At 40.7% G+C, this 121,896-nt stretch overlaps 4 protein-coding genes across 4 annotated transcripts in view; 1 reads left to right on the top strand and 3 right to left on the bottom strand.

The window, feature by feature from the left end:
• The first annotated feature begins 6,799 nt into the window (after positions 1 to 6,799).
• On the top strand, positions 6,800 to 66,873 carry LOC139920540 (mitochondrial peptide methionine sulfoxide reductase). Its single transcript, XM_071910562.2, has 7 exons — positions 6,800 to 6,991; positions 39,536 to 39,604; positions 41,377 to 41,496; positions 47,241 to 47,345; positions 49,080 to 49,186; positions 65,206 to 66,000; positions 66,813 to 66,873. The coding sequence occupies exons 1-6, from the start codon at positions 6,856 to 6,858 to the stop codon at positions 65,368 to 65,370; spliced, it is 702 nt and encodes a 233-aa protein (XP_071766663.1). The 5' UTR covers positions 6,800 to 6,855; the 3' UTR covers positions 65,371 to 66,000; positions 66,813 to 66,873.
• A 12,264-nt stretch (positions 66,874 to 79,137) lies between these two features.
• On the bottom strand, positions 79,138 to 85,170 carry LOC139920534 (12-(S)-hydroxy-5,8,10,14-eicosatetraenoic acid receptor-like). The gene is made up of 3 exons (XM_071910557.2): positions 84,532 to 85,170; positions 83,721 to 84,126; positions 79,138 to 80,476 (listed from the first exon to the last, which is right to left on the bottom strand). Exons 1-3 carry the CDS (start codon positions 84,693 to 84,695, stop codon positions 80,018 to 80,020), a joined length of 1,029 nt encoding a protein of 342 aa, XP_071766658.1. The 5' UTR covers positions 84,696 to 85,170; the 3' UTR covers positions 79,138 to 80,017.
• A 7,282-nt stretch (positions 85,171 to 92,452) lies between these two features.
• gpr31 (G protein-coupled receptor 31) lies at positions 92,453 to 97,571 on the bottom strand. The gene is made up of 2 exons (XM_071910556.2): positions 96,660 to 97,571; positions 92,453 to 96,027 (listed from the first exon to the last, which is right to left on the bottom strand). Exons 1-2 carry the CDS (start codon positions 97,245 to 97,247, stop codon positions 95,560 to 95,562), a joined length of 1,056 nt encoding a protein of 351 aa, XP_071766657.1. The 5' UTR covers positions 97,248 to 97,571; the 3' UTR covers positions 92,453 to 95,559.
• Positions 97,572 to 121,446: 23,875 nt separating this feature from the next.
• Positions 121,447 to 121,896, bottom strand: part of ttll2 (tubulin tyrosine ligase-like family, member 2) — an 8,049-nt gene continuing 7,599 nt past the window's right edge. The window contains exon 4 of the mRNA XM_071910545.2: positions 121,447 to 121,523. Coding sequence (XP_071766646.2) covers positions 121,447 to 121,523 — 77 coding nt within the window. The remainder of the gene's footprint in view (positions 121,524 to 121,896) is intronic.

Raw genomic sequence — 121,896 nt, 5'->3', positions numbered from 1 at the left:
CTTCTTAAACAAGTAGGTTTTGAGAAGGCTATGTATACTAATCATACTATGTATACTAACAATACTGATTCTACTAACTATGACAGTGATTATACTGTGGCCTCACAGTAGGAAGCTCCTGGGTTTGAACCTCGGCCCTGGTCCTCTCTGTGTGGAGTTTGCATGTTCTCCCTGTGTTTGGTTTCCTCCCACAGTCCAAAGACAGGCAAGTCAGGTGAACTGCAGACTATAAATTACCCACAGGTGTGATTGTGTGTGTGTTTGTCTCTCTGTGTTCGCCCTGTGATGGACTGCACCTGCCTTCCACCCAAACCAAACCTCTTCATTTCATCCCTGAAATGTCCTTCATTTCTCATTACATAAACATTAATTAATTATCATTTTTATCCATTATCCATTAAAAATATCAGCTTTAAAAAAGTAAGGTTAGAATCATGGGTTTTTAAGGGATTTATTCATAGGTTGGTTCATTAAGGTTCAAAGTTCAAATTAAGGGATTTTTTTATGCATTTTGTGCATGGTTTACAGGGTTATTAATGAGTTATTAATGGAAAGTTCCTGTCTCCCTGAATTTTACATTAAATTACAAAGTAAGCAGTCAAACATTAAGAGGTGTTTAAGGTGGTTTTGATGGGGTCTCCTCCATTAATAACTAACCCTTAACTCATTTTAAGGGGATTTTACATGAATTAGGGGTGAATTAATGTAAATGTATGGTTATTTTAAGGGATTACTGATTCGTAGAGATGGATAAACTCCAGCCCCCTCATTGACCCTCAATGGGAATAAGCGGGTAAAGACAATGAATGGATAACCATCAGTGTCACTGATGACACTATATATACTGGCTGTATTGACTATATTGACCATGTATATTGCCTATAGACTGTAGACCGACTATAATGATAACACTAACTGTACTGACTCCAGCAGCACTGCAGACCATTAAAGCATCATCCTCCAGTATCCAACAACAGCCGTAATGCACATGCATTCTTATCCACCATGGCATTAATGACACAGTTGCAGGGGATGACGATGCTGTTCCAGTCCAAATGAAGCCTCATATAAATCTGAAAATAATACTGCAAAATTTGCACTTGATCCCACATCTTATATAAGCTCCCAACACGTCGGCTGCATTTTTTAATTTTTTTTGTGTGTGGTGCAGATGGAGCCGCGGCAGCTGCACTGCTCAACGGCTCCCCGGCAGAAGGGGAAGGACCCATCTGCAGCCTCTCATCAGCTGCTGAAATGCTAATGACCCAGATAGCTCATGTAAAATGCAGCATTGGGGGGAGGTAGAGAGGAGGGAGGAGGAGGAGGAGTGGGGGGTGGGAGGGGGGTCCTCCTCGCCTGCCTTTGTGGGGGTCGGGCGTGTGTGTGTGTGTGTGTGTGTGTGTGTGTGTGTGTGCCCATACAAAAAAATTATATAGAATACACACTACATAAGACAAGACATAGAATACATACAATATTACAGTAAACCAGGCCTACACTACGAATAGCTCTGTACTAGGCTACACCACAGTAAATAATAGTGAAGAGTGAAGTATACTGTATTTTTCAAATGACTACACCTCAGACCCACTATAACACACCATACTATAGAAAATGCTATAGAACACTGTTGTGTGCTGCTGCTCATTTGATAATTAAATGAATACTTGCTACAGCTCTGATCTACCACAATGCACCATAGCTACTGTACTGAAATGTTACAATAGAATAATGTGTTATGCAATTTAATTTCTTACTATAGCATAATGTATTTGTTCATATGGGTGTGTGTGCCGGGGGGGTAGGGGGGGGGGGGTGCAGCGTTTCGCTCATATTGCAGAAAGAGACAGAAATTAGAAGTTCCGCAGAGCAGGACAGCAGACTGCAGGTTTTTCTTTCTTTTTTTTGCGGCAAATTTTGCGGGAGCAGAATAGCGCAGATGAGAGGATAAAACAGGTGATGGATGTTTTTTTTTTCTTTTTTTTTTTTAAAGGCCTGACAAAAACGAATAAAGGTGCAATAGATGTGTGAGAAAAGAGCGTTCTAGCTCCCTGTCAAACCGCACAACAATGCGTTTTTAGCGGCAGGGTAAATGGCGCATCTTTCTATTTTTACCATCAGGCAACTTACTGAGTCTTGATACCGAAAAAGCAGCTCGGACCTCCGGGAATCACCGCCGATACGAGAGGTTTTTGTGTTCCGCGGACAGAACACCTTAACGCCGGCTTGGTAGTCTGCGCTGCTCGGTCCGCGGTCCTCATCCGGAGATCCAGGGATGCTGAGGATGATGCGGGGGATGATGCGGGGGATGCGGAGGTCGGACTGTCCTTCTTCTGCACCGACCGACCAGTCTATGTTCTCTCTGCAGAAACACAGGAAAATAGTCCGAACCCAAAAAACATACCAGTAACCCAAAAAAAAAAAAAAAAGATCCGAAAACCTCAAAAAACCAGAGCGGAATCTGGGCGCAGTCGGCGGAGAGATGGATGGAGATGGAGGGATGCATAGAGAGAGAGAGAGAGAGAGAGAGAGAGAGAGAGAGCTTGGGCGCAGTCTGAGGGAGAGGGGGAGAGAGAGAGAGAGAGAGAGAGAGAGGTTGGTCTTCTGACAGAGAGGGAGGAGGGAAAAGGCAGTTTTTACATCCCAGACTTCAGCTTCCAGCTCTGTCCTCCCTCTGCTTTTTTTCCCCTCTATCCTCTTTCTGTGAGGATGGAGAGAGAGCATAACAAACCATTTGAAAGAGGGATCATCCCATCCTCCTATTCCCTGACTCTTCTAAATTGAAAAAAAACAAAAAAAAAAACAAAGATTAGGATGATTTTATCCAAATGAAAAATTTCAAGAAAATACATATATTCTAAAAAATAAAAACATATATAAAATAAAAACAAAATATATATATTCTAAAAAAAAATAAAGTGTCTGACTCTTACTGGATCAGTGTAACCAGATAATGCATCATTTAATAATTTCAGTTTAGTGGAAATTTGTCATTCAGACATTAATAACATATTTGAAATTTCATAAAGTTAAAGTTAGAGTGACCTAATCCAATTTGATGGAGATTTGTCATACAAGTCAAATATGTAAACCTTTCAAAACAGACTATAAGAACCCATGAAGAACGCTCCTTTTTTTCTGGGTGTAAAATGTGTAATTCTGTAGACAGTATTTTGTTGATGCAATGTATTCTGACTTTTCAACCTTGAGGACTGTCAGCAGGGATAAAAGCATTTAAACTCTGTTTACTCACTTGTTTTTAGGTTGACATAAACCTTTACGAAGCAAATTCATAGTAACAAACAAATAAGTTATATAGGGATAGGGTCTTTTAAGGGAATATATATATTAGGCTTGGACCGATATTCGATAATATCAAATTACTTCCCGCAATATAAACATTTTTGTCTTTTTAATTCAAGTGGGTTTCCTTTTCCGCAATACCCCGCCAAAAAAAACCTGGAAAAAAAACTGGGGAACAATAAAGTATATCGCGATATATTTATTGTTTTGTTTTTTTTGTTTGTAAAATTAGTCAAATAAAGTTGTAAAATAAAACAAAGAAAAATTTGTCTTTTTAATTCAAGTGGGTTCCCTTTTCCACAATACCCCGGGAAAAAAAACTGGGGAAAACCACCCCCCCCAAAAAAACAAACAATAAATATATTGTGATATATGATAAAATCGTATATCACAATATTATATACAATATTTTGGCGGGACAGTATCGTGATATTAAATTTGGGATCTCGCACAAGCCTGATATACACATATATATATATATATATATATATATATATATATATATATATATTGTATATATGAATGTTTTTCTGAAAGTATAATTGATTTTTGTTTCTATTGGTGGTTGTTTGCCTCATGATGATCACTGACTGGAGGTCATAATAGTTTACCCTCCTTTTTATTTAACACCACATCACTGGATGTATTTCAATAGGGATGGCTACCCCCCCCCCCCCCCCCCCCCCCCACACACACACACACACACACACACCCTTCTTCTTTTTCTCTGGTGGAATGCACAATTGTGTCTGCCTATGTGTGCCTGCTGAATAATTGATGATTCTCCCTTTCGTACAAGAGACAATCAGACGTTAAAATTAATATTTTTTACAACATGAGCAGCGTGCACCTCGTGGGTTCGGCCATATGGTTTGTCATCTGTCCCCCTCCGTCCCTCCCTCCCCCACCCGGCATTCTGGGAGCCAGTAGATTGATGGGGGCCGTTCTGCATTGCTTTGACTCCACCATTACAACCGCAGACCTGGAAATAATCATCAGCATTCATGTCAAGCCATTCAACCTTTGAGATGAAAGCATATGAGCTTATGCTTTCATCTCAAAGGTTGAGTTTGCAAAAGAATTTATCCACATGTGCAAATTGAATATTGATAATTTTTAGTTTCTAATGCCTAGACACCAGAGGTGGAGACTCGAGTCACAGGACTTGGGTCAGACTTGAGTCACAGTTTTAATTGCTTGAGACTTGACTTGATGCATGAAGAGAAGACTTGAGACTTGACTTGGGTTCTGGTGACTTGGGACTTGACTCTGACTTGTACTTTGATGACTTGAAAAGGTTTCTAAAGTCTTGACTTGAGATCTTGTGTTTGTGTAAATGACTTAGATTGAAAGTGATGAGATTTGTTCCAGCAGACGACTGAATTTAAATTCTGTTTTCTGAATTTGTATGGAATGATTGAATTTATTGAAGTTGAAACTGATTATAGAAATCAAACTCATGATGCTCTTACCAAGTTTTTATCCTATTAAAACCATATTGCATTGAAAAGTCCTAGATATTTAGTTTTCTTTAAGATATTAAATTGATACTGGACTCTTGATTTGTTCTGACTTGACTTGCTGTTCTACATTTAGACTTGGGACTTGACATTCATGACATGGACTTGACATTGTAATCTACATTTAGACTTGGGACTTGTGCCTCAAGACTTGAGACTGACTTGGGTCTCGAGCAAAGTTGACTTGGTCACACCTCTGCTATACATTTATACATATATAAGGCCTTCTGTCAACCTGCTAAAACATGATGCACATTTTGCACATCCTGAATAAGTTATAAATTCTTTTGTTTTTCTTCATATTCTCATATTTTTGTCTAATTTCCTTTAAAGTGCATATACCTGGATATTTTTTTTATAATTTTTCATTTATGTTCATACTGAAACTATTGTTTATTGTTACTATGTTTACCTTTTTTTCGTCTCAGTATGTTCTGCTGCTTATATATGCTGATATTCATATATATTCCTACTTTTCATTCTGATAGTTTTACTTGTGTTTGTTTTACTTTTATGTTTAGTAACCCCCATATTTCTATTCTATTTTTCTTTGCTGTATCCTATTACTATTTGCTACTGCAGCGACCAAATTTCCCCACAGTGCTCAATAAACTTTCATCTAATTTTAAACCGGTGATGTTTTGGTTTTAACACCTCTACTTCTGTCTGCTGGTTTGACAGTTTCACTACTTGGCCCATTTTTAAATAAAACCTTTGATGCATAAACAAAAAATGCCCCCCATTAAAGTCCCTTCCTCGGACTACATGAGATATTTGGGGTATGTGGCTGTTTAGCAGCCGACTTGGAAGTCCCGGGCCACTGGGCTTTCCCACCAGCACATGAACGCAGTATCATGGTTATGGCAAAAAAAAAATTCAATCGTTTAGTGGCAGAAATCCCATTGCAAAAGGATGTTATAGACATACTTTGCTCAACTGTATTACAGTAAGCTACAGGATCATAGGCCTTAGCATCTAACTTGTTAGAGACAGAGACTCTCTGTGTAGATTTATAGTTAGTTAAATTTTCACAACTTTTACTTTCTTTTATTAATCAGATACTGCTTAATAAAGAATAGACATAATTTGTAGAAGATGATTTTCTGCACAATGTGTTGTTGGAAGGTACTGCGGTAATAAAAAGAACCTAATAACACTAGCATGCAGTCAGTGCTACAGACCCACATTAGACTACAGACCCCCATTTAATCAGATTATAGTTTAGATAGTCCCAGGAACCCATATGTGAAGATTTTTGTTGTTGATTTAGTATTGAATTATAGAACTGTCTGCATTGTATGTGGCGAGTTAATAATTATGTTTGAGTGAAATTTAAAACTAGGCTATTTCTCATTTTGCTGGGAACCCCCTACTGCCCCCTCAAGGTCCTCTAGGCTTCTCAACATCCAACTTTGAGAACCACTGTATTGGATAATCAGGAGACTCTTACTCAGCAGTTTAGCAGTGATCCCAAACTCCATTCAAAACTCCGGCATATTAATGTTGCCTTGCTTATTCGTAAACCACACATCTCGTACAACATGGTTTAATACCTTTTACGAATCGCTAGAGTCTTCTGGTAAATTCGGCATACATATGATCCACCAAGCAGCAGTTTATTTCAATGAAAATTCAACTTTTAGAATTGGTTCACACTGCTTGCTACTGCCATTAACGGTGCGTTTTAGTGGAAGAACATTGTGGGAAATAATAGGTGAACCAGTTCTATAAGTTCCAATGTTATTTAAATATGTTCTGCTTAGTGTCTTGGGTGTATGCCGAATCGGAGAGTGTACCTATGTATGCAGAAAATGTCTTAAATCATGTTCTAAGAGGTGCGTTCCTTTGCCGATAAGCAAGGCAGCATTAAACAGTCGGATTTTTCAATGGAGTTTAGCAACGCGTCCTCTCTACGTATCGAGTTGGGCAACAGGTGGATCCTTTGACATTACACAAGCCCGATATGCTGGGTTATGTAGCTAAACTAGCCCTCGGGGTGTAGTAGTAGTGTATCGGTGCTGCTCTGGACTCCATGGTGTACTCTTCCAGGCTCCGTCTGGTTTGGCGTCATTTTATCAGCAGTCGGATGGGAGACATGGCCTCTAAAAGCCAGATGCCGACCCCGGAGACAGCGTTTCCTGGCCGAACTAAAAGTATTACAGTCTCCGGTAAGACCACCCGGCTAGCCGGCTAGCTTTAGCATCTAGCTTCATACGGAGTATAAATTCATGACACAGCCACGTTACTCCCTCCCGAAATAGTTTGCTGCTTCCTTTGGTGTTTTGGTTATTGTTGGGTAACATTTTCGGCTTTGCATCCTTATAATAAAATAGGAGTAGTTTAAGTTTTACTGAGAAAGAGGAATATGTACAAAGTTAGCAACTAGCTGTTAGCACCTGCTGTTATTATGATACTTCATTGGTGCTACACAGGCACACGGAAGAACTGCTACTGCGCATGCGTCAAGGCTGTGCGAAAACACTGGTGCCTCTGTTACTCCATGGTTCTGTCTCTCTCTCTACCTTTCTCTGTGGCTCTCTGCTTCTGTCTCACAACAGTAAAATGGATCCATCAAAAGTTTACATTATGATTATGATCACTGTTTCTATTATTGATGATATTGTATTGCTCCAGTCTGACAGTGACATCTCGGAATCACTACTGCAATTCACTTCAAACACATTTTTTCCTTGTTCTAAGTTAAAATCTTTTCAGGCACTTGAGAAAACTATATTATTCCAGAATCTATTTAGATTAAAAAAATAATATAATTCCTTTAGGGTTGGCAGAAAAACAGCTTACTATCTGAAAACTGAGTTATGTAAGAATGGAAATATGCGCTGTCATGCAGGAAGCAAAGCAAATATACACAAAAGAACAGGATTAGTGAGATTCAGCCATAGTGATCTGTCATGTGAGTGTGTGTGTGTGTGTGTGTGTATTGCCTACTGTCCGCAAAGCACAGTGATAACACTCATTAACATCATAATAAGATTAGATTAGATGAAACTTTAATGATCTTTAATAGAGAAATTCGGTCATATCAGTCTTTTTCTTTTAATGATCCTCATAAAACAGGTATTTTGCAGTTTTGATTCCTGTGTGCTAAGAAGATTTCCCACTAGTTGTCGTTCCCGAACACATGGGCTCCTATGAGTAAAACCAGGAAGTCTCTCCTCTACTCTCTACTTAGATTGAAAATAAGGTAATATTTTTTCAAGAAAATGTTAGATAGTGGATCTTATATGGAGTTGGGTGGACTGAGAATGACTATTTCTGATATGGTTTCATGTTTCAATTTCAAGTTATAGAAAATTCTCCTATAAAATCTGCTAATGTAGACTGTTATAGCACAGTAAGTGTTTTCTTAGCCAGCCTGTTCCACGTAACGTGGTTCCATGTCACTTCATCCTTCTCAGTGCGCTCTAGGCAGCCAGCAGTGTACCACAGGACTGGCAAATGGCCAAGACACACACACACACACACACACACACACACACACACACACACACACACACACACACACCTAAAGGTCATGGATGCTGAGAAGGGTAAAGGAATGAGCAACTACAGTATGTGCAGGCTAGTGATGGTCAGGATATAACAAAGACAATACAATAGGACATAGTGTTAAAGTCATATTTACAACTAGAGTTAGACTGATATATATGATGCAGTTTGATGGATTACATATTGTAGAATTCATCAATTCATCAACCTGAATTGATTGTAATGTGACATTTAGATCAGACTCCACAACAGTATGCTTGTATGCTTGAATATGTTTTATTATCCTGGGTTTCAAAGGAGAGTTTGAAAAGAGTTTGGTCTAAATGCTGTTTCAGAGGCTTTTCCATCCTGACAAGAATACAATTCTGGGGGAAAACCAGTAGCTTTTTGGGATTAGTTGGCATGAAAATGGTTGAATTTAAAGATACAAAATCAGCACAAAATATCAGCAAAACATATCGGATATCAGCAGCTTCAGTATCGGCTTTCCAAAAGACATATTGGTCGAACTCTAGTATATCTGTTTTTTGGAAAGGATAGGTATAGCTCCATGGTTTAAATAAAAGAGAGAGAGAGAGAGAGAGCATTTTCCCAGTGTATTAACAGACAGTGGTGGCAAGTTGGCAGTTGGGGCAGTTGGCACCAACCTGCCCCCTCTTCACAACAAGTGAGGGTGCTGAGTCTTGGCACATGATGAATAGATCTGCACTGGCATTGAAAAGACTCAAGACACACACACACACACACACACACACACACACACACACACACACACACTGCCCCTTTGCACTGAAAAGTAAAAGATGGCAGTCATATGTAAGAAGTGTAAAGGTTGTTTTGTGAAAGGAGTGTTAAGCAGATGGACTCTTTGGTGATACTTGGGTCTAGTGACTGTGTGTGTGTGTGCGTTTATGAATGATGCTGCCATAGAGAATTCGAAATGAGTCCGAGATTTAGTTTCGATCAGTACTAAGCCCAAACCGAGTGATTAATATTTGGGGGGTTGTTAGGAGGGCGGGGGTCCGCGGCGGTTGGATGATGGGATGGATGGAGGGGTTCAGACAGACTAGCAGACATGCTGGAGCATTGCCAAAGCTCGTCGGGAATGCTGCCACATCGAGAGTGAGCGAGAAAGAACAAGGGAACAGAGAGGGAAGGGAAAGGGAAGGGAAAAGCCATGCCTGCAGTGGAGACTTGGCAGGGTTTCCTCTCCTTTGTCTGTCTGGCTTTGGGCTCCAGTGCCAGAGGACGTCAAGAAATGTCGGGGCATGGCGGCGGATGGGGACGAGCTCTGCCTCAACGGCGAAAAAACAACAACACCCTCAAAGACGAGACCAGAGAGAAAAACTACTTTCACCAACGTTGGACGTGGACTACCTCGGTTCTGAAAGGTTGTGGATGAAGCAATGCAAACAAGCGATTTTCTCTTTTTGAAGTCTAAAGCTTCGGAGCATGAGGTGACCACGACATGTTATTCGAACTCAACCAAATTGGTGTTTTGTCGCAGAATTTGTCGTAGAGCGTACCGTGTTTTCGTTTTTCAGAAAGCCAAGCAGTGTCCCTGAACTTGAGAAGGATGGATGTTTGACTTCGAAGAGTCTGCTAAGGTAGTCAGAGGAAGGCCAAGCCAACGCCAAGCAAGAGTTTTGTGTCCGAAAGCTCATCAGGCTTTGAAACCTCTTTGGCCAAAGATTGGATTATTGTCCCCGAAAGTTTCTGGAGGATACAGCATGCCGCCTATTGGATTTAAGTCAAAAAAAGGTTGAGTTCAGAGTGGAAACGCAAAGAGATGTCTGGTATCTTTTCCATTCATGTGAGGAATCAGTGTTCTAGAAATCCAATAGGAGCATCAAACGCTGGCCAGGCCAGGCCAAGAGTCTTAACAAAAGACCAAACCCAGGATTCACTTTTTTCGCCTGCAGTTGGATCGCACAAAGTTTTTACGTGCTTGACTTAGTTAATGTAGAATTTGGAGTCTATGCATTTGAGATTCAGTCAGTTCAGAATGGGTTCAAATAGGTTGGTACTTTGACGCAAGTGCTTGAACCATCTAACCAGACATTTCAACAGTCTCAAAATTGGACACGGAACTGGTTCAATACATCAAGCACTCACTATTTTTCAAATGAAGTATCAAGCAAAATGTTTTCAACTGCTATTTTGTCCTGGTCTGTTGAGATCTGTGTTCCCAAAACTGCCTGGACGTCACTACAGGCCTGCAAAATAGCCTGAGTGGTTGTTTACCACCGTACCAAGGGCATTTTTAAGAATCTGTATGGAAACACAAAACAGACCTGAAACACAAGGTAAGTTGTGTCTGTGCTACTGCACAAAAAGAGGGGACATTTGAAAAGCTATTTGAAAGCCGTTTTTGCAACTGATAAGGCAAAAACAGCTGGATAATGTAATAATCACTATGGTTAGATATATATCAGTTTGCTGATATTCTGGGCAAATGATGTCCTTTTATGATGATGATGATCTGGTCCAGTTAGTGTTGACCACCTGTGATATGATAGTATGATGCAGTTTGATTGATTACTTCGTTAATTTCAGGAAAAAGTGAAGTACAGTATCAGTCTCAAGAAGTTATTACATTGTCCAGGAAATTATTACGTTAACATTTATTAGATTTTAACCAGATGTATTGCATTATCTGATTGTCATTATGTAGCAACTGACAATGTAAAACCTCATACATAATGTAATAATTAATTCAATTGTACTAAAAAGGTAATAAAGCCTGTTAATGTAATAAATTGTTGGATAATGAAAAGACTGAATTTACATTATCTGGCAGGTATTATATTGCCACTGATAGTGTAATAACTGCTGGACAATGTCATATTTAGTCAAAATGTACTAAAAATGACCCTCTAAATGAGTAATAAAACTTGTTAATATAATAAACTGCCAGATAATGTCGGGCAGTTTCTTACATGATGTTCGAATAATAAAAAAACAAGGCAGACCCCTTTATAATGTCATAATCACATGTTACATTATCACAAACTATTATTGACACAATAATTATTACATTTTGTACTCATTTAGACTAATTATTACCATATCCAGCAGTTATTACATTATCAGTTGCTACAAGGCTACAACACACAGCAATTAGTTCTCCTCTGTCAGAGTGTGTGTGTATTTGTGTGTGTGTGTGTGTGTGTGTGTGTGCATGCGCTTCATAGCTCAGTTTTCAGAGAAAGATATCAGCCATAAGGTAACTGTATCCCTTTGCAGAGAGAGAGAAACACATACAGTACCTGTGAATAATAATCTCTCTCTCTCTCTCTCTCTCTCTCTCTCTCTCTCTCTCTCTCTCTCTCTCTCTCTCTCTCTCTGTGTCCTCTTAGATTTTACCTGGGCATTGCTACTCATAGTTACCTTATGGCTGATATCTTTCTCTGCTGTGTAACACACACACACACACACACACACACACACACACACACACACACACACACACACACACGTGAAACCAGAGGCTAATGAAGAAGTTAAAGTCATCCTCCACAGCTTAACAAGTTGGACCCACGCAGATGTCTTTGGACACCCAGCAGCTGGTGTGTGTATATGTGTGTGTGTGTTTGTGAATGTGTTTCTTTCTAAGTAGCAGGTATAGTGTGTGGGTGTAGAAATCATAATTATTGTGGCTTGCTGTTGTGGAGCCTGTAATATTTTGCCAGGCTCTGTCATGACAGGAAATATTTCCAGTGATTCGTCTAGGTTTCCATCAATATTATGAATGACTGATAATACAGACTGTAAATGACGGATATATGGGGCCAATTTTTCATCACTGATCCCTTTGATTTAGTGTTTAGATAATGCCAGCTTGTTAGCTAGCTAATCATAGTATCTGGTCAGCTAACCATCACTGTCTTGTTAACCATCTGATTAGCACACTAGCTAACGTTAGGCTAGTAGACTTAAAAGAGTGCTTTAGGTAGATCTACTCTTTTGTAAGATTTGCAGAGTCACTCATAATAATCGTAACAATAAAAACAGTAATGATAATAAAAACATACCCATCGAGCACAAACAAGCACAGACCCTGTACAGATCCACGGTGCGTGTGTTCTATGCACTGATGCACTGCGACGCGGTTAAATTACCTAGTTCCACTAACGTTACTTAAATACCACAAGGTAATAACGCTACCTACCATTGAAGTTTGTAGGTAGCAGAAGATGTTTTACTGTTTACAAATCCCGTTACAAACACAGGCGAGTTTGGGTAAATTGTGGAATGTTAAGTGTCACTTAGATCAATTTCTATACACTGACTTTTGATTTTGTGCCTCTGTATGGGAAACACTGCATGTCTCAGTCAAAGACGCCCTCTAGAGGCCATCTGATGAAGCGCATCATCTCACTAAGCCAGGTGACTGACTGACCGACTGCCTGACCTGAATTTGATGCCCTCGGCTGCGCTGTCGGAAAAATGATAAACTTGGCAAATAAAGTTTTTGTCATTGAACAAACTGGCAACAAAACAGAGAAAGCTGATTTGTGCTGCGCCCACAATACAGAGCAATGTGGTCAGTGGAGCAGGTAAAAAGCTGTGCTATGCTGCACGCCGCAGCGCTTCACTGCGCAAACGGAGCATGACCAGTAGTGATGCGCGGATTGCGGTTATATCCGCGGGCCGTGGTTAATCCGCGGATCGGGCGGGTTGGGTCATAAAAATTAACATTCTGATTAATAGCGGATGGGTTGCGGGTGGGTGAAATAATACAGTACATCATTAACTTTTACTTTAAATAAATGTTTATTTATTTAAAACCAGCCTACTTCAGTGTAATATGTTACCATATCATCACGCTTACATATATCCCACTGAGAGATAATGGTAATGTGTGATCGGGTGCGCATAAAAAAAAAAAAATCTTTTTTGAGTTCATTAAATACCTGCAGCGATCCCACCGCAGCAGAAATGATAAGTGCGTCTCCCCATTAAGAGAAACGCTGTGTAGACACTAATAACAATTATTTCTATTATACAAGAGAGAAACGGGACCGCAGCATAAATATGAAACTGTATTGCAAAGGCACAGTCACCATGGAAACGTTTAATTACTGAAAGCAGCCTCTCTAATCTTTAAAGTAAATCGTTAAAGAAAACACTCATACATCAATACAATGAACACACAATAAAGAAATCACATAGAAAGCTTGCGCTGCTCGACATAATTTAAAAGGCAATATAGAGGTGGAGTGAAATGTCCATGCGGGTGCGGGGCGGGTGCGGGTCTATAAATCGTAGAAAATAATTCGTTCAGGTGGGTGGCGGGTGGATGATTTATGCGTACATGCGGATTCGGATGGCGTCAGAGCCGATCCGCGCATCACTAATGCCCAGTGGAGCTTTGCTGTGACAGTTTGTGCAGGTTAACTGAGCTGACTCTTCTCAAGCTACAACTCAGAGTGTTTTGGAGTACTAGGGCTAGACTAGGGCTAAAGACAAGACAGTTTACTGTGTCACAGTAACCTACATTTGGAAACAAGTCCACCTTATCACACTATTCACTTTTACTGAGAATGTTACTGAATTGACCTTTCCACACCACGGCACTCTTTTTCAGGTACCTCTTTTATTAAACAGGGTGTTATAGATTTAGCCATTATTTGAACTCATAATTCTCCAATGGACCTCCATGATGGAGCTAGACGTGGTTGCTGGGAGATTTGTGACACAACTGCAAAGTGTCTATAGTAGGAAATATATAGTGTGGAGATGGAGGGATGGAGGGAGGGAGAGAAAGAAGAGGGTCCGGTGAGCTCTGGATAGTTCCACCACGCTTGGCTTCACCAGCCCTACATCAACTCTCTGTCTCTCTCTTTCTACCGTTGAATTATTCACACCATCACTATCTCTCTTTCTCTGGGACTGGGACCCACCTTCCACCTCTCCTCTGCCTTGTTCTATCTATCTCTCTCTTTCTCTCTCTCTCTCTCTCTCTCTCTCTCTCTCTCTCTCTCTCTCTCTCTCTCAAGGGTTAGACCGATAAATGGGTTTGCTGATATTTGCCTTTTACTAAGAAGCAGATATCGGCCAGCCAATGTCACTGAAACCAATATTGAAGTATACTTGTGTGGAATCTGCTGAAAATGTTGCATTAGAATCAATTCACTTTAAGGGCTTACCATAGAAAATGTGCAGTATCGATCAATTCTACATAAATACACCATATCCATCATATCAGAGGTGGACCACACTGAATGGATCATATCCCATTTTTAATAAAAGGTCAGTTCTGGCCCAATATATCATCAAAGTGATAAATAGCGTGTCTAACTTTAAAATATTACTGCTTTCTAGGAACTAGAGTGATCAGGTGAATCCAGGTGAAACCAATTATCCAAAGCTATATGTCAGTCATGTTCTTATACACGTTAAGTGAATATGCAGCTTTATCAGCCTCTGGTTGGCACTCCGCTATCCATCTGCCTCCGTTGCCGCCGTTACCACGACAACACAGAGGGATTCCATTGAATGAGTGCATGTGTGTGTGTGTGTGTGTGTGATTCCATCAGCAGAGCTCTTTGTTGTTTACATGGAGGCCTGATAACCTTGACAGGAAAAATGACGGGCATTTACCAGAGGGAGAGATAGAGAGAAAGGGAGGGAGAGAGAGTTACAGATGGAAAGAGAGAGAGAAGTAGAGACTGAGATGGAGAGAGAGCAAGAAGAATGGATTACGGGGATGCAGAGGGAAAGAGAGAACCAAGGAGAGGAAGAGGCCGAAAGATGAAGTACATTGTGACTCAAACACTCAACGTTAACTGCTGTTTTACACAAACAAGAGATGGGTTGAATTGGGTGAAGATACATTTTCCAATGAAGTACTTGATGTACACTTGATTTGCTGCACCTTTAAATGTCATTAATATGTTTTTGCTAGGAGTTGCTTGGAGCAACCCTGTCCAACAGTTTATCTAGCATGCTACACGTAGCATTTTTTCTTTTTGGTGTGTTTATTATACAGTTGAAATTAATTCTTAATTTAAACCTGCAAAACGCGATATCAGACCTTATACCCAATCCTGAAGCTAATGTGTGCTATGTGGAGATTTCATTGTGACTATTGAGATATTGAGAGATATTGAGATATTGAGATTTCAATATCCATGCAGCAGCCAGCTGTGTTGCTGTTTTCACCTCTTTCTAAAGCTTGTTGTCAAATTCCACACCGAAATTCTCGTTATGGCGGAATCCATGAAGCGAGCGAGTAAACTTGTTAAACTAGTAAACTTGCTACCTACCTCTTTACTTGTCATTGTGGGACATGTAGCCTTCAGCGGAATAAAAATCTGGTGAGACTGGTAACCGCCGAGACTTCTTCGCAGGTATGTTTAGCTTAGCTTTTAGCCTTTATGCACGGTCCTTCGCTAGGTTTGTCTTTAGGGGCCTCTGTAGTCCAGTAGCTTTGCTGTGCTTTATTTACAAATGTGTTGCGGTTTCTGTCGCCCTCTAGTGGTAGCAATGGTGTTCATTCAGACAGAGAGTCTGTACGTTTACAGAATGGAGAGATATTTGACAGGCACGAAAAGAAAAACAGGCGATGCTTCTGAGACAAACAAGACAAAGTGCGACGGTAATCAGTGGTCTATGGCAGAAGTTAAGCAAAATGGCGACCGGGAAGCGAGCCAATCCTTGAGATGCTGCGCCACTGAACACACCCCACTAGAAACAAATTAGGTGACGTCACTTACGAGTCTGTTCACTGTGTCCATCATTTTTTACGGTCTATAGCGTTCATGTTTTTGTTTATACATCTAAGATATCCAGATACATACAGCATTTTAATACCAGGTGTAAATGGGGTCAAAATGCCTCACTCAGAACAAAATCACCTCCTCACTGCTACATTAAAGAGGCTTCCCAGTCTCTTCCCAGTGTCTTCCCAATCACTTCCCAACCTCTTCCCATTGTCATCCCCGTCTCTTCCTACTCTATTCCCATTCTCTCCCCAGTCTATTCCCAATCTCTTCCCATTCTCTTCCTACTCTCTTCCTGCTCTCTTCCCATCCTTTTCCCAGTCTATTCCCAGTCTCTTTCTTGTCTCTTACCACTTTCTTCCCACTGTCCTCCCAGTCTCTTCCTGAGATTTTTCCAGTCTCTTCCTGGTCTTTCTCCAGTCTCTTCCTTCTCTTCTCCTTTCTTCAGAAAAGAATCTGCTTAAAGGTATCCATGTTGGCGATGAAGTTTATACAGCTAAATGAAGTCAAGTCACCACAGCAAAGAGTTTTCCCAGTCTTTTCCCATTCTCTTCCTGGTCTCTTCCCACTGTCTTCCCAGTATTTTCGCATTCTTTTCCCATTTTCTTCCCTGTCTCTTCACATTCTTTTCCCATTCTCTTCCCAGTCTCTTCACATTCTTTTCCCATTCTCTTGCCAGTCTTCCCAGTCTTTTCACGGTCACTTTTCCTGCTCTCTTCACAGTCTCTTCCAAGTCTTTTCTCAGTATTTTCCCATTCTCTTCACTGTCTATTCCCGGTCTCTTCAGTCTCTTCTCTGTCTTTTGGCTGTAACTCCTGCAGTGCTCTCCAGTGTATTGGGCAGTGGTCAAATGTAATCTAGAGTCATCAGTTTAACCTTTATGAAGCGAACAATTAGAGAGAGAAAATGAAATAACTTCTTCATCAACCTTAGGTCTGGCCGAGGTCAGAAGCCTGTTCATATGATTCATTATGCTGTTATAATGACATTAATGAGATTAGTCTTATTTGCAGATATATGGGACTGATATTGGCCTTGTATCAAATATCGGATATCAGCCAGTCAATGTCATCCACCTCTGATATGATAGATATGATGCAGTTTGATTGATTACATGACATTTTGATCAGATTCCACACATGTAGTCATGGTTTTTGTGGGTATTACATTAATTTATCTTAGGATTGGGAGAATGACATTATTAAGTAAGCATGAAAATGCATTATTACTATGGGTTAGAGTGGAGATTTTTAGTATCCCATAGTATGTTTTAGAGGCTTTTCCACCCTGACAAGAATAAAATCCTTGGTGAAACACTGAATACTTGGATTTCTTTGGCATGAAAATGGTCCAAAAAGTATTGAAAATCTGCACAAAATGTCCGCTATTTGCAATTTCAATCCTAAAAATATGAGTATTTTCAAAAACACATCAGTCAAACGTTTGAGATCCAAGACAGAAGAAATATTTTGGCAGCAAATGTTTCCTCTCCTTTTTGTGAGCTTTTATGTAGCTTTATAAAACTGGCTCTTGTTTCAGCTGATTGTTTCAGTGATATTTGAATAACTTAAATTGCCTTCATTTAAATTATATATCAGTTAAGCAGCACAATATTACATGTCACAAGTGTATTCCTTTGAAGCGGCGTTGTTCCCATTGCCACCAATAGACAATTAACTGTTTTCTCTCAACACCATTAGCTGGATTTAGGAACTGTGAAACATTTCAGCCGCATCAAAACCCTCTCTCTCTACTTCTGATTTGACGCAGATCTCTCTCGTTTCTCACTCCTTGCCATCTCTCCCCCTAACTCACTCGTGTCACACCATGCAATTTCTATAATTTGATAGAATTTTGCATAATTCCACAATTGTAGCTGCTGAACAGAGAATTGCTTTGGATTCAATTAGGGTTCTGCTTTTCCACCGCTGGGGGAAAAAGGCTGACGACGCCGGAGTCGGCAAGACAGAATAGATTAGATTTGGGACTACGTCGAGGCGAGCCGGGCCCGATCGACACGAGGATACAGCAGACGAACAGTGGAAATACATCCTCCAATTAGTGTGGGTGGCCTTGGTTTGACATGTCTGAAAACACTCAGGCAAAGTCAATGTGGGTGGATCCCGCGGATTTCAAAGGACGCCACGGTTTCTGTTGTGCAAAGCAGTCTAAATCAAGCACACCCTTTTAGTGAAGTATTTGGAGCTGAATGTGACCCAGTTCTGGCGGAGAGGACATGGGTGGCTTTAGTTTTCTCTCTCCTCTCAACTTCTTCCTCTTCCTCTCTTCCTCTTCTTCTTTCTACCCTCCCATCCTCTATACTCGTCTGTTTCCACCATCTTCTTTTTCTCCTTTTTCTCCTCCTACTCGCTGCTCCATCTTTCCTCATCAGAGATTCTCTGCAAATTAGACTTTGTGTGATGAAGATACCCGCCTGATCTAGAATGTAGGGTTAGGCCAGCGTTTCTCAAAGTGTGTGGCGCGCCCCCCCTGGGGGGCACAGAGTCATGACAGGGGAGGCGCACGTGACCGGGGAGGAAATTGTAGTGCGGAACTAATGTTTTGACGTCGGAATCTTTTTCACGGCGGAACAATAAACAAACCGTGCTTTCACGTTAGCAATGGTGTTCATTCAGACAGAGAGTCTGTAGGTTTACAGAATGGAGAGATATTTGACAGGGACGAAAAGAAAAACAGGCGATGCTTCTGAGATAAACAAGACAAAGTGCAACGGTAATCAACCAAAAACCACGTCAAGAAAATAAAAAAGATGTAAAGATGTGCAGTGCAAAACAGGCTCATTGCAGCCACTAATGCAGTGATAAGACTTGAGCTCTCACAAATTGACTTGCTCATCTTTCTTGCCAAATATCTGCATTTGTTCTTTTTTTTGCACAGATTGAACTTTATTGTTATCGTTCTAGCAAAGTGATTGCAAATTTGATTAGATTTTTCTCTATTTTTGAAAAAGCACACAGACTGATGGAGCAATCTAGTGACAAATGTCACAAAAAGTGGTTTGATAAAGTTGAAGGAATGTTCATGATCTTGATGTTATTTCAATAAAGTTAAACTTGGCCCATTTTGTCACCATTTTGTTGGGGCGGGGGGCATGAAAATCTTTCTTCCTCCAAAGGGGGGCATGACAGAAAAAGTTTGAGAACCACTGGGTTAGGCCAATATATGGGGGAATTGATTCTAATGAGACATTTTGATTGGATTCCACAAAAGTAGCCTATGCATGAACATGTTTTATTATTGTTATTGTTCCGTGTTTCAATGCAGAATTTTAGTGTCCCGTGGTCTAAATGCTGTTTCAGAGACTTTCCCACCCTGACATGAACAAAATTCTCGGGGAAACAGAGAATACTTTGAACTATTTGGCATTTTGGGGCATGAAAATGATCAGATCAGTCTTCAAAAAGCCTTACTGGTCTAATCCTTGTACAAACTCTAGCAAATATTAACTGGGACCAAATCAATGTGGTGTGGTGTTCCTTAAATAGTTCACAACTTTCTCATATAAATAAATTTGCTACTCTCTATCGCCAATTGATACCATACAATAGTGATTCAACCAGGCCTTAAATGTAATCATTTTGGGGGCCAACGGGGGAAAATGCACTACAGTGGCCCAAAGCAATTGCATTAGGAGGAACGGGCTGCAACTTCAAAAGTCAAAAACACATACCAAAACCCAAATCTAGTCAACACAACGAAAGAGAGAGAGAGAGAGAGAGAGAGAGAGAGACTCTTTTTCCCACTGTGCAGCTGAGGGCATCAAGAGGCACATTCAGGCAGCCAGCCAGTCATTAATGCTTCATGAGATGGCCCCTAGAGGGGGTCTTTGTCTAAGATGCAGTAGACCAGCAGCATTGTACTCAATCCAACAGTCGTGAAAACTAAAGTGAAACTTAACATTCTACAATCCTCTCTCTCTCTCTCTCTCTCTCTCTCTCTCTCTCTCTCTCTCTCTCTCTCTCTCTCTCTTTTGTTGTGTTGACTGGATATGCAGTGCTTTTCTGTCGCATTTGTGTTTTTGAACTTGCATCGTTTCTGAAGTTGCAGCGCGTTTCTCCTAATGCAATTGCTTGGTGTTTTATTTTGTCTCTATCTTGGGTGCTAAGCGCTCATTGCTGTGGTGTTTTGTTTCTAAAATATTTAAATATCCAATAAATTTGAATACTGCCCAGGCAATCCCTTATTAGGTGAGAAAAATGAATGCTCAATATTGTATATATAGCCTGCCATAAAAGGGGCAATGGGTTCATCTATGCATATTTGATTGTTTGGCTGTTCTTTTCCCACATCTGTGTCTTTGAATATTGCATGTTTATTTGTTCCCCATGTTGGTTGTTCTTTACTATTGTTAGGCTATTATTACTGCTTTTTTTAAGTCATTACACAATTTGTGTCTTTCTCTGTCTTGTTCTCTCTGTCTCTGGTTCTCTGTTTTACTCTCTGTCGCTCTCCATCTCTCTCTCTCTCTCTCTCTTTCTCTCTCTCTCCCTGTCTCCCACACAGCATGCCCCCAGCTTTGCTCTGATTGGCTGAATTAACTCTGCAGCCTACTGTTGTGAATAATTACTTTTGATCCAATGCGGCTCTCTCTCTCTCTCTCTCTATCTATCTCACTGACTCTAGTTTAACATTCCTATCCCACCTGCCTTGTATGTACACACACACACACACACACACACACACTCATGCTGCAGGCATTATTAAAATTAAGATTCAGGCCCTGGCAACTGGGTGGTGTGTGTGTGAGTGAGAGAGAAAGCGATAGAGAGAGTGAGAGAGATGGAGGGATGAGAATGTGTGTGATGGAGAGACTGGGAATGGACCAGTGTGGCGTGGTGGTACTGGTAGATCCACACACATAAAAATGGTGAAAGTAGCCGCACACTCGTAGCTCCGATGCAATAATTTAATGAGACATTAACAAAAACCGACGTTTCAGCAGCTAGGCTGCCTTCATCAGGGTTGATCCACACACACACACACACACACATTTGCCATTATTGTTTTGAATACAAACAATGGTGCATGTCGCTATGTGTGACTCTGTGTGTGTGTGTGTGTGTGTGTGTGTGTGTGTGTGTGTGTGAGAGAGAGAGAGAGAGAGAGAGGGAGAGAGAGAGAGCCCTGTAATGAAATTAGATTGTTGAAGGCACAGCTGCAACACTTAGCATGATATTAAAGAGAGAGAGAGAGACATAGAGAGAGATCATATCTTGTAACACTGTCCTTGCTTCTCTTTTTTCTCTTTTTTTTTTTTTCTTTTTCACTTTAACCAGCTCTCTCTCTTTCTCTCTCTCTCCACCTGTTTCTGTCTGTCTGCCTCTCCTACCTATCAGTCAGTGTGTGTGTGTGTGTGTCAGTGTCAGTGTATGTGTATGTGAGAGTGTCTGTGTCGGTCAGTGTGTATGTGTCTGAGTGCGTGTGTGTGTGTGTGTGTGTGAGAGAGAGAGTTAGCATGTGTGTCAGTCTATGTGTGTGTGTGTGTGTGTGTGTGTGAGAGTGTGTGTTCTCATCACTTCTATTGACAATTTTAGGAGGTACATCTCCTGTTCACATGCGTACACACACACATACACACACACACACACACACACATAGAGGATGGACTTTTTTTTGTTTACCAATGAAAAGCTTCTTTTCACACAATCCAATAAATAAAAATAAATGATAGAAAATTGGATACATATTTGTGTGTGTGTGTGTGTGTGTGTGTGTGTGTGTGTGTGTACACGCCAAGCCTCCAACAGTGCTCACGCATCTGTCATTCCGTTCCAACAATGCTTAGGGCATGGACAAGCCTCAGCCCCCCCCTCCCCCTCTCTCTGTCTTTCTCTCTCTCTCTACCTCGTTTAACCTTCACCCTCCTCCTCATAACCTCCTCCCCCTCCATTATGGAATTTCTCCGTCCAATCAAATGGCTAATGGATTTTTTTTTTCAGGCCTTTGCGATTGGACGAGCAGCCCGATGACTCTCCGGGCGTTTCTTAAAGCTGATTTACAGATAAAGGGACAGTCTGCCTAATTTCCTCACCGTTTAATAGCACTACTAAGCTGGGGCATGTTAACTGTGGACATCTCTCTCTCTCTCTCTCTCTCTCTCTCTATGTCTCTCTGTTTCTCCCTTCTTTTTCTCCAGATGGGTTGAATGAGGATGTTATGTGTTGAAGGGAGGCAGTTTGGCATTTGTTTGATGAAAGAGAGGACGGGATAGAATAGACACACACTGTTTCATTCTTTCTTCCTTCTCAAGCCATTGAATGTACAAGCTATTGCACTGTTAGGTATTAATCTTACCATGTAAGATCAGTAAGAATCCATCGGTTGGTCTGTAGGTACGCTGGTCCATCGGTAGGTTAAGTCATTCCGTCAGTTTGTCGGTAGGTTGGTTGTTTCATCGGTCCATTGGTAAGTAGGTCATTCCGTCCATCAGTAGGTAGGTCTGTCGGTAAGTAGGTCATTCTGTTGGTCCATCGGTAGATAGGTCCTTCAGTAACTAGGCATTCAGTTGGTCCATCGGTTGGTAGGTCTGTCTGTAAGTAAGTCATTCAACTGGTCCATCATTAGGTAGGTCCCACAGTAAGTAGTTCATTCCGTTGGTCCATCAGTAGGTAGGTCCCACGGTAAGTAGGTCATTCAGTTGGTCCATAGGTAGATATGTCCACTCCTAAAGTCTCAAAATTCAACTTGACTCTTAAGGACATTTCCTCGAGCAGGTGACCTCAGCTCACTGTATTTGTGCGCGTACAACTTTAGTCTTTCCGTGTGCGGATGCTGTGCTGCTTGCTGGCTTCAGCTCTGTGTGCACGGTACTAATGGAACTAAATGAACTCCATAATTTTGTTGATCGGTTGGTAAGTAGGTCATTGCGTCAGTAGGTAAGTAAGGCTGTCAATAGACAGGTCGATCTGTCGGTAGGTGGGTCAATCCGTTCATAGACAGATCATTCCGTCGGTCTGTTAAGTAGGTCGTATCGTTGGTCCGTCGGTAAGTAGGCCATTCCGTCAGTCTGTTAGTTGCCAGGTTGTACTGTTGGTCCATCACTAATGGAGCATTGACTTAGTTCAGGCAGAACACTGAAGTCGTGTGTGTCATCAGCTGATCGGCTATCAGTTGTCCCATCTAAACAATACACCAGCTGATCAGTATCAGCTGACTCTCAATCACCAATCACATTCAAAAAAGTCAGTGAGGCGGGCTTTATAATCTGACAACTCACACTCTCACTCTGCTGTTCATTCATGCCACTGCTGCTGTAGACCCGGTGGCTGCAAAACTCCCTCCATCACCCCAACCTCCTCCTGCTATTGTCTGCACACAGGATGTTGTGCAAGCTGTCTCTGAATTATGTCTGGTTGTGTGTTATGGTTTTCATATATTGAATGATGTATGTCTACTATGCCTTGGGGGGTAATGGTGCTCCCTGTAGAATCTCACGCATGCTGCTTGGATTCATTGGGAATCATCCTCAAGAGCAGAGCCTTTCCGCCAGATACAACTGTAACCATTTGTTGCAATAAATGGTTTGACTTGTAACTTGTTTGACATAAGTGTCTCTGACTGAAGTAGGTCATTCTGTCAGTCCGTTCATTGGTAGGTCGTACCATTGGTCCGTCGGTAGGTAGGTTGTATTGTTGGTCCGTCGGTAAGTAGGTCACTCCACGGGCCTGTCGGTAGGTTGGTTGTACTGTTGGTCAGTCGGTAGGTAGGTTGTTCCATTAGTCCAGGTAGGTCTTGTTATTGGTCCATTGTTGGTAGGTTATTCTATCTGTCCTTGGTAGGTCAAAACCGTATTTCTAGTAGACCACTGCATCTGTGCTTTTAGCCCCATAACAGGGAATATGATGTTGACTGAAATGTATCATATTGCAATTTAAAATCGCAATATTAACTAAAACAGTTGCAATAGGATTTTATCCCCATACAGTGCAGCCTTACACTGCATAATGCTAAATGTAGGATTGTCTGGATTCTTCATCACACACACACACACACACACACACACACACACCATCTTTTAAGTGCAAAGTGCATTAACTACTATTTCCTGCCTCCCCACCCCCCGCCCCCACCCACCACCCCACACACTCCGTCTCACTCTTAATGGCTTGCTCTGAGCGATCGATCGACTCAAACCCTCAGGGAGGCACACGCACACACACATGGACACACACACACGCTAACACACACTTACACACACACACATGCATACACACAAGCAGGAGGAGGCCTAAAGGTGAAGTCATTTGGGTGGGATATCCCAGTGGGGCACACATACACACACACACACACCCTGTGGTGACATTTTAATGCTTCAAAATAAAGGTAGTCTTTAATGTTGGGTTGTTTGCTACAGTACGATCTCATATACTCTAAAGTGGGCTGGCAGGTTTGTGAAAAGTAGGCCCAGCGGTCATATAAATTGCATTCATAAGCAGCTAATTTCACTGTAAATACACAATGACTTTAATATTCATTTCAGTATCGTTATCCTAAATTAATTATCGCTAACCTGCAGTTACAGATATTAATTACTGGTAAAATGATCTGAAAATTTTACTAAATTAACACTAACTAATTAAATTGTTCAATACTTTCCATCACTTTACTGTTTCTGTCATTACAAGTAAACAATCAAGTTATTTACTATATATCTTTCCATAGCTGTATTATTTATTGTGCGTTACTATGTCCTTAGTAATACATTTTAGGTCAATGAGATGTAATGATGGTAACTTTTCAGCTTGGAAATTAATCCGTTACAGTACCTAATTTGTTTTTGTTGTGTCCTGTTATTATTTTGCTGCTGCAATGACTCAATTTCCCAATGGGGATCACTGAAGTGGTTCTTTTTTTAATTTTATTTCCATCAATGTGCGAAATTGCCAAGTGCAGCTTTTAGTATTTAAATTTATGGTATTTCTCTAGTTCTCAGATTGAACAGTCCAAGACCAAAGACCAAAAAATATAATAAGTCTTGAGCGGTGTTGTATTCACTTTAAATGATTTGAGCTCTAGTTGACTCAACTTATTCAACTCAAACAGGTTTGACTTCAATGATACCCATTACTGCTGACAGGCTCAATGTAGATTCCTTCCTTCCAGTACAATAAAAGTATAAAGTCAATGTGGAGAGAGAGAGAGAGAGAGAGAGGGAGAGGGAGAGGGAGAGAGAAAAGTAGTCATTAGAGACATGGCTGTTAGTCTCCTGCTGTGTCTTTAGATTGGATTCACCAGGAGTACGGGTGAGGGTTTGTTTAACTGTGAGGGGGTTGCTGCCTGGACACGCAGTGATACACATTTATGAACATATTCACTTGCGTTTACACACACCACATGCACACACACACACACACACAGGTTGTTATGTGCTCTGCAGGGGTATTTCCTGTCTGTATATGCTGGTCTAGTGCTAATGGACTGCACTGGACTGTCTGACCCACTCGGCCAACTGGAAATCTGTTTACTGGAACCCATTACTGTATCAGACCAGAATTCATCTGCTACTATGTAGGCTAGAGTTAGACAGATATGTTGGGGCTAATACTGTCCTTTCATTAAAAATGGGATCTGGTCCGGTCAGTGATATCCACCTCTGATATGATTGTTATTATTGCTACTATTAATATTTTTATTATCATCATCCTGGGTTTCAATGGAGAGTTTTAGCGTCCCATGGTCTAAATGCTGTTTCAGAGGCTTTTCCACCCTGACAAGAATACAATTCTGGGGGAAGCTGCACAATTCTGGCTCTATCATTTGATTATGAAAAATGATGTCACAGTATATAATTTTTTATTTCCCCTTAAATGTTGGAGTTTCCATGTTGCTACATGATTTTCATGTTTTTATGCATGTACCCTAAGAGGGTTCGACCAATGTGGGATTTTGAAGATCAGTACTGATATTTTTGGATTGAATCTGCAGATGACCGATATTTTGTTCTGATATTCAATGGCTTTAATTTTCATAGATAGATGTAGAAAGAGAGAGAACACATTCTTATCCTCAATCATAGCCACTGCAGAGCGGTCGATGCTGCTTGGCACCACACACACACACAAACTCTCTCTCTCTCTCTCTCTCTCTCTCTCTCTCTCTCTCTCTCTCTCTCTCTCCCACCCTCCCTCCCTCCCTCCCTCTCTCTCTCTCTCTCTCTCTCTCTCTCTCTCTCTCTCTGAAACGTTCATCACCTCCCTCAGGCTGACACAGCAGCGCACTGCTTCAGCCTCACCCTCTGATTGAAAAGTGTGTTTCTGTCAGTCAGTGAGCTTCTGTATGAGTGTGGCGTGGTGTGTGTGTGTTTATCTTTTTGTGTGTGTGTGGTTCCCACACCAATCTTCAATCAACGCTCCCTTAAAGAGATTTATTTGGGTGCGACACTTTTTACAAAAACATTTAAATCCCCTCACATTGATTCGTGTCTTAGTAGAATTAACCATGGCCTGTATGGTTGTGTGTGTGTGTGTCCACCTATGTTACGTGACACCTTTAGGCAGGGGTTAGCCTAAATTCCAGAACGGTGTTCCGGCACCCTCAGTTGAAAAAAAAAAGTTTGACCCAAATAAATGAATATGATTCGCTCTGAGGATGGTCTACGATGCAGTGACAGCAATATTGCAGCAAATATCTTGAGACCAGAAGCAGAACGGACACATAGCGAGTCGCAGCAGTGCTGCTCAGACCAGAAATTAGCTTCCATGAGTGAAACGCACTACACAGAGGAGAAATGTCTTGTTAAAATAGGCTGTACTTCCATTATGCTCCAACAGTGGCAGCAACAACATCCCAAGCCTTATCTTTTTCAATGCTGTCTGTATAGAAACAATGCTGACCGTCATAGAGCTCCCTCTACTTTTACACTTTGGGAATTATCTATCAATCTATCTCTCTTTTAAAATTTACATCAGTGCACATTTATTAATTAATAACAACAGTACAGACATTGGTAGGCTGATCAGTGAATATATATGTGCAACTGTATTGATATGATGCAAATATGATCATCTGCACTGTATTTCCATCGCTGCAGGTCATTCTACTAGATATGTGCGCTCATCATATGTGCCGCTCTGGCAGGTTTTTAGAGGTGAGCTGTCTGTTCCCCTTTCCTCTGGTCTTGGTCAAGAGTTCCTCCACTTCTGCTTTTAGGGCCTAATTTCTTGAAGCCTCTCAGAGAAAGATAGCTGATCTGGGTTAGTGTGGTTACTAGGGTTCAACTGATATTGGTGTTTGAAGGCCGATACTGATACTGATGTTTTTGTATTGAAGCTGCCAATAGCTGATATTGTATGCCGAAATCTTTACATTTCACCACTTATGCCAAAAAAATTGCAAGTACTAAGTATTTCCTCCAGAAATCTCTGAAACAGCATTTACACCTCTCCACTGAAACCAACAACAACAATAATAAATACAGCTGCAAGCAGCCATTCGCAGGGTCCAGTGATTTGACAGTGATAATATAAGCTTGATTCATCATTTTGGAAAAGTTCTACATCTCTAAGATAGAACATTTCAGTGAAAGTCCTGCAACCGCAGGTGAAAAAATCAAGTACCCCTCGATGCAAGCTGGAACTTGGGGTGGGGCTACATGTTGGGTGGGGCTACATGTGTAGCTCCGCCCCAGTCTTCTTACAGTATTTGCTGCCACACTCTGGTAGAATCTTACCATTACAGTTCACACAGATCATACCATATTTTATGGAACAGTATTACTGTTAGTATTACTGACTAATAGTGTTATTTTTGACAGAGGGAAAAAAAATAAATAAATATGTGGGCAATGCTGCCTCTATGGATAACCCTCACTATGCCTCACTTCCTGTTTGCACATGCTTACTATCAAATTCATTTGTACACCATGGCCAAACAATTTGGGTAAAAATTTAGTTGAGATTGGACCAACCTTGCGGGAGTAATAGCAAAAGTTTTGCATTCAAATCAAAATTGCGGAAAAACTATCATTACACAAATTAAAACTAGCATGCACAATGGATTTGTCTTGAGCCAAGGAATCTGAGGGAAAATATTTTTTATTGGAGGCCTCATGGTTCAGAAGTTATTGGCCAAAATGTAAAGTAAAGTTGCTTGTTATAACGCTACTATCTAATATGGATTGTGTGGATTTAGTCAGCGATCGTGCGTTTTGATACTTTCACCATGTTTAGATAGCACATCTCACTCCTTTATAATCAAAGAGGCAAGGGAAACCCTGTTTTACACCATATGGGACCTTTAAATGAATTATAGGAAAAATAAAAGGCCAATATCAAAAACGCCATACTGTATATTGGTCTAACTTTACTGGTTACCCTGCACCATCTGCTTTATTACACATGCAGCTGTCAGAATCACTGCTTCCTGCAACACAGCAGTGCAACAGCTGTTACATCCAGCCAGGAACAATTAGGAATTTAAATATTTTAAGCTGCCAGGAGGATTGAGTCGTGATCTGGCGACCATTTTTTGGCTGTTTTTAAACCTATAGTCCATTTGGTGTGAGTCAGCGGTCGAGTTGTTCTTTTGTTGCATTTCCACATTGATTTGGTTACATTTCACTCGGTAAAAATGCAAGGGAACCATAATTTGTAAACCAAAGCCACGTGAGAGCTGTCATTTCTTCCATTGGTCAGAGATCTGGTTCAGGAAAGGACTCTCTTCCAGGTAAACCAACATGGAGTGTTAGCATCAGCTTAGTTTGTGGATCAAAATATCTGTGGGAATTAGAGTTGTGGTCCTCATGTGTAACAGGATTATCCCACTGTGTATGGAATTCTGTATTCAAGATTCAGAGTAAATAACTGATACATTTTTACTTAAAGGTGTTTTACATGTAGCATTTTAACAGTTTGGCAGCCTCTACCAGCCTCTACATTTTACATTGTGTGCCAACAGGTCGGTTTTGGCGGGAAATCTGCTGAATTGCTTACAGCACAAAGGGAGATTGCTTTACAGCACAAAACAGGAACAGTTTAGCCTGGTTCCACACTCCTGAATCGTGTCCCGCCCGCTCTTCAGATTTTGTCGGCCGATTCAGAGAGTCTGGTGTTGCTCTAGTCAACACTTTATTCTCTCTCTGAGAAATAATCAAACCAATCAGCGCCTTTGCAGGCGGGGCTAAAGTTTTAACTGTTCGTGCAACGGTTTTCATTGGCGTTTCGGCAGAATAGTATTTCTTGAAATCACCCATTAGCCAACATATTGTCTGCAAAGACGATATTGTTGTCAAAAACTATTAACATTCTTGGTGAAGTTACTGAATATTCCCAGCATCAGTGTAACTAAAAATAACATCAGAGTGACTGGATACGTCAGTCACTAGTGATTGGTTCGGAGAAAATGAACACCCCACACAGAGAACGGCTAACATGGAAGCAATATCACTGTATAATGGAGTGGAAACAAATGGCTATTCAGTCTGATTATCAGGCTAGGAACAGTTTTTAAGTGTCCTTGTACAAGACACTGAATTTATACCAGCTTTAGGGTGCTGTTTTCCCTACAAGGAGCAATGGCGTATCATGCTTATTATTATTTTTACGTGAACTGACCTGATGTGGTAAACCCGGCCCATGTGGTGCTATATGCAGGTTTAAACAAACGCAAAGAATTCTTTGACCCAGGTCTGGGTCAAATAATGCTAATTTACTACTACTTTACCCCATTTTAACCAGACTGCTGCAGTGGCACTGCTGTTTCAGTGCAAGCGCACAATGGCGGATTTCTCCAGAAGCTGATTGGCAAAAACCTGATTAAGGCTTTATTAAGAATTGAAATTGATATATTATCCAGTTCTTTGTGTTCTGTAAGTTTTTGAATACTTAGAAGATAGATTAAACAATTCTTGGCCTCAATAAGACGTCCTGTGTGTTGGGAGACGAGCACAGGAGGCTATCAGCAGCAGAACAATAAGGATAATGATGATGGCAGTAATGATGGGCAGCAATAAAAACCGCGATGGCAATCAAAGCAATTGACTGAGAGAGGTTCAGATGGAGGGAGAGAGAAATACTCTTCAGCAGGGAGAGATGGATGGAAGAGAGAATTACAGGGAAGGAGAGGGAGGGGGGGGGGGCAGGAGGAAGAGGAAGACATAAAGGCAATCAGAGAGAGAGAGACAATGGAGAGGTGGAGGGAGGGGGTTTACTTTATAGACTTAATTGCAGTGCAGTTGAGGCAATGTGTTCTCGCTCCCTTTTTGTTTGTGTGTGTGTGCATGTGTGTGCGTGCGCTCTCCAATCTCCCTTAGCCAGACATTAGCTGCAGTGTTTCATTTATCAATGTCAGTCCAGCAGAGCTCCAGGGGGATCAAAGGGGGGAGACAGGGAGCTTCTGCCCAGGCTGTAGCGCCCCTCTCCTGGCCAGGGCCGCGTGCAAGGCCCAGGCTTAGCACGCCGGCCCCCTAATCTTTATAACCAGAGAGAGGAGGGAGTAGGCTGCAGAGATACCAATATGGTTTTTGAAGGCTGATAATCCTTTTGGATTGAAGCTGCTGATAGCTGATATTTTGTGCCAATATTCAATTCCAATCTGGATTTATGTATGTAAGAACAGTAATTCGGACATTAGCATTTGGCAGAATTTTCTTGCCTTATGATGACAGCAAGCTAGTGGGCTAACCTAGCTTGAATAACACCGTGTATTAAACTGTACGATTGGGATTTCTTTCCTTTTAGGTGTTGTTGCATGGCAGTTCCAGCTGTATGCCGTTTCAGCTTAACACCGTGAACAAAGATTTCATTTCATGCATTCAACATGAAAGCTAAACTTTAAGGAATAGTTGGGTATTTTGAACCCTGGGCCCAAATAACATGTTTTCCGTCATGATCCCTATTAGTAGAAACCATAACTTCGCTAGCCGAAAAAATTGTAAAAAACAGAGCCTTCTGTCAATAGTTGTGTTCCATTTGGATAGGAACTGTTTTTTCTCAAAGACGACTACCTTCTAAGCTGTAAGCGTCCACGAGAGCCAGAAGAATCAAAAAATAACTGCTAACAGAAAGCCCGTTTTTTTTTTTTTTTCAAGATAATATACTGACACCTGTATGATTATACTGTGAGCGTCGTGTTTTACACAACAACGTTTATCATAGTTTTCAAAGACTGTCAAGTATGCCCCTAGGTTTCTATTGCATTAGAGTAGGAGGGGGCTTCCCGGTGTTACCGGACGGGCGGAGCAGGTGGCTAGCGAAGTTATGGTTTCTACTATAGGGATGACGGAAAACATGTTATTTGGGCCCAGGATTCAAAATACCGAACTATTCCTTTAACAAATTCGACAAGTACCAAGCTTTCATTCATGTTTTTTTTTTTTTTTTTAGTTCCGTGTCAACCGTCAGAGCGAAGGCACGGGATTCCCCTTGCCTCTTTGATGATAAAGGAGTTGGATGTGTGTCTAAACATGGTGAAAGTATCAAAACGCACAGTCGCCAACTACATCCACACAATCCATATTAGAAAAGATTTTGTAAGAAATAATAGACTAACAAAGTTTTTTTTTTCAAAGCGGTTGAGCGGTTGTCATTGTTTATTGACCGGAGAGTTTCCCCTACCTGTAGCTGCTGGGCTGCAGTGTCTCACGTTTCACTCTTGAAACAGTTAGCCAATCAGAACAGAGGGGTCGTTAATATTAATGAGCCTTAAAGACACAGCGACAGAAACAGCCTGTTCTTGGTAAGGCTCAGAGAAATGCTGGAAAATGAACGTGTAAAAATGGATTGAGAGTGTTTTTGGTACATAACACCACACACACAGCTTTGAATGGACCTCAAGACACAAAATAAATCACTGGAAAGTGTAGAATATGGGACCTTTAAGGCCGCGGTATACTTGCTGCGGAAACTATTTTCAGCAGGTTTGTACAAACAGAAGGACAACGAAGCACTACATTGGCTTCGGACTCCACTGTGTAAACAGGCTTGCTGGCCAACGTAGTTGAATTATTCACACACCAGCCTCCACTGTGACCATCTGCAATTGGTCTTCAGCTGGGGTTCCCAAACCGTGGCCTGCGGGCCATTTTGGCCTGCAAAGACATTTGGTTTGGCCCGCCAGAGGGAGGTCAGAAATATGCGATAATTTAGTTGCGCTGTCTGTATCGATATCTTTCCCACGGCGTATGTAGAATGCAGTGTTTGTGCACCAAGTAAAAGAAATATACAAATTGTCGTTTCATTTATTTTTATGGAGGAAAATGTGACAATACATCGTGATATGGATTTCAGGTCATATCACCCAGCCCTAGCGCTCACCCACCTTTTTTCTCAAACATCCAATCGGGTTTCTACATAGGTACTTGCTTGCATCGTTGGTTGCGTTATGTTTAATACACCATATGTTCTATATCCTTGTGGACATGTTGAAAATTGTATGTCATTTCTAAGAGTACAGGAGTCATGTTTATGCATGAATGGAATAGGAGAAGGAGGAATGAAGCGTGAAGGATGAGACAGGTGTTCATAATGCTGCCGGTGAGCGATGGAAGGAAAAGGAGTGAAGAAAGAAGTAAAAAGGGATGAAACAGCTGGTAAATCAAAGACAACCATCTATGATGCAGGAGTCTGACTCAGCACTTTGTTCACAATCAGCTCTCTATGTATGTCTCTCTCTCTCTTTCCCCTTTGGTGTCCATTGTCACTCTCTCTTTTATGTTGGGTATTCAGCCAGGTGTAGGCAGAGATGTAGTGGAGGGTAAAGCCACCTAAACTCACTCTACCCACCTTTTTATTTATCTACCTTTTTAGGTTGATGTAAATTTTTAGGATGTAAATTCATACATCATAGTAAATAGTGTCAAACTGAAACGTAATGCTTTTCTGAAAGTCCAATAGATTTTTGGTAATACTGATGGTTTCTCTTATGATAATCACCAGAGGTCTTAATTTACCTCCTTTTTATTTACCAATATATTGCTGGGTATAGGTATGAATGGGTTTGAATAGGCATGATAAGCAGAAGTGTTATCATGCCCAGCAAGCATTTGATGCCGAAGTTCAACATCAAAAAATTTTCAAGCACAAAATTTTTGCAAAATTGAACCTTTTCAATCACTTAAGTAAAACTACAGGCAACCGACAAAATAATGGAAACACATTTGATTGTAGTACAAAGTTAGTTGTATCTGCACGTGGTTATGGTGTGAATCGTTGTCTTCCAACATAAAAACAGAAAACATTCTGACAAAGATTTTGCTCTGGAAAAAACATAATTCTGACCAGAATGCCTTGATGTTATTTTTGTCATTCTGCTGTGACTACCCATGATGACTTTTTCTCTTGTCATATAGTTAGATTGTGCATTGATTGGTTAGACTGTTTGCATGGTCAACAAATGTGAAGATTTTAAAGTTTTGTGCGTAATTGGGAGTGTATGCCCACTGCAAAAAAACAAAAAGAAAAAGTATAACTTCAAAATTCAAAAACGACTCTTTGAATTATCAGATTTAAAAAATTTTAAAAGCCACCAAGAGCTTTATCAAGGTGTTTTTTCCTGTGCACTGTGAACGCGCTTCTGGACCCGCCACGGGAACGCTCCAACTACGCTCTTCGCTCCCCCCGTGCTCCTGCTTTCCCCCACAACAACACAGACTGGCTCTTCGCTGTGTATCTGTCAACACAGATCACATTAAACTCAAACTACAAGTAGTCCTATAAGTGGTAAACCTTTAGTATCAACGGGCAAGACTTAAGCACAACAACGGATGGTGTTCCATCCGTTTGTGTCGGAGGGGTCGGATCAGATACGTAGCCATTTACTATTTTTGTCGGACTACGCAGCAGTCTGTTGCGTATTTGTATGTAAATGTATATAAATGCCAAACTTTTGCTTATAGTAATTTATCACCATGTCAGTAAGCAAAATAGAGGATACATGAACCAATGTCACTGAAATAAATGTTGGAGATGAGGTTATCTATGGAGCCACTGAGAAGCTTCTATTTAAAAGTGCTCTCATAAGTACCCTATATATATATATAGTACATTAATGTTCCTCACGGTACAACTTGAGTTGTTTATGGAAAAATAAGCAAAACTAGATAACTGTGTTCACTTACCCATAGGTAAAATGTAGATAGGCGCAACACAACCAGCAGACTGCAGTGGAACAAAAACAGACCTGTTGTAGCAGCTTAGAATGCCTAAAGTGCTGCAACTGGACCGCAACAAGTTCAGATACGCAAATGTCACACATGCTGTGTAGGTTTTGACAGATATGGGTTTTTGAAGGCTGATGCTGACACCAGACCTTTCAGACTGAAACCAATCACCAGTATTTTGTGTCGAAATTAAATTTGACCATTTTCATACCCAAAAATTCCAAAAAGCGATTCAGTGTTTCCCCAGAATTGTATTATTGTCAGGGTGGAAAAGCCTCTGAAACAGCATTTAGACCATGGGACACTAAAACTCTCCACTGAAACCCAGGATGATAATTACAGGAATGATATATGTTCATGCATAGTAGAATCGGATCAGAATATCTCATTAAAATCGCTTCTTATCATATCCATCATATCAGATCCCGTTTTTCATAAAAGGACAATATCAGCCCCATATACCAGCAAAACCGATATATCTGTTTAACCCTAGTTTCATTATAGCCCATTAATAAATATACAGAACATCACTGACTTAATTGAAGAAAGAAACACTTTGGTTTTGGTTGAAGGAGATCCGGTTATTGATGCTGGCGTACACTCTTCCTGCTTTCACACACACTCTGGGCCTAAGCTGAAATAGAGCAGCACAAATTGAGTGTGTGTGTGTGTGGGTGTGTGTGTCTGTGTAGGCCACAGATGCCACCATGGATAAAGGCCTGTTCTGTGATCAGGCTTATTATTGTGACAGGATTTAGGGAGCTGGAGAGGAGGCTGGGAGGCAGGCTGGTTAGTCAGACAGACACACACACACACACACACACACACACACACACACACACACACCCATGCACACAGTGTAGCTGAAGTGGAGTGGCTTGCTGTTTGATGTGAAGTGTGTCCATGAAGTGCTTTCTAACCACTTTCACTGCTCTTTGCTGCCAAATAAAGGAAAATTAGTTCCCAGCATAAACAGTCTGAACCAGGCTTTTACTGGAGCAAAGAACATTATTCTGCTCATGGAAATAAGATGTGGAGGGAAAACAAACTCTAATCTCTTTTCCTCTCTTTAAATGACTGCCTTTATCATGTGGGAATATATCTGGGGGCCTGGCAGCACTGTCCTCCTATTGTATGTGTGCGTGTGTGTGTGTGTGTGTGTGTGTGTGTGGACAAAGGTGTGCATTCGTGTGCACAATATGTGGTGTATGAACAAGTGTGTCAGTTTGGGGGGGGGGGGGGGGGGGGCATTGTGTATGTGTGTGTGTGTGTATATATGCGCACGTCCTTAATATTTCTGCTAAATAACTCAAGTCTGCTGTGAATACTAATACAAGGTTAAGCAATGTTGTCACAACACAATAAACCCATAGTTTCGAGTCTCTCTCTCTCACTCTCACTCACACACACACACACTGTTCCATTCGACCTCACACAAGTATGTAAATTCAATTAATCAACAAGGAGCGTTCTTATCATTCCCACTGAGATAGAGGCGACCAAAAGAACAGGCATTTTCAAAGCAGCGCCGCACGGAATAATTACTCTCCCGAAAAATGCCTTTGTATATGCATGCGTGTCAAGGAACAGATAAACGTGGAATATTAATGAATGTTTTTGGAAAGAGTATTCTCTCATATTCTCTCTTTCTTGTGTTCGGAAACAGTATTTATCCCTATTCTTGCCATGCGGCGGCTGTACAAAGACGAGATCGGCTTCAGTCTACCGAGCTCCGCCGAAGGCCGAGGAAGACGAGGTTGAGAGTAGTCGAACACGAGTCGCCTGTCTTTATTTTTATTCCGCCTCGGACATTTTACTATCTTGAGCTCCGACAAGACACAGAGTGTTGGGAGCACAAGCAGAGAAACGAATGGGTATTGGGTTTTCTATTACGGATGGGCTCAGTGAACTAGAGCCCGGTGCGTTCTGGAGGGAGGATGTGCTGCAAGCAAGGCTCATTCTGGAGTTAGACCGATATATGGGGCCGATGCTGTCCTTTTATTGAAAACGGTCCAGTCAGTGTTATGATTCAGTCAGATATGATGCAGTTTTATTGATTACATTGATTAATACATTGGTTGTCTAGGGGAAGCTCTTAAAGGGAAAATCCACCCTAAAATGCCTCAACATTTAAAAAAAAAAAACACCTATTGGTGATGTACCTTGCATTTCTGGGCCCAGATAACGTAATCAGGCTAATTCTGGTTTGAACCATATTAGTGAAGTATTACGCACGTATTTCAATCAGGAAGACTACTTATTCATACATGCTTTCTCTTTACCCAATCAGAGTTGGCGAACACTTTCCCTCTTTTTCCAGAGAACCAATCAGAGTTAGCCATCACTTCCCTCTCTTTTTCAGAGAGCCAATCGTCTAAGTGACGGGAGTATACACACGTCACCTACTATGCTATTGTGCTACTCACAGAACTATGCTGTATGCTGCTGTCATTCCAGTCGCTGTGCTTACCTTCGTCCCTCCTCCACCCCATCACCACCAATGTCCAGGCTCCAGAGGAACTCTCTGTACTTAACATCCTAATTCCATGTCCATCCCGGATGAACTCCCCCACGAATGGGAGGAGTTCCTCCATGGAGCTTACGCCAAAGTTTCCATCTCGTTTCATGTCATGAATAAAGTTTTTCATTTGAGCATTCATCCTAGTCTCTCCTGATTGAATTAGAGCAATATTGGTAGTGCTAGCTGTTGTTGCCTGTGGAGGACAACTTGCTTATTGATTGTTGAGCGTTGGTGCAAAATGGCGGCTCTAGAAAGAAGCCCTCGCTCTTTGATTGTGAGGGACTGACACCTAAACCTGACGTTTACCATTGACGTCTTAAATCGCTGAAGAATTTTCTAGCTGTTTTCCAGTAGTGTTAAAAGTGGATTTTACCTTTAAGCTTCTGTCTTTTCCAATGTGTTTCCATCTGCTTCACTGTCTTCTAGGTAGGGTTTCCCACCACAAGTATGACGGAAATCAAATATGGCCGCCGTGTGAATAAAGTGATTTGCTTATCAGATTCATATTGTTGACTCAGTATTTGTGATTAGTTAGCTCTCCACTTTTTCACATCTCATTTTCCAATGAGTCTGCAATCTGGTCAGGGCCAAGGAGTGTGTGTGTGTGTGTATATGTATGTGTGTTACAGGGTGATATCAGGACATTTGGTCTGAGAAGTGTGTGTGTGTGTCTGATTATTAGAGCATATGTGTGTTTGAAGGTAGCAAATAGGCGGAAGTCAAATAGTTGATTATCATCCTTCGCTGTCACTTTGTGTGTGTTGTCTTTGTTTTGCTGTCCATGTACACACACACACACACACACACACACAGCCGTTACAGTCATTAATATTCTGTCTGGACTCATTGTCTTTCCCCACCGACATTTACATTTAGATTGTTTATCTCTCAGTGTGTGCGTGTGTGTGTCTGTGGCCAGTAATGAACATGCCTTTGCTGGTCCCTGAAGGCAGCCATTACTAACACACACACAACATAATGAGAGAGCTGAGAATGGAGAAGGAAGAGGAGGAGAAGGAGGAAGGAGAAATTTGTGCCGGTATTACAATATACGATATCTTTCATTTAGATTTTATTTAAGTCATGAAGCTATACCTATGCTTTCCAAAAAACAGATGTATCTACCAGGGCGATGGCCGATATCTGGTGTGTGTGTGTGTGTGTGTGTATGTGTGTGTGTTTCAGAGTCAGACAGTCAGTTTACTGGGCTGAAATCATCTGAGTAGTCTGCAGATCCATAGGTGAATTCTGCCTTGTGAGTAGGAGTCAACGTTTGATATGAGAGTGTGTGTGTGTGTGTGTGTGTGTGTGTGTGTGTGTGTGTGCATGGGGGGAGTGGGAAGGGCCTACTGCTGATTAGCTGGCAGTCTCCATCTGGCTGCCTATCTGGTGTATCGGCATGCCTGGCCCCCATGACAATGCAACCGTGCATGAAGGCAATGTGGTGTGTGTGTGTGTGTGTGTTTGAAAAGCGGGGGATTCCAGATGTTAGGTTCATTCTCATTCTCTCTCTCTCTGCCCCATGCCATTTATTTTAATCCGAACACCCCCCCCACCCCCAGCCTCATAAAGCAAGCCGACTGTACACACACACACACACACGTTCAGTCACATCCCCCAGCATGCTAACGCTAATGCATGTTTGCTCAGCCAGGTGGCTGGGTGGCCCCAATTGGGTCCTCGTGCACCTCTGGCTCTGTGGGTTGATTGGAGTGAATGCAGCTGCTATGAAATTATGCAGGGCTTAATGCCACTGTTTAAGTGGGTCAGCGTGTGTGTGCGTGTGTGTGTGTGTGTGTGTGTGTGTGTGTGTGTGAGTGTGTATTGCCTATACCCCTCAGGTAAATTCAGGTTTTTGGTGGTGGAGGCTAGAGTTTTATCAAAAATCAGATATCAGCCAATCAGTGAGGTTCCTCCCTGACCACAGCTAATCAATATATTTTGGTTATTTTTTTATATCAGATGCCCGATCAGAGAAATCATTCCAGTGTGGTGTGGCAGGATTTTATTCAACAGTCTGTAAAACCTTCAATGTAACCTGCCTCACTCTAAGGAGCTGCTGACCCAGCTAAAACTATTTCATTAGTATGGCTTTCAATGGAGAGTTTTTGTGTCCCATGATGGTCTAAATGCTGTGTCAGAAGCTTTTCCACCCTGGCAAGAATAAAATCCTGGGTGAAACACTGAATACATGGCATTTTTGGCATGAAAAAGGTCAAATTTAAAGATACTGAATATTGGCACAACATATCGGCTATTGGCTTCAATTCGAAAATATTGGTTTTATAAGTATTGTTTGGAATGAAACAACACTGTTAGCATGCTGCCTTGCTGGCCCAGATACAAATATGGGAGATGACATGTTGGTAATAGCTCACAGTAATCAGATTACAAAAAATGAGTAATTCATTACAGTTAATGTAAAAAACACAGTCATGAAGAGATACTTAAAAAAAAACAGGCAACCTTTTGGATCACTGTGAAACATGTCCAGATGGAAAAAGGCATTTAAATTGTGAGATTATAAAATTATTAACTTTCAGATAATTTTCAATAATTTCAAAAGTAACTTAAAGTGGTGAGAATACATGAGTTAGTTTTTGTTCTTTTGTGTGAGAAAATTAATATTTAAATATTGGTCTCAGACACAAAACTGAGGTATTTTCCATTTCAACAGTGGGCCACATTTTGATTGGCATGGGGGAAACCAAAGTAAAGGCTGGACTTGCTTTTTATTGATCGGTGGAGCCCATTTTGTTCTTGAACTATCCTTGTTTTCTTTTTCATGTTCATAACCTCTGTCTGTCTCTCTCTCTCTCTCTCTCTCTCTCTCTCTCAGTCAAACATGATGTGAATGGCAACAGGACTGTTCCACCTTTTCCAGAGGGGACGGAGATGGCCATGTTTGGTAAGTCACCTGCGGTCAAAATACACACTAGAAGACTTGGCTAATACATACTAAAATAGAATAACTTTGAAATACACCTAAAAAAAATCCAGGGCTCTTGGGTTAGGGGAGTGGTTCTGTATAGAGCTTTAATTGACTCAAAGAACCCTCTAATTGGTTAATATGAAAAACTAAAAAACGGAATAAAGAACCTTCATACAGTCACATATTATGCTGTGTATTTGTGTCTAAATTGACTTTCTTCCCTCTATCCTCTGTAAACTTCCTTAAAAGTCTCTTGTCCCTCTCTCTGCTTTACAGTCCAATAAAAACCCACAGTTCCCTCAGCTGTCCCATCTATGCATCAGCCTCTATAAAACTAACACACACTCCAAATATTTAGCGCGAGTTAACAGTCCTTACACAGTAAAACACTCAAGAGAATATATCGGGAACACAGCTGAAATTGCAGGGTTCCTGTAGCCACCATGTCAAGTGGAAACAAGCCCGAGGCACAGAATCAGTTTCTATTAAAGCCGAATCTGGGATTTCCCCACTTTGTTTCCCCCTCTGGCGGCAAAAAGTACTTGAAATGATGTTCGGACTTCAACCAAACAACTACGAAAGTATTATATTATCAATTATATTATCAAAGAAGGTGTAACAGCCAGTGTCGCTCATGTACCGTCAGCTCAACAGTTCCCACTCTAGTGAAAATGGTATCTCCGGACCAAGTCATTTGACTTTCAGTGACTATAACTTTTGTAATGAAATTAGGCAATAACATTGCTTATGATGGTGTAAATATTGCAACTTGACAGTAACAGCACTCTACAGTGTGTGCCGCTAGCATATCAGTCAGGTTGGCCAAAAATTATTTTCAATGTAAGCTCTTTGGGTATGTTAGTATGCTAACCAGCTAGCGGCACTCTGCTACCCAGCGCAGGTAACCTGTGCTGGCTAATGTTAGCTGGACAGTTAGCAGACTTTTGTCCGACCTGGTCAAAAATGTAAATAGCAGCCAATGGAGAGCGTCTGCAACTATGATAATACCGACAATTGGTATTATGTAACCACAGTATAACATTGGCCCAACATGTCAAAAATGGTTGTATTTTCCTTTAACTTTAACCTTTAAAGTAACCTTTAAAGGACTACTCCGACTTAACTTATTGTACTGTAGTGTTAGCTTGCGCACCGGACAGAGCTTCTACCAGAGACATGATTTTGATGCCAATCCTCTCATCACATACTGGGTAAGGGTAAGGTAATGTCTGTATTAGCCTTCAAACCGTAGTTCCTTCAGTGTGATTATATGTGAGGGAAAGTGACAGTTTAGGACTCTCAACCCTGGCAGCAACATTCTCTACCAGTTGAGCTTTATAGAGTTGAGACGTGAGGAAATGGGCGTGACTATTTACAGGTTCAGGAAGCAACAACCCCACTCATTTTTCGCATACAGAATTGTCACGTGACACATCATTCCAAAAGTTTCATGACCTGAACCACTACGGAATGACCCATTAGCTCAAATGAATAGCAGCTGCGTTGAAAAAACTAGCATAAATGAAAAAAAAGGCTAAGGTATAAGGATGTGTACATATGAGCTTTAGCGGGTAAATAAACTACTCATCCCAGAGTGGGCTGTTTCTTACTGTTGTCCTCTGTTAAAGGGATGGGCTGTTTTTTACTGTTGTCCTCTGTCTGTTAAAGGGATGGGCTGTTTTTTACTGTTGTCCTCTATCTCTTAAAGGGATGGGCTGTTTCTTACTGTTGTTGTCTGTCATTTAAAGGGATGGGCTGTTTCTGGGGTGCAGAGAGGAAATTCTGGAAACAGAAAGGAGTATACTCCACCCAAGTGGGCTACTCTGGAGGATACACACCTAACCCGACCTACGAGGAGGTCTGCACAGGTAGCACCTGCACACACACACACACACACACACACACACACACACACACACACACACACACACACACACAGTGTTTTGGGCAGTGTGTTGTCTACTGATAGATTGTGGTAAACAAGAAACACACACAGTACAGAGTGAATCAATTCCCCCAGGCCCTATTATAGTGGGGCATGGATGAGGCTGCTATTGATGCCTGACTACTCTGAGCAGAGTATGTGTGTGTGTGCGTGTGTGTGTCCAAGCCTCCCAGTGGTTCCTGCAGCTTCAAGTGCAGAATGAATCAACCATTAGACCTGCATCACCGCCCCTCTCCTTTTCTCTCTCTGTTTTATTCTTCTAAAGATTTTACAAGAACTGTAAGACAAATAATTCTCAAAAAGCAACTGATGACTTTAGTATGCATAGTAGTCGGCTATAGATTACATCCAATGAGCATCCAGGGGCAAACTTTCTTGCTCTTTTCTCGCTCTTGTTTTGTTCATTCCTAGGTGTCACAGTAAACCTGGGTAAAGTAATAGATGAATACATTTCGAATGCTTGAGAACACAAGATGAGCATTTGATTTATCTTATAGTGTCAGCAGGGGTGGAACAGTTCTCAAAGCTCACACAGGTCAATGTGTCGCCTGGTTTTGGGGGTTATGGTTGTGTTCTCATTCATAAACGTGAAATACCGGGACATTATTAGCCTTACCGTTTTCCCCGAACTCCCACCCATTCTGATCATTTACATATTGTGAAAGCGATTCATAAAAGCGCACCGCGCCGCAGAAAATACCACCTGCTCTAGTCAGATGGTATATTGTAGAAATTAATGTTAACTAATGAAAATAAATTATAATAATAAAAATTAAATTAATTAAATTAAATAAATTATAATAAAAAAAAAAAATAAGATTGAAACAATCAATAAAGTTACATTGTGTCCCAGGGCATTAATTATCATTGGAAACGTGAAAATCTTTAATAAAAATGACTCACACATTGGCTTTGCAGTTATTAATTACTGCTGTGATTGCGGTTATAAAAGCCTTTTTCCATTTGATTTGATTCAGTTTATCATGATAAAAAAGAGAAGATGGCCATACACATATCCTATAAACATTTTAGCAGGTGCTTAAAGTAGAGCTGTATGATAATTAATTAATATTTAGGAAAAAATTTTCATTTTAAGTTTGTATATTAAGATAGCCAGACCATGTGTTAGCTCATTTAGAGTAATTGCAACGTCCTATATTAGTTCATTTGCATAAATTAATGTACATCTATATGGAAATTAAGGTGCTCTATTGTCATTGAAATGGATATGGGAGGGAATTGCATTTAATAATATTGCTGTTAATAAAAGAGGCCAAACTACTGTAATTTGAGATCTATTTCATTGTGTTCATTCACACACACACACACACACACACACACACACACAAACAGTCATACGCACTCAACTTCTGTTAATCTAAATTTCGATTAAAATGTTTCCCATTCAACACTGAATGTTAAGGCCTCTACGCTCAAGTTGCGAAAACACACTCTTTATCCATCTTTTACCCGGTTCAATATATTTACACTGTGGGATCCACAGAAACCACTAGATCTCATGCAGCAATAAACTTTATGTGGATGATTATTGTGTGATACCGGCTCACTATCCTATCCTACAGACTGCAAAACATCTTCAAAACAAACTTCTAATGTAATATTGGGTGATTTCAATCAATGTTCTCTTCAGAAATCATTAAATCATTTCTACCAGTATGTCACCTGCCCCACCAGACATGGTAAAATAGTGGACCACTGCTATGGCTCAGTCAAGGGGGCTTATAGATCTAAATCTAAACCCTGTTGGGCTCCTCAGACCACAACTCTATATACTGTATCTAGTCTCTATTTAACCTGCTCTCTATCCTAATTCTGACATTAACCCTAAACCCACATCTTAATCTCACACAAGCCGGTCTTTATATCTGGCTTGTCCTTAGATCTCACAGGCAACTAAACAAAAGATTGCTAATAAAAAATAGATTTGAAAATGGCATGTTTTGATTCACAGTATCTTTCCAGTTGAAAGGAGCCACTAACCTTTCCATCTGGAGATACACACACAAGTCCAACATAGGTTAAATTTAAACTTATTATATTCACTGGTTTGCAATTCCAGGTTTGCAGTATACCTCACACATTTCACTCATGTGAAAATGCCCAAGTAGTTTCCAGTGGTGTTCAATTGCATGCATTTTGTATTGACATAATGTACCTTTATTACTAGTTTTAAAGACACTCACTTTGTGAGTGTGTTCATTATTTTTTTCCTTTCCAATTCTTTCCTTCTCGCTCTACTTCTTTGTAGCAAGTGTTATAGGCGAACAAATAAGTAGCAAAAATAAGTACAGTGCTGTCCAGTCCCACAGCACCCCTGTACTGTTACTACAGTCCTGGAATAATCAGGATAACCACATCATTCACCTATATATTGTCAAGAAGAAGAGATCTACTCTTCTATACAGCTATGCTCTGATAGGCTAACCCTAACCCTTTAACATGGGGGTTATTTGGCACTTGATAGCCATGAAAACCAGAATATAAACTGGGCTACTCACCAAGATCGGATGCAGCAGGACGAGTTTGTAGCGTTTGTAGTGTTTGAATGAGGCCACGAAAATAGCCTGAAAACTTCAGTCAGTCGTGATTTTGTATTTTCTTGGTTTACACTAAAATCTGGTCTCCCAAACAGAAACTATCTCTCCTAAATGGTATCCCTCCACTATGTTTTCTTCAATCAATAAAAATGCTATTTGCCGAAATGACGTTCTAAAAAAGTTCGGCCAAAAGTCAATTGAAAATTACAGTAGTGGGATCTGTTGTTGAATATTTTCACGAACGTGTTAAATGTCAGTTTTCAGGCTATTTTCTCATTCAAATGAATCGGAAGTAAAACGCTATAAACTCGTCCAGCTGCATCCAATCTTGGTGATTAGTTTATATTCTGGTTTTCATTGCGGTCAAGTAGCCTACCAAATAACCCCCATGCCTACCAAATAACCCCCATGTTAAAACTAAGTGGAATATTGCTTTAATAAATTCCAAATCTGATTTGCAAAAAAATGCTTTGCTAACTCAATCTAGTAAAATAGATATTCGCCAGCAAAAATATATTTTGTCACACACAGATTAGCTACTGCAGTTATAAACACAGCTCTAACACTGGGCGAGCAAGCATTACTGAATACGCCGTAAGCTAGCACCGTGTCATTAGCATTGGGCAAACTTAATAAATTCCAAACCTGATATACAAAAAACTGCTTTGCCAGCTCAGTCTACTTGTAGCAAAAATATTTTTTGTTACACATAGATTAGCCTATGCAGTTGCAAAGCCCACCAGCACTTTCTCTGTCTTTGTTGTTGTTGTGGGAAACCCACAATGTATGTAGCATGAAACCCAGCCTCTCTTTCATCGTGATTGCTTGGCTGAGAAAAAGTGGGGGCGAGTCTTTTTGCGTCAGCTGTCGTAAAATACTACTACTGAGGGACTCAAGGGGTCGTCAAAGTAATCACATTTCAAATTCTACATGTAAGGGCTTTAAATGTAATTGTTCAGTTACCTATTTACCTTTTTCAACTGAATAATCAAATTGAAACATTACTGTGTCTTAAAAGGTTAAAGTTTAACTCAGAACTTAAATATTTAGAGCATTATGTATTATCTATGTTTTTTGTCCTTATATTCCTTTTATATATATTTGCTGTTGTTGTGTAGCTGCTTTGGCAATGTAAGGAAAATCTTACCATGCCAATAAAGCCCCTTAATTTGAACTGAACTGAACTGAATTGAATTGCCCAGTCCATTGGAAGCCATGGTATCTGCTCTCATTCCATTGTGGGATCCAGAAACACACACACACAGACACAGACACACACACACACACACACACACTGCTGGTTGTCCTTCAGTTCACCTTGAAAGCAGCATTGCCATCTAAGCAGGTATGCTACAAAAGAGAGAGCGGGAAGAAAAAAGGATGGGAGGAGGATGAGAGGAGTGATAGAATGACAATGAGCGCGAGAGAGAGAGAGAAAGATAGCTTTACAGGTGAATGTATGTGGACAACAGCTCTCTACAGCTTTATTTTCCGTCTCGGTGCCCACCGCTATTTTATTTTCATCGTCTCGTCCGAGATGAATTTATTCCATCGGGATTGGCCTGGCGAGGTATTAATTTAATATCGACCGCTGCGTAAGCAACGTCTCTGCTCACCAATATCTGCTGTAGGAATCCATAACTCCTGATATTAAAAAAGTAATAAGAGAGAGAGGGGGATAGAAGAAGAGGTAGAGCGAGAGAGAGAGGGGGGAAAAGGAGGTACAGGGTAATGGGGTTAGATTCATTACCAGCAACAGCTACTGTCTGTCAGTCTGTCGAAGTGAATGTTTGTTATGACTATGTTAAAACTGGCCTTTGACCGATATGGGTTTTTGAAGGCCCATACCGATATTTTTGGACTGCTCATGTAAATATGACAAATATGACAAAAAATGACAAGAAACCATCATGGGACACAAACTCTCCACTGAAACAAATGCAAATTAAATTATTTTAGAGTAAGTAGTTCCTTAAGGTAGAGTGACCCATCACACCTATTCAATGGTAGGGGGAACTCTGGGATACATTAATGCATTTTTATGTAAAAATGCAGCTGTCTTATCAGCCTAAATGTCAAAGTGGGGCTGCAACAGAGAAGAGCGTCCCATCCCCACTAATTGAGGCGCTGTAGATTGACCCTATTTGTCCAAATTAAATTAAATTTGGTATGGTCACTGGTGCGAAAAAGTGTCTCCTAAGACACTTTTGGAAGAAGACATTTAGTTTACTGACATCGCCTTACAGGATTTCTGGGTAATGAAGTCCTTCAAACTTTAAAAATCTCTCGCTGCCATATGCCATGACACTGATTGTCCAATTTTTAATAAAAAACTATTGGCCCTATATATTGGAAAACCCAATCTTTGTTAAAGGATAATACCAGTGTTTTTAAGTTTATGCCAATGGTCTAAGCTGTGCCTCTGCTTTGGTTTCTGTACACAGACAGCATAGTTGGAGATATCAAGTTTTATTTTCCTCCCTTCAGAAGAAGCCATTTGCTGCCAATTTTTACTTCTTTCTGCATCTACCACTGAGTACATTTATATGCTCATAATTCGAGTTTAACCCAATTGAGGTAATACACCAGCAATATAAATCGTAATGTAAACGCATTAATCTGATTTGTGAGGTCAGTTAGGTTAATCAGAGCAAGGTAGGCACACCTAGATTTCTGCACAATCTTTCGATTTATTAGGGCATGTAAACACCTTAATCAGATGTCTTTCAGTTTTTTCAAGCTATCCATGTCAAAGGTCACCAGACGCAGTAACCTGGATGTTATACAAAGCAAACAACATGGCACAGTGCACTGGCAAACGATAGAAGAAGTCAACAGTTTTGAAGCGACAAAGAGACGCATTTCATGCTGAACCAGATGATGGGATTAAATATCCTTAATTTTTTTGCCGTTTCCTTAAAACCTATAGACCGATTATTAAAAGAATCCATATAAACTTCGTTATTAGAGAAGTGTATTGGTATGTATGTAAACATACTCACTGTTTGTCATATCGTCTTATCTCTCTCTCACTCACACACACACACACACACACACACACAGAGAGAGTCACATTCACACAGATTCTCACAGATCTTGTCTTCTGCAGGTAAGACAGGCCATACTGAGGTGGTGAGAGTTGTCTACCATCCTGACCAGATCAGCTTTGCCAAGATGCTCCAAGTTTTCTGGGAAAGCCACAACCCAACTCAAGGTACAGTCACACACACACACACACACACACACACACACACACTCAATCACACACATATCCTCGACAGACACCCACTTCCCATCTTACTTGGCTGCAGCTCCACCCAGTTTCATCCAGTTCCAGCAGGTGAAAGCCAGCCATTTGGTAACCCAATTGGTGCTATTTCAAATATATGGAGAGCTTAGAAGGCAAGTATACTCAGTACTCAACGTATAATACTTTTTTTTTTAAGTTTGTGCCAATGCTCGAGGTTGCGCCTCTCCTTTCCATTATTCCTGGTGATTTCTGCACACAGGCAGCATAGTTGGAGATATCAGTGCTCGTTCTCCTCCCTTCAGCAGAAACCATTTGCTGTCATTCCTTCTTGTACAGTATGAAAACCAACTTCTACAGAGCTGGATAATCCATCACAGTAAACATGAATTCTTCATTTGGTGTGGTCAAAGTTTCTGTTTTATCATTATTTCATTGTGTCCGAGTTTAGTGTTTTCATATGTGCTGGCATTATATTACACTGTACTTACTGTCAATCACCTGACACCCACAGGAAGAAATGGAAGTCTCCGCCAGCAAACATGTTGCCTTACAGACTTTATTGTCACATCCATGTCGTCTTATTTGGGGTGTGTTTGTTAGCCGCAACAACAACTAACTTCAAGCTACATTTGACACTGTTAAGTTTGTATTCTAAAAACTATGTAAAACAAGTAAATGTTGAAAAATCTATTACATATGGCAAGAATTACGAAATGATTGGGGGAAATGTAATCTACATGTAGAACTAAGTAAATGTGTTCTCCTTAAGGTGCATTTAAAGAGCCCATGAAACTGAAATCAGACTGAAATCTACTCCAAAACACTGCGTTGTAGTTTGATAAGAGTCAGCTCAGTTAACCTGAACAAGCTGTTGGGTTTTGGCTTTCTTAGCTAGCTAGCTAACTAGCCAGCTGGCAAATTTTGCAAAGCAAACAATGTTAGTGCTAACATGCTATTACTAGCTACTACTAGGATAGTAGTAGGTTAGCTAGTGTGCAAATCAGATGTGTTAACAACAAGACGGTGATGGTTAGCTGACCAGATACTATGGTTAGCTAGCTAACGCTGGCATTATCTAAACACAAAATTGATCAGATGTATCAGTGATGAAATTACAGCACAGAAATGAATTATATCTATTCAATTCTGCTGAGATGGACAAGTCGTATGTTTAGAAATGCAATCAACTGTTGTTGCCAAGAATTGTGGACCTCCACTATGGCTGCTACCTTACATCACCTGACATCACCTGAAGTGGGACTCCTTCTTGTCGAAGGCTGTTACGCAGTCCTCTCTTGGGTCTTCCTTTTCCTCCTCTCCTTCTCTCCTCATCTCTCCTCCTCTTCTTATACCTCCTTGGAGTGTTTCCCCAAATAGCGTCCTTGTCAGGCTTTGTCCCGCTAAGGAGAAATTTTTGGACCTGATGGAGCCAGACTCTCTGGTTAGCTCTTATTCTGCTGAGACATCATCCTGAAGGATTTCTGTGTTCTTCTGTCTCTCTGGTTACTGGTTTGAGGGTTCCTCATATAGTTCAGGCTGTCTTCATGGACACAAACACGCTCATTCCTTTTTAAGGAATGGTTCACTCTATTCTATTCACTGCTTTAATACTCACTAATCTATTCATTCATTTGAATAATTCTTATATATTTGAATTTGCTAACCTCCCAGATCGTGTGTGTGTGTGTGTTTGTTCAGGGATGCGCCAGGGGAACGATGTTGGGACGACCTACCGCTCGGCCATCTATACCTCCACCCAGCAACAGCTAGAGGAAGCACTGGCCTCCAGACAGCAATATCAGAAGGTACACACTTCCATCCATCCATCCATCCATCCATCCATCATTCCTCCATCTATTCATCTACCCACTCATCCATCCATTCATCCATTCTGTGGTAGTTTAGCTCTGGCCCTGACCTTCGTTAGTTATTCATAATGAATTTATTGATAAATGTAAACCATTCTTTCATCCATCCCCTCCCTCCCTCCTTCCCTTTATCCCTCTCTCTCTATCCCTCCATTCCTTTCTATCTATTCTCCCTTCTCTCCCTCCACCCCTCCCTCCTTTTATTTGAAACTCCTTCCTTATGTCCCTCTCTCCCTCTCTCCCTTCTTCCTTCTTTCCTTCCCACTCACTTCTTCTTTCTCTCTCTCTCCATTCCTCCTTCTCCCCCTCCGTCCATCCCTCTTTCCCTCAGTGTGTATCAGAAACACTCAGAGGAGCTTCTGGCTACAACAGATGAATACTGAAAGATAATGGATCTGTGTGTCTGTGTGTCTGTGTGTGTGTGTGTGTGTGTGTTGAATTTAGAGGCATATGGACATATACGGCAAATGTTAGCGGTAAGACATAGACACATGCATACACACACACACACACACACACACACACACACACAAAACATGTTCACCCACTCCCTCTGCTGGTGGCTTCTCTCTCTTTCTCTCTCCTGCTGAGACATCTGCACTGCCATCTCAGCAACAGGGCTTGTTGCCATGGAAACAGAAGAGGAGGAGGTTCTATTCTATTCTATTCTATTCTATTCTATTTTATTCTATTCTATTCTATTCTGTTCTTTTGTGGTCTTTGTTAGAGTTCAGTTTTTCTCCTCATCCCTTCTTTTCTCTCTCCTACCTTGGTTCCTCTGATAATACTGGTTTTTCAGAGCTCTCTCTCTCTCTCTCTCTCTCTCTCTCTCTCTTCTTTGTCTTCCTCTCTCTACTTCCCTGTATCTCCATCACTGCTGTGGTCCAGCCTCTAAAGACATCTGATGCTGCATTTACAGTTGGGAAAAGCTGCTGACAGTTAAAAGCAGTGACTAGGAAGCGTTCAAGCATTTGAACTGGTTTGAAGCTGCCATGGTTGTAGTTTTCTATAGACTTTGGTTGCTCGTGATCAGTTTTTTTACACTTAGCACACATTAATTTAGCGTTGATACATTTGAGTTCATGCTTTACAGCAAACCAAATATTGCAATGTCAACCCCAAACCTAAATTCAGTAAATAGCTGTGTCTTGCCTTGACATTTTAAGAGTTGTGTTCATTTAATTAAAAAATAATATATCATTCCCTACACTTGACTACAGGTTGGTAATATCAGAATTCAGGAAGTCGGAGAAATAGGGACCATTGGAGAAATTGGTTGCCTTATTCTGATAGTCAGCAATACTCTGCATTTCTCAATATACTCTCTGGGAATCCTTAAAAGCACACTTCAGAGGCCAAATGCTTTTGAAAATAAGCAACGCATAAAAAGACTATCAAACTATCGGGACAAACTATCACAGCTTATTTTAGATATTGATAACAAATGTGCTATCTCTCCAAGCCCAGACCATTATAAAGAAAGGCTTTTACTGCAGACAGAACTTGGCAACCAAATTCTACCACTGAATCAGAAAAGATGATGCTTAATTAAACTAGTAAACTTGCTACCTCCCTCTTCACTTCATTGTGGGACATGTAACCTTCATTGGGAGAAAAATCTGGCAAAGCAAGACTGGTAACCGGCGAGAAAGTTCTCAAAGATACTATCATTATTCATAAAAGCTATCAATTGAGAGGAGACCATTTTCTCCAACACCTTAGACAAGAAAGATAACTTGGAGATGGGTCTGTAATTCCTAAGAAGGAGGGGATCTAAATTAGGTTTCTTCAGTAAGGGCTGGACTGTGGCTGTGGAACATTTGTATTTCACTTATACATACTTATTTATTTTGTATAAGACATGGGCTGATTCAGTTCAAGGTTTTACATTGTTTGCACTATTCCAACGACAAGTTGGTCAAAAAGTATCCATCCAGCCCGAGGTGCCACTATACACCGGTCTCTCTGAGTCATACAGTATGTTTTGTCACTTTCTTGTCACACCTTGACCAATTTCTGGACCTCAACATTTGACTCTTTTTCATTCCTATGTGGGGTAACTCTAGATCCGAACCCTCTAACAGCTGTTTTTGGAATAGCAAAGCCTGAGCTGGACCCTCACAATTACCAAATAGCGTTTGCTAGTCTTTTAGCTGGTCGCCTTGTTCTTTTTCACTGGAAAAAGATAGTAATGTACAATAATATAAATAATGTATGTATTTTTTTTCTTTTTTTGTAGGGATGACCTTGGAAGGGGAGGGGGTGGGGTGGGATAGGAAGGGTGGGGAGAGGGTGGAGGGGGTTTTGTACCTTCAGTCCAATGTAACACATTCTATATGCATGTACATAACGGCTTATATGCATAAAAATTTAATTAAAAATAAGAAATTGGGTCCATCACCAAACCTTAAGGATTTACCATCTGAAAGCTGAGTGAACAGTATTTTCTAGCAGTATTTACCATCTAAAAGCTGAGGTGAACAGTGTTTTCTAGTAGGAAGCTCGTATCTACTGTCTTTCTCATGCAACATGAATGCAGCATAATTGGCTGGGCTGCTTGAAAGGGGATTGGTTTGTAGGTTGTATATTTGAGGTCTCTCCTCAGTGCCGTGCATGCAGGAGCACACACACACACACACACACACTCTGTGTACTCTGGTCTCCCCTGAGGAATGCCCGCTCAGCTGTTCATCTCTCAGCCAGTGGTAATAAAATTAACATCTCTCTCACACACACACACACACACACACACACACACACACACACACACACACACAATCAGCTGTGGACCACAGAAAGGCATGCCAGAGGGCAAAGGGTTAATAAACCCAGTGAGTGACAGCTGGGGCTGGGAGGAAGAAGGGAGGAGGGGTAATGGGAGGACTGGGAGGAGGAGGGAGCATTCATTAACAAAGATGCCGCGGAGAGACGAGTACAGAGGTGGAGGCAATATGAAGAGAGTTGGTGGGGGGGGTTTAGTAGTTATTTGAGGTTGCTGAAGCAATGGCTCATGAAGGAGCAGGTAGAATATACAGCCTTACATGTACGAACCCAACGAACCAGAGGATGACGAGTTAGAGGCTGTAAATGGGGGTAGTGTGGATTTGCATTTTTTTCCAGTAACCTTTATTTAGACAAATGAATCTGTGATACACCACGCTTACAATACGTCATCCATCTCTTATGGACACTCTTACCAGCTAAAAAAAAACAAAAGAAGAACTTTTAGTAGTTATTTGAGGTTGCAGAAGCAATGGCTCATGAAGGAGCAGGTAGAATATACAGCTTTACATGTACGAACCCAACAAACCATGCGTGTTGTTATAATGCAATGTGTCATGTTGTGTTATAATGTGGTGTGTTGTGTGATGTGTCAACTGGTGTATTAAGTTGTGGATCTACCATGGAGCAACATTAGCTAGCTAGTTAGCATAGAACATTAGCAACTGTTTTTCAAATTTAGATGTTTAACCATTTACCGCACAGGTGTTCTGACAGATTTAAAGTCATGCCAAGCTGAAAATCTGAGGTGTGACCAAGTCAAATTTGCTTGAGTCAGTCTCAAGTCTTGAAGCACAAGTCTCAAGTCTAAATGTAGAACACCAAGTCAAGTCCATGTCATTAATGTCAAGTCTCAAATCTAAATGTAGAACAGCAAGTCAAGTCAGAACAAATCAAGAGTCCAGTATCAATTTAACATCTTAAAGAAAATTAAATATCTAGGACTTTTCAATGCAATATGGTTTTAATAGGATAAAAACTTGGTAAGAGCATCATGAGTTTGATTTCTATAATCAGTTTCAACTTCAATAAATTCAATCATTCCATACAAATTCAGATAACACAATTTAAATTCTGTCGTCTGCTGGAACAAATCTCATCACTTTCAATCTAAGTCATTTACACAAACACAAGATCTCAAGTCAAGACTTTAGAAACCTTTTCAAGTCATCAAAGTACAAGTCAGAGTCAAGTCCCAAGTCACCAGAACCCAAGTCAAGTCAAGTCTCAAGTCTTCTCTTCAAGCATCAAGTCAAGACTCAAGTAATTAAAACTGTGACTCAAGTCTGACTCAAGTCCAAGTCATGTGACTCGAGTCCAAGTCACCACCTCTGCTATGTAGCATTTACAATGTATGCGGGTTTCCTGGAATTCCAACTTGAAGAGCCATTCCATTGCATTTCCAACTTTCCGACATCTCTGGAACACATCATGGGACCCTAAAACTCTATTGAAACCCAGGATGATGATTATAATAGAACATATTCATGCCTACTTGTGTGGAATCTGATCATGTCTCAGAATCAATTCAGGATCAGGTCTTCCCATCGACAACCAGTGTAGCATTGATCATCAACAATAAATATGTAATCAATCAAACTGCATCATATCAGAGGTAGACCACACTGATTGGACCAGATCCCGTTTTTAATAAAAGAACAATATCAGCCCCATATATTAGTCTAACTGTAACAGAGAGGATTGTATTACTGCTAATAGAATAGTGTGTGTGAGAGTGTGTGTGTGTCCTAGCCTGGAGGTGACTAGGTGTCCCAGCAGTAATGGCCGGAAGCTGGCATCTATAATGGTCATAGATAGGAAGAGATAGAACTTGTGAAAGCATGACACACACACACTTTCCCTCCCTCTCTCTCTGTCTCTTTCTCTCTCACACACTCGCACACACATGCACACACACACACACACACACACACTGTACGGGCAGTTAAAACAGGCTTCTTTTTTTTTCCATTTGTTATTTTTATCACTGGGTGTTACGCTTTTAGATAGAAAGGTAGAAAGACAGATAGGGACCATCACCATTCCTCCCCTCCTTCCTCTTCAACCAATTACCGTATCCCTCCATCCCTCCGTCTCTATCAATCTTTTCGTTTTTTCCTCACCAGATTGCTTTTCCCACCCTCCCCCATCTGTGTGTGTATGTGTGTGTGTGAGCAGTTGGCCTAGCAAACATACGCCTTGCCAAACCATCTGGGCCTCAAATCTGTCCTCCACAAAGATCGCTTTAGTCGCAAAACTCGCTTTTTTTTTTCCACTCTCAATCACCTCCGCTCTTCGCTCTCTTTCATACACACACATGCACACTCACACACATGCACTCACATATTGTGAAGGTGTGTTCACGTTGGTGTTCGACACTGTCGATACCAACTAATATTTTTGGATTGAAGCTGCTGATAGTATCTGTAGGTGGTGCTCTTTTCTCTGTCTTTTCAGCCATGGTGGCTATCGCTGCTCATGCTAACTACCCAGTTCTTCTTCTTCTGTTTATTCCAAACAAACTGGAAACATAAAACGCATCACTTCCTGTAATCCAGAGGATTTTTCCCGGGAAAGAGCTACCAGATACCGAGTGTTTAGAACAGCAAATGGAAAAACTTTCATGAACTGGATATAGGTTGCATCACTATTGTGTTGTATCCATCAGCATTAGAGAGCAGCAAAACAGACATTTATTTCTCTGAAAATGTCACAGCTTATTACTTTCATTTTATATGAATTCTTATTTATATCCATGAGTGCCATTCTGTTCTTGAGAGAGAAAAGACGCCACCCTCTTCCTTTCCCAGCGATGCCTCACGCACGCGTACATAAACAACACAGTTGGCAGAACAAGAAAGTGAAATACAGACGGAAGACGACTGAGAGAAAGAGTGTTCGGGAGAGAGAGAGCGCGATAGAGAGAGATAGAAAGAAAGAGAGAGAGAGAATAGCCTGGTTAATTTGGTGTCAGGGTATTGACCGTGTTCGCTTCGCCGCCTGGCTTGATTGTATTGTTCATGCAGAGAGTGATTGGGGAATTTGGCGGGCTGTGTGTGTGTGTGTGTGTGTGTGTGTGTGTGTGTGTAAGGTACAACAGCACTGCAGAAAATTACCTTGCAGCCGGCTGGCGGTTGTCTGCAGAATGAAAGGACCCTCCCTTTTCTTCTCTTGCCTACTACCCATCATTAGGGTGTGCATTGCGTCTAAAATGGCAGGTGGAAGTGGTAATAGTGTGTGTGTGTGTGTGTGTGTGTGTGTGTGTGTGTGCACAATATCCCCCACTACATTGTTTACCTCCTGATCACGCCTTTTTCTTCGCCTTACTTATTAAATACCTCTCGTGGACACATTCATATAGCCTGCTGTTATGGACCTGTGTGTGTGTGCGTGTGTGTTTGCTTGCATGCTTGCTTGCTTTGTGTAATAATGTGTGCTCTCTCTCTCTCCCTCTCTCTCTCCCTCTGTCTCTGGCTACATTTTCTCTTCATGAACATCCATACATCTCCTGTACACAAAGCAACTGCCTTTCCTCACGTCTTTGTCTATTAAATCCCTCTCTAGCGCTTTAACACGCCTGCTTCACATTTTCCATTTCATTCTCTCTCTCTCTCTCTCTCTCTCTCTCTCTCTCTCTCTCGTGGGCGCTTATCAGTGTTGCTCACGTTTGCCTGCTTTACCACAGCAGTGGAGGTATTTGCATTCCAAATGAGCAATCTGCTTCTCTGACATGCAAATTAATGGATGTGAATTATGCATTTATAGCAGTCTGCTAACACAGCAGCAGGACCAACCCAAACAAATGCACTGAAAATACTGGAACGCTGCACGGGGACAGTTGGGGATGCCACTACGGGGGTATAGTGGAGAGTGCAGCCATTTTGGGCATCACAGGTAGTGTTGGACCCCTCTTTGAAAGCCAATGCCCATTTTTGTGTGAAGCTGCCAATAGGCAATATTTTGTGTTGATACTCATTATCTTTAAAGCTGCACCAGGCAAGATTTTTATGTAAAAATCCAGCTGTCTTATCAGCCTGAATCTCAAAGTGGGGCTGCAACAGAGAAGAGCATCCCATCAGCCGAGGATTCACCTTGTTTTTCAAAATTAAATTCTGGTGTAAGTATGGTCGCTAGTGGGAAATCCTCTCCACACAGGAAGTGATGAATCCAAACTACAGAGTGAATTCCAAAACTGTCTCCTAAACCGCAGCGAGCGAGCGTTCTGTCCAAAGAAAGCTGGACTCACCAACGTTAGATCTTTTGCCTTAGGTATACTTTGGTATAAAGCATCACACACCAGCTGGGTTGGGAAGCAATTTACTGACGTCACCTTACAGAGTTTCTTTGGTTTCTTGGTGTTGAAGCTCAGTCTTCAAACAGTTACCTCTGGCTGCCATTTAAGGTCGCCAATGTGCAAAATTGCCCAAGTCGATACAAAAAATTCCAAGTATTCAGTGTTTTCCCCAGGAGTTTATTCTTGTCAGGGTGGAAAAGCCTTTGAAAAAGCATTTAGATCATATGACATTGAACCTCTCCATTGAAACCCAGGATGATGGTAATATCAGCACAAAATCTCGGCTATCAGCAGCTTCAATCCAAAAAATATCCGTATCGGCGTTGAAAAAACAATATTGGGCTGATTATCAAATCCAAGAACTCCAAGTCGATACTTGTGTCCTTGTGGAGAACGTTCTTCCTAAGTCGTCTTGGAGAGAACGATCTTCTCATGAAAGTAAGCACAGAGAAGCTTCTTACAGTTTGAGATGGACTGTGTGCTTCACGTCGCGTGCGTGATTAAGACACACAGCTGTTAAGTTTCCGGCTCTGTACTGTAGACTTCAGCGCTGCTCGGACGTGATGCACCGTTGTTGCAATGAATCTTGGAGCTTTCAATTCGTTCTCATCGGTCAAGTCACCATCCGATGGATCCTCGACATTTTGAGGTTGGCAAGGAAGCCAGGTTTTCAATCCGTCCTCCGTCCTGTCGTTCTTTTGTTTTGGGATTGTGCTTCAGCGGTTAGGTATTACGTAAAGCACGTCATGGAGGACACAAGAACGCATATTGATAATCAGCCTTGGTCAACCGCTACTGCCTACAACCGTTGGAGAGGCTCCAGCCCCTGCGGCCCCAAGGGACCTCCAGTCCAGAGGAGAGATCCCCGCTAGGCCCCAGGGCCAGGCCAGCTTCCCCGGGCCTGCATGACCTCTGCCCCTCTGGCTAATGAACAAAGGACTGGGTGGAAGGTTGGAGGCAGGGATGGACGATGGATGGGAACATTGGTTTCAGCATACAATTAGGTTAACACTGGTGACAGCTAGGGTTAGACTGATACATTGGGCCGATATTGCCCTTTTATTAAAAATGGGATCTGGTCCACCTCTGATATGATGGTTATGATGCAGTTTGATTGATTACATATTTATTGTAGAATTGATCAATGCGATACTAGGTGTAGGTATTATTATTATTAACAATAATAATAATAATAATAATAATAATGCTAATAATAATAGCATTATCCTGGGTTTCAGTGGCTCCATGTGCAATTGTTTACAATCTGACCAGACCATACGCAAACCTAGATCACATAGTAACAAACTTTCACCCCACAGCAATCTAGTGCTAGGGCAAAGAAAAATAGTTCTGTGATTTCCTGATTAGTGAAAGTGTGTCATGGAACTGTGTCATGAAATCAGAGCTAATTTTAATTTATTTACTTTTCCGTTTACTCTCTCCCCTGTGGAGCCTACAAACCCACCAACCCTGAGCACAAATTGCAACCGCTCCACTCCACTTCAAACCTCACCAGAATCCATCTTAACAAATAGAGAAATGTGTATTAAAGGACCCCTGTAAAGCAAAATATTCAATGTGAATGCTGGACATAGTTAGAGGCACTCATTTTACACCCCTATGGATTTTCACGTTATACGAAAAAGGGGGCGGGATCCGGAATCCCATATTTGGGCCGAACAATGACATCACCTTTTACCAGTCTATGCCTTCTGAACTGCTCAACGAGGCATAGGCAACGAGCAAAATGGCTGGGCCAATCAGAAAAGTGGGCAGGCCTAGGCCCACTAGGCCTAATACTGCCGACGCCAGTGAATCTAAGTATGATATGAGATTGGCGTACTCTTTTAAAAACAAAGCAATAGTCTCGCATTGCATTTTAAAACAATGATCGACAACACATTTGGCAACACAAGCAACATTGCTATGGCATGTTTTGAATTGGGTAACATAAAAGTAGGCTCCCCTAATGGGTTGCTTTTAATAAAGAGTAATTTCGTACAGTAGCTAGTTACTTTTAAAGGTGAGTAACAAAGTAACTAATTACTTTTGAATTAATTACTTTGTTATTTTTCTGTCATATTTCCTGTTATTTTATTTAATAATGTCCTACAATCTCCTTTCTCACTTTTGATATAATGCTAGTCATCTACTATCACTGAACATAGTGTATGCTAAAGTGTTAGCATGGGGCCTACTATCAATAGTGTATGCTAAAGTGTTAGCATGGAGCACCAGAGCCAACAATCTACCTGGGACACATAGATGATTTTGGATTCTGTGTTCTTGTCACTTAAAGCTACACTAAGTGATTTTTTTCTGACCACTAGAGGGTGACAGCAACCGCATCACATTTTGTAAACAGCCAAGCTAGTGGGCGACGGCAGCCCTTAAGGACAAACCGTGCATAAAGGCTAATGTTTAAAATAAACATACCTACGGAGAAATATTGCTGGTTACCAGTCTCGCTTTGCCAGATCTTTCTCCCGCTGAAGGTTACATGTCCCACAATGACAAGTGAAGAGGTAGGTAGCAACTTTACTAGTTGAAAACGTTTACTCGCTCGCTTTATCGATTCGCCTTTTCTCGGGCCGACTTTGACAACAAGCTTTAGGAAAGAGGTGAAAACAACAACACAGCTGGTCCGCGTGTGTGGCTGTTTGTTTATATCATTACGTCTCACGGAAATCTCCACGTAGCACACGTTAGTTTCAGGATTGGTTACAGGGTCTGAAATCGCTTATTGCAGGTTTAAGTTGACTAACAGGACAATCTACCAAAAAATGTGTGTACTCCTTTAAAGGCTTGAACCCTATGAGTTTTTTTTGTATTTGTGCAAAGTGCAAAGAGATGACTTTGTAGCTGGCGTGTCGGGAGTGAGAACAGTAGCTTTGCAGATAAAAGGGTAGACATGTAAGTGTCACGTCTCATTTTCCTCTTCTACCATTGGTGATATGATATAATAAGAATCCTTGCTGAAAACATGCATGCACACACACACACACACACACAAAAATACAGTAACACTCCTCCATCATGATCTACAGCCTAGACGAAGATAATCAATTAGAGATAAGGAATTTAAGTTTCCCAAGTGTGTGTGTGTGTGTGTGTGTGTGTGTGTCTGTCTGTCTGTCTGTCTTTGTTCTTGTAGTGTGTTATGCAGAGATATTTAACAACAGATACTGGTTGAGAGATGAAATTACAGATAAAAATTCAATCTCTTTTCCTGCTCGCTGTCTCTTTTGTCTTTTAAATTACCCACAAGCCATCTGGCTGAGTGATTTTTATCGCAGGGAGGAGGTGTGATCGCCATCACTGACTCTACTGTGAATGTGTGTGTCTCTGTGTGTGTGTGTGTGTGTGTGTGTTTGTGTATACTTGCTTGTGCGTAGGTACAATTGAAGCGTCCGCCTGGGGCTAGATGCATGTTATACAAACACACACACTACACATTAAGTATATTCTGTGTATTTTGCTAATATTACTTTGTTTCATCTCTCCAAAGATGCCAATAATGGCTGAATTAGAGCAGTTGTATTGACAAGGATGAACAGGTCCTTTGTACTATGAGGCTTTGATAAAATAAGATTAGATTAGGTGAAACTCTAATGATTCCTTATGGGGAAATTTGGTCGTTGTAGCGGCAAATATAGGATATAAGAGGGTACAGCAAGGAAAAATAGGATATAAACATAAAAACAGGATATAAACAAGAGTATAGCAAATTGGGGTTAGTCCCACTCTGTGTTATGTCCCGCCCCATCTGTTTGAACTGGAAATATGTTGAAGTGCAGAAGCAAGACACCATGCAAATGCCATTTCCTTGTGATTTTAAAGTGGCATCTGATAGCTGCTGGGTGTCCATGCTGAGAAAGGCAAACTGCTTCAAGACTGCTGTGGGGCTGGGTGGCCATGTGAGAGAGAGGGGGAGAGAGAGAGTTAGAGGCAAAGTGATGCAAAAGTGATCTTTTCCTTTCTCTCCTCCATGTATCCTCTCCTCTTCTTAGTTATTTATTCAGTCATTTAGTTCAGTGATTCTCAACCTTTTTCATGTCAAGGACCACTAATTTAGTCCACATTTGGACCCCCATTTAATGAGATTTTGTCTCTCGGATCCAAATCTGAGAATATATTTATTGTTGGATATGATTTTGTCCAGAATTCCATGACTATCTGTATTGTAGGTAGAGAGATAACAGAGAAACTATGATCAAAATAGTCATTCTTCTGCATTCTCTAATGGTGTTAACTTCTTATGAAATAATGGTGAAGTTTAACAATTCATCAATTTGCAGGGGACCCCCTGGAACCCCCTCAAGGACCCCTGGTGGTCCCCGGACCCCATGTTGAGAACCACTGATTTAGCTGACTGAATAAAGCAGATTCTCAATCCTATGGAAAAAAAAAAAAAAAAAGAAACAGATGATTCCTCTATAGAGAGCCTAAGTCCCTCCCCTTCCGCTGTCCCCCATGGGACCTTATTTCGGAAAAAATATGTACGGTAGTCAACGGCGAGAGACAAATAATTGTTTGATCCCGTGTGAATTGTGCCATGAATTACACATATGATGTTTTGTCAATTTAAAAGATAATTTTGCAAGTCAAGAAAGTCGCAGTTTGTCGTAAAACAGTAAAGTAACGTTTAGTTTTGTGTGAAACCGCTCAGTGAACTACATCTCTTGTCTCGCACAATATACGTCACCAACACCAACATGGAACGAAACATAGGAAACACACAGGCATCGTTAACGTTAGCCCCCACTGTACTAAAACTATCCTAAACCAGTTTAAATCCGTTCTTACTGTCTACCTTCCAGGTTGTGTATAATACTACTGCTATCTGAGAGGGACTTCAGCGGCTCTGGGTAGCTTGTGGAGAGAGAAAGTTATGACGTCACTTGCGTGACTTTTGGGTGTGTAGTCTTTCTAATTACGTATTTTCACAGTTTTATACTTCAACAGTTTTACGACAAACTGCGACTTTCTTGACTTGCAAAATTATCTACAATTCAAACGGGATCAAACAATTATTTGTCTCTCGCCGTTGACTACCGTACATATTTTTTCCGAAATAAGGTCCCATGGTGGTCCACCGGAAGGGGAGGGACTTAGGCTCTCTATCCCGATCTCTAAAAGTGTTACTGATTTCTAAGCTAAGTCCATAATGAGTTATATTCCTTTATGTCAGGAATCATTTTTCTGAAGGCACACATAGAAACACAACTGGCAGAGTGGTTGGTAGTGGTTAGCGGGTCTCTATCTGGTGGAACACACACACACACACACACACACACACACACACACACACACCAGCATTTTTCCCCTGCAGTGGCAGTGGTATACATGCCAGAAGGCAGAGTAACCCCATAAAGTCAGCCATCATTATTCAGCATGGAAGATCAGCTACCAGCTGGAAGAGGTGTATGTGTGTGTGTGTGTGTGTGTGTGTGTGTGTGTGTGTGTGTGTGTGTGTGTGTGCGTGTGTAGGTGTGTCTGTGTGTGTGTGTAGGTGTGTGTGTGTGTGTGTGTGTGTGAGCCTTAGACATGTACAGTAAATAGTAGACATGTACAGTACGTGACGCATACATCCACAAAACATACATACACACACACACACACACGCACACATTCCCTCATGGACAAACATCTGGGGAATGTGTACTGACATCTGTCATATCCTAGTCCACTGGGGCAGACTGGATACTAATGACCTGTGTGTGTGTGTGTGTGTGTGTGTGTGAGAGAGAGAGAGTGTGCGCTTCAAATGGCTGGAAGTCAATTGGCTGTACTCCAGACATGCCAGCATGCCAACTAAAGAGGCTACAGAAAGGTTAGACTGCAAAATGCAGTCTATTTTACAAACAATAAGCATAATTAACATATTTTTCTAAAGTTTGTGATGTTATTTTGTCATTGTTTAAGAGTTACTTATGAGATTATAGGAGAATACTGGTGTCATTTAGAGTTATAGCTCATTTACTACTGTCTACATCTAGTTTACAAATGCCACAAATGCATGCCGTATATAATTGAATTTTTAATTTTGTTGTTTTTAAAATACAAACTTAACGGTGTCAAACCTAGCTTGAAATTAACTGCTGTCCTGACTAACAAAGACGTCCTAAATTAAAAGACATGAATGTGACAGTAAAGTTTGTAAGTCATAATGTAATGCGCATACTAATGTATTAACACTGAACTTTGGCACAATGAAATAATGATAAAGCAGAAACTTTGACAAAATCAAATTAAGGTTTCATGTTTACTATGATGTGATATGATTTTTCATACTGTACAAGAATGAATGGCAGCAAATGGCTTCTTCTGAAGGGAGGAAAATGAGGCCTGATATCTCCAACTATGCTGACAGTGTGCACAAACCACCAGGAATAATGTAGAGGAGAGGGGCAACCTAGACGAAAAAAACAACATCCTTTAACATTCAAAATATAGAGCATAACACTAACAATTTGGGTTTGACCACCCCCTAGACCTCCCTAGACTGCCCTATACCACCCTATACTGCCCTACACTACCCCAAATAACTCAAGATGACCATAGACCCTGTAAATCACTGCAGACTGTGCTAGACCACCCTAAACTGCTCTATATCCTCCTAGATTGCCAAAGAGAGTCCTAGTCCACCCTATACCGCACTAGACACCCTAGACTGCTTAGACCACATTAGACCACCCAAGACTCCCCTAAACTGCCTTAGACTATCTTAGACCACTGCAGACCATACATCCTAGATCGTCCTACACCATCCTAAGTCTACTGCCTTAGACCACCCTAGACCAATATAGACTGGCCTAGACTGCCCTAAACTGCCCTATACCATCCTAGAGTGCCCTAGACAGTCCTAGACCACCAAAAACCACCCTATACTGCACTATGCTGCCCTAAACCCCCCTAGACTACTTAAGACTACCCTAGACTGCTGTTGAATACCCTAGATATCACTATTCTGCCCGGGATCACCTGTGACTGCCCAAAGCCATAGACAACTCTAGCCCTAGTCCGGCAAAAAAAAGACTAGAGGCTACAGTCGATACAGTTGATCCAAGGTTGCTCTTTGGGAGGCTTGGGTCGCAGGTTGAAAGAAACCTGCCCGCGCATTACTAGTGTATAGCCTCCTAGGCATCAGGTGTGCTCTTAAGGCCACGCAAAGGGGGCCCCCATGGCTGACATGCACCTCTCCAAAAATGTAACTATACGTCTGGCGACGCACGCCCGCGAGAACGGTGATTGGCCTGCTTTGCATTTCCTACTACCTGTATCCGGTTAATGTCCGCCGATAGTTAAGACAGTGGAGCAGAAGAGAGACGAGCTGTGAAGGGATGCAGATATATTGATTTGTAGAACATTTCATCCCCAAATTATAAAGACTACCAGATGTCACTGAATTCATTGTGAGAAATATCCCAGTTTCACAGAACGTAAACACTACTACTTCTTCTGTTATTACTTCCATGTTAACAAAGCACGTTACAGCCGTCTAGTGTTTCGGTGGAATACTGCACAATCACCAACGTGAAGCCATAAATGCTTTCACCGCCGTACCCCCCACCCGGCGTGCCCCCGGCGTCGTTGACGGAGAAGTCTAATTCACGCTTTAGTCCTCATGGTCCAGTGGTTGAGCATTTACATGCAGCCTTGATGCAAGGCTTTGATCTGGCAATAAGAGTAGGAAGGGAAATCTAGATGGACACACTGTAGAGCATTCATACCTCCAGGTCGCCAGGAGCGCTCTTGTGCAGTACATACATGGCCAACGGATAATCTCCAGCAGTTGAATCCAAAAAGCGATTAAGACTTTCAACAAAATAACACTCACGCTGGCTGTGAGGCCACAGTGCTAACCACTCAGACACCGTAAAGTCCCAATAAACAATAGAAATACAGATGACAAGGCAACAGTCAACATGTTATCCTCCACACATGATGCAAAAATAGCACTTCTTGCACTTCTAGCACTCTGTAAACTCCGGTGTCGTTCCTGTTATACTCGTTAGTCAGCATTTTTATACTGCCATGCTTTACATGACATTATATCAGTTTAGCCAGTATCCAATTCCTTTCACCATGCATGTATATTAGTATGACTATATTTCCCAGATTGCAAGGATTACTACCTGACTCAATCCTTCATCTTTAGCTGATTTAATGAAAAAGATAGATCGGTGGTGGAGGAGTAGGTCCACTGTGGGGTCAATCTTAGGGATTAAAGTATATCAGATTTAGACAGAACCTCTGATTTAATTGTACTGTGAAATCATTAGATACTACACGGAAAAAGACAAATAGAGGTCACCCTCATATCCTGTTGTTTCGGCATATCTGCAACAGACTACATGGATAATGATTAGATGTAAAAGGAACAGGCCGCAAAAAGGTGTACAGAAGAAGATAAGGCAGGTTGCAGTGCAGATTGGCATGGTTAGGGCTTTTATACTGGATTTGACCTCCATGCACACTGAAAATTACTCTTTCTTGATGTGTGATGAAGGCCCCAAAGGCTGAAACTTTGCATTTTTAATAATAAAGATGGGCTTTTAATGGAGAGAGTGTGGTGCCTCATCTTCCATGAATCACTCTTTTTAAACCAGAATAAACAGAAAAATGGTTCTGTAAATCATTATTTTCATACTTTCATTCATACATTTCCACATAACACGTTCTACTGTTGGAATTTGCTCTATTCTTATTTATATTCAATTTTTTCCTTGTTGTATGCTGTTTCCATTTGCTACTACTACAACTCATTTTCACAGAGATCGCTGAAGTTTCGTCTAATCTTATCTCTATTATTTCCTTGCTATTCTATTCAAAATGTCTTGAGTGTTTCCACTACATTCAGTCTTTCTTTTTTCTTCAGGTCCTAACAGAAGAAGGTTTTGGTGAGATTACCACAGAGATTGCTGAAGCCAAGCCATTCTTCTACGCCGAGGACTACCACCAACAGTACCTCAGTAAAAACCCCAGTGGATACTGTGGCCTGGGAGGGACCGGAGTCTCCTGTCCAATAGGAATTAAGAAATAAGTCCAGATGGCCAATGGGAGCCAAGAACCACCTCCTCCCTCCCGATAAGGATGCTGTGATTAAGTGATTGATTTGTTTTAAAACATATATGCAAACAAGCCATGGATTTAAAGTATATTTGCATTATATTTTTATGTAACTCTGCTATAGTCATCCCCTTTCTCTGCTCTCTCTGCCCTCTTTCCTGTCTCCCTCTACTGCAACTGCCCAATAAAGTAGAAATGCTGAAAAATAATATTAAAAAAAACAAAAAACATAAATTTATCATTGTCAAATTACCTTGGTAATACCTCGATATAATTACCGTTAACAAATGAGAGCATGGTGGAGATGATTGGTAGCCTCTATTTCACGCCAGTGGTATTTGTAATGCTTTTGTAATGTTTCTCCAAATTAAGACCACATTTACCATAATGCTACACATAGCACAAATATCGCCCAGAACACACACACATTACTATGTCATATCTTGCATACATGAAAGATTAATGCAAATTGAGCAATATTAGGATTTTTGCTACCATCATTTGTTTCAGTGACTCCGGTTTTGAAATGCAACTGTCAATACAAATTCTGTTTATGTCACTCAAGTTGCTTTATAAGTTACGTTATTTTTTAAGTTGCTTTGATGTTGATGCACACTGCAAAAAATATTAAGGCAGTTCAACTTAAAAACATAAGTTTCCTTGCTGCCTTAAAATTGTGAGTTGACTGAAGTAGTACTAAATAGTTAGGTCAAAGATCATTAGTTAGTTGTTCTAATGTAGAAAAGCTAACTGAGTGAACTTAAGACAATAAGTTCAATTAACAAATATCTAGTCATGCTGATTCATGTTTCCAAGTTGAATGCATTAATTGATGAACTGAAATCCAGTGATATTTATTTTTTCACAAGGTTTGCTAGGTTTAAGTTCAAGTTCCTCTTGTATCACATGATTAATACACAGTTCAGCATATAGTATGCAGCTGCAATACACTTACTTGTAGTGGATTGTACTTGCCAGGTGCATCAGAGAGAAACTCACTTGATTGTGAATTCCCAGATACATAGATAAGATAGATAGTAGATTTTATCATGGTTTTTATTGTTTTGTTCAGAAGTTCAGAAATTGACATATTATTCACCAAACATACATACATAACAAGTCTCTATCCTGTAACTTCATTTAAACCAAAAGAAGGAAGAGTTTCTGGAGAGTTAAACCGAATGCAATGCATACTGGGAAGTCTGCTAATAAACTAACAGTATTGAGTTTAGTGAATGCTTTATAAGGTGTTCTTTCAACTCATAATTTTAAGTCACAAGATGTGAACTCATGATTTTAAGTCATGAAGCTCATAACTAGCACTTTTAAGTTGAAATTGACAAACACATCTATATACATTGTGTTAATGGATAAAGATGAGTTGATTTCACTAAATTGCACTATGAGTTTTTACAGTGCAGTGTGCATTTGAAATGTCTGTTGATAAATCTAGCGTATTAAAAACTTGTCCAATCAGCGACTGCATTCACTTCTCTGATTTCTTACTGGTCAAAGCTACTTAACACTCTTTGAAGAGTTTGTTCTATAGAAAATAGAGACGGAGAGAACATTTATAGGAATTAAGAGAAATGTGACTTTGATCAAATGATTGTCAGCATGACAATAGTGAAATATCTTCAGGTAGCACAATTTTTTAGGGTTTAATCATCTATATTTTTGAACATTGAGTGGTGAATTTCAGGTAAAATTTCTTCCTCAAGTGTAACATATGACATTTTAGAATGAGACCCTTTGTTTGAACTAGATATTATTTTACATCTGGATAAGATTTGCAGTAACTTGTGTGCTCCTACTGACTGTAGAGAACAGGAATAGATGAAATGATTAAAAATGTATTCATGTGTTTATTTTTGCTCTTTTGTGGTGTATGTGTGTGTGTGTGTGTGTGTGTGTGTGTGTGTGTTTTGGGGCAGGGTTTTAGATGACCTCCTTCCTCTGATCTTTGCCTAAAGCCTTGTTCTAGTCCCTGACTCATCTGTCAGTGCTGCTTATCTGCATGCATGTGTGTATTTTTATGGTACAGCATACACACCAGCAGGAGAGAGTCCTGCGCCAGGCCCTCTGCAGCTTGGCATCATGATTACAGAACGAGGGAAAGAGAAGGGAGAGATGAAGGGAAGAGAGAACCAAGATGAATCTCTTTCAAAATGGCCGACTGCCACCGTGGCTCTCTGGACCCACATGGGTTTTTGAAGGCCAGTACTGATACCAGTCTTTTTGGATTCAAGTTGATATCTGATGTTTTGTGCCAATATTCAATATTTTTGAAGAAGAAGAAGAAGAAACATTAATGCATGCTTATGTGGAATCTTGATCAAAATGTCTCATTAGAATCAATTCAGGTTAAGGCCTTCTCTCTACAATAAATATGTAATCAATCAAACTGCATCATATCCATCATATCGGAGGTGGACCACACTGACTGATCACATTTTTAATAAAAGTACATTATCGACTCGATCGAAGATATTCGTCTAACCCTACACCCAGGGTACTCTGGTTAGGATAGTGGTTCTATAAAGAACCATAAAGACTCAAAGACCCTCTGATTGGTTAAAATAAAAAAGCTGGTCAATCATAAATGATAATAAATAATAAATATAGCTGCAAGAGGCCATTAGTGGGGTCCTCGCCTATGGGGCAAATGATTTGACAGTGAAAATATTATAAGCTTGATTCATCATTTTGGAAAAGTTCTACATCTCAACAATAGAACATTTCGGTGACAGTCCTGCAAACTGTAGGTGTTGCCTGACATATTGCCATTTCAAAAAATTGCCAATTTTTCCTTATGGTGATGCTGCATGACCAAATGTGTTCTGATACACTTTGGGGCCCCTTGCAGACAGGCAGGCTTATGTGAAGTTTAGATGGTCTAGCATGAAGCATTTAGAAAATTTGCCTCCCTTCCTCTTTGTGCGTCTTTGCCATCAACTTCATGGCCAAACCAGTTACAAAATTCTGTGATACAGGCAGTTGAAATATGCAGTGTGTAAGGCAACTTTGTAGGCCAAAACGTAAAGTTGCTTATTATAGCGCCACCATCTGGCCAATCAGTGTAATTTTTGTTTCCTGAGTAGTGGGAAGATTTGAAACCTATTCACCAAGCTTGATTGTTTTCAGGCAGAAGAAGAAGAATCCTAACAAAATCAATACGGTTTCAACCCTACGGGCGTGAACCCCAAATAGTGGGGGTCATCTTATCCTGTAGTGTGAACGGGTTCAAGACTCCTGACGATCGATCAGAATATCCTGCAGTGTTCCAGACCAGTTGGAGACCAACTGAATTTTTTCCTGTTTGATTTGGCCGGCGCCTCCTGGCTGGGTTCGTGTGAAATGATACAAGACTCACAAACCCTGTGTTCGAAACTGTGTGCTACTCATACTCACACAAAGTAGGATGTAAAATGAATATGTAGTGTGTTGGAGACTTGAAACAGTTAAACAGTTCAGAACATTCAAATCTTGTGTGACAGGAGATTAAAGTTACGTTATATGTATTAAAGTAGGCTAATTTTCATCTGTGTTGTTTTATAGCATGGCCTGGTCATGCGATGTATTATTCAATCTGAACGGTCCACTGGTAATACTATACTGAATCAGTCTGTGTTTGCTTAATGTGTTAAGTTAATCTTACATAACTTGCAAAAGCCACTCGAGTCTACCGTACTAGCTAAGGGCAAGGGAAGCTATGCTAGCTAGGTGTAGCCCAGCTATAGCAGCAGGTTGTCATTAAGAGCAAGTTGTGTTTTGATGCGATTTCGCCCCATTTTTGAATGATAAAATCTGGTAGTGTGTGATCTCTTGTTGTCTTCAGTGCCTACTTAATGCACAGGTTTACCAGGGCTCAAGCCCGGGACCCCCAAGCTGGATGGGGCCCCCAACAGTGATGTAAAAAATATTGAAATGTCTGCTTGCTGCTCTCTGGGGGCAGTGCGCTTTGTTTCGCGCTCCCGCTAAAAACTAAAAACCCCATTAAAAAAAAAAACGGATAATAAAGTTACTGTTTGTAAGTTTATTGTTGTGTTTCATTTGTAAGCCATTTCATTTGTAGCAGAGTCGAGTCCCATATGGTTCCACTCATTCAGTTGAACTGACAATTTACAGTGATGTAAGTAAAGAAAGTACAATTTCCAAAGTGCTTTACACCAGTGGTTCTCAACCACCAGGAGTGCTTCAGGAGGTTCCAGGGGGTCCCCGGCAAATTGATGAATTGTTAAACTTCACCATTATTTCATTTACAAGAAGTTAACACAATTAGAGAATGTAGAAGAATTACTGTTTTGATCATAGTTTCACTGTTATCTCTCTACCTACAATACAGATAGTCATGGAATTCTGGACAAAATCATATCTAACAATAAAGATATTTTCAGACAAAATCTCATCAAATGGGGGTCCGTGGCCCTAATGTGGACTAAATTAGGGGTCCTTGATATGAAAAAGGTTGAGAATCACTGCTTTACACCACAGTGTCGTTTTCAATCGACTGGCAGGCTCTCCGTGAAAAAAATGGATGGTTTCGTGCCAGATTGTAACCACCGCTCTGGTGTCCATAATTATATAGCATTTCACAGATTCCCACAGATAGTGAATGCTTGAAAGAATGGTGGATCAGAGTCATACGGTAAGTATGAGAAGTTTCTTTCAAACAGCCATGCAGGGTATTAGGATACTAGGGCTGTTACAGAGCACATTGCTTGCTGTAACTTGGAGGAGAGAGGAGGAGAGAGTGACAGTGGAACGAGCATAAGAGCATCAGAGTGTAAGAGCTGTTCTGATTGTGATTGGTCAGGAGTAGGCGAGGCTTATGGGTATTGTAGTAGGTGTCATGGAAACATATGTGTCTGATGATAAAAAAGTTGTTGAGGTTGAGGTTGAGCATCGCAATCATTGATGATAGCAATCGTGTAATCATCGTTTTACTTGAAAATACGATTTACTGCTTGTCAGAACAATGTATATATGGTCATACTTTGAATTGAGTGTAGCACTGATACGTGCCAAACTCATATGACTTAAGGCCTTTTATGAATCTTTAGGAGCCACTTTTCAATTTGGTATTCATCCAATCCACCAAGCAGCTCTTACTTAAATAAAATCTCAACTTTTAGATGTGGTTCACACTGCTCGCTACCCACCTTGCGTGATGCATTTTGGTTGGAAAAAGATTGTGGGAATAACCAATTCTCAATTTTCAATTTTCACAGTTGGATAATGGAACAAGCTGACGCTTGGCGTGCTGAATTCCATTGCACGTCTTAGGACAATGAACTTAGGAAATACCCCGAAAAATTGGATTTTTCATTATAGCCTACAATGTGAACAACTGCAAATTAATTATACTTCATGCACGGACCGTAATACTGATCAGGCACAATATTCCTAAATGTGTTATCATCTATGGAGCCTCAGCATGACTAGTTCAGTAACTGTTAGGCAAATAGTGTAGTATGGATCAAGTCTGCAACAACTATGTAATCTATCAAACTGCATCATAGCCATTGTATCAGAAGTAGACGACTGAATGGAACAGATCCCATTTTTAATCAAATCAAATATCAGCTCCATACATCTATAAACAGATATCAATCTAACCCTAATTTTAATTCTACACCATGTCACAACTGTCTTGCAAATCCATGCATATTTCTCATCAACTTAATTCTTGTAGATAGTAAATAAAGCGACTCTGATTGTGATTGACATTCCATGGGGGGAAAGAGGTGTACAGATTTGTGTACAGAAAAGCTCAGCATCAGGACCTGGTGTTGTTTATTCCAGTTAAATACTTCCCTGCTTTTGAATGTGGGGTAAATGAGGATGGATGGATGGATGGATGGATGGATGGATGGATGCATGATACAGATTAAAACACACACAGACTGGTGAAGGTAACCACTGACATTCACACTTGAGGCACACACACATCCCTGAGGCCTCTGCAGAGTAATGGCTTAAATTACATACGCGCACACACACACACACACACACACACACACACACACATTTAGTACTCAACAAATAAAACCTCAATCTAATGAACTGGTGACAACCAAAGCAACTTGGTTAAACTGACAAAGAGCATTACTGATATTCCCTCTGTACTGAATCTCATGTAAAGCACTTGCATGGACGACATCACTGTCATCTTTCACTTCGCACAGACACCATCATCTCTTTCATTCACCACCAAGAAAACCTAATCTCTAGCTTTAGCCCTGTGCTTGAGTCTGTCACTGTCTAGAAAGCAGGATTATTCTGCCATCTTCTGGTACTTCCACAGCATTAACACATAGGCCATTTGACTTGCACACTAATTATTTCAAACTAGACCACACATTCTTAATAGAAATTGTGGGTTCCTTTATATCAAAATATGAGTATCAATATGATGGTTGTTAAAGCACACTGTAAACTCAGTTTTAAAAAAGTGCTGTACACATACATTGTGTTATTACTCATATTAGTAGTAGTGGTTGTAATGGTCGTAGTAGTTGTGGTAGAAGTTGTCATAGTAGTTGTAATAGTAGTAGTATTAATAACAGCAGTAGTAGTAGTAGTAGTAGCACTGGCGGACTCGGGGGGGGGGGCCCCATGGTTGAAAAAGCGTCGCTAAAGTGCCCTCTAGAGTGGCGAAAACAAGAGGAAGTGCCCTATTGGCTGCCCTTCACATGGGAAAAAAATGATTGAGTGCCCTCTAGGGTGCCCCTTCATGCAATAAATTATGATGATGTGCCCTCTAGAGCAAGAAAATTCAATAACGTGTCTTAATGAGTGCCCTTCTAGTGGAGAAAACGTGCCCTATAAGGTGCCCTTACAATGGTCTAAACTTGACGTTCCCTATGGGTGCCCTTCCAATGGAAAAGGGTGCCATTATGAAGTGCCCTCTATGCCGCCCCTACATGACAGTGTCTCAAAAAGTGCCCCTCCAGTGGATAAAATGTGATGCAGTGCTGTAAAGGGTGTCCCTACATGCATGAGAATGTGGGGAAGTTTCCTAATGGATGCCCCTCCAGTGGAGAAAATGTGATGTGGTGCCATATAGGTGCCCTTACAATGGGATAAACTTGAGGTTCCCTACAGGTGCCTTTCTGATGAAAAACTCATGAAGTGCCCTCTTAGATGCCCTTCCAAGTGAGAAAACACGATGAAGTGCCCTTGCAATGGAGAGAAAAAAATCCCAGTGAAGAAAATGAGATGCAGTGCCCTACAGTCTCCCCTACAACGTGCCCTCTCTAGGGCCGGCTTTCCCAAAGTGGGTGCCGTGACAACAGTCTAGGGGTGCCGCCAAATACTTTGATAAGATTTTGAATTTACCTCTCAAACCCTGCTTACATTCAAAACACATTGAAGTCAGGCTAATATCTAGCTAGCATTTTGATGTAATCTCATCTGCACTGTCCCTATTTTTTATTTTTCAATGTACCGTTTAGGTTAGGTTAGATTATGTTAGGTTAACTGTATTTGATAGTAAAAGACAAAGTAAATTGTTGCCAACGGTGACACAATAAAGTTTAAAATACTCATTCCCATTGTTAAAAACTTACATCTATTCCATCCATTTAAGTTTTCAGTTTTAGCCACACCCCCTCTAGAATGTTCAGATGTCAGAGGGGGCTTAATACAGTCTGAGCTGTAACCCTGACATCCTACTACAGTGTGTGAGGTAGGTAATACAGCAAGCTTTCTTTGAAGTTGTAAAGATTGAGTTTTACCAATGATGCATTACTAAATACTAATGTATGTACACTGCAAGGGCTTTTATAGATAGCTGTATAATTTTTTTAGCCTAGATGCCTAAGGAGCTAGCTAACTAAACATGTACCTTGCTTAGCTGATTCTATGCTAACCTGTAGACTCAATTTGGAAATCAAGCAGAAGTGTAAAAATCCTTCCCTAACCTGTTACAAACAAAGCAAACTAAACTACAGTAGGCCTATAAGTCTAACTGTTTACATTTTGGGATTATGGAGTTGATAGCTTTTTTGTTATTTTTAAGGTGATAATGGTTAGTGGTGATAGACTATAGCCTATGTGAGTGCAGTTTTCATATATTCTTTTTATTCACCATTTCATTTTGCATCCCTAACGAAGAATCACTATATTCTTTTTGGCACTTACAGTTTGTGATAGCCTACTCAGCGGTGAGTTTATAGTGACCTTGTGGCATAGCCTATAATCTCTTACAGTGGGCTATTACTTAATGCTTTTCTGTGGCATGATATTTTTTTGCGCGATAATAGACTATATTCAAGTTGTAAAGTAACCTTCTAAGATGTAGTTACTGTGTTTTACTTCGGAGGTGTTTGTGAAATAAACATTTTAAAGGTTTATAGTTCCCTGTGTGTTTTTATCATAGAGGTGTGGTTATACTTTTAATCTGGATCGCCTAATAACATAATGTTAATCTTAATCAAGGATGAAGACTATTTCATCATACATGATGCATCATAGCTTTTTGCGCGCTGGTGGGGCCCCATGTCGTGCAGTAAGTGCCCTTTTTATTTTTTCGCCCCTGCCCTTCAAACAGTCTGAGTCCGCCACTGAGTAGTAGTAATAATAATAGGCCTATATGTTGTTTTTATTAGGACTCTTCTTCTTCTGTAGGCTACCTCAGAAACCATAAATCCTAGAGCAATCAATCAAATCCATGGCACATACAGATTTTCATTTCATAATTTTTCTGCCATTTTGAATTTCTCCCGCTGTTGATCCAATCACAACAACATTTTGCACACAGCATAGGCTATGTGGACTTCCTAGAGTACAGCTATTGCAAAAGTTTGACTCAGGTCTAGAGCCGGAATTGCCAGGCCCAGCTGGGTCACTCAGATCACGTGTGCAGTTGGTACTACCTGTCAGTTTGCTTTCAAATCGCCAGGTTCACATCAAAACTTCCAGTGACATTGCATTCTACTGAACCTTACGGTGGCCGAGACGTGTCGAACGAACTGCATATCCAAAACGCTTTGCAAATTCGAAAAACACAAGCGCATTAACGGAAAACACAAATGCAAAAGCCACAACACAAATGCAAAAGCCACAACATAACAACAGAAGTGAGCAACAACGGATGTTGACAATGAAACGGGCTGAATATTATTGCCGGCAGACTATTATTGCCTGCACATGTGGAAGAGGAAAGTTCTTGCCCGTTTGAGAAGTAAGTGAAACGTTGTTCGCTAGCTAACTACGATTACTATCGCTATGTGATTGTCACAAATGAGCAATGTTGTTCAATGTGCAGGCAATAATAGTCCGTCGGCAATAATAGTCGGCCCGTTTCATTGTCAACATCCGTTGTTGCTCACTTCCGTTATGTTGTGGCTTTTGCATTTGTGTTGTGGCTTTTGCATTTGTGTTTTCCGTTAATGCGCTTGTGTTTTTCGAATTTGCAAAGCGTTTTGAATATGCAGTTCGTTCGACACGTCTCGGCCACCACAGAACCTGCTGTGGAAACGGGTCAAACGTTTTGCCTAGAGAAAGACATATTTGACTGATGAAAATGGGCGGCATTTCCCTTTAACGCCTAAATGTTCCAGCAACTAAACTTCATATAAATGTTTGCTCTATTTTAGGCCTACCATATGGCCAAAATTATCATTTTTTCAAATGCCAATACGTCAGGCACCATTTCACCTGCAGTTGCATGACTTTCACGGAAATGTTCTATCTTTGAGGTGTAGAAGCTTATTCTCACTGTCAAATCATTTGCCCCTGGATCGGCTTGGACACCGGTGCACACAGGGCGCACTGGTTTGTCTGGCGGGCAGACTGGCGCCTCCTGAGCTGCGTCAAATTAGCCAGAATTAGACCGGAGTTAAGGCGATATTACCTTCAAAATAAAAGCGTAAAATTATTTAAAAAAAAATAAAAAAAAGAATAAGCAGAGGGTACATTGTAACAAGAATTGTGTCAAAATACTCTGGACCCTCGCAAAACGTTATCTATGTTTCCATTGAGACATTCTTCTTCTGTATTGTGCTGTGATTGCTTTGTAACCCTAAATGTGAAAAACTAATGATAAAATGATAATTATGATATGATAAGTACTCAGTGGAATAATTACAATAAATATGTTGTGAAACTCTAGCTGCTGTTGTGTAGCTATATAGGCCTATATATATATATATATATCGCAAAATATCCCATATAAGCCTATGCAAGTATTTTGTGTTGTACAAAGTATTAAAGTGTCAGTTGAAAAGTGATGGATCCATTTTTTTTTAGCAAAATTTTGTATTGGGCAAAAAAACAACATTGAAACACGTTGCTCAATAAGGGTTTTATTTTGAAGTTCTTGACAGGAAGTCCTACATGTATTGTAGCTGACTTGATACTGGTCTAAATCCAAAGTAGCAGTCTGTAAATCTCTGCTCTCACCTTGACACTGTCCAGAGACTGTTTTCACCGTAGTTCACAGTCGTATCTGTGCTGTTTAGGTGGAGCTATTTGCATTTATGCTGTAAAGTTTTATTGTAAAGCAAACACACCGGGGTTGTGGTTGTGATGTGGGTGATGTTCAGTAACTGTAGCGACCATTAAACACTCAACTCAACTTTACCAAGAGGAAGTAACCTGGAAATCCAGCCAATCATGGCCCATTTTCCAAAGGTAATTATTGATAAATATATTATTGATAGTATATGTATTCTTGAATTCTTGATAAATGTTTATCAAGGTAATTCTTGATAAATTACAAATGCTACTTAGGCTATTCCTATTAAAGTCTTAGCTGATGAAGACATACAGATGGTTTGACTAGCCTACTGTTGACAAAATGCACTTATTGTAAATCGCTTTGGACAAAAGCGTCTGCTAAATGACGTGATGTAATGTCATTTTTCACTGCTTCTTGATTTGTTTCCGATCTCATGTATGGAGACAAAAGTCAAGTCCATTAAAAATATGTTTAACATGTCCTTGTTCATTGGCAATTTATATAAAATGGTAGAAGATGACTTCAGAGCTTAAAAAAATATTTAGCATCCCTTAGTCAAATCCGCATATCAAGCAGCGGTTAAATAAAATTTCATTTTTAAAATAGTTTCTCCTGTTATTCTGATGATCTTTTCCCGTCTATACGTCGTTCTCGAAGTTCAGATTTTATTGAAATAAAGTGCTGCTTGGTGGATCATTTGTATGTCGAATTGACCAGTCGACCATATGATTCGTGAAAGTTTTTGTGCGAGGTATGTGTGATTGCCAATAAGCAAGGCAACATTAAATTATGAGATTTTTGAATGAGTTTTTGGCGTAAAGTTCTCTGGAGAGGAACTTTTGGCATAGCTCGATTTTAAGGATACATAGAGACAGGAGAATGTTATAGCAGACTAGGTTCAAAAAGAAGATGAAAATGATGAGTTTTACTTTCCTGTGGTTGTTTTCTCCTGACTCTCGCTGCTTTGTTCTTTGTGGCATCCATAGGGAAAAAACAACCATTAATAGTAATTCCAATTGCTGTTTGACCCACTTCTGAGAGTGTGTCCAAGATACAAGCTATTGTGTTTTTTTTCTGATAATGTAATTTATCTTTCTTTTCTTTACAAAATGAAAGCCTGATTGACCCATCCTCATTGCACCATCACATTTTTATGTTTGTTATGATTCCATTGAAACACATTTTGCAGATATACCTCAGATGACATCTATGATATGCTCAGGATAAAGGAATTCTCTACAAGCCATCGCCGAGTGACCGTTCTCCAACGATGTCTGCTGAAATACCCCTGGACAGAAGTTACCAAAGGACACGCATGGAGCCAAACCAGTCAGCCCGGTCTCCTCCACCTAACCCACCCAGCTCTGGAACCAGTAGGGTGGAGCACCAGGGGGGTGGCCTGGGCCCTCTGCCCCGTCAGGATGCACCAGAGGTGGGCGAGACTCACCTGGATCCCTCCTTGTCCCTGAGTCCTGGTGGTGCTGGGGCCATTGGACACCTCCAGCAGACTGCTATCACTGCCTCTCAGACCTTACATCAGACTGTACTGCAGAGAGCTATACAGCAAGTTAGTAGTACTTTACTGTATATATGGAACTAAAGGAAATTCAGCCCACAACACAGCTATTGGCGAAGCACTTTGCATTCCTTCATCTATTTTGTTGTTTGGTGGTGTATTCTTCTTCTTCCCGTGGATAACTGGCCAAACGTAGACAACGTGACGTCATGTTGAGATATTTCCAGCTGCTACAACTGAGTTTGATATCAGTGATCAACAGTAAATATCAGGTTTTACTGGCCGTCCCTCAGAATCAAAGAGCAAAGCGTTCTTTCTAGACTCACCATTTTGCACCGAGAGGCAGAGATGCTAATTTGTCCACTTACAGTAGCCTCAATAGACCAGAATGCCACAAGACATGTTGGGTTTTGAGTAAGCTCCTGGAATGTCGTACAGCGTAAGAGGATCCAAGGGGGAATTTTTCCTTTAATATAAGTAACAGTAGGGATGAACTTCTAATTCCTCCCAAGCTTTTGTAATGTCCACAAACAGCTCGGCCTTTTTCCTTGCCACTAGATGGCAGTAGAACATCAAATTGTGATTGGCATGCCTGCTGTGACGCATCCATCTGCCTGACACAGGAGAGCTTTAGTCTATTCTATTCTATTCTATTCTAGATTCTAAGTGTCCATCATCTCTTGGCAGGCTCCAGGTCATCCATGTCAGGACCACTTGGTTCAGCAGCAAATAGAGCAGATCCAGAAAGTTCTACAGGAGCAGAGCAGACTGCTGACGCTATTAGGAACAGGTCAGTGTTGCACACTACATGCCCCTCTTACTGCATCCAACCTAAAAATATGGTTTTCAGCTTTTGGAATTGAACCATATGAAACTGGTATCATGGCATGGTGCACAATCTCCCCTCTGTCATTCGAATGAGCTTGGATGAAAGTAAAACCGTACAAATCAAGAAGTGTCTTTGCTGTCAAGGGGAAACTGTCAGACAGAAGATTCTACAAGGAGGCAATTAGATAGATAGATAGAAAGATAGATAGATAGATAGATAGATAGAGACGTCACAGGTAGAGCTTGCGCCAAAAGTTTAGGATGGTATACCTATGTATGAGGTTAGACAGGAAATGTAGTGTTAGTCCCGCCCTCCTCCCCCTCAGTTGGTCAAGTTCCCGCCCCAACACTTGTCACTCATCTTGATGAGCTGTCATCTAACCTGAGGCTGAGGTAACCAGTATAAGGATGGAGTCCCTCAGTGATTTAGCAGTGTAACACAATATCGGAAGGGGGTCCTTGAGCCTAACAGAGTTAAAAGTATAACTTGAGTTGATGCTGACTAAAATAGAAAAGTGGAAAAGTGGAAATGGACCCTAAAGAAGTAGCTCAGCACTATCGACACTTGGACACTGGGATATTGTAGGGCAAGTACAACAGGGTCATAGAGGCCTTGATCTTAGCAAAGCAACACCACTAGAAAAGAGGAAGCTGGTAGTAGAGCAAATACCTTGCGTATTAGTTTATTACCCAGTGTATTCGTTTATCAGTATGCCCCATGTTGAGTTCATTTTTTGGTGAGAGGACACACAAAATACTCCCTCAGGGGAACTGAACCCCCCAGTATTCTTTGAATTACTGATGTGTACTGATGTACATGCTAGGAACTTCAGTCAGTGTCTCAATCTGCTACAAAACAAAAATGGAATTTTATGTTAAACCAACATCACAAAAATGTACAGTCTGTCAATGAGGCAAAAGTCAGAACAGCCTTCCAGGTTTCCAGTTTATTTGAACAAAGTTCAAAGGCACTTCCTTTTGTTTTGATGGCTAATTTGAAAGCAAAACAGTCCATAACAGATCTGATCCCTGTCAGAGGAGACTTTCCCATGGTCTAGCTCTATGATGTGTTTTTTTTTCTCTAACAGGCCTCGCTTACACTGCGGTTTGAAATTTGAATTTGCTCCAACAGTTCACTTCAACATTTTTAACCTCTTTTAAACACCAGAAATGACACATCAGGCTATCTTACTCCGCTCATCAAAGAGGCAACAATCCACTTGCAGAAAGAAAATAATCCAGCATCTTCTAAAAGCACAGCTTAGTGCAGCGATTGCGAGATATGAAAGATAAAGGCGCAGTGTTGAGTAATGTTAGAAAACAGTGATTGAGTTGCATTACGCACGTAAACCTCACTCAAGACAGGTCCAACTGGTTTGAGCTATTGATGAACTGATGAACATGCATGAACAAACACACTTTCCTGAGTCATAAATGAGACGTATACAAACACCGCCCGCCCCCATGTCAACCCATGCTTGTAATGCTTCCTCTGATATAAAGCATTTATTTTGTACTATATTTTGAATTATGTAATGTTTTACCCAAATACTTTTCCGGTACAGGTTGTATCACAGTTCAAACATGCACAACAAAGCACATTAATCTGTTTTATGGATAAAAACAAAAACTAAATCACAGCATACAGCTGAAAATTACATTTACATCTAAGACATTGTCATATATCCGTAAAAAATATTTTGCATATGGCTGCATGGGCCATATGCAAATCCATCAATTGGGCGGCCAACTCTCAAAGCTGCATGCGAAGATATTTTTCAAAATAATAATTTAAACAAAAAAAGAAAACCATCATTTCTCCACCAGCGGCAAAGAAGTGGTTCTAGTTCCAGAACTTGCGGTTGTGGTTCCCTGTGTGCCAAAGTCAATACTCTGTATTCTCCTCCGGAGCACCGCGGGACAGAAGGTGGACATGTACGCATCTTTAAATCCTGAGTAACAGAAGCAGTAGACCAGTGGGTCCAGCAGGCAGTCTATGTAGGAGAGGACCATGAGGCTGTCGTAGACCTGGACCACTATGTCCTCCGCTGACTGCCAGTCCTTCAGCCTGACGGCCAGCAGGACTGCTCTGGCTATGGTGGAGGGCAGGAAACAGACGGAGAAGACAAGGACGACAGAACTAACCAGACAGACGGCTCTCCTCAGCTTGGTCTTATCCCCGACTGTCTTCTTCCTCAGCCGGTTGACGATGCGCACCGTGCAGTAGACAAGGATGATGAAGGGGATGATGATCTGGGAGAAATAGACGATCTTCAAAAACAAAAAAAGAAAATATTTAAAGGGTCAATCAGTATGATTTCAAAAATGTCCAAAATATGTAGGGTATATTATATTTGCAGGATAGGATTGTTGAGTAATAAACAATGATTCAGTGATTACTTGGCCAGGTGCTGAGATTTCTGAATTTCAAAACTTAAATTCTGGCCCATAATCTGTTTTGGCACACTCCCCATAACTCCCCATCCATTGGAGTTTCAAGACACTCCCAATCCCACCCCACCTACTGGTATTTTCAACAGCTCAAGACGCTGCTACACACGAGCAACCAGTGTTGCAAACACACTTTGTTCTCAAGCCATGAAAAAGCTGTATTATTATTACAGTATTTTGCACTATATGTTTTCACTAGACGTTTCTGTTGGATCTCTGCTCTAATTAGCTAGCTTACTTCTCTCTGTTGTGAAAATGTGACTTTATTTTTTGTGTCAAATACAGGTCACCATAACTCAAGGGGATGAGAAGGGTGAGGCAAGTCAATGTTGCAATTCCTAGTCGCCAATAGCGGTTGATCTTTACCTCTTTCAATGAGCAACAGAACAGTTCTTGGACTATGAACATGTGCAAGCTCGCATCCATAGATGAAGGGCCACATAGGTACTGCTATGAGGTTCCAGCAGTTGCAGAAAAATGCTGAAACAAAGCCCCAAGTCACACAACTACAAGTATATGTTCATAGGGTAACATAACAATAATGTCAAATGGTATGTTAGGCACTATATTGACAGTGGAGCAATAAAGGAAAATAAGATGCATTACTGTAGATAGATTTGATTTTTGACGTGGCCCAAAGCCACGCTTCCATAATTAGTGGGAAACCCTTTGTAGCTTGGCATTGGAATTTGCAATAATGAGTGTGATCAGGTAACAGGTTTTCTTACCTTACTAAGGTTGGTTTCAGTGTCAATCCAAATCCAAACATTTCAGGACTGACTTTTAACTCGCAGTGAGGGCACACATGTTATTATGGTTAATATTTACAGAAAATGCATGATCTGTTTCTAAGCTATATCAGATCTATTTATAAGATCTATTTTTTTAATTGGCCAGTTAGATGTTTTGCTTTAGACTTGTGAGTCTTTAGTCTACTTTGAAGATAGTCTTGCCCAAGGACAATACACATGGAGGTACAACCAATTGTGAAAGTCCCTGGCAGCAATCAATCAGGAGTAACTGTTAGGAGAGAGCTTTATGTATCAAACTTGCTTCGTACTTGAAGTCAGGAAAGAAATATTTCTGAGTAGCGACAAATTAGGGTAGTTAGGGGAGGCTAGGGATTGGGAAATGTGAGCAGACATAGGCCAGCAATTTATAGTCCCACCAGACCTGACCCAGTGTTATGGTCCACTACTCAACATGCAATAGAACTCAATGTACCATGGGAAGATGTGGTAGATGAGGCACAGGAAAGGAAGAACATCAGATATACTGTGCTGCAAGACACCAGTTGGGGCCCAAAGCATGGAAATCTATCTCATGAGTAAAGCCCTCTCCGGATGCATTAGTATTACAAGGAGAGGTCGGTAATTTGATTTTGTTCATGCACATTGGTAATTTCAATCAGTCATCTAGTGTTAAATTAATATATTGGAGGACAGTGGTAATCCATGGACACGCCTGTGTGAATGTGCCACAGTACAGCAAAACTGGCAAAACTCTGAGGGCTCTATTTTCATGAATCAATGGCGCCGGAGACTGAAGACACATCTCTTCACGTTACACCTGGACCCCCCCTACATTATGTAATGATCTTCTTCCCCTTCTACTCTTAATAAATAGATTTTCACCTGCTGAGTTGTCCTGTGCTGAGAGCAGCAGTCCCCAGGCTGAAGCACTTTTCCTTCCCTTTAAAAGCAGTGCACTCTGCGCCACAGTACTCTGACAATTTGATGATGGAAGAGATCAGTGTGGTGCTGATCTGCCTAGTTTTGCTGTTGTACCGATCAAATTTCCCCATTATTATCATCAATCATCTTATCTAAAGTGTGATGCAGCTCATTACCATTACTGATTATATGCCTGTGATTATATTAAAATTACCCCAGGACATCAGAGTTAACTCAAAATACAGTAGATAATTTCAGCCGGAATTTTTACCGGGGTAGTCTGAGAAAATCAAGCCATGTTTGTTCCGGACAGGATAAAAAGTTAAAATTACCAATCGCCATACCTTCTTTGATAATACTGACGCTATCCGGAGAAGGATTTAGACAGGAATTTTATGCCATATGATGTCATATCTATGATAGCAGAAGTATGTAGTCCCAAACCATTTTCTTGTCTTGGTGTAATTTTGTTACGTAAGTAAGCTTAAGGTTTGCTGATACATTTCAGTTTTTGAACAGCTTTCAAGCCAGAATGGTCAGCCATCCCTTTAGCCTTATGAGACCAATAGCGAGTTTAGAAATTATTTGATGTTGTGAACTAGGTATAAGCCTAAGTGTAGGTATACAGGGTAGAATAGGTGACTGTTGTTCTCAGTGTTGAAAGCAGGGGTGGAGGTTTGTCAAGTTTGTCATTTAATTGTGGCCATATTGTTCGTCGCCCATTGTTCAATTTCTTCATATTGTCTGAAATTTCTATTGGAAAATGAAATGCCTCTTGTTATTGGCAGTTAATGACTTGAAAAAGACGAGCACGGACTTGAACCCGCAATCTTCTGCACACAAGAAAGATGCTTTACCTACTGAGTCAAACACCTCTGACAGCTTCTTTGAAGAGAAAATAACTAAAGGGAGAGTTATTGTAATACTACAGCATATTATTGAAAGTGCTAACTTTATAGAACTTTATATTTTTGAAGTTTTTATTTTACTGTCTTATCTATGGAGATTTGGTTATTATGTAATAAGCCACGGCCACTTTCATCAATCACAACCAAATTTCATAAGTCGACTTGGCATGATCCTACCATTTTGGTTTGATTAGATGAATGGTCAATGAGTTAAGGCCAATTTTGTGTTGGGCTGTGTTAGAATTTTCACCAATTCACTACCAGTAATTGAACTTTTTGGTAAATCTGAACTGTAAGATGTACTGGAACCTCTGTTATGTTCTACTGGTGTCTTCTGGTGTTTGGTTATGCATTTCTGGTATCTTGTGTGTTTTTATTCTCCGATAGTGAAGCCCAAGGCAGATTTCCATGGACAGGGGCTACCCCATGTCCACACTAAACAAAAGTAAAACTAAATCAAGCCAAAAGAAAGGGAAACCATACCTCTCTGAAGGTGTCGGTCACATTGTGGAAATCTGTCTCGAACTTACGGCCGTGGCTGTTACAGCACTCAAAGGTCTCGACCATGGTGGGGATGGTGAGAGGCAGGAGGAGGACCCAGATCAGGATGGAGACCTGAGGAGATTTCTTCAGAATCTTGACAAAGTTCCTCCTCCCGAGGTGGACCACGTTGAAGTAGCGATCGATGGACAGGGTGGTGAGGAAGGCGATGCTGGCTCCTCGGTTGAGGAACAGCATGAAGAGCATGGTCTTACACAGCAACTTGTTGCTGCTGCGCCTCACGCCGTGCTGGTAGTGGTAGGCCTTGGCCGGAAGACAGGCCACCAGCAGGAAATCGGCGACCACGATATTGAAGAGGAAGATACTGTTGGTTCTCCAGAACTTGAACCTAAAGAGGAAGTAATTGTCTAATCATTTACCATCTCACTGATGTGCATTATGCATTCAGATTGAATTTAGGTGGGCACAAAACAATTTTAAGAAAATGTATCTGTGTGATCCAGATCTGATCTTGTCATTTCTGTCTAGACAAACAAAAATCAGATACATGAGCTTTTTACATATTTGGCCTGGAATAAAGAGATCTGGTTACAGTACACATCCATTTTAATGATGACATCATTTCACCTTTGTAATTCCAACTAATTCTGACACATGCGGTAAAAATGTCATGTCATGCTGTAGTTTTCTTGGACCTCTCTCTGACCACTCTAATCTACCATATGAGGTGTTTTGCTTTTGAGTACAGGAGAAAAGAAGTGTGTGAGTGATGGAGAGGTTGTGTTTCTCATACCTGAAGAGGAAGATGTAGAGGACAGACAGGTTGAGAGGCAGACCCAGCGTGAACTCTCCAATCATCAGCCATGATAGAACTTTATATGTGACCACACTGGTTGTATTGCAGGTATCAGGAGTTGTTGGAGGAGTCTGTGTTGTATTCCCAAAAAAAACAGACATTTTTTGCGAGCTAGGTGTAATGGTGGTAGAAGTAAAACTAGTTCCACAGTAGTGGGAGTAGTAGCAGTAGTAGTAGTAGTAGTGGTAATAAAGGTGACAACACAGCAACAGAAAGCAAAAGGTTATTACAGGCAGGCATCAACAAATCCTTTTTCTCGGAGGTGGTCGTAGCTGTCTCTGACCCAGTGAGTCTTTTTTCCTCAGGCAGTGATTTCCTCACCGAGACCCGTCAAATTCAACAGCCTCCTTCTGAGAGGCTGCCAACGCTTCTGGAGCTCCGTTAAGACTCCCTGCCTGCTTTGTCAAAACATACCGAGGAAACGCACTGTACATGTAACAGAATACACACTGAATAACTAGCATTGAGTATAAAAGAGAAAAAGCCCTGTCTGTTTCCCCTTTGCTCTGAGTGCTGCCACCAATCCTTCAGAGAGGAAGAGTTTATAGTGAGCTGGAGGTGTGGTTTAAAGAGGGGGACTTATCTGTCTGAGAGGTGGCAGTAAGCGTGGAGCATGTCTGAACTTTACATCTAGAAATGTACATGAAGCTACAAGCTTCGAGGCATGCTGATACGGTCTCCTGACCAGATGTTGATGCTGTGATAAGAAGAGGTGAAATGTCTTGTATAGTTTAGGTGTCAAACAGAAACTGGTTATCTAGTATCAAGGTGTTTTCCACCATGTTTAGTAGAAATACCGTGTGAAATACCTCGGTTTCCAAACGAAACCATCATGCCCGCACATGTCTTGGTTCAATCTTGGTTATGATGATGGTATGGGTGGAGGGTCCTTCAAAGAAAATGATGGATATGTTGAGAGTCTCAGGAACAAAATTAACAAGATTGCACATAATAGATTATAATATATGGATGGAGGGACATTGTCTTTGTTTTTGATTTTTTTAGATTATTTTATTTATTTGTGAATGTAAAGAGAGTCAGGACACATTGAGAAAGAGAGAGGGGGATGACATGCGACAAAGGTCCCAAGGTTCAAACCCAAGACGTTGCAGTTACATGGTACGCATCTTAGACCACCAGGAGTCACCAGGACATTGTCTTTCAAAGAAAATTATATAAATATCTTGAGAACCTCAGGAACAAGATTAACAAGGTTGCTTGTAATATACCATATGTTGTATTGTAACATATATGTTTGGTATGTTCTACGTATTATTCCATGTACAAAAACCTCAGTACAAGAATTGGACTCTACGCTATGATTAATGGGGATGAGGGGTTAAGCCCAGAATATGAGCTTTCTAGACAGACTTGCATGTATGCTTGTGTAGGATCATGGCAAACTCTGCCGACTGACAGAAATCTCAATTCTGCACTCTAAAGCAGTGGTTCTTAACGTGGGGTCTGGGGACCACCAGGGGTCCTTGAGGGGGTTCCTGGGGGTCCCCAGCAAATTTATGAATTATTAAACATCACCATTATTTCATTTACGATAAGTTAACACAATTAGAGAATGTAGAAGAATTATTTCTTTGATCGTAGTTTCACAGATATGGGATTCTGAACTGAAAATCATATCTAACAGTAAAAATACTCTCAGATTTGAGTCTGAGAGACAAAATCTCCTCAAATGGGGGTCCGTGACCCTAATGTGTACTAAAATATGAAAAAGGTTGAGAATCACTGCTCTAAAGGTCCAATCCACAACCCAGATACAAACAGCAAGGTCCGCCCTGCTATTTAAATCCAAACTTGATGGATGAAGATTCATGTACTAAAGCTCTGTATAGAAGAAATTGTGTAGTATGTGACATGGGTGCAGCAGTTTGAAATGTATGAAATTAAGTTCGAAACAGCTTGTTGCACTGAATTTAAACATCAGAGCAAACTGGATTTGCATTTTGAATTAGAATGGGATACAGCATACAGTTAGTTGGCGCTTGTCAGAGTGCACAATTGGCTCTTACATGAAATCCATTACAGCCAATATCTAGGATTTCAAATACACAGATACAGTACATTATATATTGTGGCTCCATGCATCTACAGTACATTGTCCAGTGTTTAAAATCAATGCAACAGGCTGACTTTTTAACTTTTCAAGTGACATTAAATTGAGAACATGATATGAACTATAGGCCTATGCTAATCATTCTGACATTTTCATGCCACTTGATAAGTGAAAAAACGTCACACATACCCACTATTTGACAACACATTATATGTTTTACTGAATAAAATTTAGAGGTATTAGCAATGTGTTCATTGTGAACAAAGAAAACACCCTTAACGTTATAATCCTAGCTAAATCAGCTTCATGAAATCAAACTTTTCTTTTCAAATAGTACAGCAGAGAGAGGCCGACTAGGAAGTAGCAAACAGCATACGAAGTGTGGCAGCATAGCAGCAAGGCTCACCACACAGCACAAGCTGTGAATCCATGCTGTGAACCCATGCACTTACAGTACATGGACAGTTTGTCAGGGAAGAGCAGTAGACACCCTCGACACCCTGCTTAGAGCAATTATTAAACTTGAACTGGACCTGTATGCTCTGATCCCTGGGAACTGACTTAAAGTTAAGCAATAATACCTAAAAGGTGTTGTTTCAGCATTGACATCTTGCTTATTCTCGAGAGCCTATTGTTAGGCACCAGAGGCGATGGTGATGATATACAGATATTCACTTGTTTACCTTGTCTGCACTTAGTGCAAGGTGCTCTAGGAACTGTTAAATATAAATGGATCTGTATTTCCATGCTCTTAAATTCACTGTAATCAGTATGTGTGGAAATGACTAGAAGTTGCGTCTGGGCAGTGGTTGGATTTCATCTTGTTGTTCATCTTCTTTCCTCCCACATGTGGGAGGAAAGAAGATTAAATGTCTGATTTCACAATCTAATCCTCTCTCTGTCTCTATGTATCTCTGTCTGTCTCTCTCCTAAAGGTCTGCTACTCCCTCTGTCTGTGCCATTGCGGTGGTTTGGCGTGCCGCTTACACTGGCACCGACTAGCTCCGAGAAGGTAGATATGACTGTTAAATGCAACCTTGGAACATTTGATCAGGGCTGTGGTTAAAATGGAACATATGAACCAGTGATGGTTAGCAAAGCTCATAATCAATCGTCATAGTGGCAAAAACTAGGAAAATAAGGCTGAAAATAACCGGAATTATCCTTTAAGAAGGTTCCCATGGGGCAAAATGAGTAGTTTAATTTCACTGTCCCAATTAGATCCCATTTAGAGAATGTATAAGAATGACTATTTTAATCACAGGTTTAACTCTCATCACTGTTATCTCCCCACATACAGTTCTATAATTCAATACTAAATCAACAACTAAAATCTTCGTCCCTGAGACTAAATCTGATCAAATGGTCTGTATTCTAATGTAAGTCTATTTGGGGGTCGGTGACATGAAAACATATGAGAGGCTCTGCTGTATACCCTGAACCAGGTTACATGCATTTTTTTAATGATATTATACTGTATTTATCATCTGCTCTGTTTCCCATAGGCATAAAAAAAACATAGTACTTCTTTTAGATTTAGAATAGGCTACCTCTATGGCAGCGCTATAGTTAAGGTGCTTAAGGGAAACCAGCCCCTGTTCTGGATGTACCTTTCAGTGTTGAAATGAAATAATGCATTTTTCTTCTGGGTGTGGTTCCCTGATAAGGAACCCACAAATATCCAGCCACCCTCCCCGTCTCCAGCTGATACTGTTATCACCTCCCACTTCTGTGCTGTGGGAGAAAGCATTAGCACCTCGGTCAGACAGATATATGTTGTTTTATTAAAAAAGGGATCTGGTCCAGTCAGTGTTGTCCAGCTTTGATATTGATGAATATGAGTTTAATTGATTAAATATCTATTGTAGAATTGATTAATACTACATTGGTTGTCTGTGGGAAGGCCTTAACCTGACCTGATTCTAATGAGACAAGTATGAATTGATATGTTTTATTATTATTGTATTATTATTATTATTATTATTATTATTGTTAGTAGTAGTAGTAGCAGTAGTAGTAATAGTAGCAGTAGCAGTAGCAGTAGTAGTAGTAGCAGTAGCAGTAGCAGTAGTAATAGTAGTAGTAGTAGTAGCAGTAGTAGTAGTAGTAGTAGCAGTAGTAATATTAGTAGTAATAGTAGTAGTAGTAGCAGTAGTAGTAGTAGTAGTAGTAGTAGTAATAGTAATAGTAGTAGTAATAGTAGTAGTAGTGTCCCATGGTCTAAATGATGTTTCAGAGACTTTTCCACCCTGACAATATAAACATTTTGGGGGAAACACTGAATACCTGTAATTGTTTTTTGAATCTTCTTACTTAAAAATGGTCATATTTAAATATCTTGAATATTAGCACAAAACATTGGCTATCGGCAGTTTCAGTCCAAAAATATTGGTATCAGTATCAGCCTTCAAAAACCCACATCATTCAAACCCTACTTAGCACTCCTTATCTCCTTACTTTAAGGCATACTATGCAGGATTTTCCCCTACACTACATGTTGTTTTGCCTCTGTGTGTTCATTCAAAATTGTCGCCGCCTCCCCACACCCTCCCACCACCAGTGCGAAGGACACACCTCCACTCTGGTTGAAACAGCAAGAGACTTTCTCATATAGGCATGCAGAAAATGTTCCCTAATGTATTAATAACAAATGTAAAAACAGCAATGAATATCTAACTAGCCATTTGGTAACCTTACCTGTCCAACAAAAAACAGGCCAACTCTGCATCACTCTTCATCCCCTTCCATCTTTTAATTCTCGCCAATGGGGAAAACCTAAATCTAAGTTGACTCTTGTTTTTGAATGAGCCCCGTCTGCAGCTCTTTTTGCTTCATTGTATCTTCTTTTTTCGCCGAGTTTGCCAATGCCTGGAAAAGGCGAGTCCACACTACACTGTTTTAAAGAAATGCGGTGTTATGGGAACTGGGTAATTTCGCGTAGCCAGACCTATGTGTCAAACACACGGAGGTCTGGAGAAATTCAAGCAGAACAGTTGGTTAGAAAAGAGATGCTGTGGGCTGTTGTCACGCTTCAAACCAACAAAATTGCGCTAGGGTGGAGCATGGCGGCGGTGCTCACCTGTGTGTTGTCCTACTAGCAAATAGTCCCAAAGACAGGGACATTCCCTACTCGTTATTTTCGTGTCTTTAAAACGACTATCTGTTCCACCATTATTGGCGTGAGAGGACAGACTGCTAAAACTACATATTTCTCTCTCCCACGTAATGCATCACAGGCTGTCGGCCAGTTTTGATAAATCAAACTTTTACCGTAGCCTGTCGCTAAACACGCCAATGCATCCCTGTTTTGGAGCAGAGTCCTCAAGCTAAGAGGCTGTAAAGGCTTCCTCGACTCAATTTGATGTCAAGAGCATACTTCTGGCAAAAAAGAAGCAAGTCTCCAAAACTTTCATCCATTTTGTTAGCGTACCCGGACAGAAAAAGTACCCGGACAGAAAGACAAAGCAGAGCTGTCGTTTCCGGGGTGTGTATTTTCAAACTCGGAACATTTTCTAGCGAGAACTTCTCTAGATCTGCGTGAATTTGAGACAGAGGTGTGGCTACACAAGATTAGGAACTAGGGAACTTTGTGCTTCCAAATAGGAAAAATGCCCTACAACTCATATTTCCTAGTCAGAAACTTGAGACTCTTCTCTGAGCTCCGAGTTCCCCGACATGTAGTTCTGTGACATCTGCAAACGTGAATCAACATGGCGGCATTGAATGGTTAGAACAAAAAATACGTGTTTTGAGCTTTTAAACAGGCTTTCAAGTTTCTGTTTGTGCATGGCATAATCAAACATATAGGGCTAGATGATGAAAAAATAAAATAACATAAACGCTCACCATAGGCGCTTTTTCTCCTCTTCACGTGCTTTCGTGAGAGATGTATAACAGCTATTCCAAGGCTTTTGCTGCTTCTGAAAACAGCCAAACAAACGCAACTTTCGGTCATCCGTATTGTTCCCACCTCAACCGCTTGAACGCACTGAGGTGGGAAGTAGGAAATTCCAACGGGGAAGTTTCCCAGTAGTCTTTAATGTACCACAGCCCTAACGCAAATTGACAGAAAATGGTTACTGCCCAGAAACATCCCAAACACAACAAACACAGGCAGAGGAGGTAGAAGGGGGGAGACTCAGCAGTCATGGGTATTCCTATAGATTGCCAGTCTAAAACCCTGCATAGTATGCCTTTAAATCTCTTTGAATATATCCAAATTTCTCCCTCTCCCTTGCTTCCTCTCACTGTCATCTCTGTATTGTCTTTCCATGTTCTCTGGATTTGAGCGTGGCCCCACAGCTCCCAGCTTTCCCAGTGGCATCTCCTCCATCGCATGCAAGGAGGCCCGAGGCACATCCTGTCACGACATGTCCCAGTCAGGGTAAGGGCCAGGCACTGCCTCCCAAAACCATCTCAACGCTACAGCGGCATTCACACAGGCACAAAAAAAATAACATTTTCATCCTTATCTGACCTAGATTTCATTTTAAAAAGCAGATTTGTGTGTACAGTAAATCCAGCCGAAGATCATCAGTTGTCCAGAGATGTACAAGGGAACAGAGAGAAACTCCAGGCGTACTACTGTGTTTAGCTGAATACACAAGTATAAACTGACTGACAACATCACTTAAAGTAATAATCTGTGACAATTTCATAAGAAAAGAGTGACTCAACCTTAAGTTTTTACATTTGCTGTTCTAAACGCCTGGTGTCAGTTAGGTCTTTCCTGGGAAAAATCTGGCACACAGGAAGTGATGCGTTTATGTTTCTAGTTTCCATTGAATAAATAGAAGAAGAACTGGGTAGTTAGCATGAGCAGCGATAGCCACCATGGCTGAACAGACAAAGAAAAGAGCTCCACCAGAAACTCAGAAACTCATCAACAGAAAACCAAAGGTGTCACAGTACTGGACACACTGTTCGATTGACAAGTGATTTCTCGCAAGTGCAGTGCAGAAACACCACAGCAATGAGCGCTTAACACCAAAGATGGAAAAATGTGGATCTCATGGATTACCATTACATTTTTTTTATAATGACCGAATGTGTTTTTCAGGTTAAAGCTGCAATAAGTGATTTTCCGACCACTAGAGGGTGACAGAAACGGCAACACAGTTGTAAATAAAGCACAGCAAAACTATACTGGACTACAGAGGCCCCTAAAGACAAACCTAGCAAAGCACCGTGCATAAAGGCTAATAGCTAGTGAGTGAAGAGGTAGGTAGCAAGTTTACTAGTTTAACAAGTTTACTCCCTCACTTCATCGATTCTGCCATTCCGAGAATTATGTCAGGAATGGGTGAGCGCCGCTTTTAAAAAGCGAGGGAGGACCAGAATTTGACAACAAGCTTTAGAAAAGAGGTGAAAACAACAACACAGCTGCTGCTGTGTGGATATTGGTTTATATCATTATGTCTCAATGAAATCTCCACATAGCACACATTAGTTTCAGGATTGGTTATAAGGTCTGATATTGCTTATTGCAGGTTTAATACCGTAGTTGAGGAGTGAGTTGACTCATTTGTGCAGAGAGAGAGAAAGCAGCAGTGAGCAGCCCTTTGTCCATCCAGAGAAATCTGGATTCACCAATGTTAGATCTTTTGCCTCTCGTCTCTTTGGTATCCTTTGGTACAGTATGAAGGATCACAGACCGGCTGGGTTGGTAAACATGAGCGTGCTGTGTGCAGTTTACTGACACTGAAGTTCAAATTTTTCAAACTTTTATCTGTTGCTGCCATTTGCCATTTAGGGCAGCTTTATGACTGAACTCACTACTTTTCCCCCCTTGATGGATTGAGCTTTTCAGACACGACAGAGCCAGTAATCAAAACCACACCCATTCTTCATCCCAGCACAATAGTTACACGCTCGTATCAGCATATACATATTGACTCATATCTGAACTTCATGGGAATGTTTGTGTGAAAGCGGTGTTCCCATCAGCAAAGCTATGCTGAAAACCATGCTTGCAATGCAGAGTTACAACTGTATAAATGAGTTGTAATAAAGTTATTAAATATCAGGTTGTACATCAACATCATTTTCAGACCAGCTGTGAGCAATGTGAGATGAAAGATCAGTCATAACAAATGCACTCAAAGATACAATATATTTACATATTTTCATATTGTAGCAGTAATGAAAACACATAAAACAGTATTTATGTCACCTCTAAAACAGAGTTATAAAAAGTGAACTGTTACAAAATGACAGCCTGTGTGTGAGCTGTTTACTCCTTTGGTCTCACATTAAATCAAACATACTCTCATGCAAAGCCCTGGTAAATTATAATTCAGTCATTAGTACCTGATAGTAATCTCTCTGCTATTATTAGGGATTTCTGTTACTTAAGTACAAGCACTGCCCATTTATAATTGCATTGAATTGATAGTTGTTAACACATTATAAGACTATGATATCTGTAGTGCATTTATAAGGGCACTCAAGAAGAATTATCATGCTCATATAATGCCTCATATCTTTGCCTCTGAGAACACATAATGCTTATTGCACTTATAATGCATAATTAATTATAAGTTATATCTATAATGGTTTTTGTGAGTGTTGTTTTATAAGTACAAGCATATGAATGTTTATGGCGAGTTATCTATCAGAGGTTATCTCATTGAGATTTAAAGCTTGTCTGACAACCTCTGATAGATAACTAATAATAAACATTCATAAGATGCTTGTACCTATAATTCATTATAAGTTATACTCTATATACAGTGTTTTATGAGTGCTGATATAATGCAGCACTCATAAGCGCAACCAGTCATAAGGCATTATGAGTGAAGTAGAATTCCTTACGAGTGCCCTTATAATAGAAATTGTTACTGATACTTGAATAACACCAAATGTTGCAATCACAATAATGATGCTAATGCCATGTTCATGTCATATTGGAAGGACAGGATATCGTCTTGTTGCTACAACTTGGAAGTGTTCATGTGTTTAACCCGTTGGAATGCACACATACAAACTTATCATTATGAATTTGACTACAACTATAAATTAACTGCACCAGATATAGCTTGCTTTTCATAAGTAGGGTTGACTGTATACGTGTGAATATAACTGTCGACATGCCATGCCGTGTTTCCCACCTGTGTTGACATATTTCTGCAATTTCTGATGCCAAATGGGAGATACTGGAACCTACAACAAAGTTCCCATGTCCTACATGTAAGTATTACAGAGGCCCTAATAGATCGAAAATTATTAAATTGTTTTGCGTTCCCTCGCAATAGCTTTGGGTACGATTGGGTGCTTTCGAAAAGAAGTTGGGTCTATGGAGACGTCTTGCCCTTCTCGTTGAAACTCCTTTAGGATCTACAGTAACTTTTGCATACATCTGCCTGTATCTATGGGGAGAAAACTGTATCTGGTCACGGAACTAGGTCTTACAAATTGGAATATTCTTTCTGTCGTGACAATCCCCTTAATCTTAATACTCGTTTGAGCCAGCGCTGATTTGCCTGCCTGGTCGGCAGCTCGTATTTATGTTAAATCCGACATGACGTGAATGTGGCATAATGTTCCACATTGTTTCATCATTTCAAAGAATCCTCTGGAAAATACAAAGCACTTACTGTTTGCTATGACACACCATGATGCATCTATAACACAGAAGTGAGTTAAGGTGAACTGAAGTTTAACCCAGAATGATCACACTCTAGCTGACTGTAAATCAAATCCAGCCTAAATGCTCAACCATCTATTTATAGCCAGACAGTGAGCAACAGACGTGTTATCACTTGTTGCGTTATTAACACTGAGGATGACATCATTACGTAAGGTGAGTCAGGCCGGCCAGCTGACAGGTGGGTATGACAGGTGGGCCAGGTACAGTGGGAAAGGCTGTGAGTGAGTCTGAAGTACAGTCTGGTTGAAGACGTGACACATTATGTGTCCCATTTCTGTTGGAAGATGCTTGACAAACATGGAAAATTCCACATTTTTGAAATATGTCATTCCTATGCTCTAGTGGGCTCTTTGAAGCAAGGTTCCAGGGGTGCTTGAGGGGCTCCAGGGGTTCCCCAGCAAAATCTTTCCATATGGGTCCCTTGGACTTAATCTTAATTAATAGGGGTCCGTGGCCTAATTTGTGTCAAGGAGTCTATGTTAGTGAATATTCCCTTTTTTTTAGGATTGCCACAAAAAGAGAGCCTCTTACCCTTTAGTCTGTGATTTCACACCAATGTACAGGAAAATATGGATAAGGTTTTTGGGGGAATAAGGGTACATTTTCTGATTCAGAACTGATGGCATTAGAAAAGTAGCTTGGATGTGGAAGCTCAGATAGCAGATTTTACCAGATTTTTGGTTCTCTGGCTTCTAACAAAAGAGAACGTTTCATGGTCCTAACTAACTACTGATTTGACTGTCTGAAGGGAAATACAAAAACAAATATGTGTACATAAATGAAGAGGCATTCCCCTTCAAACTTGTTGGTTAAATGTTCTTATGTATATGATGCCACATTGCAACAAAGTCAAATAACAAAGTAAAAACAAAATTCACTAAGACTTTTATCCTCTATCACAAGACTCTATGTTTCATATGGCGAGTCATATAATTTCACACCTTATGAATCTAACATGCTGAAGATCACATGACATCAGCTTCGATGGACCATAATGATAAGCTGAAGTCCTATTAGAAAAATCAGAATCACTTTTAATGTTCATGGTGCTCTTATAGCCTTACAGCTTAATTTAGACAAAGTTGTCCATTTTTTCATATAAACCTCTCAGAATCCTTTTTAAAAAGCATGTACTGTACATTATTTGCACTAGGACAAGTCCATCAGTCTCAGGTAGTATGCTACTGGGTTGTACTGGTGTCACCACACACAGAAACAACATACTCTAGGTTGCTTGCCATAAATATCAAATGATATTACTGCGCTTGGGATTCGACGTGTTCCCTGCAGAATGTGAGGAGTCTGGCACAATTACATCTCCTTTCACTAAGAACGGGAAATAATTGGAAAGATACAGGGCTTTAAACTTGGTGCTACAGAAGCAGTAGACCAGTGGATCCAGTAAGCAGTCCAGGTAGGAGAGGACCATGAAGCCGTCAAAGGCCATAGCGGCTTTATCCTCTTTGATGTCCTTCCACTCTTGGACCCTGGCGATCAGCAGAACCATCCTGGCTATGGTGCATGGGAGGAAGCAGATGGAGAAGACCACCATGACGGAGGTCACCAGGAAGACCGCCCTCCTCAGCTTGGTCTTATCGCCAACGGTCTTCTTCCTCAGCCGGTTGACGATGTGCACCGTGCAGTAGACCAGGATGATGAAGGGGATGACGATCTGGGAGAAGAAGACCACTTCTCGTGCGCTGTCCACCACATCCTTGAATAAGAATCGGAATCAACTTAATTGTCATGTGCAGTTACATGTTGTGTATTAAGCTGTGGTCACATAGGACACACCTAGGACACTTTGCATCTCCTCCAAACTATGTGCCTGCCTTTGGATATTGTGCGTTTTGGAGTGCTCCAAGTTAAACATGTCTCAACTTTAATGCACATAATCTCCGCCATACCTCTGTCTCAAACGATGAAGGTCTGGAGAAAACACAGTAGTTGAATAGAAAATGGGGTGGTGATACTGCGGGCTGTCATCATTCAAACAAGTTAAATTTTGCTTTGATGGAGCATGGCACTGGTGCTCACTTGTTTACTCTTGTAGGAATAACAGGGAAGTTGACACAGTAGCAAAACATTACACAGGGTTTAAACAGTATGCAGCTTTGTGTTTGAACAGGAGAAAAAAAGTGTCCTATGTGACAACAGCTTTATGAAATAATTTTCATGTGAAATAGAGCTGCCTTGGATGCAGGGCTGATCTCAGAGACATCTGATGCTTAAATCTCTGACATCACTGACATCGCCTGAAAACACTGACAATATACTAATATAGATATAGACAGCAGCAGTTTACACATATTACTTATTCAGTATGTACAATTTGGTGCATTATACCTTGATCAAGACATCTTCTGAGAACGTAGAGTTACCAACGGTCTTGTGGCTGTTGCAGCACTCAAAGTTCTTGAGCATGGTGGGAATGGTGAGAGGCAGGAGAAGGAGCCAGATGAGGATGGAGATCTGAGGAGATTTCTTGAGAGCTCTGAGGAGGTTCTTCCGACCAGGGTGGACCACATTGAAGTATCGGTCAATAGAAGTTACAGTTAGGAAGGCAATGCTGGCTCCTCGGTTGAGGAACAGCATGAAGAGCATGGCTTTGCACACTGCGTCGTTCCCGCTCCTCCTCTCTCCACCGATGAAGGTGTATGCCTTCACGGGCAAACAGAAGAGCAAGAGAATGTCGGCCAACACCAGGTTGAAGAGGAAGACATTATTGGTGTTGGATTTCCAGAACTTCAGCTTGAAGATGAAGAGGTGCATGACAGATGCGTTCAGAGGCAAAGCCAAAATGAAAATGATAATCATGACAGCTGCATAGAATTTGTACAGTGCCTTGTTGACAGCCGCGCAGTCATCAGTGGCATTTGGAGCGATGGGTACAGGTAAGTTTTCCATTTTGTTAGCAATATAAATACTTAACATAAAATACAAGTACTAATTCCTTACTAGAGTTTTTGTGTCCTGTATGCAGAGAATAATGTATCCTCTTCTAAATTCTGACCAGGAACTCAGTTCACAGCAGATAAACTCTCACCCCACAAGCTGCAACAAGAGTCTTTATCTTGGAAGCAGAAAGTGAAAATCCTCCCAAACAAGTTTTTCAAGTCATCAGGTTTCAATCCTCCTTTCCTTTTAAATTCTCTTTTCCTCTTCTGTCTGTTTGTAGTGCCCAAGCTCTGAAGTCAGTCTTGTTTGCTGTCCTGTTTCGTTGGAACTAGGACTAAGTCTGGAAGTAATTCTCTCCTCTCAGTGCGCAGAGCAGAATAAATAGTAGGCAGTCTCTTTGGGTTTGCCTAGTGTTCAGACTTGTTCTCTTAGCTCCTCCCTGTTGCCTGAGGAGGCGAGTCACCAGCTGCTTTTCCACTGCAGGGCCAATGTGGCTTACTAGGGTCAAGACCAGGTTGTACAGATATGATCAAAGCTGTTTGTTTACCTGGAGCTCCGACCCAGGTGATAAATCATTTAGGTAGGCAACAACATGCAAGAAGATTTTTTAGTGATGAAATGAAGTCAAAGTCTGAGGTTAGCCCCGGTTAGCCCTGCCAGGCCCTGTATGAACCCAGGCAAATCACTCAATCAAAAACTGACAGCATGGCTAACTGCACTTTCGTTACCCCATGAGAAAAAAAACAAAAACATTTGGAAATGGCAACCTTCACCTTCTCACAAATCATACTGCCATTTTTTGGAAGGAACTGTGAGAAGTAACCCTTTTTTTCTATTCTGAGAGGTTCAGTAAATCCCTGAGGCTACTACTGTATGAATTGTGATTATGTTATATTGTGTGAAAACAGCCTCTCCTCCGCGAATGCTAAAAATGTAACCGAAGGAGTTAGAGAGAGATTCTCCATAGAGCACGCAGAAGTAGTTCCCTGGGAATTGATGATAGATTTACATGTAGGAGCAAAGGGGACAGACATAGTGCTGCTGTCACTGTTTTGTACTATGTAAGGGAAAGTAAATGAGGTGCTCGGAATGTAGCGTCCTAAGGGAGGAGGGGTTATTTTGGAGGGGGGGGAGGGGTGGGGGGTGTTAAACCACATGCTTTTCATTCAACCTCGCATGCCTCAAACCCATTCTCCACTTCAAATAGCCAGTCCAGACAAGTCTCAGATGAAGATTCAAGACTTTCTCCAGGGGCATGTTTCAGAGACAAGGTGACCTTTTACCCGATCTGGTTTATGATTTCAAAGTGCCCTCTTACCAAGAAACAGCATGTCACCTTCACACATGGCTACGTCAAATCGGTGCTCTCCACACTTACCTATATAATAAGTGAAAAAATCTCTTCTATCTCTTTCCTTAGCTCTTATTTAATGTCTTTTCCGAGCACTTCTCTGTTACATGATCATTCTATGGTCACAGAAATATTGTAAGGCCACTAAGACTTCACTCTTTCATTTTGGTTTCAGTTAAACCTAAGTGAAACCAATGAGGACACAAACATGTGAAGTAAACACCTAAGCTAAAACATAATTCAACTCCATGTCCAAGCTGGTTGCCAAACGATTTTTTGGGGATAGGAATCAAAAGCAACAATGTGTGGTAGGAAAATAGGTCTTGTGTGCCAAGAAAGCATTCCTCCTTGGGCTAGTCAGCAAATACTGATTTTGAAGAGGGCATGAATCCAAACTGAAATTGTTTTACTGCTAGAGAGGATTTGTGTATTGGATTCATTTGTTAACATCTGGTGGCCAGATTTATGTTGACAGGCCAGAGTCACTTGATTTAATAAATCAAGGGCCTCAAGTCTGGCTATAAATGCTTTTCCCATAGCTTTCTTTTTTGGATTCCTATAGCCAATCCTCTAGCCACTGTCTTGTCACAACTTGACCTTCTTTTTCTGTTCCTCTTTTTTTCTCTGATCATTGACCCTCCCCTCCCTTTCCTGTACTCCTTCCTCTGACAACAGTTTAACTGTGGGTGACTCAATGACAGTCGACTATGCAATAAAACAAGAAGTATAGTCAATTGTGTGTCGGTGTGATTGAAGCCCAGCCAGCAGAAGGCAGCTGTCCTTCGGGAGCTACTGCACAACACCACAACAGCTCTGGATGATTAGTTTAACTGCTAGGATTAGCTAATCTTTAATCAGTATGGGACTACAGTAGGGCAATTTCATCTAGTAGCTATCTCTCCCTCATTGTCAAATCAAGCTAACACACACACACACACACACACACTCATAGTAGCTACTTATTTCTTGTTATCTCATTTATTATGGATATTATATGCTTATAAAATGTGCAAATGAAAAAGTGCATGTATTAGTTCCATCTAGGTAAACCAACCAATTCTACTCTTCTTGCTCACAGTTAAAAACTGAATAAAAGCAAAATTAACATAATGATGGGCCTATAAATATATGCAAACAATTAAACATATAAAGACACATTATACACATCAAGAAATAGTGACCATTTTTGTTATTGTTGTTTATTATTATCATTGTATTGTCATTATCATGGGTAAGGGTTTGCATTTCTCTATTTTTTCTATTTTTCCTGTACTGGCATAGGCCAGCCCTGGATTGAAGCTAAACACTGGCTGTGCTCACTTTATTCTGTTTCATTACTAATTATGTATATTACAGCTTCCATTACCAACATGTTGCATGGACACCATGGCACACTGACAACATTTCAATCCAGTCTGAATCTGATGTGTATTTGTTAGCAGAGAGACAAGAGACAGTAAAAGGTGAATTCCCTCAGGCAGAGTTAGACAGTTTGTGTAGTAGTACTAGCACTAGGCCTACTAGTGCTAGTACTAGGGTGTGCAAAATAACAGCAGTCAAAGATACTGAGAAAAAGAAAATTAATGAAAATACTATGTACAATATAGTATACTAAAACATGAATTATATGCAGTATGAAATGAGAAAAGTCTAAGAATATATGATAAATGCAAAATATACAAATTAGAATAGGGGAATATGGAAAAAACAAATATGCAAATTTACAGCATACAGTACATGAAGTGCAAAAATGTGCCGCATGCTCACATTAACAGGTCTACAAAACTATTCACCTTATCAAATATATTCAATTTACAGATGTAGATAACGTGCAGAATGTGCTGATTTGGATATGTGCATTAATAGCTGTTCACCTTATCAAAAACACTAGATGGAGGAACCAAATGTACAGAAGTAAAAGAGACAATGTGCATGGAGGTGCCATACATACAGAAATGTGTCCGAAGATGTGTCAACTCATATGCAGAGAATATACAGAAATATGCACAGATCAGAAACTATCTGTCCTTTTGTCTCTCATTCAGACAGCTGTGCCGCTCTTAAGACAGATCTACCAGAGCAGAGACACTTGCCTCCCATCCCAGAGGAAACTACTGGGCAGAACGTAGACAGAGATGGAGACCAGGGTCCAGTCAGTCCCTTTGGAGTGAGGAGACTCCTGTCTGCTAACCCTGAAGACAGGTACTTAGATAGCCTCTACCGGTGGTTTTCAAACAGAGTGTTTTCTCTAAACTTACTGGTAAGGCATATCTGAACTCACTATATGTCACTATATGTCTGTATGTCCCATTGTGCTTTTGCATTCTCCTTCTCCTCTTGCATGTCCTGATTTTTGCAAGTCAACAGGCCTAGAACTAAACCTTTACAAAGATATAGGCCTTCCGCCAAACAGTTCTAGCACACCTCTGGTGTTGTTAAGGCAAATTCCCAGCAAGCTCATTTATTTTACATGCAAATTAGTTTTGTGGCAAACTTCTGGTGGCATTCTGGCAAACAGCTGTGGCAAACACTAGTTTATACTGTTTGCCACACGTTTGCCACAGCATTCTATTGTTTATTGTTTGGAGCAAATTGGCTACAAATTCATTTTTGTATTTCTCTGGCACACTACACTTTTATCATAATAAAATATCCAAATTCTAACATTTGTAACACATCACATCCTGCACGAGAACGAACGCTGCGACCAAAATACAGACAGATATGGAACCCAAACCAAAATTATCCCTAGTAACCACTGCTACCAAGACCTATAGGGAAATACTGCCATTGTTGAATGCAAAAAAACAGAAACACAAATGTATCTCTCCATCCACAAATAAATGATTTCTTACTTCTGTTCTGTAAACTGTCATATAAATAAATATAACATCATTTACAAAAACAGACTTATATTTGTGAATAAAAGTGTTATTTTCATAAAAGAAATTAAGAGGTTTTCAGAAAAGTTGCAACACTTACAAACATATATTTTCATATTTTTAAGGCCAATATATTTACAGAGCCTAAACAGACACATACATTTAAATTTACCATCAGCACCCGCCAATTACTCCGTCTAAAACACAGAGCTATAGAGTAATTACACATTTGATCTGGTTTTTCCTTGGATCATGTATCATCATGTTTGGATCATGTTTAATAAAGAAGGTAATTGTTGCCAATGATGTTGGAAGCAAAACACAGCTGCAGTTAAAAAATCCATGCCTTGAGCTGTTTATTGAATGTGAGCAATCTGTTATTTTATTGTGATGAAGTGGGTGTCAAACTAGGCGCACCTGCACATAGCCAACTTAATGTACAGCCATGGGTGTCAATTGGATATATATAAGGTTTGTAGCATTCCATACAATAGCATAAGTGAGTCCAAATTTAATTTAGTAAATTTAGTTTTTGGCATCATAATGGAGAGCAAAGATCAAACAAATTGCCAGAAATCTATTAGAAGCCAAATCTGGAGAAATAAATTAATTAATTCACAAAAATGTAGATTTAAAATAACAAACATCTAGCTAGATAATCTAACATTACACTTTTTAGCCTACAATGAACAAAGTGTAACATGGCCTATATTTATTCCCGACTTCTAATATAAACACACCCACATGAAATGTGAATGGAATTAAAAGGGGATTATTGACTATTCCAACATCAAGGTACATTGATGTTAACTATTTCCTCAGCAAAGTCCCTAATTTCCATTGGACGGTTGGTTAGCTAACTGGTTAGCAAATAACTAGCTAGCCGCAGTGATGCCTGAACTGAACATAAACAAACAGAACAAGATGGAATAAGATGGTATAAGTCAGTGGTTCTCAAAGTGGGGTCTGAGGACTCCCAGGGGTCCTTGAGGGTTTTCCAGGCAGTCCATAGCAAAATGAGGAATAGTTTAATATCACTATACCTTAAATCACTAGAATTATCCCAGTTAGAGAATGTATAAGAATTACTATTGTAATCCTAGGTTTTACTCTCACCATTATTATCGCTTCATGTACAGTGTAGACAGCTCTACAATTCAATATTAAATAAACAACAACTAAAATCTTTGCATATGGTCCCTGGGACTGAATCTGATCAAATCTTTGTAGTCTAATGTGGGTCTTAGCTAACACTGCGGTCATACAGAGATGGTTTACAACTTAGTACTATACTATTATGATATTATTTTGTATTTGTTGTTTTGCTTTTAGAAGTGAGTTAATGTAAAAAGCATACAATGTGGTCTTAGCTTCTTATTTTGTGTCTGTCTCCAAGGCCCATTAGACCTGCTGTGAGGGAGAGAGAGAAGACTTTTGAAGAGTTCATAGAAGAGCAGCTGAAAGTGGATGAAATCGCTAAACCAAAGCAGCAGCAGGTATAGTATTGGATGGAAGAACGAAGACAGACGTTGTTCAACTTTGTAAGTTGAATATTGGTGTATTAGACACAGCAGCGACGCAACTTCAGACACAAAGAATTATTCATGAAACCAGAATTGCATTGCTGTTGCATTATTAATCTAATAAATGGGATACATATTGATTGAGCAACCGCCTCAAACAGAAGAAAGCAGGGCAAAAACAAAACAATGCATTTCTGTGGGACTTCCAAACATGCTTTTCTTCTTTCTGTACTTTTCATGTCATACTTTTCGTTATTAATACTGTATCACGTTGTGACACAACATGAACATGTAAATAATTCTGAAGTTGATCTTGATGGTCTTTTTCAGGACAGTTGTGGGGCGAGAAGGCTGACAGGGAGACGTTACTTTTTGCGGAAGGGTGAGGGCATTTCCAGGGTAGAACGGAATAAAGATAAGGTCAATGAGCAGCAGACGCTCCAGAGGAGGGCCTCCCTCAGCCTGCAGCAGCCCAGTCGGAAGTTAACCTCAGGCACACTACAGAGGCGCGCCTCCGCCCCATCTTTGGACATTAAAGATGAGGCAACACAGCTTGAAACCAAACTGCCTCTGACCTCTCAGCCTGAGCATAGCTTTTGCCGCCCTGCTCTGTACCATCCCCATATACCCCAGAATACCCAGAGAAAGGCCCACACAGAGGTTCGGGCTCAGTCCAAGCCCTCCTCCCAGCTCCTCACCCAGGAACAAACCTTCAACACCCTTCTCCAGCCCCAACCTCACAGTCTGCCTCCCTCCCAAGTCCATCTAAAAGAGAGCATTGGTGCGGCAACCACAGTGGAGAGAAAACACAGACTTAACCAATCACAAGAGAGAAAACATAGCAAATCCGAGGAGCGAGAACAAAGAAATACCCAATCAAAAGAGAAAGGAAATAGCGATAACCCCCAATTAAGACAGACAGAATGCAGAATTTACCAATCAGCCATGAGAGTAACAGCCTCTGTTAGCAAGTCTTTCAGACAAGAGAGGGGAAAGTGCCAGAAAAAGGAAAAAATGGATGAAACTGCTGGGAAAATTGTTGACGGAGACAAGGTGAAAGGTCCGTTTGAGGTCCCGGCACCTCATCGAAAACGACCGGTGAGATCATCAGAGGATCGAAGTGACCAATCTATGAAGCGGAAAGACACAGACGTCCCGACACCCAAACATCCTGACACTGTGAATGAACCATATCTGGCGCAACATTTTAACAGCCCCCTGACTCAGAGGGATAGCATACATTCCCCTCGGGCCAAGAGGACTCAGGAAGTTATTGTTGGTTTTAAGACAGTGAATGACCACATAGTAAGAGTCACAGGCCCAAACATGGGAACCCTGTCCACAGGCTCTGCTGAAACAAAAACAGATTTTCAGCCCTGCCAATGCAACAAATCAAAACCAGCAAGTAAAAGGGACTCGGATCGGGTCAAAAGTCCAACACGTGCTAAAACAAAACCAGCATTTTTCCCTACTGCTCCACGCAAGAGAAGTCAAGCATCACTACCTCTGAAGTCCATTACATCTCTCAGTCATTCCACCCCAAGCAGCACTAGTAGTAGCAGCAGCAGCGATGACGACGAAGACAACCCAACCTCCCAGTGTCACCGGTTTCCCAAGCCCCCATCCCCTCCTCCCCGCCTCAGCCACCAGGATTCCCATCTAGACTTGTCAGAGGATGACTACGCCAGCGACGCCCCCAGTGAGGCCGGGGAGGGACTGATGCTCCCCGCGATCCAGAACCAGAACCATAGCCTCGGATCGGCACCAGGGTCGCGACAGACGTCCTCCTCCTCCAGCTCTACCAGTGACGGTAAAACTGATCAAGCTTATTTTGACAACATTTATCTGAACATGTCGAGCGGGTTTGGATTCGAATTCGAGCTGCATCTTGAAGTTTTACCATTTTCATGCCAAACAAATGCAGGTATATTGCTTTTATTCTTGTCAGGGTGGAAAAGTCTCTGAAACAGCATTTAGACCAACATCGGGAACAAAAATTCTCTATTGAAACCTATAATATAATATATAATGACCACAATAATAAAAACATAATCATGCATATTTGTGTGGAATTTGATCAAAACGTCTCATTACAATCAGTTCAGGTTAAAAGCTTCCCATAGATAACCAGCGTAGCATGGATCAATTCTAGAATACATTTGTAATCAATCAACCTGCATCATATCCATCATATCAGAGGTGGATGACACTGACTGGAACATGGACAACTTTGACCCCAGATTTTGATCCCTATGTAAAGGGACAGTATCGGCCCCATATATTGGCTATTGGCTATATTGGATATAACGGATATATTGATCAAACTATAGTTTAGATGTACAGTAAGTAGAGTTGGCTTAGAGTTGCTCATGTTATAGAACAATTGTACAACAGTTAGTTCCGGTCGAGTAATTTGATTGGACAAGAGGCATTCCATGAGTGCTGATATACAGTATAACACCACTGGGACTTTTTACTATAGTATGATCCGCTTCACAGGGGTTCTAATATAACCTTGATTAGGCTGCGTTCACAGGCTACGACCGAATCACAGCCGTGCTGATATACAGCTAGGGCCGCCGGAACAACGGGGGCGAGCTGGCGTTTGACCCAGTACATATTGCCCCAGTACATATTGAGTTCATGCTGACTTTGAGGAAAATCTCCGCTCTCCCTAAACGCACGGACTAATGACCTATAGGCACGGGCAGACAGCTTTTCAAACAGAACGGCTGAACTAATTAAAACCTCGATTTCAGCTGCTGGGGCGGGACATTTTCTGAAGCCAGCACAGCTAAACTCAACTGCATAGAACGGCAGGGCCAGGTTTGTGCTGCTCATTAAAACGGTAATGTCAATTTGCGATTTGAATGAACTAATAGTGCACTTGGTCACAATTCATGCCATGATATGTTGGCCTGTTACAATGTAATATGCACCATTACAGATGTTATAATTATAATAGGACATAATTTCAAAATATAATTTGTCATTTCAACCATGCAGTAAGGTTGGTTATCTAAAAAAACATTTAGATCATTATAAGTAAATAGAATTCTGTGTTCCCACTACAATTCTTCTATAAAAACATCCAAACGATAACTATAGCTATATTCTTGGTTCCATCTCAGAGCGATTTTTTTGGATGTAGAGACAACATAAAACATTGTCAACCAATCAAAATAAAGTTGTACAAAAAGGAAGCGGTGGGAAAATTCAGTAGTTCACTGCAGTGACGGAGCTGCTGCTGAGGAACTAATGACGGAAGTCCAGAGGAACCCGGCGCTGTTTGACAAAGAAGCTCTAAAAATGTTGGAAAGAAACGTGACATACCGGTCGGGGTCGGAAGAGCTCTCGGGGTTAGCGGTAAGGCTGTTTACTGACCTGGAAGCTAGTTAACTCGCTAGTGTAACTAACGTATTTGCTAGTTAGCTCGCTAACTAACAAATACACTATTATCCTATCTTTTTAATGGCTTTGACAGGGCAGCAACACGTGTCCCCTCCAGTACTGAAAACCTTTAGCCATGGTGGCGTTACAGGTGTTTCTCTCAACATGGGCAACTCATGAACCCAAATCCTTCAGTTGTGTCAATTATTTACTATAGAGAGCTAGTAAAATAATAATAATTTATAAAAAAAAAAAAAGCATGTTGGTAAAGTAATCATCCTCCATTTTGCTCTGAATATTCAGCACCGAAATATAACTTAAAAACTTAAAATAAAAGTTTATAGTTATCTTTATAGTAATCGCTATAGGTGTGAATGGGCCTTAAGTAGGCTATTCCATAACATGATTTTAGAAGAGTAGCCTACCCCTTGGCCACCAAGTAACCTTATCACCCTGAAGTTACATAGGAAGTATCTAAGTCTTGAACTATTCAAAAAAAATCTTTTTTGAAATGCACAAATATCCAATATCTTGCAAATATCCCTCACAGGGACATGATGCCCGTTTTCAATCGCATGAATGTCTTATTCAAATTTCGCTCCACCACTTTTGGAGGTGTGGTTGCTTAAATGCATGTGCTTTTTAAATGTCTTGATATGTTTTTTCTCAGAGCTAAGCGAAGTAGCCTGGTGCGAGATGCAGTCTAACACACCACAGCTGTCCACACAGAACAGAACCAAACTTCTAGATGTGGACCGAGGAACGTCCACATCTAGAGACAGAGGTAAGAGAGAGGACCTACACCAGGGATGGGCAACCATGTGCCATGGAGGGTCGATAGTATGCAAGTTTTCTGGTTCCTCTATTCTGGTTGAAGGTGTGTTAATCAGTGAAATGAGCTGCTGTACTGTTTGGTTGGAATGAAAACCTGCAGGCTCTTGGACCTCCGGGGCACATGATTGAGAGCCACTGCATCTACTACAGCATGTAAGGGAGAAAAGTGTGGGAATATGCATGTACATACTAACTCAAAGGCTACGCATACCAATACAGGGGGACATATTCACATTAGAGTTCAACCAATATTGTTTTTTGAATGCTGACGCCAGTACTGCTATTTTTGGTTTGATGCTGCCAATTGCTGATATATTTAAATTGGAAGTATTCAGTGATTCCCCCATAAATGTATTTCTTTCAGGGCCTCTGAAACAGCATTTAGACCATCATGGGACACTAAAACTCTCCATTGAAAGCCATACTAATGAAATTGTTTTATGTGTGTTAGCAGCTCTTTAAGGCAGGGTGAGGCAGGTCTCATTGCAGGTTTTGAGTAAAATCCTCTCACACCACACTGGAATTATTTCTCTGGTGAGACATCTGACAAAAAAATAATAATACAAACATACTGACTAGCTGTGGTCATGGAAGAACTTCACTTGTATCAGAGGTGGACCACACCAGTGATTCTCAACCTTTTTCATATCAAGGACCCCTAATTTACTACACATCAGAGCCACGGACCCCCATTTGATGAGATTTTGTCTCGGACCCAAATCTGAGAATATTTTTATTGTTAGATATGATTTTGTCCTGAATTCCATGACTATCTGTATTGTAGGTAGAGAGATAACAGAGAAACTATGATCAAAACAGTCATTCTTCTACATTCTCTAATTGTGTTAACTTCTTGTAAATAAAATAATAGTGAAGCTTAACAATTCATCAATTTTCTGGGGACCTCTCAAGGACCCCTGGTGGTCCCCGGACCCCACGTTGAGAAACACTGGACCACACTGACTGGCTGATTTTTAATAAGAGTTACAATTACATAAACATGCACACACACACACACACACTGCTCACAATAACTTAAGTTTAGCTTGCTTCTTGTCTCACTTGAAGGGCACCAGAAAATGTCAAACACCCACAGACTGAAACCACAGAAGAATCTCAGCACACCAGATGACATGACAGTGGACTGGAAGTCAAGTGGATTTCACAGGTAAAAAACACAGTGGGGGTTTATCATATACACGCTTTACCAGTAACCAGCATGCAGAATCTAGGTATTTTTAGCTACTCTGCTCTACTTCTATATCAACTGATCAACAATTTGCTACATCTCAGCTGCCACGTGAGTACCAGGATGTGGATTTTTCAATCAGTTTAGCATCATTTCTAAATGATAAAATTTCCTTCCTGGTTTGTTATCGTGTTCATCAGGAAAGACATTGAGACGCTTATCAGATGGTTTCTCTCTGGGCTGCGTGTGTGTGTGTGTGTGTGTGTGTGTGCAGGCAGAATAAAGTTGTGCCACTCTGTAAAAACCCCAGTGCCATTATTGTACCTCCTGTCTTGTTGCTGCTTTTCAGAAAATAATCGATTTAATTTCATTTAAAGAGCATCATTTCCCATTAAAAACCAAAAAATGTTGAGTAGTATGAAGTTACAATGAGTGTAATAATCGAGCCTTTTTTTTTTTTCTTTTTTTTTTTACCATACTCTGCTGTCCTTGAATGGCCTCTGTGGCTTTTACAATTTATGTCAGATTATACAAATGCATTTTTTTTAATCTAATTTCCTCTGAAAAGTGTTCTTGTTCTTCTGCAGAGAAAGACGAGATCAGAAGGAAGAGGCGCGGAGGGGAAAGGCAGGAGGCGGCGTCCTCGGTCAGGACGAGGAAGAGGGTCACGCCATGAGAAGTCGACCCAGTCCGCTCAGACTGGAATCCAGTGAGGCCCAGGTCAGTGTTTGGTGAGAGAAAGTGTAGCTGGAAACCTTTTATTAAAAAAGGGATCGGGTCCAGTCAGTGTGGTCCACCTCTGATATGATGGATATGATGCAGTTTGATTGATATTCATTGTAGAATTGATCAATACTACACTGGTTGTCAATGGGAAGCCCTGAACCTGAATTGATACTCATGAGACAATTTGATCAGATTCCACACACGTTTTTGTGTCCCATGGTCTAAATGCTGTTTCAGAGGCTTTTCCACCCTGACAACAATACAGTTCTGGGGGAAACACTGAATACTTGGAATTTTTTTGGCATGAAAATGATCAAATTTAAAGATATTGAATATTGGCACAAAATATCGGCCATCAGCAGCTTCAATCCAAAAAAAATTCACTATCAGTATCTGTCTTCAAAAACCCATATCGGTTGACCTCTAATATATATAATGTGCTCTATGGGCTACCGGAGTGAACTTTCAATATGGTATAGATTAGACATAAGGCTCAGGTGGTGTGTGTGTGTGTGTGTGTGTGTGTGTGTGTGTGTGTGTGACTGTCTGTGTCTGTGTGTGTGATTCTCTGTGTGTGATTCTCAGTTTATTCAATTCAATAATTCAATTCTGACTTAAAACTGAGCATTCTGACTTTATTCTCAGAATTGAGATTAAACTCTGAAATTAGAACATTTTTGACATGGCCCTAATCCTCTTCCGTAGACTTAAACACATTAAGACACATCAAGTTTAAATTTCTCACGTTGAACTATATTCATAAAACAATAACCTGCAGCATTTATCTGTGCAGTAGGTGTACTTGGAAATTATTTACGATTCCACGCTTCCAAACAGTTCCTTCCAGTAAGCCCTCGAGCCACGACTGACACCCACTCCTACAGTGTGTATGTTGCTAAACTGGTATCACCAGTGCTTCATTGTCATTGAATAGATTGCATTCTCACAGTCAGTGCTCTACACTCAATACTACAATACAGTTCAACAATTCTTTAAAGTGCAACTTCAGTCTGTCAGTTGTTTCCCTTGAATTCTAGAGTAGAATAGAACAGATTGGAGAAAATGTGGGTGGGGAAAGTGAAAGAGTAACACTCCCGCCTCCCTCAACAAACATCATCAAGGTGTCCCAGTTCCCAGTATGAATGTGTGTAACTTTATGAATGTGAAGCAGGGTGCTGCTGCAAAAGTATATGGAGCTCAGTTTGCTTTACCTGGAATAGTTTTTTCTCTGTTAACCTCAAGGAAATGTTTGATTTTATTGAACTTTGATGACGTAAATGTTTGCTGTAAACTTACCTCTCCTGGCCTGCCCCGCGGAGGAAGGACGGGCCAAGATGGGAAAAATGCGAAGGATAAATTTCACAGCGCCATTGAATGCATGTGTGTGTGTGCCGGCCGCCGTGCACGTGTGTGCATGCGTTGTAGATGGTTGCATGTGACCAAATAAAGACGGGGTTTGTCCGTCCTGTGGCACATCTCTGCTTCACCTCTTTTCCCCTTCATTAAACTCTGATTACAACATGGGAACAGCCCAGGACGAGTTGCTGCCTGTCCTCCTCCCTGATGTCATTCATCTGTATATTGTACACCATTTTCCTTGCCAATATGTTGACAGGGAAAGCAAGAAATTGAGTCAGCTTTTCCCATAAGTTCCGGTGAACTTATGGGAACAGACCAGGAAGAGAAGATAATATAACGTCAGTGATTCTAATGAACCTCACTGGCCCAGTAAAAACTCACACAGCCCTAAAGGTTAGAGAAGCGAGCTTGTGATCGGAAGGTTGTCGGTTCAATCCCCCGGACCGGCAGGATAAATCTGGGTGGGGAAAGTGAAAAGCAGCGCTTGCCCCTCCCTCATTACCACCACTGAGGTGCCCTTGAGCAAGGCCCTTAACCCCAACCGCTCCAGTGGAGCTGCTCAGTGGCCAGCAGATTAGACTGTGGTTGTACTGATCAGCTTCCAGGTGTGAATGTGATCAGGGTGTTCCTGAAAAAGAGAGCATTGCTCTCAGTGAAACTCCCCTGAATAAATAAAGGTAATAAAAAAAAATAAAAAAGGAATACGTTTTTGGTAGATTGTCCCCTTGGTCAGTTAATCTGTTACATGGTAAGGAAATGATAGAAACCAAAATCATCCATGTGTCCCCTGTCAGTCATTGGCTCCAGTGCTCCATGCTAACACTTTAGCATACTCCATGTTGAGTGATAGTAGGCCCCATGCTAACACTTTAGCATACTCCATGTTGAGTGATAGTAGGCTCCATGCTAACACTTTAGCATACACCATGTTGAGTGACAGTAGGCCCCATGCTAACACTTTAGCATACACCATGTTGAGTGATAGTAGGCTCCATGCTAACACTTTAGCATACACTATGATGAGTGATAGTAGGCTCCATGCTAACACTTTAGCGTACACTATGATGAGTGATAGTAACCCTCCCGGATTGGCCAGGAGACTCCGTTAATTAGCCTCAGACTCCCGGAATGGAAAAAATAAATTCCCAGAGATTTTTTGACGGCTGAAATTTTTTAAAGAATAAATACATAAAAAAAGAATAAAAATTGCTCTAAGTGGGATGAAGTGACACGAGACACAACTGGGGAGGATTTACTAAATTGTTTTGAATGTAGTGTAATGCTTTAACCAAACACGGGCGATGTGTGTGTGCGTCGGGTACATTGTGCGTCCACTGCGTCGGATGAAGGTTATTTTCATGACTTTTTGCTGGCCTGTGCTTTTTACATATTTACTGTGTTGTTTTTCTTGGTTGTAGGTTGCGTATTTAGCATTGGCAATGTGTGATGATGGGACATGCACGTTATGCAATTGGCATTGCGTAATGGTGAGAGGGACACATTGTATTTGGCATTGCGTAATGGTGAGGGGGACACAGTTTTTGGCATCTGGCATTGCATAATGGTGAAAGCATATGGCAATTTGGCAACAAAATACATGTCAGGAATGTAGTAAAGTGCAAATTTTCATAGTACATGATCCGATTTTTCTAGTTTTGCATGGTAACGTTGTGTGTGTGTGAGAGAGAGAGAGAGAGAGAGAACTGATTGATGCTGTACGTCATTGTAGAGTCTCAATCTCTAGGATTGGTTCACAGGAGCTTGAGCATCACCATGGTACATCGATAAGAATGTAGAGGACAACTGATGTTTCCGTTTAAACCATTTATTGCCACCATGCACACATGTAGAGCAATAGGAGATGATGAGGCTTGTGACGGTTATGGTTTTCTATAAATGATGAACAGAAAAACACACAAGAATTACAATATACAATTAACCCAATGTATAACATCACACAACACAATTAGGCACCTAATAGAGCAATGAATATTAGTACTCTAACCAAGGGGGTGAGGGGTAGGCCTACCACTGCTGAAATAAGAATACTACATCACAGCAAAAAATTACATTTAACAATTACACAATAAAAGAAATTCTAAATATTCTAAATTATGTTATAAGGATTCCTAGATGTTGCATCTCCTTAATTAAGAACTACAGTAAATAAATCATGTGCACTGCGCACTTACACACAATACTATAAACCTGGCAAGGTGACCATTATAGCATTTACCAATAAACATACACTGGTCAAGCATTTGATCACATTCAATCTACATGAATCTACAAATAACCATTAAACTACGACAACATATGAAGAAAGTAATAAACGCACTTTAGTCACGCACACACATGTGGTTAGTGTTGCTCGTGTGTTGCCATGGGTGGGATATATCGAGTAGGCCAATTAGTGATGAGTGAGCTCAGGTGAGAATGGACGGATCCACGCCATGGAAGTAGGCAGAGGATTGCTAAATAGTATGGTTATATTCTACAGTCATTGTATGGCAATAACAATGGGCATCACATTATTATTAGTTTTTGTGTTTGTCTAAATAGTAGGCTCTATATTGATTGATAGTAGGCTCTATAAGTAGGCTCCATGCTAATACTTTAGCATACACTATGTTGAGTACTACTCCATGCTAACACTTTAACATACACTATGTTGAGTGATAGTAGGCTCCATACTAACACTTTAGCATACACTGTGTTGAGTGATAGCAGGCTCCATGATAACACTTTAGCATACACTATGTTGAGTGATACTCCATACTAACACTTTAACATACACTGTGTTGAGTGATACTCCATACTAACACTTTAACATACACTATGTTGAGTGATACTCCATACTAACACTTTAACATACACTGTGTTGAGTGATACTCCATGCTAACACTTTAACATACACTGTGTTGAGTGATAGAAGGCTCCATGCTAACACTTTAGCATACACTATGTTGAGTGATAGAAGGCTCCATGATAACACTTTAGCGTACACTATGTTGAGTGATAGTAGGCTCCATGCTATACACTATGGTGAGTGGTGCTAGGCATGCTGTATGTGATTTTGAGCCCAAAAATTATGAGTATAGAATTTTGCATTAATTGTTTTGCACTTTGAAACTCTGTTGTGAAAACTGAGCCAAAGAAATATTACATACCGGTAACTGTGATTTGTCAATACCTGGGAGGTTTGGGACAGGTCCATCACTTTGATCATCATTAAAGATGACGTATTTTGACGTAGATTATGTTGAAACTGTGTGAGACATTTCCTGTTTTCCAGTGGAGATGCTGTCGAGTCCTTCTGTATTATGGTTAATCATTTTATGGTGCAGTAGAGACCTGTGCAAATGCACACTGCCACTTCTTAATAAAGTCAACACATGAGTCATACATAGCAAAGTGTTTTTGAACAGGGTCTTACTTTCCTTTCACACACACACACTCGTGTGTGTCTGACACTCGTGTGTGTGTGTGTGTGTGTGTGGGTGTGTGTGCGTGGGTGTGTGTATTCTTGATGTAATCTCTGTCTCTCTGTTTTATCTTCCTGTTGTGTGTCTGTATGTATCTGTGTGTATCTTCTCATTTGTATTTACTGCATACACCTTGATATATATATATTTATTTTATATATATATATATTTTAAATTTTTCACTTAGTTAAATCTGCATATATTTCATTTTTTGGTATATTTTCATATTGTACATATTTGTATCAATTTTCTTTGAGTATGCTTGCCTGTTATTTTGCACACCCTGAAAATGTTGTTACTCATATTTATTCATACTCACTCATATATTTCCACTTCATATGTTCTTGTGTGTGTGTGTGTGTGTGTGTGTGTGTGTCCACAGGCCCTCAGGCGGCAGATAGAGGCTCTGCAGCAGCAGTTTGAGCAGAGAGACAGCGACTGGTCTGTAGTTCGATGCCAGCTGCAGAGCCGGCTGGAGGCGCTGACCAGAGAAAACTCTGAACTGAGGGAGAAACTCACCGCTGCGCCACAGCGTCCCCTGGTGGCCGGTCAGCGCAGTGCACAAATGGACGCTGCAGCCCAGAGAAGAATGCAGACAGAGGTAAAAAAATAAAAAAAACACCAAATTACTACATCAGGAAAAAATTGATGGTCAGATCAGACAAATATTGCTTATGCACTCAGAGATTTTATATATGATATGTTTTAAGATGGAAGCTCCCCTATTTTTTTTCTCTCTTAATAGAATTTCAAAAACAGAGCATTTCTCAAAGTGGCCTTGCATAATTTGTCACTGTTTTCAGTCCAAGGTAGAAGATATGCAATATGGAAACGAGAAATAAGAAAGGTGTAGTCACATATTTGGCCATGGGGTGGCGCTTTTCCTCCATTCATTTGAATCACTTGTGGAAGTGGGTTAGGCTTATCATATTAGGAAGTTGGGTAGGTTTTTTTTCCAAAATGCCATTACATTTTAATCATTTGTGGAAGTTTACTAAAGACTAATTCATGGTTCCTAACCATAAGTGCCAGATCCCATTAGAACAAAAAGGGTGAGGGTTTGGTTTGGACAAAAGTTCTCCAATGAGGTTAAAGTTAGGGTGAATTTTCTAATCAACGTTTGATGATGAGTTCTGGTTTTGCATCTTGGCAAGAAAGTCACAACCATTTAAAGAAAATCCCCCCTTGGATACTCTCACAGTGTTAGATGTCATCAGCATGTACAAGCATGTGCACACAGGGTTGGTGAGTAACACATTACAATAATCTTAACTAGAAAAGGCAAAATTTTCTGAAGAAAATGTAAGTGTGCTTGCTGTCCTAGCAGCAGTCCCTTTAACTTGGTGTTTGTGCATGCACTAGGTAGTGGTAGCAGTTGCAGTAGAACTAGTAGTAGTGATAGAAGTGGCAGCAGTAGTAGCCAGTGTTGGGCAAGTTACTTGGAAAATGTAATGTATTACTCTTTACTTATTACTTCTTTAAAAAGTAATCACATTACTTTACTTATTACTCTACAGGAACAGTAATTAGTTACATTACTTTCCGTTACTCCACCCACCCACCCCCCACCCCCCCAATAAAAAATCTAAAATCTTTTTAAAACGGAAATGTTACAGCTTGTTTAATTGAATAATTTAGATACTATATACTCCATTTGACTGAAGTCAGACTGAATCAAATGTAGTGTTTTTTTCATTTTGGTGCAAGTAAGACATTTTGTACTTCCTATATTTTAGCATATATACTTCAAGTCAGAATAAGTTGTGTTTTTTGCTTCTTTCCATCAAACAAAAAAACCTTTTGCTGTGTAAGCACGGACCAAGTTAGATATCTCTATATCCACCTGTATACCTGCAGTCTAAGCCTTGTTGGTATCAAGTTATTCAAGTATATAATGTGCTGTGAAGTGGTCTGTAAGCACCCCGGCAATAATTGATGGGGACGGACAAAAGGTGGTGTCCAACCACTGACTCCGACCTCATTACTTATTCATGAGGCGCAAGGCGATACACTCCCTGTGCCAATTCTTTCACTCCACACTGTCCAAACCTGATTTTACCTTTCAAACCTTGGTCGCTGGTAATATGCAGTGGCTACTTTGAGTCACTGGTTCAATGGTGAATCAGAATCAGTTTGCATAGGAATTCAACTATGGGTTTCTCCTGTAGATCACGTTAAACACAAGGTTTTTATGAAGTAGTAGTATATAAAAGTATATAAAAAAAATTTAAAGTAGAAATTTAGGGAATATCACTCTTTTAGGGGTAGTATATAAAGAAAGTAGTACAGAAGTATAAGTGGTATACAACAGGTATAAGCAATATATTTAAATATTGAAATTTAGGAAATAAGTTAGGAAATAGGTCTCTTGTTGTTTTTCTGTGGAACCTGACTGATTACACTGATAGGAAGCAATGGAAGCCAGTAATAGAAAAAAAACAAATATATACAGACCTAGACAATATTGCACTGGGTTCTCAATGTTTTGAATACTGCAAGGGAAAAAAAAAATGTTATTCGATCTGATAAATGCAGTTAAATTGGAAGTATATCATAACTGGGAAAAAGGTGGCACTTTCTAACATCAATATAGCATTTTTAAAAATGTAAATGCACAAACCATTGATTGAGTCGGGAAACACTTATAAACCATCATGCCATCTTTAATAGCACCATATCAGGCAATATGGGTTGTTTTTTTCCTGTGATAACTATCATATTCTTTTGTCTCCCATGTCACCTCCTGTACCTGTATGACAAACCTAAGGCCAGTTCTCAAAGCCGAATCGAAAGAGGATCAGCTTCCATAGGTGAATACAAAAAAAATCTGTACTTAAGACATAAAAATGTCTTAAGTACAGATTTTCATAATGTTAAGCAGGCTTAATTCCAATTAACTTTAATTTTGATGCAACTATAAAATTAGAAAAATCAGCTTTGTTTTATTTTGATTGTCAACTTGGTCTTAAATCCAATTGCAACTAGCATTAAAAAGGTGTTAAAAAGTTTTATGTTTGTCCTTCTGAAACCTGCAGATAGCCTGGTATTTTTTTTCTTTTCATGGAGTTATAAGCAGGGGTGGATTTAGTGATTTGGGGGCCCTAGGCAAAGGCAAACATGGGGCCCCCTGAATCCCACCTCTCTCGCTTTTTAATCCCTCCTTTCTATATATAAACTTGGGTAGCTTTGCTTATTTAATTTTTTTAACTTCTCTTTCGTACTTAGGAAGTTCAGAGGACACCCTTGGCCACTATGATGATCGCTGTGTGGATAAACACCACAGCAGCACCAGGTCTCAGAGCACAGGGGTTAAAGGTCAAACACCAGGGAAAGGCACCGCGCCCAGCAGCCAACGGACACCCTCACTCACCAAATATTCCTCTTCTGAGCCCGAGTCAAAGGTACCACATGAGGATAAGCCTCGCCTGAGAATGGACAGTGTGGAAAGCTCTTAAGACTGATAGGAAAGTACACAATAGGGTTTGATGGATATGGGTTATACTGATATTTTTTGATTGAAGCTGCTGATATCTTTAAAGTTGACCACTGTCCTGGCAAAAAATTCCCCAAAATTACAAGTTCAAGTTCAAGTTTATTTATTTATATAGCCCTTTATCACAAGCATGTCTCAGAGGGCTTTACAGAGAGTGTGTCTAGCTAGGTCTAACTAAACACAATCAGTGGTAAACAAAATTTTGTAGGACAGCATGATGAAAAACACAAGGTAGGTAGGAGCAGATTTAGCGAGACAAACAATCTACCTATTCTATATAGCCTAACCTACCCGGCACCCCAGCCTTAGACCCTAAATGCACACAAGGAAAAACTCCCAGGAAAAAATTTGGAAGAAACCTTGGGTGGGCTGAGGCAGATAGGGATCCCCCCCCGGGACGGCTTAACGTGCAATAGGTGCCGGGCAAAACATTGACAGAGTCATGGGCAACAATGATGACAAGAGAAAACAGAGAGAGACAAAAGAAGGGGAGGAGCATGCGGCGGTGGGGGGGGGGCTGAGGCCAGCAGTAAAGGAGCGAGGGCAACAGCGTCCAGGAGGGAGCAGCGGAAAGGAAGGGCAAGGCAGCACTGACGACGAAGAGCCAGGGCAGCACCCGTCACTGCCAGGTAGAACACTGACCTGGAGTCAGAGAGGAAGCCGCGTACACACACACAACACACCCAGACACACACACACACGTAAAGAAGAAGGGGGGAAACAGCTGCAAACAGAACACACAGGGTCAGAGACACACGGGGGGCAGCAGCATCAGGGATGTGGAAGGGACCGAGGCCGGCGCTGACGACCACTGGACTGCACCGGAGTCTGAAGGGGGGAGAGAGTAAGGGGAGAAGCAGCAGCAGCAGAACACAAGACAGGCACGTTGGGTGGGAGCAGGACCAAGGCCGGCGCCAACGACCGGCGGGAGCGACACCTGTCCACTGGCAGGTGGAGCACTGGACCGGAGTCTGAGGAAGGGGAGAGAAGACAGCTGCACACAGAACACACGGAGTCAGAGCACATCGGGTGGGAGCGGCAGCAGGGATGGGACTATGGCATGCACTGGCGACCACTGCACTGCACCGGAGTCTGAGAAAGGGGGAGGAGACAGGTACACACAAAGACAGCGAACACACGGAGAGAGATCCAGGTGGGAGCAGCGTTAGGGATGGGACTAAGGCCAGCACCGAAGACCATCAGGGTCAGAGGAATCTGAGAAAGGGAGGAGAAAACCAGCCGCGCACACACACACACACACACACAGAGCTGTGCAGAAGCAGCACAAGACCCAGACGTATTTGGGCACAGACACGCTCATACAGACAGCAGATAGGAAGTGATTAGACACAGTGTAGCCAGAGGGCATCCCTATGCTTATGTTCCCAACGGCAAATTTCTATATAAATACTATCTAGGCTAGGGTAAGAGAGAAGACTGTGACGAGCCCAGGCCAGCGGTGCTAAGGTAGGTCGTAAGATTGCGAGAAAAGATAGGTTTTGAGTCTAGATTTGAAGATTTCGACAGAATTAGCTTCCCTGACTGTAAGAGGTAGCTGGTTCCAGAGATAGGGAGCTCGGTAGGAGAAAGCTCTACTGCCTGCTGATTTTTTCTTGATTCTAGGGACAATAAGGTAGCCAGCGTCCTGCGAACGGAGGGCACGAGATGGAATATAAGGGATGATGAGGTCGGATAGATATGATGGTGCAAGCCCATGTAACGATTTATAAGCTAACAGAAGCACCTTAAAGTCAGATCTGGCTTGAATTGGGAGCCAGTGAAGGGAGGTTAGGATAGGAGTGATGTGGTCAAATTTTCTAGTTCTGGTTAGTATTCTGGCAGCAGCATTTTGCACAAGTTGTAGTTTTTTAATACTACAGTTAGGTAGGCCAGAGAGTAAGACATTACAATAATCGAGTCTTGATGAAACAAAAGCGTGAATTAAGGTTTCAGCATCCGCCGTGTTTAGTAGGGAGCGAATTTTCGAGATATTACGTAGATGGAAAAATGCTATCTTAGTGATTTCCTTAATGTGAGCATCGAGTGCTGAATACTTGCACAAGTATTCAGTGTTTCCCCCAGAATTTTACATATACAGTATATATTGGTCTAACCAAAGTGTTATTGTACTCAATAGACTTCAGGACCACAGGTGGGGAACTCAGGACAAAACATCCCAACACACATATGTGAGGAGATAATCTATTCTGATGGGCAGGTGAGCTTGAAACAAAAATGCATTGCATCATATTTGCATCTCTACAGTCTTTTAAAGGAAAAATCCACACTCAGATATCATCAATTTGTGCTGTTCAATGCATTTCAGGACTTATCTTGTGATGAAGGTTGTAATTTACATTTTTAGTGTTCCCACCTTCCCATAACCTGCTTCGTACTTCAGTTAGTGATTTCCCGCGTTTCCCAGAATGCCTTTTGACAACCCCCAGAGAACGGGTGTGAACCTTTGCCTTCAGTCAAAGGTAGGCATCAGGGTTTGGCGATTGGACAAATACACAGGGGATCAGCGTTGGACTGAATCCTTTGCCGGCGGAAAATTCCCTTGCAGATTTCTTTGGGTGATTCAAACTACCTAACTCCATTAATTAAGTCCATTAAGTAAGACCATTAAGTAAGTCCGTACGCAACCTCAAATTATGTGTCTGTATTTACTGGTATACTTTGTTAGCCTACAAGTAAGTTCATATGAATTTGACTTTACAAAAGCAACGCAAAGTAATTTAATCACGTTTTTTTATTCTTGCATATTAAACAGATATGGCAGAAAACATTAATTTATGTTATTTATTTAGGCATTTAGGTTACTACTACCACCTTGACTAACACATTTCTCCTAGGGAAACGCTGACACTGAAATAGGGAAGCACACAGGGACAAAAATGAATTTATTTAATGAATTAATTATTTATTAATTTAAAATTTGAAACTTGTTCATTAGACTAGAGAGAAGCACTCACTCTTTGATTCTGAGGGGCTGACACCAAAACATGACATTTATTACTGATGGTTTAGATAGCTGAAGAATCTTCTGTAATAAAAAGAATTAAGAAAAATGCACCAGACAACAAAATGACACAGGAATGCAAAGTACATCACCAATCACTGTTTAGAATTAGAATTTCCTGCCCCCTCAGTGATTTTAATGCAATGAAATCTCACATTTTCTATGAATTTTGAATTTTATAATGTGTATGTCACTTTATGTTGCTGACTGTTTGATGGAATCGTGTGTTTTCTTTGTCATTTTTTGTTTTTTGTTCTTTTTGTTGAAAACGAGATTTGGATCTCAATGAGACTACATGATTAAATAAAAAAGAAACTATTTTCATCAACGAGCGTTAAAGGCAAATTCATTTAGAATTTCAATTAAATTTCTTACCTGCCTAAGTAGTTAAGAATAGAAAAGGCCGATCAAAAACAGGGTAGGTGCCTGCTAAACTGGCTAGTAGCAATGAGACTTAACCAGCCACGGCCAAAATTTGCCAGCATTAAATGATTTGAATAAGTTGACCTGATACATTCATTACTCTTCTATAAATCTACAAATCAACATCCAGTCCAGATTGACCTCCATATTGTAAACACAACACTGATGAGGATTTCTTTGTCTACCCAGACAGAGCAAGTTCTGTCTAATGGCTACAGACTGGTGACTTTTGCTAACGGGACACGGAAAGAGATTTCTGCTGATCAGAAGACGGTAACGGTCACATTCTTCAATGGAGATGTCAAACACATATTGGCAGATGGGAAAGTGGTGAGAACTGTCACTATACGTTTTTTTTTTTACCTTTACACTTGTTGGGATTTTTACACTTGTTGGAAGTACAATCCACAACACAGCAACTCTTCGGCATGTTTTTCAATCAATTTAAACAGTGTGGTATGGTCTCAATTAAGCTCAGTAACTTGCATACTTTTCAATATGGACGATCGTCTTCTTGCCCCCAAATGGGGAAAAAACATTTTTATAATAGGACTCAAGCTATGAGCTTTGTCTTTGTAGGTTAGTATCATGTAGGTGTTCTGCTATTGACTGTAATTTGTTTGTACTACTACAGCCTGTGCTTGTGTATTGCAGGTGTACTACTATGCTGATGCACAGACAACACATACCACCTACCCAAGTGGTCTGCAGGTCCTTCACTTCCCCAACAAGCAGATTGGTAAGCATGAATGTGTCTGACAGCAGATAGAGCCTACGCTGGTTGCGGTTTGGGTGTTATATTAATTACAGGTCAGTTTGAGAACACATGATACCGATGCAGATATTTTGGGATTGAAGCTGCTGATAGCTGATATTTTTTGCTGATATAAAATATCTTTAAATTTGACCATTTTCATGCCACAAAAATTACAAGTATTCACAGTTTAGAGTTTTATTCTTGTCGGTGGAAAAGCCTCTGAAACAGCATGGGACACTAAAACTCTCCAT

This window comes from Centroberyx gerrardi, chromosome 18 (assembly GCF_048128805.1).
Source record: "Centroberyx gerrardi isolate f3 chromosome 18, fCenGer3.hap1.cur.20231027, whole genome shotgun sequence".
Taxonomy (NCBI): Eukaryota; Metazoa; Chordata; class Actinopteri; order Beryciformes; family Berycidae; genus Centroberyx; species Centroberyx gerrardi.
The sequence above is the reverse complement of the archived record's forward strand: the minus strand, read 5'-3'. Positions and strand labels throughout refer to the sequence as shown.

Excerpts from the sequence above, each read along its gene's own strand:
- LOC139920540 (XM_071910562.2), top strand. The coding sequence starts at position 6,856 with ATGGTGTACTCTTCCAGGCTCCGTCTGGTTTGGCGTCATTTTATCAGC. Across the intron at positions 39,605-41,376 it reads GACGGAGATGGCCATGTTTG|GGATGGGCTGTTTCTGGGGT; the intron begins GTAAGTCACCTG and ends TGTCATTTAAAG. Across the intron at positions 49,187-65,205 it reads CCAGACAGCAATATCAGAAG|GTCCTAACAGAAGAAGGTTT; the intron begins GTACACACTTCC and ends TTTTTTCTTCAG.
- LOC139920534 (XM_071910557.2), bottom strand. The coding sequence starts at position 84,695 with ATGTCTGTTTTTTTTGGGAATACAACACAGACTCCTCCAACAACTCCT. Across the intron at positions 84,127-84,531 it reads CTCTACATCTTCCTCTTCAG|GTTCAAGTTCTGGAGAACCA; the intron begins GTATGAGAAACA and ends CTTCCTCTTTAG. Across the intron at positions 80,477-83,720 it reads TGACCGACACCTTCAGAGAG|ATCGTCTATTTCTCCCAGAT; the intron begins GTATGGTTTCCC and ends TTGTTTTTGAAG.
- gpr31 (XM_071910556.2), bottom strand. The coding sequence starts at position 97,247 with ATGTTAAGTATTTATATTGCTAACAAAATGGAAAACTTACCTGTACCC. Across the intron at positions 96,028-96,659 it reads CAGAAGATGTCTTGATCAAG|GATGTGGTGGACAGCGCACG; the intron begins GTATAATGCACC and ends TTCTTATTCAAG.